Genomic DNA, 144,179 nt, shown 5'->3' with positions numbered 1-144,179 from the left:
CCCGCGCACCTCTAGGTGTTGTATGCCCATGGAGACGGCCATCCGAAGACCATGCAATAAAGCCTCGTATTCGGCTGCGTTGTTGGAATCTGTATATAATATTTGGAGTACGTACTGAACTACATCTCCTATGGGGGACGTTAAAACGACGCCCACTCCTAATCCTGCGAGCATTTTGAAGCCGTCGAAATACATAACCTAGTTTGAATAAGTGCCGCACTCTTTAGGGAGTTCGGCCTCTGTCCATTCGGCGACGAAGTCCGCTAGTACCTGGGATTTAATGGCCCGACGCGGTTTGTATGTTATGTCGAATGGAAGGAGCTCGATGGCCCATTTGGCAATCCGTCCCGTAGTATCGCGGTTGTTTATTATATCATTGAGTGGTACTTCGGAAGCCACCATGATAGAACACTCCTGGAAGTAGTGTCGTAGCTTCCAGGATGCCATGAAGATCGTGTATGCTATTTTTTGATAATGAGGGTACCGTGATTTGCATGGTGCGAGGATAGTGGATACATAGTATACCGACTTCTGAAGCGGGAATTTGTGTCCGTCCTGTTCTCGCTCAACGACGAGTACGGTGCTCACCACCTGGTGTGTTGCCGATATGTATAATAACATTGGTTCGCGGACGTTCGGTGCGGCCAGGATTGGGTTACTCGCCAAAAGGGTTTTTATTTCTTCCAGTCCGGCCATTGCCGCGTCCGTCCACTCGAAGTGATCGGTGCGCCGTAGAAGATGATAGAGTGGCAATGCCTTTTATCCCAATCGGGAGATAAAGCGGCTTAGAGCTGCCATGCAACCGACGAGTTTTTGGACCTGTTTAAGGTCCGTTGGTGTAGTCAATTGTGACAGGGCTCTGATTTTGGCTGGATTTGCTTCAATTCCTCTATTTGAAACGATGAAGCCCAGCAACTTTCCGGCGGGGACGCCGAAAACACACTTCTCCGAATTGAGCTTGATGTCATATGCACGAAGGTTGTCGAATGTAAGACGTAGATTGTCTATGAGTGCTTCGACGTGTCTAGTTTTGATGACCACGTCGTCCACATATGCTTCAACTGTCTTGCCGATCTGTTTCTCCAGGCATGTTTGGATCATGCATTGATAGGTGGCGCCGGCGTTTTTGAGCCCTAAGGCCATGGTGTTGAAGCAGAAAGGCCCATATGGGGTAATGAATGTCCTTGCGGCTTGATCGGACTCCTTCATCTTGATCTGATGGTATCCGGAGTACGCGTCGAGGAAACACAGTGAATCGTGTCTTGCGGTTGCTTCAATGATCTGATCGATACGGGGGAGGGGGAAGGGATCCTTAGGGAAAGCCTTGTTGAGGTCTTTGAAATCGATGCATAGGCACCAGGATTTATCCTTCTTTGGTACCATCACCAGGTTTGCTAGCCAGTCCGGGTGTTTGATTTCTCTGATGAATCCGGCTTCGAGTAACTTGGCTAGCTCTTGTCCCATAGCTTGTCGTTTGGGTTCGGAAAAATGCCGCAGTGTTTGTTTGACCGGTTTATATCCCTTTAAGATATTGAGGCTGTGTTCGGCTAGCTTGTGTGGGATTCCAGGCATGTCAGAAGGGTGCCGGGCGAATATGTCCCAGTTTTCACGCAGGAACTCTCGTAGTGCGGTGTCGACCGTTTGATCGACTTGTGCCCCTATAGATGCTGTCTTGTTGGGGTCCGTTGGATGGACCTAGAATTTGACTATTTCCTCTGCCGGCTTGAAGGAGGTGGATTTGGGTCGTTTGTCTAGATCACATCGTCCCTGTCCACCGAGGAGCGCGGTGCGGTTAACTCTTCGGCCGAGAGGGCTTCAGATAAGGCCTCAAGGGCGAGGGATGCGGTTTTATTTTCGGCGCGGAGTGCTATGTCCGGATCACTGGCGAGAGTGATTGTGCCTTTGGGCCCGAGCATCTTAAGCTTCATGTACCCGTAGTGAGGTATAGCTTGGAAGCGTGTAAATGCATCTCGCCCCAAGAGGGCGTGATATCCGCTGTTGAAAGGGGCCACTTGGAAGGTTATCTCTTCGGACCGATAATTCTCTGGCATGCCGAATACCACGTCAAGTGTGATTTTTCCCGTACACCGCGCCTCACGACTAGGAATGATTCCTCGGAAGGTCATGCTACTGTGCTCGATGCGGCTCCTGTCTATGTCCATTTTGTTGAGTGTGTCCTCATAAATGAGGTTTAGTCCACTGCCGCCGTCCATGAGAACCTTGGTGAGCCGAAAGCCGTCCACAATTGGATTGAGGACCAAGGCGGAAGGTGCTCGGACTATCCTGTATTTTGGTTCATCACTGGCATTAAAAGTTATAGCCATGTCGTTCCAGGCGTTTATTGCTACGATTTGGAAGATTTCGGCGAGTTCATGGAGTGCCCTTTTGCGCCTATTGTTTGAGGCGACTGTCTCGAAGACCGTCAACACTTTGAGGTTGTCGTCTTCCGGGGGGTGTTATTCTGGGGTATTCTTGGTGAGGATATCCTCGCCGCTCTTGGCCACTTGCCGGAGTATCCAACATGCTCTAAGGCTATGGGTTGGTATGTTATCCAGCGTTGTGTGTATTTTGCATGGCCCATCGAGCCATCCTTCCAGAACGGTTCCGCGCCCCATAGTGGGCTTGTATTTTTTCTATTTGACCGGGCATGCCACGAGGGTGCGCCCTTTTTGCCTGGACGGGGGGGGTTAGTGGGGACCGATAATTCCCAGCGAGTCGCCTGAGTTTTCCAGGCGCTTTCCATTGCGCTGTACTTCTGTACGATAGTTGCCAAGTCAGCGAAGTGTGATATGCGACGGCGGTTGATGGCGTTGAGGATTCCCTCGTCCGTGCAATTGGTGCGGAATGCCGAGATCGCTTCTTCGTCGCGGAAATCCTTAATCTTGCTTTTGACAAGAAGGAATCTGGCCCAGAAGTGATGGACCATTTCCTGAGACTGCTGTTGTATGCTCATGAGAGCGCTTATGTCCGGGTGGGTGGGTGGATTTAAATCCGAACCCTGACCCAATTTTAAATCCGGATTTTGAAGATCTTTTGGATTTGATGGTTCGAGCATATCGACCGATTCTCTAGGCTTGTCGCCCGACTCTACGTTCGGAGGGCAAGGCATGTCTTTCTCCCAGAGAGTATCCGGCTCTTCAAGGTCGGCGATCCGAATATAGCTCGTCTTCAAGATAGAGGAAGGGTGGTCTTGCTCCTCGACTACCGCTACCTGGTGGGTGATCGGCGGAGTTTTAATTTCTCTCTGGTCGGGTCTAAGCCCAATCTGATCGTAATCTGTAGCGACCCCCAAGGCGGCAATGCGATCTAGGAGTTCGTTCAAAGACGATAGTTCCATCAGATCCATCTGGGTGGAGTATTTGGGATCCACGCGGAGGCGATTTTCGATGACCCGAGAGGTCATCGTCCGCCCAAGGGCCGAGCTAGCGGTCATGACGAAGCCGTCGAGCCGGAGGGTTTGGCCTGAGGCCAGGGCACCTCCGGAGGTGATATTTTCCTTGACAACAAGGCGAGCCATCGACCCTTTTTGACGACGTCGCAGAGTAACTCTCAATGAAAGCACCAATGTTGGTGCCAAAACCGGCGGATCTTGGGTAGGAGGTCCCGAACTGTGCGTCTAAGGTTGATGGTAGCAGGAGACAGGGGACACGATGTTTACCCAGGTTCGGGCCCTCTCTATGGAGGTAATACCCTACTTCCTGCTTGATTGATCTTGATAAATATGAATATTACAAGAGTTGATCTACCATGAGATCGTAATGGCTAAACCCTAAAAGTTTAGCTTGTATGGCTATGGTAATGAGTATATCCCCCCTCCCGACTAAGTCCTCCGGTTTATATAGACACCGGGAGGATCTAGGGTTACACAAGGTCGGTTACAAAGAAAGGAATCTACATGTTTGATCGCCAAGCTTGCCTTCCACATCAAAGAGAGTCCTATCCGGACACGAGAGCAGTGATCGGTCTTCGTATCTTCGCAGCCCATCAGTCCGGCCCATGGCTAACAGGCTGGACGCCCGAGGATCCCTTAGTCCAGGACTCCGTTAGTAGGCGCGCTTGAGAGAGCACACCGCATCCTTCTCCTCGCAAGCGACCGTGATGACGCCGCAGCTCCCTGGCATCTTGAGGACATTGTAACCATGATGGGTCACCGCCATGAACTTGTCCAAGGCCGGATACCCAAGGATGGCGTTGTACGGAAGGCGAATGTGGGCGACGTCGAAGTCGATGAGCTCAGTGCTGTAGTTGTCGCGCTTGCCGAAGGTGACAGGGAAGCGGATTTTTCCTATCGGGGTGGTGGAGCCATCGGTCACTCCTGAGAAGGGCTTGGTTGGCTGTAGCTGATCATATGGCACTTGGAGGCACTCGAACGTCTCGACGGAGAGAACATTGAGCCCCGCGCCGCCGTCGATGAGGGTCTTGGTGGCAAGGACATTGCTGATGATGGGCAAGCAGAGCATCGGGAGGGCACCGACAGTTGCCGCGCACTTGAGCTGGTCGGACGAGCTGAAGGTGATGGTGTACTTGGACCACCTGAGCGGGCGCGTGGCTTCGAGCCTGGGGAGGGCCGCGTTCACCTCACGAGCAAACTGGTTGAAGATGCGCTGGGAGGCTGGGGCCTGAGCACCACCCAAGATGCAGGCGACGGCGCTAGGCTCCTGGAAGCCCCCAGCCCCCTCGTCCTGGTGGTGGTCGTCGTTCCTCCTTGGCGGTGGCGGCAGCAGAGGAAGGCCAGCATTGCCCTGAGGGCGGACCTCATGAGGCTGGTCCCTCCAGGCACCCTCGCGAGGTTGGTCCTGCCAGCGATCCTCACGAGGTCGGTCGCGCCACTCCTGGCAGGGGCCGCGATCATCCCAGCGTCATCCACTTCTGCCTCCTCCATGGCCGTAGCCTCGGTCGTTCCGCTCGGGGCGTCGGCCGAAGCGCCCATCGCGGATGGCCCTGAGCTCCTGACAGTTGTTGGTGTTGTGGCTGTGCACGTTGTGGAAGGCGCAGAACGGGCGGTTGGCCTTGGATGACTCTGGGTGGTCATAGCCGCGCTTCATCTCGGGTTCCGCCGCGAGCACGGCAGCCCCCTTGCGCTTCACGTCCCTGGTCTTGGCCTTCTTGTCTTCCGGGTCGGCAGCTGGAAGCTCGAGGAGGGAGAGGCGTCCCTCCTCAGCTCTCGCGCACTTGGTCGCCATGTTGAACATCTCCAGAGCCGTGCATAGGTCCCCGTGTATGGCGAGCTCCTACTTCATCTTTACATCACGGACACCATCAGCGAATGCTGAGATAATGGCCTCGTCCGTCACCTTTGGAATCTTGAGGCGAACGCTGTTGAAACGATGGATGTACTTCTGCAGGGTTTCCCCCAACTGCTGCTTGATACGCTGCAGGTCACCAGTGGCAGGCAGGTGGTCGCGAGTGCCTTGGAAGTTGGCGACGAAGCGCTCGCACATCTCGCCCTAGGAGGAGATCGATCCCGTGGACAGGTTTAGGAGCCACGAGCGTGCTCCGTCCTTGAGGGCCATGGGAAACCAGTTCGCCATAACCTTCTTGTCGCTGTTGGCCGCCTCGATGCTCAGTTCGTAGAGCTGCAGGAACTCAGTAGGGTCGGGGGTGCCGTCGTAGTGCGGAGGCAGGTCGGGCTTGAACTTGCCAGGCCAAACAACGCTGCACAGCTCGGGGGTGAAGGCGCGGCAGCCCGCAGTGGTGACTAGAGCCCGTCGTGGAGGTGGAGCCTGGTCTTGGTATCCACGCACCGCCGCCGCAGGCGGCACGCGATCTTGATGCGGTGGTGCTGGGAGTGTAGGAGCATCTTCTTGCGGCCGTGGGATCTCCTCGCAACTTCCTTCTTCACGCGCGGGCGCCCTGCGCGGTGAGTCGCACCGCGGGGCCGCGCGTCTTGGTGCGAGGGCGACGTCTTGATGTGGAGGTGGCGGATGTGCTCATGGGCTACGCCGCCCGCTGCAGGGGGCAGACAGGGCAGCAAAAGGGACGGCGCGGGAGAGCCCCCAGCGGCGCTGACGAGCTCGGCGATACGGTTCCGCCAGTCTTTGTAGAGGTCATCGACGGGGTGGTAAGGCAGGAGCTCGCGCGCCATGAGCAGGGCAGCCTGTGTGTCCGCGGGTGCGCGACAAGCGTGGGATGATGAGCCGGCCGGAGTCAGCGACGGGGTGGCGGTGCATCCATCCCGCCGCACAGAGGGGTGCAGCGACGAGGCTTGCTGCTCGTTTCCCGCCGGGCCGGTGGCGGCGTTGGCAGCGGGTGATGGAGAGCGACGGGGAGGCCCTACGACGGGCGCCGTTTGAGCGACGCGAGCGTTGAGAGCGGCTCGACGCTCAGCACGGGCTCGATGAGCGTCATCCATGGAAGCGGTGGAGCGGTGGAACGTCGATCGGCGGAAGAGAGGTTTCAACGCACCCCTACCTGGCGCGCCAAATGTCGGATTACGGGTTCCCGCAAACCCTTGAGAGGTTCGAACTCTGGGGGGCGCACGAAGAACACTCTCTCCCCAGTTCGCTCGCTCAACGATTCCACGGCCTAGCTAGACGAACCCAAAGAAAAAGAGACGCATGGGTTTATACTGGTTCGGGCCACCTTGCGGTGTAATACCCTACTCCAGTGTGTGGTGGATTGCCTCGGGGGGCTGAGGACGAACTAGTACAGTGGATGAACAGCCTCAGGAGGTGAGATGTTCTTGAGCTCGATGAGCTGGTGGGTGTGAGGATGATTTGGATGATCCGTCCCTGCTACGGTGGTGGCTAGGTCCTATTTATAGTGGCCTTGTTCCTCTTCCCAAATGTTTAGGCGGGAAGGGATCCCACAACGACCAAGTTTGAAGGGGGACAACTAGTACAAGCTATCCTGACAAAAGTAGTCTTTGCCTGCCAAAGGCTCTGGTAGTGACGCTGTTGTGGGCTCCGCGATGACCTCCGTCCTACCGTCCTGCTGGTCTTGGTCTTGTTGCATCGATATGGAAACCTTTGCCTGATGCCTCGGGACCCCGCGCATGCGCTTGCTCCTTAGCACTAAAGAGGAAATTGGTGCACTACACCTGCTGGCGCCCGCTTGGCCTTGGTCGTCACGGCTCACGTCACGCGAACCTCGTGAGGTGCCCCTTGCATAGATATCTCCGCTCCTCGGGAGCCAGCCTAGTGAGACTGCCCCCAAGGAGGTCTTGGTGTCGTCCCCCTCGCGAGGCTTGGCCCCACGCGAGGGTCTTGAGTTCTTGCTGCTGAAGCTGGGCCGTACCGGGCCGTTGATGGAGCCATGCCACGGGCCGCAGGTAGGCAAGTTTGGGCACCCCCGGTCCCAGAACGTTGACAGTCATTTTTGAACCAGGACAACAACGAAGTATTTTTCAAACTGCATGTACCATCAAGGGAGAAGTGTGCAAATTGATAATTGATGGTGGTAGTGCTAGCAACATGATTAGCAAGGATGTGGTGGAGTCTCTTTCGTTGCCAACATGGGAGCATCCAAAACCATACTATATGAAGTGGACAAATGATGTAGGCAAAGTGAAAGTAACACAGAGGGTGAAGGTGCCTTTTTCTGTTGATGGCTATGTTGACAAACTGGAATGCAACGTTATGCCACTACATGTCTGTCATCTTATTTTGGGGCATCCGTGGCAGCACGATGTTAATGCTCTTCATCATGGACAAAAAAATAAGTACACTTTTATGCATAAGGGAGAGTTCTATGCTATTCTTCCCAAGGATGCAGTGTACTGTTGGGGTCTTCAAGAAAAAATCTGCAAGGTATAGGTAGAAACCGAGGACAGTTTCTTTTCAAGGGAGAGAGGATGATGTGACCCCAAATGTCATCGCTAAAATTATTGTTAGTATGGTGAATTAGAGAAATACTAGGAAGTATATAGTTCCTGCCAGACGCAATGGGAAAAAGAAACAAGCTACTGTTGTACATTGCAGCAATCAAGGAGTTGAATTGAGAGACCACTTTCTACACTATGGGAAGACAACAGCACATATTTTCATTGGAGATGTTCCTGTTCAGCTTGTTGCACTAGACAACGTGGAGCCACGATTTAGAACGCCATGCAGGCAAAATCATCTACGTGAGCACATAAAGGAGTAGTACTAGTTTGTTTTGTCTTTTGTGATCAGTGTGCCGTATTTTTTAAATTAGTTAATTAGTGATGAAATAAGATAGGAGAGAGAGGGTCGGATCAGTAGTAGTACATGGTTGTGGTCAGGACGAGTCCAACTAGTATTCGGAAGGACTCCAGATCGTTTGTACCTCATGCCTGCATGCACTATTAATAGGGCCAGCCGGCCGTGTATCGAGGGAGGTTAGTTTTTGTGTGTTAATTACAAACAGAGGATAATCCGACAGGTTCCGACGGCACGCGTCAATCAAGAATCCCATCTAGGGCTTGTGTTTCTTGGCAAGGAGATTAGACGGCGCGCCCTCTAATTTACTGCCGATTCCAGTAGAATCGCCCATGTGCTTCTTCTATCCGAAGACGTACGTGTAGTTCTCACCGGTTTGCATCTACCTGATGGTAAGCCTGTGTTTCTTTTGTTTGTTATTTGGTGTAGACTGGATCTTAGACCGTGAGTTGCTGAGTTTGTACTATGAAAGATTTGGGAAAACTTATTCGCGTGGTCATTTTTCTATCGACGGTCGCATCAATAAATCCACAATTCATCGGATCTCGGCAAACACACCGCAAAAAGTATTACATCGAATAGTTCTCCAAGAACATCGAGAGAACATGGTATTGAGAATCAAAGAGAGAGTAGAAGCCATCTAGCTACTAGCTATGGACCCATAGGTCTGTGGTAAACTACTCACGCTTCATCGAAGAGGCTATGGTGTTGATGTAGAAGCCCTCCGTGATCGATTCCCCCTCCGACAGATCGCCAGAAAAGGCCCCAAGATGGGATCTCACGGGTACAGAAGGTTGCGGCGGTGGAAAAGTAGTTTCGTAGCTCCCCTGATGTTTCTAGGGTATAAGAGCATATATAGGCGAAAGAAGTACGTCTTTGGAGCTACGAGGGGCCCACGGGGGTGGGGGGCATGCCTACCCCCCTGGGCGCGCCCTCCTGCCTCTTGGCCGCCTCGTTGCATCTCCGACTTCATCTCCAAGTCTTCTGGTTTGCTTTCAGTCCAAGAAAGATCATCGCGAAGGTTTCATTCCGTTTGGACTCCGTTTGGTATTCCTTTTCTGCGAAACACAAAATAGGCAAAAAAAAACATAAACTGGCACTCGGCCTCCGGTTAATAGGTTAGTCCCAAAAATAATATAAAATAGCATATTAAAGCCCATTAAACATCCAAAACAAATAATATAATAGCATGGAACAATCAAAAATTATAGATGCGTTGGAGACGTATCAAGCATCCCCAAGCTTAATTCCTGCTCGTCCTCGAGTAGGAAAATGATAAAAACATAATTTTTGATGTGGAAGGCTACCTAACATATTTATCATGTAATTTTCTTTATTGTGGCATGAATGTTCAGATCCGAAAGATTCAAGACAAAAGTTTAATATTGACATAAAAATAATAATACTTCAAGCATACTAACAAAGTAATTATGTCTTCTCAAAATAACATGGCCAAAGAAAGTTCATCCCTACAAAATCATATAGTTTGGTTATGCTCCATCTTCGTCACACAAAATATTCAAATCATGCACAACCCCGATGACAAGCCAAGCAATTGTTTCATACTTTAGTATTCTCAAACTTTTTCAACTTTCACGCAATACATGAGCGTGAGCCGTGGACATAGCACTATAGGTGGAATAGAATGGTGGTTGTAGAGAAGAAAAAAAGGAGGAAGATGGTCTCACATCAACTAGGCGTATCAATGGGCTATCGTGATGCCCATCAATAGATATCAATGTGAGTGAGTAGGGATTGCCATGCAACAGATGCACTAGAGCTATAAATGTATGAAGCTCAACAAAAGAAACTAAGTGGGTGTGCATCCAACTTGCTTGCTCACGAAGACCTAGGGCATTTGAGGAAGCCCATCGTTGGAATATACAAGCCAAGTTCTATAATGAAAATTCCCACTAGTATATGAAAGTGAAAAAAATAAGAGACTCTCTATCATGAAGACATGGTGCTACTTTGAAGCACAAGTGTGGAAAAAGGATAGTAGCATTGTCCCTTCTCTCTTTTTCTCTCATTTTTGTTGGGCTTCTTTGGCCTCTTTTTTTATGGGCTTCTTTGGCCTCTTTTTTTATTTCCTCACACGGGGCAATGCTCTAATAATGATGATCATCACATTTCTATTTATTTACAACTCAAGGATTACAACGCGATACTTAGAACAAAATATGACTATATGCATGCCTCCGGCGGTGTACCGGGATGTGCAATGAATCAAGAGTGACATGTATGAAAAAATTATGAATGGTGGCTTTTCCACAAATACGATGTCAAGTACATGATCATGCACGACAATATGACAATGATGGAGCGTGTCATAATAAATGGAACGGTGGAAAGTTGCATGACAATATATCTCGGAATGGCTATGGAAATGACATAATAGGTAGGTATGGTGGCTGTTTTGAGGAAGGTAAATGGTGGGTTTATGGTACTGGCGAAAGTTGCGCGGTACTAGAGAGGCTAGCAATGGTGGAAGGGTGAGAGTGCGTATAATCCATGGACTCAACATTAGTCATAAGAACTCACATATTTGTTGCAAAAATCTACAAGTCATCAAAAACCAGGCACTACGCGCATGCTCCTAGGGGGATAGATTGGTAGGAAAAGACCATCGCTCATCCCCGACCGCCACTCATAAGGTAGACAATCAAAGAAATACATCATGCTTCAAATTTGTTACCCAACGGTTACCATACGTGCATGCTACGGGACTTGGAAACCTCAACACAACTATTTCTCAAATTCACAATTAATTTACTAGCATGACTCTAATATCACCATCCTCATGTCTTAAAACAATCATCAAGCATCAAACTTCTCATAGTATTGAACGCACTTTATATGAAAGTTTTTTATTATACCCATCTTGGATGCCCATCATATTAGGACTAGTTTTATAGCCAAAGAAAATTACCATGCTGTTCGAAAAGACTCTCAAAATAATATAAGTGAAGCATGACAGATCAATAATTTCCATAAAATAAAACCACCACCGTGCTCTAAAAAGATATAAATGAAGCACTAGAGCAAAATTGTATAGTTCAAAAGATATAAGTGAAGCACATAGAGTATTCTAATAAATTCCGATTCATGCATGTCTTTCCCAAAAGGTGTGTACAGCAAGGATGAGTGGTAAACTAAAAAGTAAAGACTCAAATCATACAAGACGCTCCAAGCAAAACACATATCATGTGGTGAATAAAAATATAGCCTCAAGTAAGGTTACCGATAGACGAAGACGAAAGAGAGGATGCCTTCCGGGGCATCCCCAAGCTTAGGCTTTTGGTTGTCCTTGAATTTTACCTTGGGGTGCCTTGTTCATCCCCAAGCTTAGGCTCTTGCCACTCCTTGTGCCAAAATCCATCAAATCTTTACCCAAAAACTTGAAAACTTCACAACACAAAACTCAACAGAAAATCTCATGAGCTCCGTTAGTAAAAGAAAATAAACCACCACTTTAAGGTACTGTAATGAAATCATTATTTATTTATATTGGTGTTAAACCTACTGTATTCCAACTTCTCTATGGTTCATACCCCCCGATACTACTCATAGATTCATCAAAATAAGTACACAACACACGAAAAACAGAATCTGTCAAAACAGAACAGTCTGTAGCAATCTGACTTAATAGAATACTTCTGGAACTCTCAAAATTCTGAAATAAATTGGTGGACGTGAGGAATTTGTCTATTAATCATCTTTAAAAAGAATCAACCTAAAATCACTGTCCAGTAAAAAATGGCAGCTAATCTCGTGAGCGCAAAAGTTTCTGTTTTTTACAGCAAGATCGCAAAGACTTCACCCAAGTCTTCCCGAAGGTTCTACTTGGCACAAACACTAATTAAAACATAAAACCACATCTAAACAGAATATAGATGAATTATTTATTACTAAACAGGAGCAAAAAGCAAAAAACAGAAATAAAATTGGGTTGCCTCCCAACAAGCGCTATCGTTTAACGCCCCTAGATAGGCATTGATAATTTTAATGATGCTCACATGAAAGATAGCAATTGAAACACAAGGAGAGAATCATAAAACATGTAATAAACAAGTTTAAGTCTAACATGCTTCCTATGCATAGGGATTTCATAAGCAAACAAAGTATTATAGCAAGCAAAAACTATCATATGCAACGAAGAAGAAAGAAACAATAGCAATCTGAACGTAACGAGAGGTAATTTAGTAACATGAAAATTTTTACAACCATATTTTTTTCTCTCATAATAATTACATGTGGGGTCATATTCAAATTCAACAATATAACTCTCACATAAAATTTTCTCTACATGATCCACATGCATGCAAAGTTGACACTCTTCTAAAATAGTGGGAATATCATTAACTAAAGCCATGACCTCTCCAAACCCACTTTTATCAAAAACTTCATAAGATTGAACATTATCCAAATATGTGGGATCTAAAGTTGACACTCTTCCAAACCCACTTTCAGTATTATTGCAAACATTATTATCGATCTCATATTCATCATGGGGCTTAAATAAATTTTCAAGATTGTAAGAAGAATCACCCCAATCATGATCATTGCAACAAGTAGTGGACATAGCAAAACTAGCATCCCCAAGCTTAGGGTTTTGCATATTATTAGCACAATTGACATTAACAGAATTTATAATAATATCATTGCAATCATGCTTTTCATTCAAGGAACTATCGTGAATCACTTCATAAATTTCTTCTTTCAACACTTCATCACAATTTTCAGATTCATGAATTTCAAGAAAAACCTCATAAAGATAATCTAGTGCACTCAACTCACTAGCAATTGGTTCTTCATAATTGGATCTTTTAAAAAAATTAGCAAGAGGATGAGGATCCATAACAATAGATTTTCAGCAAGCGAAGATGCAAGCATATAGAAGGCACATGGCAACACAAGCAAACAAAAGATCTAACAAGAAAAAGGCGAACCAAAAAGGGGCAAAGAAAAGGCAAATCTTTGTGAAGTGGGGGAGAGGAAAACGAGAGATGAATGGCAAATAATGTAATGCGAGGGAGAAGAGTTTATGATGGGTACTTGGTATGTCTTGACTTGGTGTAGATCTCCCCGGCAACGGCGCCAGAAATCCTTCTTGCTACCTCTTGAGTATGCGTTGGTTTTCCCTTGAAGAGGAAAGGGTGATGCAGCAAAGTAGCATAAGTATTTCCCTCAGTTTTTGAGAACCAACGTATCAATCCAGTAGGAGACAACGCACAAGTCACCTAGCACCTGCACAAACAATCAAGAACCTTGCAACCAATGCGATAAAGGGGTTGTCAATCCCTTCACGGCCACTCGCAAAAGTGAGATCTAATAAAGATAGTAAAGTAAATATTTTTGGTATTTTTGTTGTATAGATTGGAAAGTAAAGATTGCAAAATAGTAAACGAGATGTGATGTAAATAAAAAAGATGCAATATAGTAAGAAAGAGACCCGGGAGCCATAGGTTTCACTAGTGGCTTCTCTCAAGATAGCATGTATTACAGTGGGTGAACAAATTACTGCCGAGCAATTGATAGAAAAGCGCATAATTATGAAGATATCTAAGGCAATGATCATGAACATAGGCATCACATCCGTGTCAAGTAGACTGAAATGATTCTGCATCTACTACTATAACTCCTCACATTGGCCGCTATCCAGCATGCATCTAGAGTATTAAGTTCATAAGAATAGAGTAATGCATTAGGCAAGATGACATGATGTAGAGGGATAAACTCAAGCAATATGATATAAACCCCATCTTTTTTATCCTCGATGGCAACAATACAATACATGCCTTGCTGCCCCTACTGTCACTGGTGAAAGGACACCGCAAGATTGAACCCAAAGCTAAGCACTTCTCCCATTGCAAGAAAGATCAATCTAGTAGGCCAAACTAAATCGATAATTTGAAGAGACTTGCAAAGATATCAAATCATGCATATAAGAATTCAGAGAAAAACCAAATAATATTCATAGATAATCAAGTTCATAAATCCACAATTTATCGGATCTCAGCAAACAGACCGTAAAAGAGTAGTACATCAAATAGATCTCCAAGAACATCGAGGAGAACTTTGTATTGAGAATCAAAGAGAGAGAAGAAGCCATCTAGCTAATAACTATGGACCCGAAGGTCTGTGGTAAACTACTCACGCTTCATCGGAGAGGTTATGGTGTTGATGTAGAAGCCCTCCGTGATTGATTCCCCCTCCGACAGATCGCCAGAAAAGGCCCCAAGATGGGATCTCACGGGTACAGAAGGTTGCGGCAGTGGAAAAGTGGTTTCGTGGCTCCCCCTGATATTTGTAGGGTATAAGAGTATATATAGCGAAAGAAGTACGTCGGTGGAGCTACGAGGGGCCCACGAGGGTGGGGGCGTGCCTACCCCCCTGGGCGCGCCCTCCTGCCTCGTGGCCGCCTCGTTGCGTCTCCGACTTCATCTCCAAGTCTTCTGGTTTGCTTTCGGTCCAAGAAAGATCATCGCGAAGGTTTCAATCCGTTTGGACTCCGTTTGGTATTCCTTTTCTGTGAAACACTAAAATAGGCAAAAAAGCAAAAACTGGCACTGGGCCTCCGGTTAATAGGTTAGTCCCAAAAATTATATAAAAGAGCATATTAAAGCCCATTAAACATCTAAAACAGATAATATAATAGCATGGAACAATAAAAAATTATAGATACGTTGGAGACGTATCAGAAATCACCAAGATTGAAGGGGAATCCAAATTTCTGTCCTAGTTTGTCATTCTATTTTTTTCAACGATCAACATACCCCATCCAATGCAATGTGTTCAAATTTGGCATTTTTTCGGGCTCGTTTACCATATTCAGGGGATTATGTGCATTTTCTAGGCATTAATGCACATAATTCAAATTTGAACAATCGGTGCATGAAAAGGTGCACAAGAACGGTCTTGAAAACCATGCTCGTGATTTTTAGTAAATTCTCATGCCTTTTACAAGGAATGGGAAGAGATTTCAAGGAAATGTGTGGCAATAGTCAAACACAAACGCGTCTTTTATTGGTTTTTCAACTATAAAAAAGAAGAAATACATGCTTGGAAAACATGACGCTTGGCGTGGTGCCATGGTATGGCCTCACCGTGCCCTGGTAAAAGGTTGAGAATGTTTGGCTTATGTCGCCATGCACGCCTTTCATAAATCGAACCATCACCGAGGAAGTTTCATGGTTTCAAGGGGGCAATCGCCAAGATTGAAGGGGAATCCAAATTTCCTTCGTCCTTTGTCCATGAGTTTTTTTTACGATGAACATGCACCCTGCAAATCACCGTGTTCAAATTTGGCACTTTTCCGGGTTCATTTACCATATTTAGGGGATTATGTGCATTTTCTAGGCATTAATGCACATAATTCAAATTCAAACAATCGGTGCATGAAAAGGTGCTCAAGAACGGTCTGGAAAACCATGCTCATGCTATTTAGTAAATTCTCATGCCTTTTACAAGGAATGGGCAGATATTTTGATGGATGTGTGGAAATAGTCAACCAGAAACATTTGTTTATTGGTTTTTCAACTACAGAAAAATGAAATAAATGATTGAAAAACATGACGCATGGCATGGTGCCATGGTATGGCCTCACCATGCCCTGGTAAAAAACTGAGAAGGTTTGGCTTATGTCGTCATGCACGCCCTTCATAAGTCAAACCATCACCGAGGAAGTTCCATGGTTTCGAGAGGGAAATCACCAATATTGAAGGGGAATCCAAATTTCCTTCGTTCTTTGTCCTTGAGTTTGTTTCTATGATGAACATACACCCTGCAAATTGTCGTGTTCAAATTTCGCACTTTTCCGGGTTCATTTACCATATTTAGGGAATTATGTGCATTTTCTAGGCATTTAGCGCATATAAATCCAATCCAGCTACAGCTGCACGGGTGCGACGAGGGGGACGTGGATTGTCGTTCGATTGCGGTGCATCCTATGATGCACACGCACGATCCGCGTGGCTGCGGTTCCGGCCAATCATAATGCATCACACAATAGGCTTAGTGCACATTGTTTCCAAAGGCGACGGAGAAGAACTGTGTGCAATAATGAATGAGCTAGATTGTAAGGGAAGCCAAATTTCCTTCATCATTTGTCGTTGAGCTCTTAAAAACCACCGCACTGTAGGGCTGCCCGTCCAGTCCGTCCTAGAGCTCTCTCCAAGCATCGTTCATGGCACCGCGGCGCACAATAACTGGTAAGGAAGCGATGGCATCCCGCCGCGCCGAGTTCCTCACCGCTCGCGACCACACACATGGTAAGGAAGCGATGGCATCCCGCCGCGCCGAGTTCATCGCCGCCCGCGGCCGCACAATTACGTGGGCGGACTTTGATGCTGCCATGGCCGAACGGGCGGTGGATCTAGAGGTGGCCAAAGCCACACATAAGAAGCAGAAAAGGCATAAAGCAGTCAAGAAAAGAGAGTCCCGCCACCGCAAGAAAGAAGAGGCCGCACGCCGTGTTGAGGAGAGCTTAGCGGAGATCGAAGCACGCTGGGCTGCCGCCGACAAGGCCAGTAAGGAGAATGATGCCGTCTGGCCACCATGCCCCGATGCCAGCATGTTAGAAGTAGTTAGTGCGTGTGTCGCCCGTAAGTTTGTATAATTAATTATGAGCATCTACCAGTACTAGTACATACGTACTAGTTTTAGAGCAAATTACTAGTAGTACTCTAAGTTGGTACTATATATTATCAACGTACAATGTCGGTAAGTGCATCCTTTGAGGGCTTTGAGCATTGATTAGCATGTGTTCTCTGAAGTTTTGTAGCTGGACCACGACCCTAAATACTCTTGAAATGTCCGTCCGCAACCACCGGAGACTAGAGCTGGCCGTAGCTGGTTTTTAGTCCCACCTTGCCGCGCGAGTTGGCCGCACACCGGCTTAAATAGCCGCGTCGGCAGATGGCAGCAAGCTTCTCTCTTGTTGCATAGGATTAAATCTGGCTATGCGAGCAAAGCAGGTTGACACTTGATTGCATTTCATAAACCGATTATTGTTCATCGGGTGTCACCTTGCCTCGTTCATGTACATTGAAGAATCCTACCACAATGAAAGAGATTTTTTAATCAGGTGCGGCTGGAGATGCTGAGAGATATAAGAATTATTAGAAGATAACAAAACACGCGGTTTCTATGGCGTACCCGTGTGCGTTTTTTGAGTTAATGATCCATAAGTTAGTTACCTATGCGATGTTTCCTGATAAAGCAAGCGTACCACTGACCTAAAAAATCAACTACATGTGTACATTTTTTGGAGACGGGATCTGCCAATTTTCTCTTTTCTCACACACGAGTATTTTATGTGCTTCTTCTGCTTTGTGTGTTTCCCCCGCCCAAGTTTCAAATTTCGTAGCGAAATTTTCATTAGGCAAGCGATTTCAAAATTGATTCCTCCCACCACATCACCACCCATCAAATTTCCGCAGTATCTCCCCCACGCCCCCTCCCGGCAGCTCAAACCCCCGCCGCCGCAATCACAACTTCAACCACATCTACGTTCTGCCCGAGCATCGTCGATCCAGTCAGGTAACCCACCAATCTCTATCATGGCCCCGGCCTGATTGCTTAAATGGCGCTTGCGAAACATCCTCATGCCTCCAAATCCCCACCGCCCTACCTCCAGAGCATAGCCGCGCAAGCCCAACCACATATCACGTGGAGGTCGAGGAGCTGATGGCACCCGAAGGAACACCTCGCCTCCGCCGCCGCCGACTTGGTGCAGGCTCTCGCCCAGATGAAGTGCCCCAGCGACTACCCCCAGGACTTACAAGGTATGATCTGACCAGCTCAATCTTACCAATACCACTTACAATGGCTATGTTTTGTACGGTTGATGTATTAAACATGTTAGTGCCTTGTTTACTTAAGTACTGCACACTGTGTGATGTTCAAGTATTAACTCTCCAACTCAATTTCACCAATACCAGCAACAAACTTACAATACATGACTCAGGATATCACTAGAGATGCTGCCCTTTTGCTATTTTTGGTGGATGCTAACCCTGTTGTAATTAACATGCCTGTCCATGTACTTACGCAGGGTCATAACGGGCGATGTTGTTGTTTGCCGTCGAGGTTAGCTGCATCCCATGGCTTGCAATATTTTACATCATTTGCGCAATTGCAGTTTAACTTCTAACATTTACTGGTTGCCTGTAGGTACACATGTCAGCGGCACTTATCCACGCTTCGACCCGGAGGAACAGCTCGCCTCCGCCGCCGCTAACTTTGGGCGGGCTCTGGCCAAGATGAAGTGTCCCAGGAACTACCTCTAAGGACTTACCAAGTATCAACTCACCAGTTCAATCTTACCCATACCAGTTGCAATGGTTATGTTTTGTATGGTTGATGTATTAATCATGTTGGAGTAAACATGCCTAACACGTTTTAGCTATTTTCCCTACCCTTTTATAGACAACTGGGCCATTCTTTGCTCTGGCAGCACTTGCCTTGCGATGTTTAACTCTACCAATTGCATTTTTATCAGTACCGGTTTCAATGGCTATACTAGGTTGGCTGTAGTTAAACGTGCCTTGTTATTTTCAGTACTGCACACTGTGTGATGTTCAAGTATGAACAGTTCAGCTCAATTTCACCAATAGCAGCTACAAACTTACAAAACATGACTTAGGGTGCTGTTAAGCCTGTTGCAATTAACAATTGTATCCATTGTTTAATCTGTCCCTTTGCTACCTGCTACTCTCCGCAATGAAGATATACTAGAGATGCTGCCCATTTGCTATTTTTAGTAGATGCTAACCCTGTTGTACTTAACATGCCTTTCCATGTACCTACGCAGGGCCATAACGGGCGATGTTGTTGTTTGCCATCGAGGTTAGCTGCATCCCATGTCTTACAGTATTTTACATCATCTGCGCAATTGCAGTTGGCTTCTAACATTTACTTGCTTCTTGTAGGTACACATGTCAGCGACACTAATCCACTCTTCGACCCGGAGGAACACCTCACCTCCGCTGCGCCGACTTGGGGCGGGCTCTTGTCCATATGAAGTGCCCCAGCAACTACCCCTCGGGACTAACCAAGTATGAACTGACCAGTTGAATCTTACCAATACCAGTTGCAATGGCCATGTTTTGTACGGTTCGTGTATTAAGCATGTTGTGTAAACACGCCTAGCCCGTCTTATCTATTTTCCCTACTTTTTTATAGACAACAGATCCATTCTCTGCTCTAGCAGCACCTGCCTTGCGATGTTTAACTCTGTCAATTCATTTCCATCAGTACCAGTTTCAATGGCTATACTAGGTTGTCTGTTGTAGTAAACAATTCTATCCATTTTTTAATCCGTCCCTTCGCTACCGTGCTACTCTTTCGCAGTGAAGATATCACTACTGATGCTGCCATTTTATTACCATTTGTTATTTTTGGAAGATGTTAACCTTGTTGTAGTTAACATTGCCTTTCCATGTACTTACACAGGGCTACAATGGGCGATGCTGTTGTTTGCCGTCGAGGTTGGCCGCATTCCATGTCTTATACACAGTCTGTTCCTAAATATAATTATTTTTAGAGATTCCAATATAGACTACATACGAAGCAAAATGAGTGAATCTAGATTCTAATCTAAACTATGTATATATACATCTGTATGTAGTTCATATTCAAATCTCTAAAAATACTTGTACTTAGGAACATAGGTAGTTGTATTTTACATCATTTGTGCAATCTCAGTTTAGCTTCTAACATTTACTGGTTGCTTGTAGGTACATATATGAGCGGTACTGATCCATGCTTCGATCCCTTTTGCGTATGGGGCAATGAGATATTCATGAACAAGCGTCAAGTGAGGAAACTAAGAAAGATTGTTAGGCGAAAGAAATAGGTGATGGAAATTAAGCTGTTTATTTACACTTTGTCCAAGACAAAAGTGAACTTTAGGATGGTAAGTAATGTGTTGTCTTTTCCCCCTGCCCACAACAAGTAACTCTATTAGACCCGAGTATCTAAATTTTTTCTCTTTTCAGTGGTTTCTGAAGCAATTTATTGATGATTACCTTGCAAACTACATGACCGGAGTGGAGGCAACTGATGTCTACTACACAACTTGTTCTTGTAGACTTGTGTTGGGCCTCCAAGCGCAGAGTTTTGTGGGACAGTAGTAATTTTCCCTCAAGTGAATGACCTAAGGTTTATCAATCCATGGGAGGCGTAGCATGAAGATGGTCTCTCTCAAAAAACCCTGCAACCAAATAATAAAAAGTCTCTTGTGTCCCCAACACACCAAATACAATGGTATTTTGTATAGGTGCACTAGTTCGGCGAAGCGATGGTGATACAAGTGTAGCAATGATAGTAGATATTCATTTTTGTAATAGGAACAATTAAATATAGCAAGGTAGCAAGTAACAAAAGTGAGCACAAACGGTATTGCAATGCTTGAAAATGAGGCCTAGGGTCCGTACTTTTGCTAGTGTAATCTCTCAACAATGCTAATATATTTGGATCATATAACCATCCCTCAACATGCGATGAAGAATCACTCCAAAGTTCCTATCTAGCGGAGAACATAAGAAGAAATTGTTTGTAGGGTACGAAACCACCTCAAAGCTATTCTTTCCGATCAATCTATCCTAGAGTTCATACTAAAATAACACCAAGCTATTCTTTCCGATCGATCTAACCAAGAGTTCATACTAAAATAACACCATATGATACACATCAACCAACTCTAATGTCACCTAGATACTCCAATGTCACCGTGAGTTGATTATACGATATGCATCAAACAATTTCAGATTCATAATACTCAATCAAATACAAAGAACCTCAAAGAGTCACTACAAAAAAAGACACATCCGTGGCATTTTGGGCCGAACGAATTTTTTTCCTGTCATGCTTATGACACTTCTATGACGATAATTGTGACAAAACCCGGTATCATCATAGATGTGGTGGGATCCTACTTCTATGACAAAAAATCATGACAGAAAATGGGCTTTCAGTCCTGGGCAGGTCGGAGACGCAATTGCATGACATTCTTTGCACCGTCCATGACGGAAAAAACCGTGGTAGAAGCGAGGGCAAGGAAAATATCGGGGAGTTCCCGGTTACGGTGGGTGGTCGGGGCCAAGCGATGCGCGTTTCTCTCATACACGTACGTGCGTGGGTGCGAGGCGGTGGGCTCTAACTGAACCCGAGCGAGGCGTTCGCCTACTGAACCTGAGCAATTGCACTGCAGGCTACGCATTATTGAACCGGAGTGATCGATCGATCTGGCTGTTAACTGAACCCGATCGAGCGATTCCTTCGCTACTGCTGCTAACTGAAGCCGATCGAACCTGCTACCTCTTGATGAATAGTGAGCGTTGTTGGGGGTTGGATGAACAGTTCCCGGTGGGGGTTGGATGAACAGGACCCCATGGTAGTAGAGGCTGTTGCGGCCGGATGAACAAAATAAACTTTCATGAAGATCATTGGACAAAATAAACTTGATTCTTAGTAATAGTTTTGAGATATGATGATGTGATATGTGAGTTAGGTTGATGAGTAATTATGCTTTAGTAAGAATATTGGTGTTAAGGTTTGTGATTCCCTATGCAAGCACGAAAGTCAATAGTCATGCAATGCAATTATATCCTACTTGTGGTGCATTATTCGGTGTCATTTATGCTTAATGCTTGCTTATGAGATTATTCGTTTCTTGGTTGGTCGCTTCTCAATCTTTTGCTAGCCTTCATTTTGCACTAAGTATGATCTCTACTTGTGCATCCAAAAACCTTTAAACCAGTTTTGCCACATGAGTCCACTATATCTACCTATATGCAGTATTCATTTGCCGTTCTAAGCAAATTTGCATGTGCCATCTCTAATTTTCGAAATAAACTTCTCTTTTGTGTGTTTGTTTCGCTCGAGGAGCGGTGAGGGGTGGCTAATATTTTCCATGCTAGATATGTTATTCTCAAGATGAGTGTTTATTCACTTGTCATTGCACGAGAGTAAGGCAAAGGTATTAGGGATGCCCAGCCTGAAATGAAAAATGAATTTACTTTATGTTGTCAAATTATAAATTCCTGGGAAAGTGTTGGTATGGAGGGCAACCGTGGATACGGCTAGCCATGGAAAGTGAAAGTACGGTTGAGAAAGGAATAAACTTTACTTCTGTTTGGGAACCGCCTATGATATATCTAGCATGGAAAGTGTTGGGAACTCTAAGTTGTTTTCATTGGTGGGATGGATACTCCTCCCAAAATGTTTTTCTCTCTAAGTTTTTCACTTTGAGCTCTGGCAACCTCTACAAATCCCTACTTCCCTCTGCGAAGGGCCTTTCTTTTACTTTATGCAATTTTTATTTCTGAATTTGAGTCTCCATCTTCTCTTACAAAAGCACCAACTAGGACGCAATATGATCGTACTTAAGTATTGGGTGTAGCTAATATGCGAGTGTGCTTCATGGATGGATCAATGGTTGAGCATGATAGGCTAGGGATAACTTATTTTAGCATTGATATTTTGAAAGACATGGTTGCTTGTTGATATGCCCGAGTATTTAAATTATCATGTCAAAACTAGACTATTTCTTTGAACAATATAAAAGTCCAAATGTCCATGCTATAAAGAAAAGAATATGATATGACATGTTAGGCAGCATTCCACATAAAAAAATTTATTTTTATCACTTCCCTACTCGAGGACGAGTAGGAGTTAAGCTTGGGGATGCTAATACGTCTCCAACGTATCTATATTTTTGCATGTTCCATGCTGTTATATTATCAATCTTGGATGTTTTATAATCATTTTATACTCATTTTATATCATTTTTTGGTACTAACCTATTGACATAGTGCAAAGTTCTAGTTGCTGTTTTCTGCATGTTTTTTACATCACAGGAAATCAATATCAGATGGAGTCCAAACGCAACGAAACTTTGCATAGATTTTTCTGGACCAGAAGGAACATAATGGGCCCTGGCTGTGACTGGGGGTGCTCTGGGGAGAGCACAACCCACCAGGGCGCGCCAGGAGGCCCAGGCGCGCCCTGGAGGGTTGTGCCCACCTCAGGTGCCCCCGGACCACCTCTTTGCACTATAAATACCCCAATATTCCCAAAATCCTAGGGGAGTCGACGAAATATTCATCCAGTCGCCACAGGGTCCAGAACCACCAGATCCAATCTAGACACCATCTCGGATGGGGTTCACCACCTCCATTGGTACCTCTCCGATGATGCATGAGTAGTTCTTTTTAGACCTTCAGGTCCGTAGTTAGTAGCTAGATGGCTTCAACTCTCTCTCTCTCTCTCTCTGAATTCTCAATACAATGGTCACTTGGAGATCCATATGATGTAACTCTTTTGCGGTGTGTTTGTTGGGATCGATGAACTTTGAGTTTATGATCAGATCTATCTTTTTATATCCATGGAAGTATTGGAGTTTCTTTGATCTCTTTTATGCATGATCTCTTATAGCCTCATATTTCTTCTCCAATATTTGGGTTTTGTTTGACCAACTCGATCTATTTATCTTGCAATGGGAAGATGTGCTTTGTAGTGGGTTCGATCTTACGGTGCTTGATCCCAGTGACAGAAAGGGAACCGACACGTATGTATCGTTGCTACTAAGGATAAAACGATGGGGCCTATACTACATAGATAGATCTTGACTACATCATGTCATCGTTCTTATTGCATTACTCCGTTTCTCCATGAACTTAATGCACTAGATGCATGCTGGATAGCGGTCGATGTGTGGAGTAATAGTAGTAGATGCACGCAGGAGTCGGTCTACTAATCTTGGACGTGATGACTATATAATGATCATTGCCTGGATATCGTCATGAGTATTTGAAGTTTTGTCAATTGCCCAACAGTAATTTGTTCACCCACCGTTTGCTATTTTTCTCGAGAGAAGCCACTAGTGAAACCTACGGCCCCTGGGTCTCTTTCTCATAAATTTGCCTTTGCAATCTACTTTTTCCTTGCATTTATTTTCAGATCTATTAATCCAAAAATACAAAAATACCTTGTTGCAATTTATTCTTATTAATTTTATTTGGCATTCGATCTATCAATTTACTACAAATTTATCTCACGTCCGTTTGCCTACTTGAGGCGCGTACCCGGAAGGGATTAACAACCCCTTTAACACGTCGAGTTGCGAGGATTTGTTATCTATGTGCAGGGGCTGTTTACGTCGTGTTGCTTGGTTCTCCTACTGGTTCGATAACCTTGGTTTCATATCTGAGGGAAATACCTACCGCCGCTGTGCTGCATCATCCCTTCCTATTTGGGGAAAAACTGACGTAGCTTCAAGCAACATCAGCGGTCGAGGCCAATAGGGAAGCCCGTTACAATAACAGAGAAGTATGTTAGCTTTCCCATATTTTATGTGGATCCTCTGTCTGGTTTCTTCTACACCGGACAGAGCCTCAGGGGCTACTATCTGTGCACAGGCATATTCCTCTATATATGGAAAAGCGTTTAGAGCATTACGTCGCGTACCTCGAAGCCTGTCAGTAGGCTGGTAAAAGCTTCATTCAGTCCGCTCTTGGCAGATTGAACCTTCTCTACCACCACACCCATTGATTCTCCAGGATGGAAGCACGTTGCAGTGCTTCCACTAGAGTGTTCGGCGCCTCCGGATTAGCGGAGGTCGCCGACGGAGCTGATGCTCCCTCCTCCTTCGAAGTGGGCTGCTCACCTGATCCCGGAGCCACATTGGTCTCCGGAACGGTGTCCGACTGGGGCCCGGATTGTTGACGGTCCCCACCGTCGGTTGTCATAGGGGTAGCCTCCCCTATGTCTTCGGCGACCGAGGTATTAACCTCAGGCTCTTTCTCGACAGCCTCGCCCACCCCTCCGCGGCCAGGAGAGGTCCTTTGGGATAACACCTTAGTGTCATCCATGGTGATAGGTGAGGAGGCTCATGGCGGCATCTCGCTCTCTGCCATCTCAGGTGGCAGAGAACTCCCCTCCGATAATGAAGGGTTCGGGTGATCGCGGGGAGGGCTGAAAGGCACATGGCATAATAAATTATATAATGCAAATACGAAAACTGAAAGATAAACAGTAAGTATCTAAATACTTACGATTCAGCCAGGGGCTTCGCCCCGGGAGACTTTTTGGGGACCAGTTCGGCATCTGAGTCCGAACTGTCCTGGAGGGTTATCTTCCCCCTCTTGGGCGCCTTCCCCTTTGGGTCTTCGGAGGCTTCCCTCTTCTTCTTCCTCCCCTTACGGGGGGAGTCGCTTTCCACCTCCTCCTCCTCTTCCTCTTCCTCGTCTCCCTCATGGGAGGAGGGGGCTTCGGTCTCTGCGGACATAGCATCCGAAGGACCCTTGTGGCGGGGGCCGCCCTTGGGTTCCTTTCCCTTCTTATTGGCCTTCTTCTCCAACACCTGATACGGCGCCGGGGCCAGCATCTCTGTTAGCTGGGGTGTGGCTTGGTCTTCAGGCAGCGGTGCCGGACACTTGATCCGCTCTGCCTTTTCCATCCAGCCCTACACGAAAGACAGATGTTACATTATATCTAGACTTATTGACCGAATAGGTACTCGGGAAAATTGTGCTTACCAGCGAGGCCAGATTCTCGATATCGAGACCGATGTCTTTGGTCTTCTTCGGCCACATTTTTTGGGCCTTGAAGAACAACTTCCAAATGTCTTTGTGCATCATGCTGAAGAAGTGCTTCAAGGTCCGTGGCTCCTCTGGACTAAACTCCCACATGTGAGAGGCCCGGAGTTGACAAGGGAGAGTCCGGCGGAAGAGCATCACCTGAATCACGTCTGTGAGACTAATTTTTTTGCCTATCATGTTGGTGATACGCTTTTGCAGCATCTGCACCTCCGTCGAGGACCCCCAGTCAAGGCCCTTAGCGGCCCAGGAGGTGAGCCTAGTGGGGTTCCGGATCTGAAGTCGGGCGTGGCTGCCCAGTTGGCATTGCGGGGTTTGGTGATGTAGAACCACTCCTGCTGCCACACCTTGACCGTCTCCACGAATGCCACTTTGGGCCAGACGGTGTTGGGAAGCTTGCTCACCATGGCCCCGCCGCAGTCCGCGTGCTGACCATTGACCACCTTCGGCTTTAGATTGAAAACCTTGAGCCATAGGCCGAAGTGTGGTGGGGTGCGGAGGAGAGCCTCGCACACGACGATGAACGCCGATATGTGGAGGAAGGAGTTTGGGGCTAGATCGTGGAAATCTAGCCCATGATAGAACATGAGGCCGCGGACGAAGGGGTGAAGGGGAAACCCTAGCCCGCGGAGGAAGTGGGGAATGAACACTACTCTCTAGCCGGGCTCCGGGGTAGGCGTGACCTGACCCTTGTTGGGGAGCCTGTGCGCAATGTCCGCGGGCAGATACCCTGCGCCCCAGAGCTCCTTGACGTCTTTCTCGGTGACGGAGGAGGCCTCCCACTTGCCCTTGGAACCAGATTCAGACATGGCTGGGGAGGTTGGTGGCGGTGGGAAAGATTGAGATTTTGGCCGTTGGAGCTCAGAGGAAGGGAAGGCCGGAGCTAGGAGAAAGGCGTGGGAAAAAATGAGGAATCTTTACCCTTTTATAGGCAGTGAAATACCAAACGCCCCCGTCTCAAGCCTTAAACTTGCTAGTTCCCAAAGAGATCACGCGAATGGCACGGTTGGATTACCCAAAACCGTATTGATGAGGATCCCACAATGAGCGGGCACGATCTCTGTTTTGACAAGACGTGCCAATGAGGGCTATGCCTTGAAACGCGAAGCAGGAGGTGTGAAAACAGTTCGAAATGTTAAAGAGCCAGATGTGACGCTACACCGAAAAAAGTTGTCAGTAAAAGACACTGTTTTATTTTGATATCTTGCCTTCGTGGCCAAGGGTTGTATTAGTTATACAGAGCCGGATATAGATCCTGTGTGCAGGGAGTTGTCTTGAAATGTTTAAAGGAAGGAACCTGCCTTGCAATGCCAAAGACAATCCACATGCCGAACACATCGTCATCGAAGACTGGTTCAGGGGCTAGTAGGGGAGTCCTAGATTAGGGGGTCCTCGGGTGTCTGGACTATTTGACATGGGCCGGACTGGTGGGCCGTGAAGATAAAAGGAGAAGACCTTCCCCCCATGTCTGGGTAGGACTCCTATATGCATGGAAGACAAGTTTGGTGTCCAGATATGTTATTTCCCTCCCCCACAAACCGACTCTGTACAACCTTAGATCCCTCCAGTGTGTATATAAACCGGAGGGTTTAGTCCGTAGAGGCTATCAGAATTCTCATAGGCTAGATAGCTAGGGTTTAGCCATTACGATCTCGAGGTAGATCAACTCTTGTAACCCCTATATTCATCAAATACAATCAAGCAGGACATAGGGTTTTACCTCCATTTAGAGGGCCTGAACCTGGTAAACATTGTGTCCCACTTCTCCCTTGTTACCCTCGATCCTCAGACGCATAGTTCGGCACCCCCAACCCGAGATCAGCCGGTTTTGACACCGACACTTGAAAACACAAGAAGGTTATTTAGTAAAGGGAAACTATCTAACCTGCATGCATGTGAATGAAACAATTACATTTTCAGTGGAAGACAAACGTACCGAAAGCATCAGGATTCCATGCAAAAACAGTGCCATGAGTGGTGGCAGCATACACAAGACCCTCGTATTGAATTGCATCAGAGTACACATCCATGTACAGAAACTGATTTTTGAGCAATATCCATCGAGTCGAATTATGAAGGACGGCAACAAGCTTGTTGAAGATAGCGACAACACAAGCATTCCTATAACCCCAAGAGCGGTTGGGAACTCGACAAATTGCTATCTTCTGTAGAGGACAGTCACCATGATCGTAGTTGAACGTACGTAGAATACCGGTGTGCTCAACCTCTGGGCAGTCCAAGATTTTTGGAAGTGGAACCCGGTGACGAGTGTACACATTCACAAGTTCCCACTCGCAGTTGTACCCAATATAAACAACCCAATCTCCATTTGCGCCTGCCCAAGCCTTACCCTCAAGCGATGGCATCTTAACATCACACGTATCATTATCAAGCGGCATCAACTTGCACAAGGCAAGGCTTCCGTCGTTTTCGCGCCAGTCGTCAGCAGGGTCACGGCAAAGAAGATAGGGGAGATCAAACTGCTCCTGGACCCTTGGGTTCCTTGTAATGATGTTATTGGTTGAGTCGAGAATGGTCTTGAACGAACCTACCATGCTAGCCGAGGTGATGACGTCGCACCGATCAATGAGTTCCTCCACCACGTCATCTCTCTGATCGGAGCAAGAATAACGGGGTCGTTTCCGGCTTGTTCCCTCCATGGAGAAGACAATCAAACAATGGCAGAAGGAAGGGCGAAGGAAAATGGAGGAGGGAGGAAGAGCATGCGACAACAGTTCCAAATCAAGAGGGAAAGGCGAATAGGCGATGGACGATTGCAATGGTACACGAAGAGGTGCCCGGGCCTACATAGACGTCAGTTTGGAAATTGTACAAAAGGACTTGCCGCCATCTCACTGACATGTTGGAATGGGACCACATGTCAATGAAACATGGTGTGTAATTTCTCGTGCAAAATGTGATCTGGCTGCGTTGGCCCGAGGTGCCGCATTAGTTCTCGACTTTATTTTTTTAATGGTGTGACGTTCAGTTTTGAAGCACGACTAATTGGTACTGTATGCAGAGAAAATATAAACTACTCTACCACTACTCCACCTCTAGTACTAGTATCAAAAAAGATATATAGGTTGGAACTTCAGCGCTTTCTTGCTAAGGGCTGCCCACTTGCTTCTCACACTATCACCCTCTTTCCAGATCTAAAAAAGACGGCCTCTCTCTCCCTCCTCACCGGTGGTCTCAGATCCGCCGGGGAAGAAAACGACGTGCAGCATTGACGCACTCGTCGTTGGCGAGCGAGGTCACGCACTGATGACAAGGTCGTCCTCTCAGACCTAGCGCCCGCGCGGGATGGCCTTCGTCCCCAAGCTCACTGCCGTAGTGTGTGTGGAGGACGACGACCACGAGTGAAGCCACTTCCCGCCGACCCACAGGTATGCTACCTCTTTTCGAACCATACCCTTGTTCTATTACCCCACTCTGCCATGTCGCTGCATGTGGATCTTTTTCACTCCACCATCTTCCCAATTTGCTATCCTCTACTCTGCTGGTCACGCAGATGAAAACCTTAATTTGCACTATTAAAGGAAACCCTACTTCATGTAGACTAATCCATGTCTGGGTTGAATAAGGAAAGGAAGCGAGAAAGTACTGTCCAAGAGACTAGGCATCGAACCCGCATCTAGGTTGAAAAGGGGAAAATCAGTAGCTAAGGAACGAGTCTCAGGTCTCTTGGTTGAAAAGGGTGAAAAAGGGTAGAATGGCATGACAACGCAATAGAGAATGACCAGGTCGATTGGTTTGTTGTCCTCACATAGGAAAAAGGTGGCTAAAGAGAACAAAAATGGGACGTAATCCACATATGCTGCCTGGATATTTGTTGCTCTGGGCAACCATACCTCCCTCACCACTCTATGGGTCCGTGGAGGTACATCGTACTGGTGCGCCCACTATCCAAATGGGCCTCCCATGCTCTTATTGCCACTTTTTTGCTGTTAGTATAACGCCAGCGGTAAAGTCAAGCAATTCTACTGCTAAAGTGATGCCACATTTAACTAATGCCGCACTCAGTCTAATGTCACCGATAAATTTAAGCAATGCCATTTAATGTCACTGTATTATTTTAGGGTTAGCTGTTGATTGTGGATGTATTAAATATTTTTTAGCTAAGGCATTCTAATGTTGTTGCACAGCCAGTATACCAACGATGAAACTTGTTACTACCTTCAGACTTTTGCACTGTTAATGCTTACAGATTACATACCTCACTTTCATGAGATAAGTCAATTTTTTTGTACAGTGTCACCAAAATGCCAAGGCGCCGATGTCACTTTATTTTAGTTAAATTGCACAAAAAATTATGAAGAGAAGAGGAAAGGTCAAGAGTGGGCACCTCCTCCTCCGGCTGTTCTCTTGATCCGTTCGATCAAGTTTTTATGTTTGACCGATTATCAAGATTGGGATAGCAATTTTTCAAGTCCCCTCGAGTTCCAAATGATATTTACCTTGAAGGTACATGGTTTGCAATTTTTTATACTATCATTAGTTAATAATGCTAGTTACCTTCAGACTTTTGTATTTTGTTTAATGCTCTTGCGCAACTAGTATACCAATGATGAAACTTGTTACCTTTACATTTTGTATTGTTAATGCTTATAGAAATCTTCCAGTGCTAGCTTATGGAAATCTGTCCAGTAAAACCATTGTATTGTACCCCGTAATAAGAAGTTACTCTACTGTTGCACTAGCCACTGGATTAGTGTATATTTTTACTATTCGAATGGTGTTGCATTAGCGTACGGAAATATATAAAGTGTGGCAAGCTTTCCCAGATATGTGCTCAAGAAAACTACTACCTGTTTTTCTAAATACTAGACGTTTGGGTACTTTAAATTGAACTGCGAAACATCTTATATTAAGGAAGAGAGGGTGTAGAGTTCACTCAAATTATCCCAGTAAAGCTAGTCACACCTTTGTTAAAATTAATGTTCATTATGTTATTGGAGGAGGTTTGTATGTTTGTCTCTAATGCCTGTTGATTAATACCTGACATCATGATGTAATGTTAAGTCATTTCTTTTGGTACAGTGTCACGGAATTGTCAAGGCGGTGATGGCATTTTATTTTAGTTGAACTGCACAAAATATGCTTAAAAGAAGAGGAAAGGTCGGGAGTGGTTCAGTTTTTAAGAAAATACTATGTATGCCTTCCTGACATCATCCGTTGTTGCCTTATTTATTCCTTCAAACACGTGGTTAGAAACAGTCTTGCTACCTTTTCCCATTAAGAAATTGGAATGCTTATATTTGTGAGTCTATGTTTCAACTAGTGCCACTTTTATAGTAATCACACTTTCAATATCTATGCAAACAGGGATGCTCGATTTTAGTGGAACTGCACAAAAAGTCCAAATGGTTCAACATTAGGAGCATGTTTCCTTCCAAACCTTTATATCCAATTGGTGGCACTATGAGCTGTTCATTACGAAGGTACATGGTTTGCTACTATCTTGCTACTCTTTTTGTACTGTCATTAGATAGTAATATTAGTGGTTTGCATGTGAATTTATTGGCAGGGTGGACCTACATTGGAGGTGCAGGACATGATTCAATGATTGGATGCTCAATTTCGGTTGTATCGATTTCACCTCTTCCATCACTGCGAACATGGATATCCTTGGTCTGATGAAGAATAGGCGTTATATTTCTGCTCTGAACCAGCAAATCAATTCAGTACGAAATTGTCCAGGGCAAAACATGACAGTATCAAATTGTCCAGTGCAAAACATGACAGATGCTAAGTGGAAGAGACGTGTTTAAACCAAAAATACAAGGTGGGGTATATGTTTACTAGCTTCTTGATATTTGTGTAGACAGATGTCTGCCCGTTGCTATTTGGCAAACAAACAAAGTGACCGCAATTTTGGTTGAACTGCACAAGAGAATAGTATAGTCACTACATGCAGTGCCATTTGAAAATAGACACGGAAAGATTGGATAGTCACTTCATGGACTGCACAAAAGTAGTATTGTACTATTTATTGGCCAACACTAGGTGCTTCATTGCTTTGGTCTGATTATACAATGGGCATCATTTTGCCTAAGTTAAAGTTCGTATTCCGAAAATAGTCTCGCCGTGTGATCGAGAGAAGACCAAATCATATTGCAGTGGATGTTCCTCCATCATGTGTGGTTCATTGTCATGGTTCCAGCTGTTGGTGAAACCACTTACGTTTGCAAGAGGAATTGTAGACTTCACAAACAAATTTGTCTTTCACTCTGAACTGAATGTTGGCCAAGAGAAGCATCCATGTTAGTAGGAAGAACATATGTTTTTCTAGATCTTTGCTTTTGGAGCTACATATTTGTATATGATCTCTGAATCATTGAGATGCATTAACATGTTGATCTTATTATGGGAATCGTACTAGTTGGTTGTGAATTTGGGCTACTAATGTGAACATATTACAATGCGAGGCCTGTGTGTCTCCTGTGAACATTTCGAACGGATCGGCTCTTACTACTGTGACAACATGATCCTTATTTCTGTGTTCTCAGTGTTTACAAGTTACTAACAGTTCCTTATTTCTGTTCGCTCAGTGTCTAAAAGTTACTGATCGATCACTAGCTAGCCTACTAATGTGCTCCTGGCAGTTTTAGTTGCGAAGCAAGATCTGAAGTGGCAGTTTTTTGAATAAAAATGCCTACCTCTGAAGAAACTAACATGTTGTTCTGAAGAAAATGCCATGCGAATTTGAAGAAACTGCCAGCAAAAACGTTCGCAAATGCCTTATCTCCCAGCGAACGTTCATCCGCTATTGCGATCCTACACATACACTATCCGACCGACTCGATTCTACGTGAATAACCAGCGGATCACGCACGTACCTCATCTGGATGAATCGAGCGGACTCGTTTGACCGTCATGCCGACGTGCGACCCAGCACGGATGGGACGCACCACTGATGAGACGGGATGGGACGACACAGTCATAATTTCAGTTTTTCTAGTTTTCCACGGCAAGCTGGTGCGCTAAGCCATGCCTACTTATGCATTGAATTTTGATGACCGCGATGACCGTCGCGTTTCCCGTGACACGGCGGTTCACCTACCTTCCGCCTATAATTACTGGTTTCCGGCGTTCTCCGGTGGCACCATCACCCAACTCGCCCTATCCTTATAAGCCCCCATCGGACGGACATCGCTCGCCACTTATCCTCGCTCTCGCCATGTCCGTCATGCCCCCTCCCATCCGCAATAGGCGACGCCGGAGGCGGTCATCTCCGGAACTAGTGTTTGGTTTTTCACCGGAAGGCAGACGGAGGGAGGAGGCATTCTATCAGTCTTTAGATGGCAATGCGGAGTATGAGGACTTGTTGGAGCGCGACCGCCTGGTGGAGGAGCAGCGCATCGCTGATTTGCGCCACCAACGGGGCATGGAGCAGCAGCGCACGAACGCTCTGAGTCGCGAGCAGAGCACCCGCAACTGGGCCGACTACGTGGAGGCCGACGCCCAACAAATATCCCTGGAGGCTGTGGGGCATGCACGCGTTCGCGACGCCGAATTTTACTACCAGCTCGTGAAGTGGGTTTCCCGCTTAGAAGCCGAAGCTTCAGTGGACCACGTCGACATGGAAAGGGCCAACGCGCGCGAGCAACGCGCCCTATCGCACCTCTGGCAAGTCCGAGGCGAGGCGGAGGACGTCGGTGCCGGCGTTTAGCGTGTACGGCAGATGGCGACCGACATCGTCTAGTTAGCTAAGAGTAAGTTAGTACTTGTACACTACTAGAGTATTAGTGGGAGTAGATAGTTAACTTGGCTATGTTGGTTGTCAACGTGGAAGTTCAATACTCTATATCTGGATCAAACCTGTCACTTTGCTCTGAATGTTGAACTTTCCATTTGAACGTATGGAATGGGCTGTTATTTTTTTAAATGGGTTGTATTTGTCCGCCACGGTTTTAGAGGCTGACTTGTGGGCCTACCAGGTTGACGCGTACACAATTAGGAGATGATTGTACGTGGAGAGGATGACAGCAGGGACCCACCAAGGTCATGGCAGAACGCAAGCAAGTGCCTCCTTATTTCAAGCCAAAAAATGATTCCTCCTAATGGATTTCTGACATCTGGGTCCCATGCCATTGTCAACGTAGTCAATAAACGAGAGAATTGCACAATGAGCGGCTGATACCAGGGACCTAGCAGCTCGCCTAGTTATTTTTGTTTTTGAGACGGAAGCAGGGTGTCAACTGGGCTGTGCGGGGCATTCTGTCCTGTCTAGACAGCCTTTTCTTTTATGTTTACCACAAGACCAGCCCAGTAGTTTTTTTCTTTCTGAAAATGGCTAGCCCAATTTTTTTGTGCTTTGTCAAGTAGGTTGCTTTATCAGCCCTGTCGGGCTGCAAATCTTTCAATACGAGGAGAGCTTCATTCGGTTGGCCCAGAAAATGGGCTATCAGTAATGAGAAATGTGCTATACATTTTTAAAACACATCAAACCTGCAATTAGTTTTGATTTTTTTTTTCATTTCGAGATTTTAAATTCCATTGATTTTTATGCGTGGACAATTTGTTGGATTTTATGTTGATATAAATTTATTTTTAAAATTAGTTTGAATGTGACTCAAAATTTTGGGATTAAAGACAATTCGGACCGCACCGAAATATGCAAAATTTCATATAATTTTTTAACCGTGGCCACAATATGGGCTATAATGCTAACAAAAAGAATATGGGCTCCAAAAAAACCTTAAGAATTAGCAAATGGGCTATAAATTATTAGAAATAATGGAAGATGGGTTGTATGTTGTTTTCCACATATTTGAGGCTAACTTGTGCGCCTACTATAGGTTGGCGCGTACGATTTCCTAAAAAAAAGTTGACGCACACGCAACGCCGTGTCAACTTAGTCAACACACGAGAATAGTGACTGTTGGATGTCCATCCAACCGCCGTCGTGCTTCTTCAATCTCTGCTCTTCCTGCTCCAGCCGCTCAAACAAGCGCCGGCGGGACTGCCTGCTCCCTCCTTCCATGGCCGGCTGTGCTGCCGCACAGGCCTCACCGCCCCACCCTACTCCCATCGCTGGCCTAGCCATCCCTCTACTCACCCACACCTGCTGTTATTCTCCAGCGACGACAGACGAACCATTAAACCCTCGTACTCCCCTCCGCGTGGGAAACAACTGCCGAGTCTTCCCTGGCTCTGCGTCGTTCCCTTCCTAGGCCTCGCCGTCGTCCACCGCCCTGGTGCTCTTCGCGTGGCGTGGTCAATGTGGTCAACGAACGACATCCATCGGAAGAGGACTGTACGTGGAGAGGCTGACAGCTGGGTCCATTGCCGCACGCAAGGAAATGCCTCCTTATTACACGCAAAATAATGATTCCTCCACTTGACAGCTGGGACCCACCGGAAGGGCCTCTGTATTTCATGAAAAAAGCGTTCCTCCCGTTGACAGCTCGGACCCACCAGCTATATCTTCACACGCAAGGAAGTGCCTCCTTATTACGTACAAAAAATGAATACTCCCCCAGCTAGCTGGGACCCACCATAGTGGGAGGCTGACTTGTGGGCCTACTAAGTTGACGCGGACAGAGGGCTTAGTCAACTTAGCCAATATGAACGATTCTAGCTCTAGTGACCGTACGATGTCGATCCAATGACCGTAGTGCTTCTTCAACCTCCGGTCTTCTTGCTCCAGCCGCCCAAACTAGCGCCGGTCGTGCCGCCTGCTCTTGCCTCCCATGGCCGGCTGTGCTGGCGCGGAGGCCTCATCGCCCCTACTACTCACACCGCTGGCCAGGCCATCCCTCTACTCACCCACACCCCCTGTTATTCTGCGGCGACGGCAGACTCACACTGCAGCCAAACCAGTCAACTCCTCTCCACATGGGCATCCACTGCCGCGTCTTCCCCAGCTCCGCGTCGTCCCCTTCCTAGGCCTCGCCGTCGTCCACCGCCTTGGTGCTCTCGGCGCGGCGTGGTCAATGTGGTCAAGGAACAAACTTCCATCGGAAGAGTATTGTACGTGGAGAGGCTGACAGCTGGGTCCACGGTCGCAGCAAGGAGGTGCCTCCTTATTACGTGCAAAATAATGATTCCTCCACCTGACAGCAAGGACCCACCGGACGGGTCACCGCATTTCACGAAAAAAACATTTCCCCCTGACTGCCGGGACCCACCAGCTACATCTTCATACGCAAGGAAGTGTGTCCATATTACGGGCAAAAAAATGATTCTCCCCTGACAGCTGGGACCCACCAGCTATATCTTCGCACGCAAGGAAATGCCTCCTTATCCTCCCTGACAGTCGGGACCCACCTGGTCGAAGCGTATGTAACATTGTCATTCTGGTCGCGAACGTGTACGTACATACTGGTCGATCGGTCTGTCTGCAGGCTGCAGCGATGAACCGTGGCCGAGTAAGGAAGGGCACGTGTCGTAGTAGAGGAGCAGACGTAACATGTACACGTATGTATAGCCAGGGTGCAAAAAAGTAAAAACGGCCACGTACGTACATACGGGCGGGGTCTCGAACGCCTACTCGCGCATACGTACGCCTAGGGCTCGTGTACATCCAGAGGCAGCGACGGCGTCTTGTTCATCGCCAGCCAACCGGCTGGGTCAGATCGGAGAAACCAGGTCGTCGTGTTCATCGGGAGGCAATGGAATGCGTCGTATTCATCGGGAGCCAACCGTCTTGGAAGGAACAGCTAAAACGAGGCCTGGCGTACCGCAGAATGGAGGAAACGGCCTTGTGTTCAACCGCCTACGGTCGAAATGGGATCCTGTTCACTGGGAGGGGTGTGGCGTACCGCAAAACGGAGGAAACGGACTTCTCTTCGACCTCCTACGGTCGAAACGGGGTCCTGTTAATCGGGAGGGGTGTGGCGTACCGCAAAGCGGAGGAAACAGACTTGTGTTGGAGCTGTACGGTCGAAACGGGGGTCCTGTTCATCGGGAGGGGTGTGGCGTACCGCAAAACGGGACTCCACGGGCTACTGTTCATCCACCGTCTACCGCCTCACTCCAACCTCCACAGGCTATTGTTCATCCACCGTTGACCTCCTCCAGCCTCCACCTGCGACTGTTCATCCACAGCGTCTCCCTCCTGCCTCTACCAGCTACTATTCATCCACGGGCTCCTGTTCATCCAGCCTCCACCGGCTACTGTTCAACCAGCCCTCTCCATAGGGTCCTGTTCAACCAGCCCTCCACGGGCTACTATTCATCAGGCCCTCCACCGGCCACTGTTCAACCGGCCCTCCACCGGCTGCTGTTCATCCAGCCCTCCACGAGGTCCTGTTCATCCACCCCAACCGGCTCGATCGGGGTCTAATTTGCACGTGTTGCGTTTCATAAGCTCAAACAAATATAAGTGAAGCTCATGAGCATAATTTTTCTTTCTTTCTCTCAAATAAATTTAAGTGAAGCAAGAGAGAATTTCTTGAAATTTTACTAACTCTCAAATAAATCTAAGTGAAGCAAGAGAGCATTTCTCCAAAAATACTAAGCACACCGTGCTCAAAAAGATATAAGTGAAGCACTAGAGCAAGTCCATAGCTCATAAAAATTTAAGTGAAGCATAGAGAGCAATTCTAACAAGTCATGACATAATTTTGGCTCTCCCAAATTGGTGTGTCCAGCAAGGGATCATGACTTAAAACACAAAATAAAACAAGCAAAGACTCGTATCATACAAGACGCTCCAAGCAAAACACATAGTATGTGACGAATAAAAATATAGCTTCGAGTAAAATACCGATGGTCGTTAGAAGAAAGAGGGGAAGCCACTCAGGGGCATCCCCAAGCTTAGTTGGTTGCTCATTTTTGGATAATAGCTTGGGATGCCGGGGCATCCCCAAGATTAGACTCTTCTACTCCTTATTCCTTCATCCATCGTAAGATAACCCAAAACTTGAAAACTTCAATCACACAAAACTCAACAAAACCTTCGTGAGATCCGTTAGTAAAAGAAAGCAAATCACTACTATAAGTATTGTACCAAACCAATTCATATTTTGTTTTTGCATTATATCTATTGTATTCCAACTTTTCTATGGAAAAACTCATCAAAGAAAACCATAGAGCCATCAAAATAAGCACACAACGCAAAGAAAACAGAATCTGTCAAAACAGAACAGTCTGTAGCAATCTGACTATTTCGGAAACTTCTGGAACACAAAAATTCTGAAAAAATAGGACGAGCTGAGAAATTTTTATATTAATCTACTGCAAAAAGAATTGGCATTTTATCGCACTCTGGTAAAAAACAAGAATTGTTTTCGTAAGAGCAAAAGTTTCTTTTTTCAGCAAGATCAAACAACTATCACCCAAGAAGATCCTATCGGTTCTACTTGGCACAAACACTAATTAAAACACAAAAAACACAATAATAACAGTAGCATAATTGTGCTAACACTAAAGAACATAAAGCAAAAAGCAAAATAAAAAATAAAAAAAATATTCATTGGGTTGCCTCCCAACAAGTGCTATAGTTTTATGCCCTTAGCTAGGCATAAAGCAAGGATCTAAGTTTTGTCTTCCGAAGTTTTGGCAATTTTTGTAAGGGTTTTATCATACCCAGGAGGCTCTTTACGCTTCCCTAAATTCTCCGGAAAAGAAACCATCTTAAGATCCAAAATATCCAAACACTTATTGCAAAGTGTAATGAGGGTATTCATGCGATTGATACTACCATTGAGGTGTTTGAGGGGTTCATTATATTTCTGTATTTCAACCATATGTTTATGCAAATCACCAAGTTTGTCCAACATTTGAGCTCCCTCAGGGGTAAAAGGAAACCCCTTTTTTGAGGTGGAATTCCCAAAATTCCTTCTAAAATTTCATAGGCAGCATTGGCATCAAGCTCAATAAAATTTCCTTCAGCGACAAAATCTAGAAGTTATCTATGATGCAAAGTCAATCCTAAGTAAAAATTACGAAGCAAAACTTTAGCGCCCCCCTTTAAATTGGAAATACGATAAGATTCCATAAGCCTATACCAGACATCTTTCAAATTATCTCCTTGTCTTTTCTTGAAGTAAAGAACTTCAAAATCGGTTGACAAAGGAGGAGTAGGACGCTAGCCATCAAGACGGGGAAGCAAGAAAACGACAAATTTTTGTGAAGTGGGAGAGAGGAAAATGAGAGGTAAATGGAAAATAATGTAAATTGCAAGGAGATGAGATTTGTGATTAGGAACCTGGTATATGTTGAAGATCTTCCCCGACAACGGCGCCAGAAATTCCTTTTGATGTCGCTTGAAGCTACGTCGGTTTTTCCCCAAAGAGGAAGGGATGATGCATCAGAGCGGCGGTAGGTATTTCCCTCATATATGAAACCAATGTTATCGAACCAGTAGGAGAACCAAGCAACACAACGTAAACAACCCCTGCACACAGATAACAAATCCTCGCAACCTGATGTGTTAAAGGGGTTGTCAATCCCTTCCGGGTACGGCGCCTCAAGTAAGCAAACGGACGTGAGATAAATTTGTAGTAAATTGATAGATCGAACGCCAAATAAAATAAAGAAGAATAAATTGCAGCAAGGTATTTTTTGTATTATTGGATTAATATATCTAAAAATAAATGCAAGGAAAAAGTAGATCGCAAAGGCAAATATATGAGAAAGAGATCCGGGGGCCGTAGGTTTCACTAGTGGCTTCTCTCGAGAAAAATAGCAAACGGTGGGTGAACAAATTACTGTTGGCAACTGACAAAACTCAAATACTCATGATGATATCCAGGCAATGATCATTATATAGGCACCACGTCCAAGATTAGTAAACTGATTCCTGCCTGCCCATTATGTTCCTTCTGGTCAAAAAAAATCTCTGTAAAGTTTCGTTGCATTTGGACTCCGTCTGATATTGATTTCCTGCGATGTAAAAAACATGCAGAAAACAACAACTGACACTTGGCACTATGTCAATAGGTTAGTACCAAAAAATGATATAAAATGACTATAAAATGATTATAAAACATCCAAGATTGATAATATAACAACATGGAACAAGCAAAAATTATAGATACGTTGGAGACGTATCAACCGCCCAGGCCACAGAAGTGTCCGAACTCAATCGGAAGCTTAAGCTGGCCGATGAAGAAATTGACCACGTTAACAAGCGGTTCGATGAGATGCAAGGTATGCGTATAATGTTAAAGGTTTAGTTGGTCATCATAAGTGATAGTTATATTCGGAGATTAACTCATGTAATGCTTTGATTGTGAGTATAGTTGGTCCAGCCGAGGTCGAGACCCTCAAAGGCGCCCTTGCCCAAGCCCAAAAAGAGGCAAAGGCGAACAAGGCAGTCGTTGACAAAGCGGCTGCAGAACTAAAGACCGAGCAGGCCACCCACCGCCAAGACGAAGCTCGGGTGGCCGAAGTCGAGCAAGAGCTTAAGGATGCCATCCTCAAATGGGAGGCTTTGGAGGAGAAGACTTCGGCCCAATCGTCCGGACTCGCCAAAGCCCTCCACGAGGCTAAAGAGGCGCATGTCGAGTCCCGGAGTGCTCACGAAGAGATTTGTCAGGCGAAGCAGATAGCGGCTGGTAAGGCCTTTCTTTTGCAGAGTATATTTGGAGGTCAAAGATATGCTTTGCTCACTCGAGTGTGGAGTTCTCCAGACGCGTTTGCGGATCTTCTGAGGAGTGCCGCCGATGCCGCACAGTTCTTCTGAGCCCAGGAGGGGAACTCGACCGAGAAGTTGTTCTGGTCGCAGTTTCTTGCGCCGGAGCACCCGACGCCCCTGAACGACCAGCTGAAGCAGCTGATGGAGCTGCATAGGGTGGCCGGTTTGGCTAGGAAGGATCTAATAGTCCGACTTTGGCCAGCTGAACCCATTCCCAGTAGCTACTTCGGTTTGGTGAGGCGGCTCGTCGACGCGCTGCCCCGGAGTGATGCTGTGAAGTGCTCGGCCTGCATAGAAGGTGCCCGGATGGCCTTCGCCCATGTCAAGATGCACTGGCAAAGATGAAGGCCACCAATGTGGCGACCGCAGGCCCACCCGAAGGCAAGAACCACCGCAAGCCGGAGAGGTACTTCGAAGACGTCCTGGCGGGGGCCCGAGTAGTAGAGGGCCAGTGCTCTAAGGACGTGATATTTGATTAGGTGTGTGCGGGTTGTAAAAACTATGTTATGATCCCCGACTTGTAATATATGTGCGCTTTTTTATGTTAAGCAATTTTCCTCATGTGCGGTCATTTAATTCTAAAAGTTGCCAGTCGTCGGCATCAACCCCCATGTAGATGCTACAGGGGTGTTCGGCATAGCGCGCGACCACACTTTATCCAACGTCTTGGTCCATGAAGGAGGTGTCCGTAGGGTGAAACAAGCAGTGAGACTATGCGGCTTTATTACTTTCACTTAGCCATAGGAGTTTGACAGTGGGGCTAAGTACTAGCCCCTTGTGTGTGCGCGGCAATCCGAACTAAGGTTCCCTTTCCGCACGGCTGGATGAAGACCAACCCCTCGTATAACACGGAGTAAATCACAAATGATTTGTAGTAAGTCACCGAATCGCCGACCAGCTCTCACTGTATCATGACAGTCAGTTTTCGGTTTTCTCTACTGAGGTATTTGACCGGACGAACCAGAAATACAATCGCAGTAGTTCTCCCTTTACTACCTTAGAAGAACGAGCGGAACGTAAGGTGGTAAGAACAGGAGCCGGGCAACGCAACTGTAGACCAAAGACATGATTCGGAGTCGATGCATATAGAGCAATATTCGGGACGCGAAGAGTACCCTATAGGTGTTCAAACTTTGAAAACGTGTGGAGCCGAATACAGCCCCCGGTGCTAAGACCGGATTAAAGCGCGTGTGGAAATCTGAAGTAAGGAGGGAATACATATGACGAAATAAATCAGTACCAAATGAAAGTGGTGATCAACTGTTTCCTTTATATCCTAGTTAATACGTCGAGACACGCTATTACAGATAATGCCATGAATATCAAGGCTATGTTACATGCCGAGAATTTACACAAGGGAAAGTTTTACGCAAGGCCTAAAAAATAGTGGTCTTGAAGATCCCAGTGGTGCCCTGCCGCACATCTGCGCCATTTCTCCTTGGTGAAAAATCCTTGAAGAGGAAAAGTCGATGGTCGTCTATTTTTCGATAAAGGGCGCTTTTATTATCTCGAAATGTAGCATCAAGCGGATACAAAGCATTATGAGTAACACCCGGCCTCTGCATAACTAGGATGCACACAGCCCAACACGAAAAGTCTGACAAAATGAATGGAAAGAAACGACAAATCGGCGACAGTAGAGTCCTATAGACCGACACTATGCCTATGTTGCAAGGGATGGTGGACCGATCCGGAGATTATGCTGCCACCCATGTTGGGTAAAACCACCGTAGCCACCTGCCCCAACCGCGCACACACCGCCTTGAACAGCGGTTGGTACTCCACTTGTTGTAGTGTAGACCACGTACGAAGCGAGTGCGTACAACGGAAAATAACCTGCAAAGGAGAAGCATTTTTATCATTGAAAACCAAATCATTTCTACATAGCCAAAGCGACCATAGTAAGGCGTATGCTCCCACCCGTATTAGCGTTTTGAATCTATTTGGAATACCGTCCAACCAATGACCAAAAATATTGGCGACACTTGTGGGTGGATACAAATTTGACGCTATTTGGATGATTGACCACGTAGTACGTGCAAACTTGCATTGGAAAAAGAGGTGTTTGATTGTCTCTTCATGAGTACAAAAACAACACTTCTTACTCCCTGGCCAGTTGCGTCGTGCGAGGTTGTCTTTGGTTAGAACAACTCCCCTACGAAGATACCACATGAAGATTTTAACTTTTAGTGGAATCTTCGACTTCCAGATTTTCTTGTTGTTACTCACCGGTACCTCAGAATGCATGAGTGCACGGTACATAGAGTCTACTGTGAATGACCCTGATGTAGTAAGGTTCCAGCGAAACACATCCCGGCCTTGTCTAATATTAATCGAATCCAGACGGGATAAAAGATTGTGCCATGACATAAGTCGGGGGCCAATCAAATCCCGCCTAAACGAAATATTGGGTGGGGATGAACTGAGCACTTGCGCAATAGTATTATTCTTTTCGCGAGCAATGTTGTACAGGGCTGGATATTGTTCTCGAAGACTGGCATTGCCTAGCCAGATGTCTTCCCAGAAACGAACCTCTGACCCGTCCCTTATCGCGAAAGACCCAAAGCGAAAGAGATGTTTCTTTGCCGCCATTAGGCCAGCCCAAAAGTGCGAGTCGCCAGGTGTCCAATATGCCTGAGACACTGCCTTTTGGCCTAGATACTTGTTGCGCAGCATGGTTTGCCAAACACCATCCTCAGTAAGAAGTTTGAACAACCATTTACTAAGTAGGGCCTCATTCTTGATTTGCAAGTCATGAATTCCAAGGCCACCTTGGTCTTTCGGCCTACAAACCACACTCCATTTGGCCAGTCTATATTTTTTCTTTTCACCATCTCCTTGCCAAAAGAATCTGGATCTAAAATAGTCCAGTCTTTGCAAGACCCCTTTTGGGAGTTGGAAGAAAGAAAGCATATAGAGAACCATATTTGTGAGGACAGAGTTAATCAAAACCAGCCGTCCTCCAACTGAGAGCAATTTGCCTTTCCAACTACTCAATCGTTTCTCTAACCGCTCCTCTACATGCTTCCACTCTGCAATGGTGAGACGCCGATAATGAATCGGTATTCCCAAATACTTAATCGGGAATTGGCCATGTGCACAACCAAACAGGTCAGCATATTCGGCCGCCGCCTCAATGGCTTCTCCAAAGCAGAAAAGTTCACTTTTATGGAAGTTTATTTTAAGACCCGACATTTGCTCAAACGCTGACAACAAGAGTTTAAGGTTTCGAGCCTTGTCCAGGTCATGTTCCATAAAGAGAATCGTGTCATCGGCATATTGCAGAATAGAGAGACCACCATCCACAAGGTGTGGCACTACTCCTGCAATCTGGCCGTCCTGCTTGGCTCGCTCAGTCAGAATAGCCAACATGTTAGCGACAATGTTAAATAACATCGGAGACATGGAGTCACCCTGTCGTAATCCTTTTTTTGTTTGAAAGTAATGGCCTACATCATCATTGACTTTGATGGCCACACTACCTCCAGTTACAAAATTATGGATCCACTCGCGCCATTTATCGGAGAAACCTTTCATCCTTAGGGCCTGTTGGAGGAAAGACCATTTAACCTTGTCATAGGCTTTTTCAAAGTTGATCTTGAATACTACTCCACTCATGTTTTTTCGGTGCATCTCATGGACGGTCTCATGCAGGATTACTACGCCATAAAGTATATTTCTTCCTTGCATGAAAGCCGTTTGAGATGGCCGGACAACATGGTCAGCTACCGAGTTTAACCTATTCGTAGCCACTTTGGTGAATATTTTGAAGCTGACATTAAGGAGGCATATGGGTCTGAACTGTTGGATCCGTTCAGCCTCCTTAATCTTCGGCAACAAGACAATCTCACCAAAATTAAGTCTGAATAGGTCAAGTTTGTCGGCATGAAGGCAATTAAACAACTCCATTAGGTCAGACTTGATTATATCCCAGAAATTCTGATAGAATTCTGCGGGGAAAACCATCTGGACCTGGAGCTTTGTTATGTTCCATTTGGAACACCGCAGCTCTCACCTCCTCTTCAGAGAATGGTGATGTAAGGATATCGTTTTCTTCAGTCGTGACTTGTGGGATATCATCTGTTCGGGTCTCATCAAGGGTGAAGTTCCCTTCGGCGGTCGCCCCGAATAGAGATTTGTAGTAGTTGGTGATATACTTTTTGAGCTCCTCCTGACCTTCGATCCGCCCCTCATCTTGTTGGAGACTGTAAATACATTTCTTCCTATGCCGCCCATTGGCGACCAATTGGAAGTATCTTGTATTACTATCACCCATCAGAATGAAATCAGCTTTGGATCTTTGGTAGTATTTGATCTCTTCTTCTCGCAAAAGACGTGCAACCTTCTCATTAGATTGATTTTTCAATTCAATCTCTTGTTGAGATAAGGTGCACGTGTCAGCAATTTTGTTGAGGTCATCAATGATGGTACAGAGTCCTTGTTTTTCTTTTTTATATATCCCGTTGGTATGTTTCGCCCATCCAGTGAGATGTTGCCTCATGGCCCTCATTTTAAAGTTCCATCTGTGAATAGGTGTACGACCAACAATAGGCCTCTCCCAAGCATTCTTGATTATGTCTACAAATCCTTCCCGATGCATCCATCCCAATTCAAATTTGAATGGACGACGTGCAGCTAGGTTCATAGATTTAGAATCTAGAATGATGGGTGCATGATCCGATAACGCCTCGATACGCTCTAGGGCTCGTACGGTTACCAGAGGAAATTTTAGTTCCCATTCGGTATCCATGAGTACCCTATCAAGCTTCTCATATGTCGGCACAGGTCGGTTATTAGCCCATGTGAACTGACGCCCTGACATACTCGCCTCCCGAAGATCCAAACTGTCTATCACAGTGTTGAATAGGAAGGGCCAATGAGTGTCGAAACAGTCATTATTTTTCTCTTCCTGGTATCTAAGGATATTGAAGTCCCCTCCAATAAGCATTGGGTACGGGTTATCCTTCGCCAGGTTTACCAATTCCCGAAGGAAAGCCGGTTTATGCTCATCTTGGGCAGCCCCATAGACTGCGACTAGAGTCCATGTAAAATTGTCAGCTCTGTTTCTTAGGTGATATTTTATATGAAATTCACCGATTGAAAAGGCCAACAAGTCCATGACTGTTGTCAGAATACCAAGAAGAATTCCTCCAGACCTTCCACGAGCTGGTAGACTATGCCATGCATAGTCGAAACCACCTGATAGGTGATCGAGGACATGCGGGCGAAAATCACACTTACCAGCCTCGGAAATTGCCACAAAATCCAAACCATGTTCCCTTACACAATCACCGACGTGTTTATGTTTAGGCAAGTCCGAGAGACCTTTGCTATTCCAAAACATGCCTTTCATGGGGAAACTCGGATTGGTGTGGAACTCCTCGCCTTCTTGGGCGGTTTTTGTTTCTTTTTAGAGGAGTGTGATTTAGATTTCCGCGAGGACGCTGTGAAGTCACAAAACATGGACCCAGGTCTTGCGTCATCCAATCCAACCTCGGTAACCTCACCAACCAAGTGGGATATAAGCGGACCATCATATTTGGCATATGCTTCATCCTCCTCCTCGGTTTCGGGGTTAGGTATGGAGGCATTACACTTCGGAGAAACCTTTAATCGGTCAATCTCCATATGTTTAAGCACCCCAACTGATAAATTAATTTCATTATCATTCTTTCCAATAGAGCATCCAACATTCTTTAAGCTAGAAGAAATACGTGAATCTGAAAAGGAAAGAAAAGATTTTGCGGATAAGTTACCTGGAACGGTGTCCAAATTACGTGCAGCCTGACGTCGCATTGCCTTCTCCATAGCATGTTTGTCGGTCGGAGAAGAACCGTCAACGAAGATGGGGTGACGGTTACTACGCCGAAGGGGAGAGCTTCCTCAGACGTAAGAGCCACCGGTGTCATCGGGCGATCCATCGACAATGATGAAGCAGTAGCGAACATGGTAGGTGTTGAAGACGAAGTCGGTGCAGAGAGACGAACACATGGCGCCATCTGTGTAGCATCGTGAGACGGCTTGGAAGACTGCAGACCAGCCTGCGTGGGTGGGCTGACCACAGCAACAGCCGGCTGCTGAACCGACACGTCCATTCGCTGGCGAAGGACTGTAGCCTCATGCATATCAGCTGGACGTGTAGATGAGTCGACGGTCTCCGCTAGGCCAGCAGCTGGTGGACCAAACTCCCCATTAATCTGATGCATGGCAGCAACTCGGCTGGGAAGGTCCAGGCCTGCGTGTGCATTGCCATGGTCAGCAATGCTTGCGTCCAATTTATCTGCATGCATCGCATCAATGGATGGAATGGTACATGTACGTGACTCTTCAATGGTGCTCATGGGTGTGTGCGAGCAAACTCTCTGTGCATCCGAAAAACGAACATCCGTGTTCATTTGGACGGTCCCACTCCCATCACACTGAGATTCAGACGAAGCTGCACCGGAGACTCCAGATTTTTTTGCCTTTTTATTCGCATCATGATCAGGCAAGTCATCCTCGCGGTTAGCCCCATGGTCAGGACCATCATCATGGTGTTCCCAAATACGAGGGATAAAATCATCATCGGGCTTGAAATCATCGTCCTCGAGAACAAACCGGAAGTCATAACCATTTAATTTGGTATACACCCCAGCCGACACTGAGGCACTCCCTGCATTATCCTCTTTCTTGAATATATTTAGATTTAGGACAGCCACCTGAATACGCACAATGCCACGACGTCGTAAGCAAATCAAGTCAACATCTTGTGTTGCACCGATGAAGGATCCCACTGCCCACAAACCAAGAAAGTGGCGAAGTGGCGGTGGAACTCCAGTGACATGTACCCAAACTGGCTTCAGCGGATTATATGCAGGCTTGACATCATTTTCTGATTTCCATTCACTAATAGCAATCATGACATTGTGAGACTTGACTTTGAACTCGAAAGCAGACACTCGACGCAAAACCTCCATAGATGGAAAGGCAACCAAGAAGGCATCATCACCATGAGGAACGGCCTCCCACTTCCATGAAGTTTGAACCGAGGCGATTTTAGCAATCTCAGCCTCCACAACAGCTGCCGTCACCGAACCTCCCGATATCATAACCAAACCAGTTGGTGAACATGATGGTGCAAGGTGCTCCTTAAAAACCGAGTCGGGCAGATGCACGAACATGGCCTCGTTTAGACCCACACCACCTAAGGCTGCCATAGGTCTCGGCTACTTCAGCACAGAACAACGATGAAGAGGATGCTTATGATTATTGCAAATGTAACAGAAGTGAGTCACGTTGCAATCCTTAGAAAGATGATCATCTGTCCTACACTTGTAGCACCAAAGACTAGTCTTCTTCCCTCCAATCTGCGTGTCAGCCGAAACAGCGGAAGGCCCGGTCGGCACGGGCCCAGGCAACACCGGAGCAGCAGGAGTGGCGTGAGGAACCGGAACAAAGAGCGGGGGTCCCAAGGCAGTCGACGCAGGAACCCAGGCACCCTTCCGCTTCTTTTTCTTGTTGTTGTTGCTGGGAGGGCTAGACGTGGGAGCACCAGCCGGCACCGTGGGAACCCCGAAAACCATAGTTTGTTGGAGAGGAGCAACAGCCGGCGCTGCCAGGCCGGCCAGTGGGATCCTTGGTGGTCCGGCCGTGGGGCCAAACCCGGCGAAGCGGGACTGGGATGGCACGGCAGGGCCGTCCTGAACTGAAGATGACGCGGTTCCCTGCGTTGCCAGTGATCCGCCTTTGGACAAGGAAGGTAGACGCCCTGACATGTCAGCGGAGGCTCGTACACGAACGGCGGCGGCGTAGGAGAACTTCAGCGGCGGCGGCGGCGAACGAGATGGTGATGGGAGCGATTTGCACGTACGGGTTAGGGCCCAGGCACGTACGACTCCTTCCCTATGAGCGAAGTCAACGCAGCGGGGCCACCATGACGTGTGCGACACGCTGGCAGAGGACCCACAACCACTCGAACCCATCGTCCCGGTCTTGATTGGCAATGTAGAATTAGGCAGGATTTGAACCGGGGGCGAAACTAACGCACTGCATGGCACGATTGCAGCAGAATGTGGATCGTGCAACGACCGTTGAGGATTATCTGTCGCGGGCTCGTCGGACGACGCAGGCGGCATGAACGCCGCCAGGGCGATGGGCTGCATCGGCTGCGGACGTGGAAGAGGCCCTTTCCATGGCCGAATTAGCACGCCCCGGCGGATGTGGCGTGCGGCAGCCGGCGGCTTGTCGACGTCAACTCCCACCGGCGTCGTCCTGCACTAAGAAGGCAACTCATTAGTCGAAATTGAACTATCATGTACCTGCCAGGAGATGAGCGTCGGAGATGAAGATCCAGGACGTTCCCAAACGCGCGACGCCGGCGTCGGAAAACCAACGTCTTCCCAAAACTCTTGTACCAGCTCTTCCTTTGTCTTCCTAAGACGCGGGACAGTTGACCAGGTAGCACCTCTGTCCGTTGGACTCTCTTCGAGCAGGATCATGGAAGCCGCCTTCACGGCCACATGCTCCTCTCCAGACGAAGCAGCTACGGCCGAGGCCTCCTCGCCATCCTCCCCGCCTGTGGCTCAGCTAGGACACTGAAACGTGATCCAGAGCTAGAAGCCGCCATCGTCGGCGAAAGACCTCTCGGCGCGAGGGTAAGCCGCCGTAGACCCGGCAAGACACGTGCGCCAACGCGCACAACACAGTCAAGGAGCACCATCTCATTCCCGCTAGAGATCCTCTCCCCATCCCGAAGACGCCTCCCTTCCTCGATCTTCCCATCGCTGTTCCGTAAGAAACAGAAGTCCGGACGATCTAGGAAAAGAGAGCCGACGCGCCACTCCGGCCTGCCATCAAGGAAGGCGGTGGAGAAGGTCGCCGCCCATTGGAGCGGCGGGGCCGTTTCCGGCGGTCTCCTCATCACGCGTCCAAGTTTCCTCTCTTCCTAGCTGTACCCATCGGATCGAGGTCTAACTAGCTCCACGCCCCCGATGGTCATCTATAAGAAAGGGGAGCCTCGAAAAGAGCCCTTGCACGATTGTAGGGAAGGTAGGTTTTTAATGAACCTGTAGTATGGAAAAAAAGGAAAAATGAGAAAGAAAGTTAAGGCCCGAATAGGGTCAAGCCGCACTATAGACCTTTTCCGCAGTATGCCTCCGGCGCTGCCCAAGGTATTTTAAGCACGTAATTATGCACACGTGGTACGTATGCCGCAACCTTATGGGGCGATCGGTGGAGGCTGAATTGCTATTCAAGCTCTGGATCCGCCGAGCCGTCATGTTGTAGCATGGACCGGACTCGCTTGGCAGTGTCAAGGGTCTTAATGACCGATGAGTTGTTCGGGTTGATGAGGCCATTCTATACCTCGGCTGCAAGGGCCACGGTGTGCTCCTCAGTACGGAGGGAGCGCTCCATATTCCATTGACTATGATAACGCCGCACGGTCCAGGCATTTTGAGCTTTAAATAAGCATAATGTGGGACTGCATTAAAGCGGGCGAAAGCAGTTTGTCCAAGCAGCGCGTGATAACCACTGCGGAAAGGGACGATATCGAAGATCAACTCTTCACTTTGAAAGTTATCTGGAGAGCCGAATACTACTTCCAGTGTTAAGGAGCCCATGCAGCGGGCCTCTATGCCAGGTATCACTCCTCTAAAGGTAGTGTTACTAGGCTTGATTCTGGATGGGTCAATACCCATCTCACGGACAGTGTCTTGATAAATCAGGTTGAGACTGCTGCCGCCATCCATAAGGACTCTAGTGAGATGGTATCCATCGATGATGAGATCAAGTACCAGGGCCGCTGAACCTTCATGACGGATACTAGTTGGGTGGTCCCTGCGGTTGAAGGTGATCGGGCAAGCCGACCATGGGTTGAATTTTGGGGCGACAGGCTCTACGACGTAGACGTCCCTTAGTGCGCGCTTGCGCTCCCTCTTTGGGATATGTGTGACATATATCATGTTCACTGTTTTCACTCCGGGGGGAAACTTCTTCTGTCCCCCTGTGTTCGGAGGGCGGGGCTCAGCATCGTCCTCGCTTTGAGGCCCTTTCCCCTTGTGTTTGGTATTTAATTTACCGGCCTGTTTAAAAACCCAGCAGTTTCTTTTGGTGTGGTTGGCAGGCTTGTTAGGGGTGCCATGAATCTGGCAAGGCCTATCTAGTATTTTGTCCAAGTTGGATGGACCGTCTCTATTTCCTTTGAATGGCTTCTTCCGCTGACCGGGTTTGGAGCCGCTGAATCCAGCGTTTACCACCGTATCCTTAGTTTCTTCATTGTTGTTCCGACGCTTGTTTTTGTTACATCGTGGCCTTCCATTGCCATCCCTGGCCTAAGAGGTGTCGGGATCACTGGTGCTGTTGCTTCTACGAGCCAACCAGCTATCTTCGCCCACACAAAAGCGGGTCAGAAGTGCAGTAAGAGCCGGCATTGTTTTTGGCTTTTCCTGACCGAGGTGTCGGGCGAGCCATTCGTCACGGGCGCTGTGCTTAAAGGCCGCTAAGGCTTTGGCGTCCGAACAATCGACGATTTGGTTCTTTTTTAATTAAGAACCGAGTCCAGAGTTTGCGGGCTGACTCTCCGGGTTATTGGACTATGTGACTAAGGTCGTCAACGTCCGGTGGCCGGACATAATTGCCTTGGAAGTTGTCTCGAAAAGCATCCTCCAAGTCCTCCCAACTACCAATGGAGTTCTCTGGGAGGCTATTCAACCAGTGCCGTGCTGGTCCTTTTAATTTTAGGGGGAGGTATTTAATGGCGTGGAGATCATCACCGCGAGTCATGTGAATGTGGAGAAGAAAATCTTCAATCTATACATCGGGATCTGTCGTTCCATCGTATGCCTCGATGTTTACGGGTTTAAACCCTTTCAGAAACTGGTTCTGCATTACCTCATCGGTAAATCACATGGGGTGTGCGGCGCCTATATATCTTGGCCCGAACTTGCTTATGCTTGTCGCGCCAGGCTCGATGGTCGTCATCTCATGTTGGAGCACGTCCCCTTGATCCATAGATTGATCTAGTCTAGCCGGCTCTATTGTCCAGGTCCTGACGTAAGTTGTACGTGTAGCCCGGAGCCAATGCCTCTTTGCCTCTACGGCGAGGTGGCGCGGGCTGGTGTTCGGCATAATTGGCCGCTTTGTCCCGTCCACGTGGTGGTCGGTTCGGTTGATCAGCATGAATGCATCTTGACGGTATTGGCTCAAGGGCCTCATCGTCGAATTGTAGTAGTAGCCTGCGCTTCGGGTAGCTTTTTGTTGGGCACTCGAGGCCGTATTCCTCGGCAGCCAGGACCTTGGTCCATCTGTTGTTCATCGTATCCTGTTTGGCATGAAGCTGCTAATGTTTCTCTTTCAGGCTCCTCGCAGTGGCGATGAGCTGTCGCTTGAAGCGTTCTTGTTCGTGGGGTTCCTATGGTACAATTAAATCTTCGTTACCGAGGCTAATATCCTCCTCGGAGGCCGATAGATAGTTACTATCACTACTGCAGGATGCTGCTAACGTGACACTACGATCAGAGACCCTTCGACGAAACTGTGTGCGATGCAATAATCGCAAACGGTGGTGTAAAAAACCCGTCAAAAAAGGTGCAAAACGTTTGCGATGGCGGATGCATCAAACACGGTTCAGATTTTAGTTGCATGTGCGACGCAGGGCATACGGTTCAGTTCAATTAACTGTTTGCGATGAGGAGGAAGAAAAGAAACGGGCAGCCAGATGAAGGTGTGTGCGATATACAGCATACGGTTCACTCGGATGAACTGTTTGTGATTAGGCAACACAAAAGAAACGGTCAGCCAGATCAAGGTGTGTGCGATATACGGCATGCGGTTCACTCGGATGAACTGTTTGTGTTGACAAGAGAACAAAAATGGTTCAATATAACAAGATGTGTGTGATATGCGGCAAACAGGTCTGTAATCAGAAATGTGTGCGAAGACCGATAATAACACAGACGGTTGCTGCTAATAAGACGTATGTGATATGTTCTGTCTACACAACATCTATTGGCCATAAGGATGCGAAGAGGCATCCTATATCAGCAAGGACTAGTTGTTCCACCAGTAGCTCATCTAAGAGAACTCTCAAGTTAACTGTGCTCAGGCTGGAGCGGCCATCAGATGGGTGACTGGATGGGAAGTTGTCTTGATGTTAAATTAACTGATAGGATGGATCATAAAGGTCAAATTAAATGACCTCTATGATCCATCCCATCAGTTTAATTAACCTCGAGGTCCTTGTTTTTTTAACACATGTTAAAGAAGGTCTACCGCATTACTTTTTGACAATGTGCGAAACGTGGCATACAGTTGATCCATCCGACCTGTTTGTGATGGAATAAGCCGTGTGTGTTGTGGGCAAACGCTTGCTAGTATACAACCATTTGCGATTGATGAATTCATCACCGACGGGTTCCCTAGTGTGGTGCGTGTTCATCTCATCATCATCTACTTCGTGTGCTAGCTCGATGTTCCTTCTATGCTAAGTTTCCATTAATTGATGGTGTTTTATGAACACGCCACCATTTCCCGCCATTTCCTCACCTGTTTCCCGCCACCCAGCGATATCGCACATAAACCTAGGTGGCGCACGACGCACGAAGGCGACAAGCGCAGCCTGTAGCACATCCACCTTTTCCAAGCATGCCAACCAACCAAAGCGCCGCCTCTGCCATCAACCTCGTCGACGAGGAAAACGAGCAGGCGGCACGTCCCCGTCGAGGCCGAGGCGTTCGCCGGCAACGCGACGGATGACACCGTGATGCGGGTCATCGCCAGGGTTGAGCAGACCCTTGGCGCATGGCGCTTGAGCGCCGCGGATCAAGATAGGCATCTCAGCACCGACAGGCTGCAGCTCGCCGCACAACATGATCGATGGCGCGCCGCAGAGCAAGCTAGGCGCTTCTACGCCGATAGGCTGCGGCTCACCACATGGCGAGACCGTTGGAGCACCGCAGAGCGAGAGGCGCAGCACGCCGCACAGCAAGAGCGGATCCATCGGTTCTTGCCTGCTGTCGACATGGCGTGGCAGCTAGGTACACGTCCCGTCAGTTCCCCCATTCCTCGCCAGGAGTGGGCAGAGGCCCTCTGCGCCGTACTTGCACCAGAGGCCGGCCGCGCCGTACTTGCACTAGACGCCCGCCGCGACGTTTGCATGGGTCGCACCGTTCGCCTTGTCCGTGGACCACTCGATGACAACGCGCAGGTCAGTAGGATCGACCGTCTCCTTGGCCCAGGTGTCCACCTAGGCGCAGTAGAGGAACATGGCCGTCGCATCCTCGAACTGGTGATCTCCGATGAAATAGCTAACTTGGAGCTCGAGATCGCGCTCCAGATGTATCGGGAGCGTGTCGACCGCTTGGACGAACGCCTGCATGAGTTCAGGCAGAGCCAAGAGCTACCATAGGCAAGGGCTGCTGGTCATGGTCTTATGGATGCGTTTTATTTTGTTGAGTCATTTCGACGTGGATAGCTATGTATTCACAACAATCATAGTATTGCTCTGTTTATTGCTCTGTTTCAATGTGTGTACTCTGTTTTCCGTTCTTATATGTTCTGTTTCAATGTGTGTATATACGCTTTCCATTCTGTATATGTGGATGATAACAGCTAGATTCAAATTAGTATACAAAAACAGATAGAAAATGGAATTCATAATATATATATATATATTTATATTAATTGGTCATTAGTTCATCACAGAATATATATATATATATAATATCATCACATATACGTGATGATACTTAACTACTAGGTACAATGCATAAAATTGAAAACGAACAATACTGAAACTAATAATCCCTCCTGGGGCCAGTATTCCGGCAGCCCCTCGCGAGCAGCTCCCTGGTGCGCGGCGTCTTCCTAGTGCGGAGGCAGTACTCCGCCTTCTCGGCCTCGCAGCGCTTGACGTACCGATCTGCCTCTTGCTGGCGGACGAGCGCGAATGATCTTGCCATTTCGTTGGGCGCCCACCGGAGCTCCTCGTCGGTAGCATACTGGAGCTTATCAGCCCACCTCCACACAGCGACGAGGCGCCCAACGCCTTTGACCTTCCTCGCGAAGTACCCGTCTTCGTACACCTCCTCTGCACGACGACGCGATTGCTCCCAAAGCTCCACCGCCTCCTTTTTCCAGGCGGTATCACGGGCTTCACAGGCCACCTGGTACCTGGCTTCCTCCTCCGCCATCTCCTTCTTGAACGCCACTTGCCTGGCTTCCTCAGCCGGCGGCAGCGACTTCCACAGACAAAGATTGTACTGGTCCCAAAACCAATCCAAAGTTAGGGGGTCCGGCGCAACCTCGTCCGGCGGCGCGTAGGGGTCCTCATCACTGCTCTTCGAGTGAGCGTCCTAGGGGGGCGGCGACTCCTCATCGGCGCGTGGGCAGACCGGCGGCGCCATGGCAGAGATTTGAGAGAGAGAGAGAGGGCGAGCGAGGGGAGGATGTAGATGAGAATGCAGGCGGGACGACGTGAGCAAGGTAGTATTTATTGGCGGCCGGAATCTAGATTGACGGGAACAGTACACACGCCGGTCGCCGGAATTTACGAGTACTGTAGTTTTAATTACACACGATTCCCGCAGCAAAATCCGTGTGTGAACATAATAGCTGACGGTTTCCAATACAGAACCGTCTATGATTAATGATCCCCACCACTCACCTACAAAACCTCGAGCCGCGAGATAGAGTGCCAATCGTGTGGGGGCGGTTGTTTTCCCAGATCTTTACATTTTCTTTTTTGAACACCAGATATTTACATCGTCTGACGATTTTTTAACTCGCACACAAGTACACAAAAATATGATTTTCAAACCGTTATGGTTAGCCGTTGCATGTAGATGTACTTCAATTTTTGAATTACGGTCATTAAATGGCTAGAAAATCACTTAAATGTCTTTAAAAGGTCAAACGACCCCTGAAATTTTCCAAATTTTCACATGATAGTTGTACTAGTGCACGCTAAACGCAGAAAAAAAATTGAAGGCTGTAAGAGGAAGCTATCTCCCGTTCGTCATCAAACATGCATTGTTCCCTCTCGGAACCACGGGCCTTCCAGTGAGTTGCTCTGGTTTGTGAGGGGGGTGTGTCCAAACTTCCGTCAAACATGCCATTTTCTTTACCACATCATCTTGGTGGCATGACATTACATCAAGCAAGGTTTGATGTTTTTCTGATCATTTTTAAATTCTTTGGAATAAAAATGCCATGGCACTCCTTGCATGTGTCCATGCCGTGAGACCAATATGTTTGAAAATTCCTTCTAATTTACTGTACATGAAATTAACTCGCACACAAGTACACAAATATGATTTTTCAAACCATTATGGTTGGCCGTTGCATGTAGATATAGTTCAAACTTGAATTACGGTCATTAAATGGCTAGAAAATCACTTAAATGTCTTTAAAAGGAAAATGACCCTTGAAATTTTCCAAATTTTCACATGATAGTTGTACTAGTGCACGCTAAACGCATAAAAAAAATTGAAGGCTGTAAGAGGAAGCTATCTCCCGTTCGTCATCAAACATGCATTGTTCCCTCTCGGAACCACGGGCCTTCCAGTGAGTTGCTCCGGTTTGTGAGGGGGGTGTCCAAACTTTCGTCAAACAGGCCAATTTTTTGACCACATCATCTTGGTGGCATGATATGACATCAAGCAAGGTTTCATGTTTTCTGATCATTTCTTAATTTTTGGAATTAAAATGCCATGGCACTCCTTGCGTGTGTCCATGCCGTGAGACCAATATGTTAAAAATTCCTTCTAATTTACTACACATGGAATTAACTCACACACAAGTACACAAATATGATTTTTCAACCTGTTATGGTTCGCCGTTGCATGTAGATGTAGTTCAAATTTGAATTATGGTCACTAAATGGCTACAAAATCACTTAAATGTCTTTGAAAGGTCAAATGACCCCTGCAATTTTCCAAATTTTCACATGATAGTTGTATTATTGCACGTTAAACGTAGAAAAAAAATTAGAAGGTCGTAAGAGGAAGCTATCTCACGTTCGTCATCAAACATGCATTGTTCCCTCTCGGAGCCACGAGCCTTCCAGTAAGTTGCTCCGGTTTATAAGGGGGGTGTGTGCACACTTTCATCAAACATGCCAATTTTTTACCACATCATCTTGGTGGCATGGCATTACATCAAGCAAGGTGTCATGTTTTTCTGATCTTTTTTTATTTTTTTGGAATTAAAATGCCATGGCACACCATGCATGTGTCCATGCCGTGAGACCAATATGTTTGAAAATTCCTTCTAATTTACTGCACATGGAATTAACTCGCACACAAGTACACAAATATGATTTTTCAAACCGTTATTGTTAGGTGTTGCATGTAGATGTAGTTCAAATTTGAATTACGGTCATTAAGTGGCTAGAAAATCATTTAAATGTCTTTAAAAGGTCAAATGACCCCTAAAATTTTCCTAAATTTCACATGACAATTGTATTACTGCACGTCAAACATAGAAAAAATTTTGAAGGCCGTAAGAGGAAGCTATCTCCCATTCGTCATCAAACATGCACTGTTCCTTCTCGGAACCACGAGCCTTCTAGTGAGTTGCTCCGGTTTGTGAGGGGGGTGTGTTCATACTTTCGTCAAACGGCCATTTTCTTTGCCACATCATCTTGGTGGCATGACATTACAACAAGCAAGGTTTCATGTTTTTCTGATCATTTTTTAACTTTTTGGAATTAAAATGCCATGGCACTCCTTGCATGTGTCCATGCCTTGAGACCAATATGTTTGAAAATTCTTTCTAATTTACTGCACTTGGAATTAACTCACACAAAAGTACACAAATATCATTTTTCAAACCGTTGGGGTTGGCCGTTGCATGTAGATGTAGTTCAAACTTGAATTACGGTCATGAAATGGCTAGAAATTCACTTAAATGTCTTTAAAAGGTCAAATGGCCCCTGAAATTTTCCAAATTTTCACATGACAGTTGTATTAGTGCACGTTAAATGTAGAATTTTTTAAGGCCGTAAGACAAAGCTAACTCCCGTTCGTCATCAAACATGCATTGTTCCATCTCGGAACCACGAGCCTTCTAGTGAGTTGCTCCCGTTTGTGAGGGGGGTGTGTCCAAACTTTCGTCAAACAGGCCAATTTTTTGACCACATCATCTTGGTGGCATGATATGACATCAAGCAAGGTTTCATGTTTTTCTGATCATTTCTTATTTTTTTGGAATTAAAATGCCATGGCACTCCTTGCATGTGTCCATGCCGTGAGACCAATATGTTTGAGAATTCCTTCTAATGTACTGCACATGGAATTAACTCGGACACAAGTACAAAATATGATTTTTCAACCTGTTATGGCTAGCTGTTGCATGTAGATGTAGTTCAAATTGGAATTACGGTCCTTAAATGGCTAGAAAATCACTTAAATGTCTTTGAAAGGTCAAATGACCCCTGAAATTTTCCAAATTTTCACATGACAGTTGTATTATTGCACGTTAAACGTAGAAAAAATTTGAAGGTCGTAAGAGGAAGCTATCTCCCGTTCGTCATCAAACATGCATTGTTTTCTCTCGAAACCACGAGCCTTCCAGTGAGTTGCTCTGGTTTATGAGGGGGTGTGTCAACACTTTCATCAAACATGCCAATTTTTTTACCACATCATCTTGGTGGCATGACATTACATCAACCAAGGTTTCATGTTTTTCTGATCATTTTTTACTTTTTTTGGAATTAAAATGCCATGGCACACCATGCATGTCTCCATGCCGTGAGACCAATATCAATATGTTAAAAATTCCTTCTAATTTACTACACATGGAATTAACTCGCACACAAGTACACAAATATGATTTTTCAAACTGTTATGGTTAGCCGTTGCATGTAGATGTAGTTCGAATTTGAATTACGGTCATTAAATGGCTAGAAAATCACTTAAATGTCTTTGAAAGGTCAAATGACCCCTGAAATTTTCCAAATTTTCACATGACAGTTGTATTATTGCACGTTAAACGTAGAAAAAATTTGAAGGACGTAAAAGGAAGCTATCTCCCGTTCGTCATCAAACATGCATTGTTTTCTCTCGGAACCACGAGCCTTCCAGTGAGTTGCTCCGGTTTATGAGGGGGTGTGTCAACACTTTCATCAGACATGCCAATTTTTTACCACATCATCTTGGTGGCATGACATTACATCAAGAAAGGTTTCATGTTTTTCTGATCATTTTTTACTTTTTTGGAATTAAAATGCCATGGCACACCATGCATGTCTCCATGCCGTGAGACCAATATGTTAAAAATTCCTTCTAATTTACTACACATGGAATTAACTCGCACACAAGTACAAATATATGATTTTTCAAACTGTTATGGTTAGCCGTTACATGTAGATGTAGTTCAAATTTGAATTACGGTCATTAAATGGCTAGAAAATCACTTAAATGTCTTTGAAAGGTCAAATGACCCCTGCAATTTTCCAAATTTTCACATGACAGTTGTATTATTGCACGTTAAACGTAGAAAAAATTAGAAGGTCGTAAGAGGAAGCTATCTCTCGTTCGTCATCAAACATGCATTGTTCTCTCTCGGAGCCACGAGCCTTCCAGTGAGTTGCTCCGGTTTATAAGGGGGGTGTGTCCACACTTTCATCAAACATGCCAATTTTTTACCACATCATCTTGGTGGCATGGCATTACATCAAGCAAGGTGTCATGTTTTCTGATCTTTTTTTATTTTTTTGGAATTAAAATGCCATGGCACACCATGCATGTGTCCATGCCGTGAGACCAATATGTTTGAAAATTCCTTCTAATTTACTGCAGATGGAATTAACTCGCACACAAGTACACAAATATGATTTTTCAAACCGTTATTGTTAGCCGTTGCATGTAGATGTAGTTCAAATTAGAATTACGGTCATTAAGTGGCTAGAAAATCATTTAAATGTCTTTAAAAGGTTAAATGACCCCTAAAATTTTCCTAAATTTCACATGACAATTGTATTAGTGCACGTCAAACATAGAAATTTTTTTGAAGGCCGTAAGAGGAAGCTATCTCCCATTCGTCATCAAACATGCATTGTTCCTTCTCGGAACCACGAGCCTTCTAGTGAGTTGCTCTGGTTTGTGAGGGGGGTGTGTTCAAACTTTCGTCAAACGGCCATTTTCTTTGCCACATCATCTTGGTGGCATGACATTACATCAAGCAAGGTTTCATGTTTTTCTGATCATTTTTAAATTCTTTGGAATTAAAATGCCATGGCACTCCTTGCATGTGTCCATGCCTTGAGACCAATATGTTTGAAAATTCTTTCTAATTTACTGCACTTGGAATTAACTCACACAAAAGTACACAAATATCATTTTTCAAACCGTTATGGTTGGCCGTTGCATGTAGATGTAGTTCAAACTTGAATTACAGTCATTAAATGGCTAGAAAATCACTTAAATGTCTTTAAAAGGTCAAATGGCCCCTAAAATTTTCCAAATTTTCACATGACAGTTGTATTAGTGCACGTTAAATGTAGAATTTTTTTAAGGCCGTAAGAGAAAGCTAACTCCCGTTCGTCATCAAACATGCATTGTTCCATCTCGGAACCACGAGCCTTCTAGTGAGTTGCTCCGGTTTGAGAGGGGGGTGTGTCCAAACTTTCGTCAAACAGGCCAATTTTTTGACCACATCATCTTGGTGGCATGATATGACATCAAGCAAGGTTTCATGTTTTTCTGATCATTTCTTAATTTTTTGGAATTAAAATGCCATGGCACTCCTTGCATGTGTCCATGCCGTGAGACCAATATGTTTGAGAATTCCTTCTAATGTACTGCACATGGAATTAACTCGGACACAAGTACACAAATATGATTTTTCAACCTGTTACGGCTAGCTGTTGCATGTAGATGTAGTTCAAATTGGAATTACGGTCCTTAAATGGCTAGAAAATCACTTAAATGTCTTTGAAAGGTCAAATGACCCCTGAAATTTTCCAAATTTTCACATGACAGTTGTATTATTGCACGTTAAACGTAGAAAAAATTTGAAGGTCGTAAGAGGAAGTTATCTCCCGTTCGTCATCAAACATGCATTGTTTTCTCTCGAAACCACGAGCCTTCCAGTGAGTTGCTCCGGTTTATGAGGGGGTGTGTCAACACTTTCATCAAACATGCCAATTTTTTACCACATCATCTTGGTGGCATGACATTACATCAAGCAAGGTTTCATGTTTTTCTGATCATTTTTTACTTTTTTGGAATTAAAATGCCATGGCACACCATGCATGTCTCCATGCCGTGAGACCAATATGTTAAAAATTCCTTCTAATTTACTACACATGGAATTAACTGGCACACAAGTACACAAATATGATTTTTCAAACTGTTATGGTTAGCCGTTGCATGTAGATGTAGTTCAAATTTGAATTACGGTCATTAAATGGCTAGAAAATCACTTAATGTCTTTGAAAGGTCAAATGACCCCTGCAATTTTCCAAATTTTCACATGACAGTTGTATTATTGCACGTGAAACGTAGAAAAAAATTAGAAGGTCGTAAGAGGAAGCTATCTCCCGTTCGTCATCAAACATGCATTGTTCCCTCACGGAGCCACGAGCCTTCCGGTGTGCTGCTCCGGTTTATAAGGGGGGTGTGTCCACACTTTCATCAAACATGCCAATTTTTTTACCACATCATCTTGGTGGCATGGCATTACATCAAGTAAGGTCTCTTGTTTTTCTGATCTTTTTTTATTTTTTTGGAAATAAAATGCCATGGCACACCATGCATGTGTCCATGCCGTGAGACCAATATGTTTGAAAATTCCTTCTAATTTACTGCACATGGAATTAACTCGCACACAAGTACACAAATATGATTTTTGAAACCGTTATTGTTAGCCGTTGCATCTAGATGTAGTTCAAATTTGAATTACAGTCATTAAGTGGCTACAAAACCATTTAAATGTCTTTAAAAGGTCAAATGACCCCTGAATTTTTCCTAAATTTCACATGACAATTGTATTAGTGCACGTCAAACATAGAAAAAACTTTGAAGGCCGTAAGAGGAAGCTATCTCCCATTCGTCATCAAACATGCATTGTTCCTTCTCGGAACCACGAGCCTTCTAGTGAGTTGCTCCGGTTTGTGAGGGGGGTGTGTTCAAACTTTCGTCAAACGGCCATTTCTTTGCCACATCATCTTGGTGGCATGACATTACATCAAGCAAGGTTTCATGTTTTTCTGATCATTTTTAAATTCTTTGGAATTAAAATGCCATGGCACTCCTTGCATGTGTCCATGCCGTGAGACCAATATGTTTGAAAATTCCTTCTAATTTACTGCACATGGAATTAACTCGCACACAAGTACACAAATATGATTTTTCAAACCGTTATGGTTGGCCGTTGCATGTAGATGTAGTTCAAACTTGAATTACTGTCATTAAATGGCTAGAAAATCACTTAAATGTCTTTAAAAGGTCAAATGGCCCCTGAAATTTTCCAAATTTTCACATGACAGTTGTATTAGTGCACGTTAAATGTAGAATTTTTTTAAGGCCGTAAGAGAAAGCTAACTCCCGTTCATCATCAAACATGCATTGTTCCCTCTCGGAACCACGAGCCTTCTAGTGAGTTGCTCCGGTTTGTGAGGGGGGTGTGTCCAAACTTTCGTCAAACTGGCCAATTTTTTGACCACATCATCTTGGTGGCATGATATGACATCAAGCAAGGTTTCATGTTTTTCTGATCATTTCTTAATTTTTTGGAATTAAAATGCGATGGCACTCCTTGCATGTGTCCATGCCGTGAGACCAATATGTTAGAAAATTCCTTCTAATTTACTGCACATGGAATTAACTCGGACACAAGTACACAAATATGATTTTTCAACCTGTTATGGCTAGCTGTTGCATGTAGATGTAGTTCAAATTGGAATTACGGTCATTAAATGGCTAGAAAATCACTTAAATGTCTTTAAAAGGTCAAATGACCCCTGAAATTTTCCAAATTTTCACATGTCAGTTGTATTAGTGCACGTTAAACGTAGAAAAAATTTGAAGGCCGTAAGAGGAAGCTATCTCCCGTTCGCCATCAAACATGCATTGTTTCCTCTCGGAACCACGAGCCTTCTAGTGAGTTGCTCCGGTTTGTGAGGGGGTGTGTCCAAACTTTCGTCAAACATGCCAATTTTTTACCACATCATCTTGGTGGCATGACATTACATCAAGCAAGGTTTCATGTTTTTCTGATCATTTTTTATTTTTTGGAATTAAAATGCCATGGCACACCATGCATGTGTCCATGTCGTGAGACCAATATGTTAAAAATTCCTTCTAATTTACTACACATGGAAATAACTCGCACACAACTAAAGAAATATGATTTTTCAAACTGTTATGGTTAGCCGTTGCATGTAGATGTAGTTCAAATTTGAATTACGGTCATTAAATGGCTAGAAAGTCACTTAAATGTCTTTGAAAGGTCAAATGACCCCTGCAATTTTCCAAATTTTCACATGACAGTTGTATTATTGGACGTTAAATGTAGAAAAAAATTAGAAGGTCGTAAGAGGAAGCTATCTCCCGTTCGTCATCAAACATGCATTGTTCCCTCACGGAGCCACGAGCCTTCCGGTGAGTTGCTCCGGTTTATAAGGGGGGTGTGTCCACACTTTCATCAAACATGCCAATTTTTTTACCACATCATCTTGGTGGCATGGCATTACATCAAGCAAGGTCTCTTGTTTTTCTGATCTTTTTTATTTTTTGGAATTAAAATGCCATGGCACACCATGCATGTGTCCATGCCGTGAGACCAATATGTTTGAAAATTCCTTCTAATTTACTACACATGGAATTAACTCGCACACAAGTACACAAATATGATTTTTGAAACCGTTATTATTAGCCGTTGCATGTAGATGTAGTTCAAATTTGAATTACGGTCATTAATGGCCAGAAAATCACTTAAATGTCTTTAAAAGGTCAAATGACCCCTGAAATTTTCCAAATTTCACATGACAATTGTATTAGTGCACGTCAAACATAGAAAAAACTTTGAAGGCCGTAAGAGGAAGCTATCTCCCATTCGTCATCAAACATGCATTGTTCCTCTCGGAACCACGAGCCTTCTAGTGAGTTGCTCTGGTTTGTGAGGGGGGGTGTGTCAAACTTTCGTCAAACAGGCCATTTTTTTGCCACATCATCTTGGTGGCATGACATTACATCAAGCAAGGTTTCATGTTTTTCTGATCATTTTTAATTCTTTGGAATTAAAATGCCATGGCACTCCTTGCATGTGTCCATGCCGTGAGACCAATATGTTTGAAAATTCCTTCGAATTTACTGCACATGGAATTAACTCGCTCACAAGTACACAAATATGATTTTTCAAACCGTTATGGTTTGCCGTTGCATGTAGATGTAGTTCAAACTTGAATTACTGTCATTAAATGGCTAGAAAATCACTTAAATGTCTTTAAAAGGTCAAATGGCCCCTGAAATTTTCCAAATTTTCACATGACAGTTGTATTAGTGCACGTTAAATGTAGAATTTTTTTTAAGGCCGTAAGAGAAAGCTAACTCCCGTTCGTCATCAAACATGCATTGTTCCCTCTCGGAACCACGAGCCTTCTAGTGAGTTGCTCCGGTTTGTGAGGGGGGTGTGTCCAAACTTTCGTCAAACTGGCCAATTTTTTGACCACATCATCTTGGTGGCATGATATGACATCAAGCAAGGTTTCATGTTTTTCTGATCATTTCTTAATTTTTTGGAATTAAAATGCCATGGCACTCCTTGCATGTGTCCATGCCGTGAGACCAATATGTTAGAAAATTCCTTCTAATTTACTGCACATGGAATTAACTCGGACACAAGTACACAAATATGATTTTTCAACCTGTTATGGCTAGCTGTTGCATGTAGATGTAGTTCAAATTGGAATTACAGTCATTAAATTGCTAGAAAATCACTTAAATGTCTTTGAAAGGTCAAATGACCCCTGAAATTTTCCAAATTTTCACATGTCAGTTGTATTATTACACGTTAAACGTAGAAAAAATTTGAAGGTCGTAAGAGGAAGCTATCTCCCGTTCGCCATCAAACATGCATTGTTTCCTCTCGGAACCACGAGCCTTCCAGTGAGTTGCTCCGGTTTATGAGGGGGTGTGTCAACACTTTCATCAAACATGCCAATTTTTTACCACATCATCTTGGTGGCATGACATTACATCAAGCAAGGTTTCATGTTTTTCTGATAATTTTTTTCTTTTTTGGAATTAAAATGCCATGGCACACCATGCATGTCTCCATGCCGTGAGACCAATATGTTAAAAATTCCTTCTAATTTACTACACATGGAATTAACTCGCACACAAGTACACAAATATGATTTTTCAAAGTGTTATGGTTAGCCGTTGCATGTAAATGTAGTTCAAATTTGAATTACGGTCATTAAATGGCTAGAAAATCACTTAAATGTCTTTGAAAGGTCAAATGACCCCTGCAATTTTCCAAATTTTCACATGACAGTTGTATTATTGCACGTTAAACGTAGAAAAAAATTAGAAGGTCGTAAGAGGAAGCTATCTCCCGTTCGTCATCAAACTTGCATTGTTCCCTCACGGAGCCACGAGCCTTCCGGTGAGTTGCTCCGGTTTATAAGGGGGGTGTGTCCACACTTTCATCAAACATGCCAATTTTTTTACCACATCATCTTGGTGGCATGGCATTACATCAAGCAAGGTCTCTTGTTTTTCGGATCTTTTTTTATTTTTTTGGAATTAAAATGCCATGGCACACCATGCATGTGTCCATGCCGTGAGACCAATATGTTTGAAAATTCCTTCTAATTTACTGCACATGGAATTAACTCGCACACAAGTACACAAATATGATTTTTGAAACCGTTATTGTTAGCCGTTGCATGTAGATGTAGTTCAAATTTGAATTACGGTCATTAAGTGGCCAGAAAATCATTTAAATGTCTTTAAAAGGTCAAATGACCCCTGAATTTTTCCTAAATTTCACATGACAATTGTATTAGTGCACGTCAAACATAGAAAAAACTTTGAAGGCCGTAAGAGGAAGCTATCTCCCATTCGTCATCAAACATGCATTGTTCCTTCTCGGAACCACGAGCCTTCTAGTGAGTTGCTCCGGTTTGTGAGGGGGGTGTGTTCAAACTTTCGTCAAATGGCCATGTTCTTTGCCACATCATCTTGGTGGCATGACATTACATCAAGGAAGGTTTCATGTTTTTCTGATCATTTTTAAATTCTTTGGAATTAAAATGCCATGGCACTCCTTGCATGTGTCCATGCCGTGATACCAATATGTTTGAAAATTCCTTCTAATTTACTGCACATGGAATTAACTCGCACACAAGTACACAAATATGATTTTTCAAACCGTTATGGTTGGCCGTTGCATGTAGATGTAGTTCAAACTTGAATTACTATTATTAAATGGCTAGAAAATCACTTAAATGTCTTTAAAAGGTCAAATGGCCCCTGAAATTTTCCAATTTTTCACATGACAGTTGTATTAGTGCACGTTAAATGTAGAATTTTTTAAGGCCGTAAGAGAAAGCTAACTCCCGTTCGTCATCAAACATGCATTGTTCCCTCTCGGAACCACGAGCCTTCTAGTGAGTTGCTCCGGTTTGTGAGGGGGGTGTGTCCAAACTTTCGTCAAACTGGCCAATTTTTTGACCACGTCATCTTGGTGGCATGATATGACATCAAGCAAGGTTTCGTGTTTTTCTGATCATTTCTTAATTTTTTGGAATTAAAATGCCATGGCACTCCTTGCATGTGTCCATGCCGTGAGACCAATATGTTAGAAAATCCTTCTAATTTACTGCACATGGAATTAACTCGGACACAAGTACACAAATATGATTTTTCAACCTGTTATGGCTAGCTGTTGCATGTAGATGTAGTTCAAATTGGAATTACGGTCATTAAATGGCTAGAAAATCACTTAAATGTCTTTGAAAGGTCAAATGACCCCTGAAATTTTCCAAATTTTCACATGACAGTTGTATTATTACACGTTAAACATAGAAAAAATTTGAAGGTCGTAAGAGGAAGCTATCTCCCGTTCGCCATCAAACATGCATTGTTTCCTCTCGGAACCACGAGCCTTCCAGTGAGTTGCTCCGGTTTATGAGGGGTGTGTCAACACTTTCATCAAACATGCCAATTTTTTACCACATCATCTTGGTGGAATGACATTACATCTAGCAAGGTTTCATGTTTTTCTGATCATTTTTTACTTTGTTGGAATTAAAATGCCATGGCACACCATGCATGTCTCCATGCCGTGAGACCAATATGTTAAAAATTCCTTCTAATTTACTACACATGGAATTCACTCGCACACAAGTACACAAATATGATTTTTTTAAACCGTCATGGTTAGCCGTTGCATGTAGATGTAGTTCAAATTTGAATTACGATCATTAAATGGCTTGAAAATCACTTAAATGTCTTCAAATGGTCAAATGACCCCTGAAATTTTCCAAATTTTCACATGACAGTTGTATTAGTGCACGTTAAATGTAGAATTTTTTTAAGGCCGTAAGAGGAAGCTATCTCCCGTTCGTCATCAAACATGCATTATTCCCTCTCGGAACCACGAGCCTTCTACTGAGTTGCTCTGGTTTGTGAGGGGGGTGTGTCCAAACTTTTGTCAAACAGGCCAATTTTTTGACCACATCATCTTGGTGGCATGATATGACATCAAGCAAGGTTTCATGTTTTTCTGATAATTTCTTAATTTTTTGGAATTAAAATGCCATGGCACTCCTTGCATGTGTCCATGCCGTGAGACCAATATGTTTGACAATTCCTTCTAATTTACTGCACCTGGAATTAACTCGGACATAAGCACACAAATATGATTTTTCAACCTGTTATGGCTAGCTGTTGCATGTAGATGTAGTTCAAATTTGAATTACGGTCATTAAGTGGCTAGAAAATCATTCAAATGTCTTTAAAAGGTCAAATGACCCCCGAAATTTTCCAAATTTTCACATGGCTATTGTATTAGTGCACGTCAAACATAGAAAAAACTTTGAAGGCAGTAAGAGGAAGCTATCTCCCATTCGTCATCAGACATGCATTGTTCCTTCTCGGAACCACGAGCCTTCTAGTGAGTTGCTCCGGTTTGTGAGGGGGTGTGTTCAAACTTTCGTCAAACGGCCATTTTCTTTGCCACATCATCTTGGTGGGATGACATTACATCAAGCAAGGTTTCATGTTTTTCTTATCATTTTTTAATTTTTTGGAATTAAAATGCCATGGCACTCCTTGCATGTGTCCATGCCTTGAGACCAATATGTTTGAAAATTCTTCTAATTTACTGCACTTGGAATTAACTCACACAAAAGTACACAAATATGATTTTTCAAACCGTTATGGTTGGCCGTTGCATGTAGATGTAGTTCAAACTTGAATTACAGTCATTAAATGGCTAGCAAATCACTTAAATGTCTTCAAAATGTCAAATGGCCCCTGAAATTTTCCAAATTTTCACATGTCAGTTGTATTAGTGCACGTTAAACATAGAAAAAATTTGAAGGACGTAAGAGGAAGCTATCTCCCGTTGTCATCAAACATGCATTGTTCACTCCCGGAACCACGAGCCGTCTAGTGAGATGGTTTGGTTTGTGAGGGGGGTGTGTCCAAACTTTTGTCAAACAGGCCAATTTTTTTACCACATCATCTTGGTGGCATGGCATTACATCAAACAAGATTTCAAGTTTTTCTGAACATTTCTTAATTTTTTGGTTTTAAAATGCAATGGCACTCCTTGCATGTGTCCATGCCGTGAGACCAACATGTTTGAAAATTCCTTCTAATTTACTGCACATGAAATTAACTCGCACACAAGTACACAAATATTATTTTTCAAACCGTTATGGTTAGGCGTTGCATGTAGATGTACTTCAAATTTGAATTACGGTCATTAAATGGCTAGAAAATCACTTAAATGTCTTTAAAAGGACAAATGACCCCTAGAATTTTGCAAATTTTCACATTACAATTGTAGTAGTGCACATTAAACATAGAAAAAATGTGACGGTCGTAAGAGGAAGCTATCTCCTGTTCGTCATCAAACATGCATTGTTCCCTCTCGAAACCACGAGGCTTCTAGTGAGTTGCTCCGGTCTGTGAGGGGTGTGTGTCCAAACTTTCGTCAAACATGCCAATTTTTTACCACATCATCTTGGTGGCATGACATTACATCAAGCAAGGTTTCATGTTTTTCCGATCATTTTTTGATTTTTTGGAATTAAAATGCCATGGGACTCCGTGCATACATATGCATGTGTCCATGTCGTGACACCATTATGTTTGAAAATTTCTTCTAATTTACTGCACATGGAATTAACTCGCACACAAGTACACACATATGATTTTTCAAACCGTTATGGTTAGCCATTGCATTTAGATATAGTTCAAATTAGAATTACAGTCATTAAATGTCTTGAAAATCACTTAAATGTCTTCAAAAGGTAAAATGACCCCTGAAATTTTCCTAATTTTCACATGACAGTTGTATTAGTGCACGTTACACGTAGAAAAAATTTGAAAGTTGTAAGAGGAAGTTATGTCCCGTTCGTCATCAAACATGCATTGTTCCCTCTCGGAACCACGAGCCTTCCAGTGAGTTGCTCTGGTTTTTGAGGGGGGTTTGTCCAAACTTTCGTCAAAAAGGCAAAAAAATTCACCACATCATCTTGGTGGCATGACATTACATCAAGCAAGGTTTCATGTTTTTTTGATCTTTTTTTATTTTTTGGAATTAAAATGCCATGGCACTCCATGCATGTGTCCATGCCGTGAGACCAATATGTATGAAAATTCCTTCTAATTTACTGCACATGGAATTAACTCGAACACAAGTACACAAATATGATTTTTCAAACCGTTATGGTTAGCTGTTGCATGCAGATGTAGTTCAAATTTGAATTACGGTCTATAAATGGCTAGAACATCACTTAAATGTCTTTAAAAGGTCAAATGACCCTTGAAATTTTCGAAATTTTCACATGACAGTTGTATTAGTGCACGTTAAACGTAGAAATTTTTTTGAAGGCATACGAGGAAGCTATATCCCATTCGTCATCAAACATGCATTCTTCCCTCTCGGAACCACGAGCCTTCCAGTGAGTTGCTCTGGTTTGTGAGGGGGTGTGTCAAAAAATTTCATCAAACAGGCCAATTTTTTCAGATCGTCTTGGTGGCATGACATTACATCAAGCAAGATTTCATGTTTTTCTAATCATTTTTATTTTTTTTGGAATTAAAATGCCATGGCACTCCATGCATGTGTCCATGTCGTGAGACCAATATGTTTGAAAAATCCTTCTAATTTACAGCACATGGAATTAACTCGCACACAAGTACACAAATAAGATTTGTCAAACCGTTATGGTTAGCTGTTGCATGTAGATGTAGTTCAAATTTGATTATGGTCATTAAATGGCTAGAAAATCACTTAAATGTCTTTAAAAGGTCAAATGACCCCTGAATTTTCCAAATTTTCACATGACAGTTGTATTATTGCACGTTAAACATAGAAAAAATTTGAAGGTCGTAAGTGGAAGCTATCTCCCGTTCGTCATCAAACATGCATTGTTCCCTCTCAGAACCACGAGCCTTCTAGTGAGTTGCTCCGGTTTGTGAGGGGTGTGTGTCCAAACTTTCGTCAAACAGGCCAATTTTTTTACCACATCATCTTGGTGGCATGACATTACATCAAGCAAGGTTTCATGTTTTCTGATCATTTTTTAATTTTTTGGAATTAAAATGCCATGGCACTCCATGCATGTGTCCATGCCGTGAGACCAATATGTTTGAAAATTCCTTCTAATTTACTGCACATGGAATTAACTCGCACACAAGTACACAAATATGATTTTTCAAACCGTTATGGTTAGGCCGTTGCATGTAGATGTAGTTCAAATTTGAATTACGGTCATTAAATGGCTAGAAAATCACTTAAATGTCTTTAAAAGGTCAAATGACCCCTAAAATTTTCCAAATTTTCACATGACAGTTGTATTAGTGCACATTAAACGTAGAAAAAATTTGAAGGCAGTAAGAGGAAGCTATCTCCCGTTCGTCATCAAACATGCATTGTTCCCTCTCGGAACCACGAGCCTTCTAGTGAGTTGCTCCGGTTTGTGAGGGGGTGTGTCCAAACTTTCGTCAAACAGGCCAATTTTTTACCACATCATCTTGGTGGCATGACATTACATCAAGCAAGGTTTCATGTTTTTCTGATCATTTTTTAATTTTTTGGAATTAAAATGCCATGGCACTCCATGCATGTGTCCATGCCGTGAGACCAATATGTTGAAAATTCCTTCTAATTTACTGCACATGGAATTAACTCGCACACAAGTACACAAATATGATTTTTCAAACCGTTATGGTTAGCTGTTGCATGTAGATGTAGTTCAAATTTGAATTACGGTCATTAAATGTCTAGAAAATCACTTAAATGTCTTTAAAAGGTCAAATGACCCCTAGAATTTTCCAAATTTTCACATTAAGTTGTAGTAGTGCATGTTAAACGTAGAAAAATTTGAAGGCCGTAAGAGGAAGCTATCTCCTGTTCGTCATCAAACATGCATTGTTCCCTCTCGAACCACGAGCCTTCTAGTGAGTTGCTCCGGTTGTGAGGGGTGTGTGTCCAAACTTTCGTCAAACATGCCAATTTTTTACCACATCATCTTGGTGGCATGACATTACATCAAGCAAGGTTTCATGTTTTTTGTCATTTTTTTTGGAATTAAAATGCCATGGCACTCCATGCATGTGCCATGCCGTGAGACCAATATGTTTGAAAATTCCTTCTAATTTACTGCACATGGAATTAACTCGCACACAAGTACACAAATATGATTTTTCAAACTATTATGGTTAGGCGTTGCTGTAGATGTAGTTCGAATTTGAATTACGGTCATTAAATGGCTTGAAAATTACTCAAATGTCTTCAAAAGGTCAAATGACCCATGAAATTTTCCAAATTTTCACATGGCAGTTGTATTAGTGCATGTTACACGTAGAAAAAATTAGAAACTGTAAGAGGAATCTATCTCCCGTTCGGCATCAAACATGCATTGTTCCCTCTCGCAACCACGAGCCTTCCAGTGAGTTGCTCTGATTTGTGAGGGGGGGTGTCCAAACTTTCGTCAAAAAGGACAATTTTTTACCGCATCATCTTGGTGGCATGACATTACATCAAGCAAGGTTTCATGTTTTTCTGATCATTTTATAATTTTTTGGAATTAAAATGCCATGGCACTCCATGCATGTGTCCATGCCGTGAGACCAATATGTTTGAAAATTCCTTCTAATTTACTGCACATGGAATTAACTCGCACACAAGTACACAAATATGATTTTTCAAACCGTTATGGTTAGCCGTTGCATGCAGATGTAGTTCAAATTTGAATTACGGTCATTAAATGGCTAGAAAATCACTTAAATGTCTTTAAAAGGTCAAATGACCCTGAAATTTTCCAAATTTTCACATGACAGTTGTATTAGTGCACGTTAAACGTAGAAAAATTTGAAGGCCGTAAGAGGAAGCTATCTCCCGTTCGTCATCAAACATGCATTGTTCCCTCTCGGAACCACGAGCCTTCTAGTGAGTTGCTCCGGTTTGTGAGGGGGGTGTGTCCAAACTTTCGTCAAACAGGCCAATTTTTTACCACATCATCTTGGTGGCATGACATTACATCAAGCAAGGTTTCATGTTTTTCTGATCATTTTTTAATTTTTTGGAATTAAAATGCCATGGCACTCCATGCATGTGTCCATGCCGTGAGACCAATATGTTTGAAAATTCCTTCTAATTTACTGCACATGGAATTAACTCGCACACAAGTACACAAATATGATTTGTCAAACCGTTATGGTTAGCCGTTGCATGTAGATGTAGTTCAAATTTGATTACGGTAATTAAATGGCTAGAAAATCACTTAAATGTCTTTGAAAGTTCAAATGACAGCTGGAATTTTCCCAATTTTCACAAGACAGTTGTATTAGTGCATGTTAAACGTCGAAAAAAAATTGAAGGTCGTAAGAGGATGCTATCTCCCGTTCGTCATCAAACATGCATTGTTCCCTGTCGGAACCACAAGCCTTCTAGTGTGTTTCTCCGGTTTGTGAGGGGGTGTGTCCAAACTTTCGTCAAATAGGCCATTTTCTTTACCACGTCATCTTGGTGGCATGACATTACATCAAGCAAGGTTGCATGTTTTTCTGATCATTTTTTAATTTTTTTGGAATTAAAATGCCATGGCACTCCTTGCATGTGTCCATGCCGTGAGACAAATATGTTTGAAAATTCCTTCTAATTTACTGCACATGGAATTAACTCGCACACAAGTACACAAATATGATTTTTCAAACTATTATGGTTGGACGTTCCATTTAGATGTAGTTCAAACTTGAATTATGGTCATTAAATGGCTAGAAAATCACTTAAATGTCTTTAAAAGGTCAAATGACCCCTGAAATTTTCCAAATTTTCACATGACAGTTGTATTAGTGCACGTTAAATGAGAAAATTGAGTTCGTAAGATGAAGCTTCCCTGTTCGTCATCAAACATGCATTGTTCACTCTCGGAACCACGAGCCTTCTAGTGAGTTGCTCTAGTTTGTGAGGGGGGGTGTCCAAACTTTCGTCAAATAGGCCAAATTTTTGCCACATCATCTTGGTGGCATGACATTACATCAAGCAAGGTTTCATGTTTTTCTGATCATTTCTTAATTTTTTGGAATTAAAATGCCATGGCACTCCATGCATGTGTCCATGCCATGAGACCAATACGTTTGAAAATTCCATCTAATTTACTGCACATAGAATTAACTCGCACACAAGTACACAAATATGATTTTTCAAACCGTTATGGTTAGCCGTTGGATGTAGATGTAGTTCAAATTTGAATTAACGTCATTAAATGGCTAGAAAATCACTTAAATGTCTTTAAAAGGACAAATGACCCTAGAATTTTTCAAATTTTCACATGTACAGTTGTAGTAGTGCCATGTTAACATCAAAAAAATTGAAGGTCGTAAGAGGAAGCTATCTCCTGTTCGTCATCAAACATGCATTGTTACCTCTCGGAACCACGAGCTTCTAGTGAGTTGCTCCGGTCTGTGAGGGGTGTGTGTCCAAACTTTCGTCAAACATGCCAAATTTTTACCACATCATCTTCGTGGCATGACATTACATCAAGCAAGTTTCATGTTTTTTGATCATTTTTTGATTTTTTGGAATTAAAATGCCATGGCACTCCGGCATGCATGTGTCCATGCGTGAGACCAATATGTTTGAAAATTCCTTCTAATTTACTGCACATGGAATTAACTCTCACACAAGTACACAAATATGATTTTTCAAACGTTATGGTTAGCCGTTGCATGTAGATGTAGTTCAAATTGAATTACGGTCATTAAATGGCTTGAAAATCACTTAAATGTCTTCAAAAGGTCAAATGACGCATGAAATTTTTCCAAATTTTCACATGATAGTTGTATTAGTGCACGTTACACGCAGAAAAAATTTGAAACTGTAAGAGGAATCTATCTCCCGTTCGTCATCAAACATGCATTGTTCCCTCTCGGAACCACGAGCCTTCCAGTGAGTTGGTCTGGTTTGTGAGGGGGGTGTCCAAACTTTCGTCAAAAAGGATAATTTTTTACCGCATCATCTTGGTGGCATGACATTACATCAAGCAAGGTTTCATGTTTTTCTGATCATTTTATAATTTTTTGGAATTAAAATGCCATGGCACTCCATGCATGTGTCCATGCCGTGAGACCAATATGTTTCAAAATTCCTTCTAATTTACTGCACATGGAATTAACTCGCACACAAGTACACAAATATGATTTTACAAACCGTTATGGTTAGCCGTTGCATGCAGATGTAGCTCAAATTTGAATTGCGGTCTATAAATGGCTAGAACATCACTTAAATGTCTTTAAAAGGTCAAATGACCCTTGGAATTTTCCAAATTTTCACATGACAGTTGTATTAGTGCACGTTAAACATAGATTTTTTTTGAAGGCCATAAGAGGAAGCTATCTCCCATTCGTCATCAAACATTCATTCTTGCCTCTCCGAACCATGAGCCTTCCAGTGAGTTGCTCCGGTTTGTGAGGGGGGTGTGTCCAAACATTCATCAAACATGCCAATTTTTTACCACATCGTCTTGGTGGCATGACATTGCATCAAGCAAGACTTCATGTTTTTCTAATCATTTTTTAATTTTTTGGAATTAAAATGCCATGGCACTCCATGCATGTATCCATGTCGTGAGACCAATATGTTTGAAAAATCCTTCTAATTTACTGCACATGGAATTAACTCGCACACAAGTATACAAATATGATTTGTCAAACCGTTATGGTTAGCCGTTGCATGTAGATGTAGTTCAAATTTGATTATGGTCATTATATGGCTAAAAAATCACTTAAATGTCTTTGAAAGTCCAAATGACACCTGGAATTTTCCCAATTTTCAAAAGACAGTTGTATTAGTGCACGTTAAACGTAGAAATAAATTTGAAGGTCGTAAGAGGAAGCTATCTCCCGTTCGTCATCAAACATGCATTGTTCCCTCTGAGAACCACGAGCCTTCTAGTATGTTGCTCCGGTTTGTGAGGGGGGTGTGTCCAAACTTTCGTCAAACAGGCCATTTTCTTTACCACGTCATCTTGGTGGCATGACATTACATCAAGCAAGGTTGCATGTTTTTCTGATCATTTTTTAATTATTTTGGAATTAAAATGCCATGGCACTCCTTGCATGTGTCCATGCCGTGAGACCAATATGTTTGAAAATTCCTTCTAATTTACTGCACATGGAATTAACTCGCACACAAGTACACAAATATGATTTTTCAAACTGTTATGATTGGCCGTTCCATTTAGATGTAGTTCAAACTTGAATTACGGTCATTATATGGCTAGAAAATCACTTAAATGTCTTTAAAAGGAAAATGACCCCTCAAAATTTTCCAAATTTTCACATGACAGTTGTATTAGTGCACGTTAAATGAAGAATTGTTTTTGAAGGCGGTAAGAGGAAGCTAACTCCCGTTCATCATCAAACATGCGTTGTTCACTCTCGGAACCACGAGCCTTCTTGTGAGTTGCTCTAGTTTGTAAGGGGGGGTGTCCAAACTTTCGTCAAATAGGCCAATTTTTGCCACATCATCTTGGTGGCATGACATTACATCAAGCAAGGTTTCATGTTTTTTCTGACCATTTCTTAATTTTTTAGAATTAAAATGCCCTAGCACTCCTTGCATGTGTCCATGCCGTGAGACCAATATGTTTGAAATTTCCTTCTAATTTACTGCACATAGAATTAACTCGCACACAAGTACACAAATATGATTGTTCAAACCGTTATGGTTGGCCGTTGGATGTAGATGTAGTTCAAACTTGAATTACGATCATTAAATGGCTAGAAAATCACTTAAATGTCTTTAAAAGGACAAATGAGCCCTAGAATTTTCCAAATTTTCACATTATAGTTGTAGTAGTGCACATTAAACATCGAAAAAAATTGAAGATCGTAAGAGGAAGCTATCTCCTGTTCGTCATCAAACATGCATTGTTACCTCACGGAACCACGAGGCTTCTAGTGAGTTGCTCCGGTCTGTGAGGGGTGTGTGTCCAAACTTTCGTCAAACATTCCAATTTGTTACCACATCATCTTCGTGGCATGGCATTACATCAAGCAAGATTTCATGTTTTTTTGTTCATTTTTTGATTTTTTGGAAATAAAATGCCATGGCACTCAGTGCATACATATGCATGTGTCAATGTTGTGACACCAATATGTTTGAAAATTCCTTTTAATTTACTGCACATGGAATTAACTCTCACACAAGTACACACATATGATTTTTCAAACCGTTGTCGTTAGCCCTTGCATGTAGATGTAGTTCGAATTTGAATTACGGTCATTAAATGGCTTGAAAATAACTTAAATGTCTTCAAAAGGTCAAATGACCCATGAAATTTCCAAATTTTCACATGACAGTTGTATTAGTGCACGTTACACGTAGAAAAAATTTGAAACTGTAAGAGGAATCTATCTCCCGTTCATCATCAAACATGCATTGTTCCCTCTCGGAACTACGAGCCTTCCAGTGAGTTGCTCTGGTTTGTGAGGGGGGTGTCCAAACTTTCGTCAAAAAGAACAATTTTTTACCACATCATCTTGGTGGGATGACATTACATCAAGCAAGGTTTCATGTTTTTCTGATCATTTTATAATTTTTTGGAATTAAAATGCTATGGCAGTCCATGCATGTGTCCATGCCGTGAGACCAATATGTTTGAAAATTCCTTCTAATTTACTGCACATGGAATTAACTCGCACACAAGTACACAAATATGATTTTTCAAACCGTTATGGTTAGCCGTTGCATGCAGATGTAGTTCAAATTAGAATTGCGGTCTATAAATGGCTAGAACATCACTTAAATGTCTTTTAAAGGTTAAATGACCCTTGAAATTTTCCAAATTTTCACATGACATTAGTATTAGTGCACGTTAAACGTAGAATGTTTTTTGAAGGCCGTAAGAGGAAGCTATCTCCCATTCGTCATCAAACATGCATTCTTTCCTCTCAGAACCATGAGCCTTCCAGTGAGTTGCTCCGGTTTGTGAGGGGGATGTGTCCAAACTTTCATCAAACAGGCCAATTTTTTACCACATCGTCTTGGTGGCATGACATTACATCAAGCAAGACTTCATGTTTTTCTAATCATTTTTTAATTTTTTGGAATTAAAATGCCATGGCACTCCATGCATGTATCCATGTCGTGAGACCAATATGTTTGAAAAATCCTTCTAATTTACTGCACATGGAATTAACTCGCACACAAGTACACAAATATGATTTGTCAAACCGTTATGGTTAGCCGTTGCATGTAGATGTAGTTCAAATTTGATTACGGTCATTAAATGGCTAGAAAATCACTTAAATGTATTTGAAAGTTTAAATGACACCTGGAATTTTGCAAATTTTCACAAGACAGTTGTATTAGTGCATGTTAAACGTAGAAAAAAAATTGAAGGTCGTAAGAGGAAGCTATCTCCCGTTCGTCATCAAACATGCATTGTTCCCTCTCGAAACCACGAGCCTTCTAGTGTGTTGCTCCGGTTTGTGAGGGGGGTGTGTCCAAACTTTCGACAAACAGGCCATTTTCTTTACCACGTCATCTTGGTGTCATGACATTACATCAAGCAAGGTTGCATGTTTTTCTCATCATTTTTTAATTTTTTTGGAATTAAAATGCCATGGAACTCCTTGCATGTGTCCATGCCGTGAGACCAATATGTTTGAAAATTCCTTCTAATTTACTGCACATGGAATTAACTCGCACACAACTACACAAATATGATTTTTCAAACTGTTATGGTTGGCCGTTCCATTTAGATGTAGTTCAAACTTGAATTACGGTCATTAAAATGGCTAGAAAATCACTTAAATGTCTTTAAAAGGAAAATGACCCCTCAAAATTTTCCAAATTTTCACATGACAGTTGTATTAGTGCACGTTAAATGAAGAATTGTTTTTGAAGGCGGTAAGAGGAAGCTAACTCCCGTTCGTCATCAAACATGCATTGTTCACTCTCGGAACCACGAGCCTTGTAGTGAGTTGCTCTAGTTTGTGAGGTGGGGGGTGTCCAAACTTTCGTCAAATAGGCCAAATTTTTGCCACATCATCTTGGTGGCATGACACTAAATCAAGCAAGGTTTCATGTTTTTTCTGATCATTTCTTAATTTTTTAGAATTAAAATGCCCTAGCACTCCTTGCATGTGTCCATGCCGTGAGACCAATATGTTTGAAAATTCCTTCTAATTTACTGCACATGAAATTAACTCGCACACAAGTACACAAATATTATTTTTCAAACCGTTATGGTTAGGCGTTGCATGCAGATGTAGTTCAAATTTGAATTGCGGTCTATAAATGGCTAGAACATCACTTAAATGTCTTTAAAATGTTAAATGACCCTTGAAATTTTCCAAATTTTCACATGACATTTGTATTAGTGCACGTTAAACGTAGAATGTTTTTTGAAGGCCGTAAGAGGAAGCTATCTCCCATTCGTCATCAAACATGCATTCTTCCCTCTCAGAACCATGAGCCTTCCAGTGAGTTGCTCCGGTTTGTGAGGGGGGTGTGTCCAAACTTTCATCAAACGGGCCAATTTTTTACCACATCGTCTTGGTGGCATGACATTACATCAAGCAAGACTTCATGTTTTTCTAATCATTTTTTAATTTTTTGGAATTAAAATGCCATGGCACTCCATGCATGTATCCATGTCGTGAGACCAATATGTTTGAAAAATCCTTCTAATTTACTGCACATGGAATTAACTCGCACACAAGTACACAAATATGATTTGTCAAACCGTTATGGTTAGCCGTTGCATGTAGATGTAGTTCAAATTTGATTACGGTCATTAAATGGCTAGAAAATCACTTAAATGTATTTGAAAGTTTAAATGACACCTGGAATTTTGCAAATTTTCACAAGACAGTTGTATTAGTGCATGTTAAACGTAGAAAAAAAATTTGAAGGTCGTAAGAGGAAGCTATCTCCCGTTCGTCATCAAACATGCATTGTTCCCTCTCGGAACCACGAGCCTTCTAGTGTGTTGCTCCGGTTTGTGAGGGGGGTGTGTCCAAACTTTCGTCAAACAGGCCATTTTCTTTACCACGTCATCTTGGTGGCATGACATTACATCAAGCAAGGTTGCATGTTTTTCTGATCATTTTTTAATTTTTTTGGAATTAAAATGCCATGGAACTCCTTGCATGTGTCCATGCCGTGAGACCAATATGTTTGAAAATTCCTTCTAATTTACTGCACATGGAATTAACTCGCACACAAGTACACAAATATGATTTTTCAAACTGTTATGGTTGGCCGTTCCATTTAGATGTAGTCCAAACTTGAATTACGGTCATTAAAATGGCTAGAAAATCACTTAAATGTCTTTAAAAGGAAAATGACCCCTCAAAATTTTCCAAATTTTCACATGACAGTTGTATCAGTGCACGTTAAATGAAGAATTGTTTTTGAAGGCGGTAAGAGGAAGCTAACTCCCGTTCGTCATCAAACATGCATTGTTCACTCTCGGAACCACGAGCCTTTTAGTGAGTTGCTCTAGTTTGTGAGGGGGGGGTGTCCAAACTTTCATCAAATAGGCCAAATTTTTGCCACATCATCTTGGTGGCATGACATTAAATCAAGCTAGGTTTCATGTTTTTTCTGATCATTTCTTAATTTTTTAGAATTAAAATGCCCTAGCACTCCTTGCATGTGTCCATGCCGTGAGACCAATATGTTTGAACATTCCTTCTAATTTACTGCACATGAAATTACCTCGCACACAAGTACACAAATATTATTTTTCAAACCGTTATGGTTAGGCGTTGCATGCAGATGTAGTTCAAATTTGAATTGCGGTCTATAAATGGCTAGAACATCACTTAAATGTCTTTAAAAGGTTAAATGACCCTTGAAATTTTCCAAATTTTCACATGACATTTGTATTAGTGCACGTTAAACGTATAATGTTTTTTGAAGGCCGTAAGCGGAAGCTATCTCCCATTCGTCATCAAACATGCATTCTTCCCTCTCAGAACCATGAGCCTTCCAGTGAGTTGCTCCGGTTTGTGAGGGGGGTGTGTCCAAACTTTCATCAAACAGGCCAATTTTTTACCACATCGTCTTGGTGGCATGACATTACATCAAGCAAGACTTCATGTTTTTCTAATCATTTTTTAATTTTTTGGAATTAAAATGCCATGGCACTCCATGCATGTATCCATGTCGTGAGACCAATATGTTTGAAAAATCCTTCTAATTTACTGCACATGGAATTAACTCGCACACAAGTACACAAATATGATTTGTCAAACCGTTATGGTTAGCCGTTGCATGTAGATGTAGTTCAAATTTGATTACGGTCATTAAATGGCTAGAAAATCACTTAAATGTATTTGAAAGTTTAAATGACACCTGGAATTTTGCAAATTTTCACAAGACAGTTGTATTAGTGCATGTTAAACGTAGAAAAAAAAATTGAAGGTCGTAAGAGGAAGCTATCTCCCGTTCGTCATCAAACATGCATTGTTCCCTCTCGGAACCACGAGCCTTCTAGTGTGTTGCTCCGGTTTGTGAGGGGGGTGTGTCCAAACTTTCGTCAAACAGGCCATTTTCTTTACCACGTCATCTTGGTGGCATGACATTACATCAAGCAAGGTTGCATGTTTTTCTGATCATTTTTTAATTTTTTTGAATTAAAATGCCATGGAACTCCTTGCATGTGTCCATGCCGTGAGACCAATATGTTTGAAAATTCCTTCTAATTTACTGCACATGGAATTAACTCGCACACAAGTACACAAATATGATTTTTCAAACTGTTATGGTTGGCCGTTCCATTTAGATGTAGTCCAAACTTGAATTACGGTCATTAAAATGGCTAGAAAATCACTTAAATGTCTTTAAAAGGAAAATGACCCCTCAAAATTTTCCAAATTTTCACATGACAGTTGTATCAGTGCACGTTAAATGAAGAATTGTTTTTGAAGGCGGTAAGAGGAAGCTAACTCCCGTTCGTCATCAAACATGCATTGTTCACTCTCGGAACCACGAGCCTTTTAGTGAGTTGCTCTAGTTTGTGAGGGGGGGGGTGTCCAAACTTTCGTCAAATAGGCCAAATTTTTGCCACATCATCTTGGTGGCATGACATTAAATCAAGCTAGGTTTCATGTTTTTTCTGATCATTTCTTAATTTTTTAGAATTAAAATGCCCTAGCACTCCTTGCATGTGTCCATGCCGTGAGACCAATATGTTTGAAAATTCCTTCTAATTTACTGCACATGAAATTAACTCGCACACAAGTACACAAATATTATTTTTCAAACCGTTATGGTTAGGCGTTGCATGCAGATGTAGTTCAAATTTGAATTGCGGTCTATAAATGGCTAGAACATCACTTAAATGTCTTTAAAAGGTCAAATGACCCTTGAAATTTTCCAAATTTTCACATGACATTTGTATTAGTGCACGTTAAACGTATAATGTTTTTTGAAGGCCGTAAGCGGAAGCTATCTCCCATTCGTCATCAAACATGCATTCTTTCCTCTCAGAACCATGAGCCTTCCAGTGAGTTGCTCCGGTTTGTGAGGGGGGTGTGTCCAAACTTTCATCAAACAGGCCAATTTTTTACCACATCGTCTTGGTGGCATGACATTACATCAAGCAAGACTTCATGTTTTTCTAATCATTTTTTAATTTTTTGGAATTAAAATGCCATGGCACTCCATGCATGTATCCATGTCGTGAGACCAATATGTTTGAAAAATCCTTCTAATTTACTGCACATGGAATTAACTCGCACACAAGTACACAAATATGATTTGTCAAACCGTTATGGTTAGCCGTTGCATGTAGATGTAGTTCAAATTTGATTACGGTCATTAAATGGCTAGAAAATCACTTAAATGTCTTTGAAAGTTTAAATGACACCTGGAATTTTGCAAATTTTCACAAGATAGTTGTATTAGTGCATGTTAAACGTAGAAAAAAAATTGAAGGTCGTAAGAGGAAGCTATCTCCCGTTCGTCATCAAACATGCATTGTTCCCTCTCGGAACCACGAGCCTTCTAGTGTGTTGCTCCAGTTTGTGAGGGGGGTGTGTCCAAACTTTCGTCAAACAGGCCATTTTCTTTACCACGTCATCTTGGTGGCATGACATTACATCAAGCAAGGTTGCATGTTTTTCTGATCATTTTTTAATTTTTTTGGAATTAAAATGCCATGGCACTCCTTGCATGTGTCCATGCCGTGAGACCAATATGTTTGAAAATTCCTTCTAATTTACTGCACATGGAATTAACTCGCACACAAGTACACAAATATGATTTTTCAAACTATTATGGTTGGCCGTTCCATTTAGATGTAGTTCAAACTTGAATTACGGTCATTAAAATGGCTAGAAAAACACTTAAATGTCTTTAAAAGGAAAATGACCCCTCAAAATTTTCCAAATTTTCACATGACAGTTGTATTAGTGCACGTTAAATGAAGAATTGTTTTTGAAGGCGGTAAGAGGAAGCTAACTCCCGTTCGTCATCAAACATGCATTGTTCACTCTCGGAACCACGAGCCTTCTAGTGAGTTGCTCTAGTTTGTGAGGGGGGGGGGTGTCCAAACTTTCGTCAAATAGGCCAAATTTTTGCCACATCATCTTGGTGGCATGACATTAAATCAAGCAAGGTTTCATGTTTTTTCTGATCATTTCTTAATTTTTTAGAATTAAAATGCCCTAGCACTCCTTGCATGTGTCCATGCCGTGACACCAATATGTTTGAAAATTCCTTCTAATTTACTGCACATGAAATTAACTCGCACACAAGTACACAGATATGATTTTTCAAACCGTTATGGTTGGCCGTTGGATGTAGATGTAGTTCAAACTTGAATTACGATCATTAAATGGCTAGAAAATCACTTAAATGTCTTTAAAAGGACAAATGAGCCCTAGAATTTTCCAAATTTTCACATTACAGTTGTAGTAGTGCACATTAAACATCGAAAAAATTTGAAGGTCGTAAGAGGAAGCTATGTCCTGTTCGTCATCAAACATGCATTGTTACCTCACGGAACCACGAGGCTTCTAGTGAGTTGCTCCGGTCTGTGATGGGTGTGTGTCCAAACTTTCGTCAAACATTCCAATTTGTTACCACATCATATTGGTGGCATGACATTACATCAAGCAAGATTTCATGTTTTTTTGTTCATTTTTTGATTTTTTGGAATTAAAATGCCATGGCACTCCGTGCATACATATGCATGTGTCAATATTGTGACACCAATATGTTTGAAAATTCCTTCTAATTTACTGCACATGGAATTAACTCTCACACAAGTACACACATATGATTTTTCAAACCGTTGTGGTTAGCCGTTGCATGTAGATGTAGTTCGAATTTGAATTACGGTCATTAAATGGCTTGAAAATCACTTAAATGTCTTCAAAAGGTCAAATGACCCATGAAATTTTCCAAATTTTTACAGGACAGTTGTATTAGTGCACGTTACATGTAGAAAAAAATTTGAAACTGTAAGAGGAATCTATCTCCCGTTCGTCATCAAACATGCATTGTTCCCTCTCGGAACCACGAGCCTTCAAGTGAGTTGCTCTGGTTTTGTGAGGGGGGTGTCCAAACTTTAGTCGAAAAGGACAATTTTTTACCGCATTATCTTGGTGGCATGACATTACATCAAGCAAGGTTTCATGTTTTTCTGATCATTTTATAATTTTTTGGAATTAAAATGCCATGGCACTCCATGCATGTGTCCATGCCGTGAGACCAATATGTTTGAAAATTCCTTCTAATTTACTGCACATGGAATTAACTCGCACACAAGTACACAAATATGATTTTTCAAACCGTTATGGTTAGCCGTTGCATATAGATCTAGTTCAAATTTGAATTGCGGTCTATAAATGGCTAGAACATCACTTAAATGTCTTTAAAAGGTCAAATGACCCTTGAAATTTTCCAAATTTTCACATGACAGTTGTATTAGTGCACGTTAAACGTAGAATTTTTTTTGAAGGCCGTAAGAGGAAGCTATCTTCCATTCGTCATCAAACATGTATTCTTCCCTCTCGGAACCGTGAGCCTTCCAGTGAGTTGCTCCGGTTTGTGAGGGGGTGTGTCCAAACTTTCATCAAACACGCCAATTTTTTACCAGATCGTCTTGGTGGCATGACATTACATCAAGCAAGACTTCATGTTTTTCTAATCTTTTTTAATTTTTTGGAATTAAAATGCCATGGCACTCCATGCATGTATCCATGTCGTGAGACCAATATGTTTGAAAAATCCTTCTAATTTACTGCTTTGAATTAACTCGCACACAAGTACACAAATATGATTTTTCAAACCGTTATGCTTAGTCGTTGCATGTAGATGTAGTTCAAATTTAAATTACGGTCATTAAATGGCTAGAAAATCACTTAAATGTCTTTCAAAGGTCAAATGACACCTGAAATTTTCCAAATTTTCACATGACAGTTGTATTATTGCACGTTAAACATAGAAAAAATTTGAAGGCTGTAAGAGGAAGCTATCTCCCGTTCGTTATCAAACATGCATTGTTCCCTCTCGAAACCACGAGCCTTCCAGTGAGTTGCTCCGGTTTGTGAGGGGGGTGTGTCCACAATTTCATCAAACATGCCAATTTTTTTACCACATCATCTTGGTGGCATGACATTACATCTAGCAAGGTTTCATGTTTTTCTGATCATTTTTTATTTTTTTGGAAGTAAAATACCATGGCACACCATGCATGTGTCCATGCCATCAGACCAATATGTTTGAAAATTCCTTCTAATTTACTGCACATGGAATTAACTGGCACACAAGTACACAAATGTAGATGTAGTTAGAATCTGGATTACGGTGATTAAATGGCTAGAAAATCACTTAAATGTCTTAAAAGGTCAAATGGCCCCTGAAATTTTCCTAATTTTCACATGATAGTTTTATTAGTGCACGTTAAACGTAGAAAAAATTTAAAGGGCGTAAGAGGAAGCTATCTCCTGTTCGTCATCAAACATGCATTGTTCCCTCTCGGAACCACGAGCCTTCTAGTATGTTGCTCCGGTTTGTGAGGGGGGTGTGTCCAAACTTTCGTCAAACAGGCCAATGTTTTTGCCACATCATCTTGGTGGCATGACATTACATCAAGCAAGGTTTCATGTTTTTATGATCATTTCTTAATTTTTTGGAATTAAAATGCCCTGGCACTCCTTGCATGTGTCCATGCGTGAGACCAATATGTTTGAAAATTCCTTCTAATTAACTGCACATGGAATTAACTCGCACACAAGTACACAAATATGATTTTTTAAACTGTTATGGTTAGCAGTTGCATGTAGATGTACTTCAAATTTGAATTACGGTCATTAAATGGCTAGAAAATCACTTAAATGTCTTTAAAAGGTCAAATGACCCCTGAAATTTTCCAAAGTTTCAAATGACAGTTGTATTAGTGCATGATAAACGTAGACAAAATATTGAAGGCCGTAAGAGGAAGCTATCTCCCGTTTGTCATCAAACATGCATTGTTCCCTCAAGGAACCACGAGCCTTCTAGTGAGTTGCTCCGGTTTGTGAGGGGTCTGTGTCCAAACTTTCGTCAAACGGGCCAATTCTTTTACCACATCATCTTGGTGGCATGCCATTACATCAAGCAAGGTTTCATGTTTTTCTGGTCGTTTTTTAATTTTTTGGAATTAAAATGCCATGCCACTCCATGCATGTGACCATGCCGTGAGACCAATATGTTTGAAAATTCCTTCTAATTTACTGCACATGGAATTAACTCGCACACAAGTACACAAATATGATTTTTCAAACCGTTATGGTTAAGCGTTGCATGTTGATGTACTTCAAATTTTAATTACAGTCATTAAATGGCTAGAAAATCACTTAAATGTCTTTAAAATGTCAAATGACCTCTAGAATTTTCCAAATTTTCACATTACAGTTGTAGTAGTGCACGTTAAATATAAAAAAAAATTGAAGTCGTAAGAGGAAGCTATCTCCTGTTCGTCATCAAACATGCATTGTTCCCTCTCGGAACCATGAGGCTTCTAGTGAGTTGCTCTGGTCTGTGAAGGGTGTGTGTCCAAACTTTCATCAAACATGCCAATTTGTTACCACATCATCTTGGTGGCATGACACTGCATCAAGCAAGGTTTCATGTTTTTCTGATCATTTTTTGATTTTTTGGAATTAAAATGCCATGGCACTCCATGCACACATATGCATGTGTCCATGATGTGACACGAATATGTTTGAAAATTCCTTCTAATTTACTGCACATGGAATTAACTTGCACACAAGTACACAAATATGATTTTTTAAACCGTCATGGTTAGCCGTTGCATGTAGATGTAGTTCAAATTTGAATTACGATCATTAAATGTCTTGAAAATCACTTAAATGTCTTCAAATGGTCAAATGACCCCTGTAATTTTCCAAATTTTCACATGACAGTTGTATTAGTGCATGTTACATGTAGAAAAATTTGAAAGTTGTAAGACAAAGCTATCTCCCGTTCGTCATTAAACATGCATTGTTCCCTCTCGGAACCACGAGCCATCTAGTGAGTTGCTCCGGTTTGTGTGGGGTGTGTGTCCAAACTTTCGTCACACATGCCAATTTTTTTACCACATCATCTTGGTGGCATGACATTACATCAACCAAGGTTTCATGTGTTCCTGAATTTTTCTAATTTTTTGGAATTTAAATGCCATGGCACTCCATGCTTATTTGTGTCATAGCCGTTAGACCAATATGTTTGAAAATTCCTTCCAATTTACTGCAAATGGAATTAAATCGCACACAAGTACACAAAATATGACTTCTCAAACCGTTATGAGTAGCTGCTGTGTGTACATGTAGTTCAAATTTCAATTACGGTCATTAAATGGCTAGAAAATCACTGAAATGTGTTAAAAGGTCAAATGACCCCTGAAATTTTCCAAAATTTGACATGACCCTTGTATTAGTACTACAAATTTTCTCGTACATTTAAAACACCATCCATTGCCACTTTACTCCAAATTTGTCTTTCACACCTAATAAAAAATATCTACAACATCACACACAGTTGTTTTCTAGGAACCGTTTGCGATGAAAATACCTGGGTCTATTTAAGTCTTCCTCCTTAAGCTTCACCGGCTCGTCTGCTCCAGTGCCGGAAACCCCCGAATCCACTAATCACGATTCCCATTCCCGCACCCCCTTCTTGCAAAGATGACGCCGTGGAAACGCTTTGTGAAGGCCCGTACGATGGCCGCATCCCCCCTGAGCGCCGCCGCCTGCGCCGAGAGTGCGGCCACATCTGCATTGAGCGCGGCCGCTTCCGCTGGGAGGGTGTTTGCGGCAGCCGAGACGGCTGCAGCTGCTGCTGCGATGGCAGTTGAAAACGCCGAGAGCGCTCGAGTTGCCGTCCGTGCCGCCGATGTCGCCCTGGGCCGGGTCGAGGCCATCCACGTCAAGATCGAGGATACACACTCCAAGACATTCGAGGCCACCTCGGACTCCAGCGTGCAACCCACGTCGGAAAAGACGGCGGCGGCCATGGAGTACCTGCTTCCTCATTTGGTCGCCGAGCGGGAGCTGGAGATGCAGGAGGCGGCGGAGATCGAGGAGCGTCGGGAGGAGTTTCGCGTGGCCGAGGTCGAGGTAGAGAAGAGTCTGTCCGTCGAGGAATCGGCGGTGGAGTACCAACGCGAGCTTTGGCGCAGCCACTACTACGAGTACTACAACCTTGAGGGCGGCGCCGAGGACGAGGACAAGGACGAGGACGAGCACGCGGTCGACTTTAGTAGGGGGGGGGCGGAGTCCACCAACGGCGGCATGTCGCCAGGACAAGTCATCGACGTCTCATCTCACACCGGTGATGCATAGGCTGGTGCGGCGGCGGATTTGTTAAAATTATGTGTACTTAGGCTTTGTTTTTAATGCTGGTCTTTTGTTAGAGCAATGTTTAGGTCAACTGGCTCTGTTTAATTACTAAAATTGCTCGATTCAGTAAGTGTGGTTTGTCTGTTGTACGCTCTTTTGTGTGCCTAAATTAGCAAGCGATGTTAAATTATGCAATGACGCACCTGGGGAAATTTCCACCAAAATTTGAATGATCAAACTCATCCCATGCGCGTGAAGCAGAAGAATCGTTTGCGATGCACACAATCGTTCAAAGTGAATGGTCCGGCGGCACCGCGCGCAAAGTTTCCCTCCACATTTCCAAAATTTTGGCCTACCGCCAAAATATCTACCCCCGCCCCCTCCCCCCTTCCCCACCCCCTTTTCTCCCCGACCACAAGTCACATTTCCCCTGTTTCCTCCTTCCTTCCTAAGCTATAGCCGCTTCCTCGCTCTCGCCGTCTCGCATCCTACCGCCGGGGTCGCCATAGTCTTCTTCAAAGACCTCTCCAGCGGTTCCTCCTCCAGCAACGACTCCTTAACCACCCGGGTATGCCTCTCTTCTCTCTCTCGGGCTATGACTTGGAATGAAGGATTTTTACCCGATGGTCGATTTGAGTCATTTCTTCCTCTTGTAGCTCCCTTGGACCATCAGTGGCAACAAATGGAGCAGGGTGGCTCAAGATCTATCTGCTCGTTGTCACCATAAATCTCCATGCGTGAAGCTAGTTGCGTTTGAATTTGTGGACAGTGGGAGGAAGTTTCTGGCATGGGCAGAGAAGGTTAGACCCTCTTTCATTGTTACAAATCATTTGTTAGATGTGATTCAGACACTGTCATGGTCCCAACCCATTAATACCACACCTTCAACCAAACGCATCCTAAGACAGTGTCACAGTTTGTACCTAGTATCTAAAATTGTTGCCATCTCATTAGCGGTGCCATTAGAAAATTATTTGGCACCGCTTCAGCAGTTTGTGCAGCCAACTTTGGTCCACACATCCGAGCAGCCAAGCAGTAAATTACTAATTCTTTATGGCACGATGGAACTGGGCATCAGAGTAACTAGGTGCTCCGGAGTCCGGGTCCCTGATTTTTTCCGCTGCATCGGGTCGCCAGTGCAGGGCACTAGTGCAGGATGTAGCAACAGTTATCTTTACACCAGTTTTGGCATACATAGTGGACGGCCTTAGTTCTATTAGTTCTATGTTACTAAATTTGTGCATGTACACACCTGTTAGTATCAATTTGCTGTCATCCAAACACTGCCGCTATGTTGTTGCAGTTATATTTACCTTCCTCATAAAATGTTCAATTTGTTATTTATTGTACACGAGTAAGAACTTGTAGCGTTGTTGTAGTTAATTATAGCTTCTGATGTTCCAGAATTTGGTTGTTGTCTCAGTAGCAATTAATTCATTTGCACATTGATCTTTTTGAGAAGATATGTCATAATTAACATGTTTCTTTAGTTTTTCAAAATAAGCATTGGTGATTTTCTATGTTGCTATAAACCCATTTCCCCTACAATTGTTATTGATCTAGTTTTAAATATTATAGGATGAACGGAAGTGTTCTTACTTGGAGTGGGTTGATCAAGAGTGGCCACAGTCTTTGAAGATGTGCCTAGCGAAGCTCTGGAGCATGTATGAGGAAGAGAACATAGGTAGGCTTAGAGAAAGTGTTGTCAACGCTGAAGAATATTTGAAGATGCGGGATAAAAAGAGGAAGGTGGAGAATGAGCTCAGATTTTTTAAATTAGACTTTGCTAAGATGGTGTTGGCGAAGGAGGAGGCACTTTCCCAGTTGGCCAGTGCAATACAGGTTCTTACTAAACTGAAAGCAGAGGTGGATAAGACGAGCCTGGATGATTGATACGTCTCCAACGTATCTATAATTTTTTATTGTTCCATGTTGTTATATTATCAATCTTGGATATTTTACAATCGTTTATAGTCATTTTATATCATTTTTCGTACTAACCGATTGACATAGTGCCAAGTGCCAGTTGATGTCTTTTCCATGTTTTTTTACATCACAGAAAATCAATATCAGACGGAGTCCAAATGCCCCGAAACTTTACAGAGAATTTTTATGGGTCATAAGGAACACAAAGGGCCCTGGCTGCGCCTGGGGGGTGCCCCGAGGGAGGCACAACCCACCAAGGCACGCCAGGAGGCCCAGGCGCGCCCTGGTGGGTTGTGCCCACCTCGGGTGCCCCCCGGACCGCCTCTTTGCTCTATAAATACCCCAATATTCCAGAAACCCTAGAAGAGTCGACGAAATATTCATCCAGCCGCCGCAGAGTCCAAAACCACCAGATCCAATCTAGACACCATCTCGGTGGGGTTCACCACCTCCATTGGCGCCTCTCTGATGATGCGTGAGTAGTTCTTTGTAGACCTTCAGGTCCGTAGTTAGTAGCTAGATGGCTTCCTCTCTCTCGCTGGATTCTCAATACAATGGTCTCTTGGAGATCCATATGATGTAACTCTTTTTGCGGTGTGTTTGTTGGGATCTGATGAAATTTGAGTTTATGATCAGTTGTATCTTTTTATATCCATGGAAGTTATTTGAGTTTCTTTGAACTCTTATATGCATGATTGCTTATAGCCTCGTATTTCTTCTCCGATATTTGGGTTTTGTTTGGCCAACTTGATCTATTTATCTTGCAATGGGAAGAGGTGCTTTGTAGTGGGTTCGATCTTACGGTGCTTGATCCCAATGACAGAAAGGGAAACGACACGTATGTATTGTTGCTACTAAGGAGAAAACGATGGGGTCTATCTCTACATAGATAGATCTTGTCTACATCATGTCATCATTCTTATTGCATTACCCCGTTTCTCCATGAACTTAATACACTAGATGCATGCTGGATAACGGTCGATGTGTGGAGTAATAATAGTAGATGCAGGCAGGAGTCGGTCTACTAATCTTGGACATGATGCCTATATAATGATCATTGCCTGGATATCGTCATAATTATTTGAAGTTCGATCAATTGCCCAACAGTAATTTGTTTACCCACCGTTTGTTATTTTTCTCGAGAGAAGCCAGTAGTGAAACCTATGGCCCCCCGGGTCTTCTTTCTCATATATTTGCCTTTGCGATCTACTTTTTCCTTGCATTTATTTTCAGATCTATTAAACCAAAAATACAAAAACACCTTGCTGCAATTTTTTCCTTATTTATTTTATTTGGCGTTCGATCTATCAATTTACTACAAATTTATCTCACGTACGTTTGCCACTTGAGGCGCCGTACCCTGAAAGGGATTGACAACCCCTTTAACATGTCGGGTTGCGAGGATTTGTTATCTGTGTGCAGGGGTTGTTTACGTTGTGTTGCTTGGTTCTCCTACTGGTTCGATAACCTTGGTTTCATATCTGAGGGAAATACCTACTGTCGCTGTGCTGCATCATCCCTTCCTCTTTGGGGAAATACCGACGTAGCTTCAAGCGACATCAATGATCTTGATTAGGGAAATGAATATAGTGTTCTATTATTGTTCTTATGAAGTTGAACTAGCAATATGTTGTACTGTGCTTTTTCATGTAGCTATCGTACTTTGATGTTAAAATATATTTATATGACTGATATGAATTTGGCAAACAACTGTTCGATATGAAATGTGAATTTGCGTAATACTGGAATTATTAATTGTAAACTAATAAACCTGCTAAATGTGTGATGGATAGCCCAATGCCACATAGTTTTCTTCATCAAATCGTGTGTGATGTAGTTGATAAAAGCAAACAATTAACCAAGGCAGAGCGTGTGTGATAGTTACACCTTTCACACACGAGCCTACACATAAAACTGTGTGGGATGTACGTACGAACGGAAATGTTTTCCTTGGATTGACTGTGTGGGATGTACATAAGAACAGAAACGTATTCCTTGGATTGACTGTGTGTGATATACGTACGAACGAAAACATTTACCCTGGATTGACTATGTGGGATGTACATAAGAACGGAAACATATTCCTTGGATTGACTGTGTGCGATATACATACATATGGAAATGTTTTTCTGGGAATCACCGTGTGGGATGTACATACGAACGGAAATGATTGCATTTCGATACCTCGCCCGATCGCACACGAGCTCATTTGGCCCCAGCCTGTGTCCCAGGAGGGCCTATCCCCGACGATTTCTGGGTCGTGTGGGAAGGACCCCCTATCACCCACACTCACTTGGAGATGGTTCCAAATGCCATCGCGAAAAGGGGTTAAAAACCGTTTGTATAGCACGGACGTGTACCAGTGTATCTTCCAAATCCTCATGATCTATCAGTTCGTCTGGGTTGGCTTGTCCCTCTTCCCACTCGTCCTGCTCGAACGCAGGCTCGACGGGGTGGTCGGAGTCTTTGGCGTTATCTGGAGTGTTGTTATCTCCAATGACGGTATTGCTTTCCTTTTCCCGACGAGATCGTGAGCGGCGCCGCTAACGTCGGTGCTTTGGTGGTGCCTCGACGGGCTTGTCCTCGATCGGATCTTGAGTGCCATCATCGTCCTTCTTTTCAGGCGTATCCACCATGTACACGTCGTAAGTGGAAGTGGCCGTCCAACGCCAAGTGATAGGCGGGTTTTGGCCTGGTTCGGCTCCGACATCGTCATCCATACCATCGACGTCTTCGGAGGCGTAGTCTAGCATGTCGGTTAGGTCCTCGATAGTAGCTATTAAGTGGGTGGTGGGTGGGATGTAAGATTCCCTGCTCTCAGCCCCAGTGCAGGCTGGGCGTAATTCTGAAGTGACACTTCCGTATTAGGTCTAGAGCCGCGCTTAGAAGCGAAAGATGGACAGGTGGCTGAGGACCTGTGGAGCTGGGTCTGGTAATCACCACTTGACCGTGCTCGGTGGACACAGACTTCGAGAGTTTGGAGTTGACATCCAGAGATGAGTCCAGCTTCCCGATGATAGGGAGAATCCTATTTGACTCCGGGTCAGCTGACAACATGGTCACCTCTGGGTCTCCGGCAGGAAGCTCCGTAATGCGAGAGAGTCCGGCGGGGCTTATTTTCCCGTTTTCTGCTCTGGATCTAAGGCCAGGGCAGGCACGAGAGTTAATCCTTGAACGGAATCTGATGGTGGATCCGACGGGCTTCCTTCATGTAGACGAGGAGCAGCGGCCGAAGCTGAGAACCCTTCGAACATCAAGTCTCCTCAGATATCAGCGATGTAATTCAAGCTCCCAAACCTGATCTGGTGACCAGGGGCGGTGTAGTTGTCGATCTGCTCGAGGTGACCAGTTGAATTGGCATGCAGAGCGAAGCCGCCAAACACAAAGAGATGACCAGGGAGGAAAGTCTCCCCGGAAACAGCATCGTCGCCGATGACAAGTTGATCCATCGATCCTTTTGTTGACGGGATAGTGGAACTCTCAATGAAAGCACCAATGTTGGTGTCAAAACCGGCTGATCTCGGGTAGGGGGTCCCGAACTATGCGTCTGAGAATCGAGGGTAACAAGGGACAAGTGGGACACAATGTTTACCCAGGTTCAGGCCCTCTTAATGGAGGTAAAACCCTACGTCCTGCTTGATTGTATTTGATGAATATAGGGGTTACAAGATTTGATCTACCTCGAGATCGTAATGGCTAAACCCTAGATGTCTAGCCTATGAGAATTCTGATAGCCTCTACGGACTAAACCCTTCGGTTTATATACACACCGGAGGGATCTAGGGTTGTATAGAGTTGGTTTGTGGGGGAAGGAAATAACATATCCGGACACCAAACTTGCCTTCCACGCATATAGGAGTCCTACCTGGACACGGGGGAAGGTCTTCTGCTTTTATCTTCACGGCCCATCAGTCTGGCCCATGTCAAATAGTCCGGACACCCGAGGACCCCCTAATCCAGGACACCCTCACCAAGGTCCTGTGAACATTCCACCACCTATACTTGAAAAATTTTATAACCAAGGGGGAGATGACGATGGTGATGATCACGAGTATGAGGACAAGTAGGACCCATATACTCAGTGGCGCCTGAAAACTTATTCCGATGGATCACCTCTTCTTGTCTGTATACAGGCACTGCTAATGTTACTAAGGAAGCATGTGTTGTCTCGCATGGTCGGACTCTCCGGATCTATTCCAACATCCCTTGTAGGGTATTCGGGATGGATACTAGTGTGCTAGCGCCAGCACCTTCTCCCTGGTTCAGTATTGATAGTCTTGGTGGAGACTCGCTCTTCCTTGGACAAAACTATCCAATGATGGTGAAAGGCGATCCAGCTGCTGTTGACACAACATTACTACCATTTATGAGAAGCAATTGTATCTATACCTCGGACATTGCTATGGTTCCCTACCATGGCTATCACAATATGCGTCCTGATATAGGCCGCTTCAGCCTAGATGATCAGTCCTGCGTTGGTCTCGAGATTGACAATAGCTGGCCCTTCCCAGAGAATCACTTCTGGTTCAAAGCAAGCGTTTCCAAAGCCGAGGATTGGTTGAGCTGAAGTTCATTTCATTGCTTGTTATTTGTTATGTGATGAAAACTTTAGTATTTATAATTTATCCTCGTTGTCGTTGTGGGTTGATGACCTGTTGTATGTAATGCTAAATGATATGCCTGTGATAAACTTACTAAATTTATGAATGGCTTTTGAGTCGCTTCTCAGAGTGGGTGCGGCGACGAGGCAAAAAAATATTTTGCGAATACATAATTGTACGTGCATTGCAACAGGTTTTCAGATGAGTCCAATCAACAATAGTACTACTATTTGTACTAGCTTCACATGCTTCGCGCGTCGGGCGGTTGTTTTTACTGTAGTTGTGAATCCCATCATCCTAGGTCCTCGGATGAGTCCAATCAACTGTACAAATTGCATTCTGATGTTTGGGTTCAAACTTTCAAAACTGCTGCACTATCTCTACGTCTATGTATATGTAATACAACAAGTTTTAAACTTGAGACCAGCCATCCACCCTAAAAAATAACACTTTTTAACCTAGCACAGACTCCAGGAAATTTGGCCACAGTGTGAGGTGGGCCATATGTTAATGTGTTTGATGTACGTAACCAGCACCGCGAATCCTCGATATATAGTAGGGTGGCATGGGCCGGAACAAGCATTCATGTCCAGGAGTATGGCACATGCCACCAGCACGACTTCCATCTCACACCATATTTCTTGGAGTTCGTGCTACAGCTATCTCTTCAACCTCCTCGTTTCTCTAACTCAGCCATCGAGCGGCGGGCGAGGTGGGGGTTTGCCGATAGTCAGTTTCCTCAACTGCGGTCCCACTTGTAAGGCCAACTCCAGCGCATGACCCCAAACGGACGTCCGTTTTGCCCGGATTCTGTCCATTTGGGTAGGGCAATGGGGTCGTGTCCGGGCCATTTCTTGGATGTGGTGGACGTGCGCCCACGCGCGGACGCATCCCGGCCGCGTACATTTTTCTTTGCAAACACATATCTTTTTTTCATCATTTATTTTTGGTACATGGAAATACATCACAAAATTTTGACTAGAAAAGCAAGACCAAAGAAAACAAGAACCACAATAATACATTTTAGAAGATATCCAACTTCCATAACTGCTCCTGTAAGTTGGATTAGTTCCTTCTCGATGCATTCATTGTTGATCTACGGAGGCTCGATCTTGTGTGCTTGTTTCTTCTTCGAGTGTAAAGAAGTAGACTTGCTTCCTCGCATCTAGTCTCATGTCTAGCCTCTATTCTATCAACAAGTGCACTAGTCTCATCTCTAGCCTCTATGCTAGCTAAAAGTGCACAAACATCTACTAAATTGCGCTCTATCAATATATCAATGTACTCTTCTTCCCAATACCAAAACTTGCATCCATTCTACACAATAAAATTTTAATTTAGCACAACTAGTCAAATCCGAGAGCACAACCGAAGCTAAAGTAGCACATATCCCATCGGTTGAGCGCTTGATGAACACCCATCAGGGACGTTCTGGCGTTCTAGACACGCGGCGCAAGAACTTCTTTGGGCAGTCTTCGCACGTAATGAGTGGCAATGGTGTGCCGACGAGCTTTCGGGCCAGCACGGAGCCCGGCCGACTGCCATTCATGTATCTGCCGGCGGACCGCCGACGGTGTTGATCCGAGCGGCTAGAGGAGGAGTCAGTACCTGCATGCGGCCTTGCGGTTTTCTGGGGCCTTCCAGCCCGGTGGCCGGCCAGTCCATGGCGTGATGCGGCCTCCCACAGCCGGGCGAGCTCAAGCCCGACCGGATTCGCTCCAAATCTGACCGCTGGGAGCACAAAACAGGTAGCCGTGATTGGGTAGGTCAGGGGCGTCGAGGGAAAGGGGGTTGGGTGAGCGCGCGTCCGAGCTGCACGTGCTGGAGTTGGCCTAAGTGAAGATGCAAGATAGCACGCGTTTCCGTAGCGGCGTGGCGGACCAACCGTGTGGGGGTGCGAAGTGGCTTTGCTCGTGTGAGGGACGGAGGCCATTTGTTGTGTGATGAAAACTTTAGTATTTACTAGAATGTTTTGTTGGAACTAATCTATAATCCAACATGTATCCTCGTTGTCGTTGTGTGTTGATGACTTGTTGTATGTAATGAATGGTACATTTGCATATGCATGTCATAAACTCAATTTATGAATGGTTTTTGACTCACTTCTTGGAGTGTCAGTACCGTAGTAGTATAGTCAGCATCCGGTTATATGAAGTTGCCACATCATATAGAGCCAACTTAATATTGGAGTATGCTAGCATAATAGTTAGTTCTAGTTAGATCAACTAGAGCTAGGTGTCGCATGGAGGCCGAGAAATATGGTGATAGCGTGACTACGTGAGGTGGGCTTGTATGTAGTATGATGTAGACACAGGGCTTGCCGTGTTTCCTACTCCTCCGGTCTAAATGTGGAGAAGATTGGTCAAGTTCTTCCTCCTTTTGTGGACACGTGGGACATCCAGCATCCAGGTCGTGGCATGCTAGAAAGTGGAGTGCTAGTTGAAGCCACGTGATGTGCATCTTGGGTTAAACTGTAAATAGAATCTTACTCTTGAGTAACTCCAAAAGCAGCCACCGAAGACCTTTATTGGATTTGTTTTTAATCACCAGCACGTCGAGGTGAAAGATGTGCAAGTTCAGTGGGTCCTCTTGCGTTTTCACTGACATGTGGGACCGCATGTGAGCAAACATATGATGGGCTCCGCGCGTCTGCTGGCTGGCTGAGAAGAGAGAGAGAGAGAGAGAGAGAGAGAGAGAGAGAGAGAGAGAGAGAGAGGAGGGTTGAGCACGGACTCCAGGAAATTTCGTGACAATGTGAGTAGTACTAGTGGTGTACCGTACTCCTGGAGAGATAATGTGTACGCTCTACGTAACCAGCATCTCGATATAGTGGGGTGGCATGGGACATAACTAGCATTCATGTCTAGCAGTACGGCACATGCCACCCACAAGAGCCCCATCTGACACCAATTTTCTTGGAGTCTGTGCTACAGCCATCTCTTCTCCCTCCTATTTTCTCAGCCATCGCACGGTGGGCGGGGTGGCGGTTTACCGATAGTCGGTTTGCTCAACTGCGGTCCCACTTGTAAGTGAAAATGCAACACAACACCCATTCCCCCTTGAGCGGCGTGCCGGACCAACCGTGTGGGGGTGCGACACGAACACGACAGGCTTTCCTTTTGAACTTGTAACTTGTAAAATTTGGTTCTGCTCCATGGCGCGACCGAGAGATAGAAATAACGACTTTCCCTAGAGTAATGAGAAGTTTGGTTCTGGCGCGGTTCATGCATGGAGTACGTACGAAAATTATGAAGTTGATGCGAAAGGTAAGATAATTACTAGTAGTACCATATACTACTACATGGATTTGACAGAAAGATAAAGATACATATGGATCCATCAACGACATCCTCACGCCCTAGTGCGCCGGGTCACCAACCGGCATGTGAGGAGCAGCGGCGTTGGCGGCGAGCTCAACGTGCTTCTAAACAATGCCGTCCAAGGTTGCCCTACGGTCCAAGAAGGCCAGTGTCCTACCGTCCTCCTCTAGCACGTAGTAGTCCTTGTGGATGATTTGCGCGTAGACGTGGGTGATTATGTCGAGGGTGTCTTGCTACGCCGGGCGCTGCGCGGTGAGCGCGACCTCGAGGTGGACATTTTCCGACGCGACGGCGGGCAGTCGCAGGGCCACCAGTACGTCGAAGAGGTTGTCACCATAGAGTGCGTTGAGGGTGGCGGGCATCACAGAGCCTGGGCGCGTGGGCTGGAGGCATACGTCAAGGTCGTTCTTGAGCTTCTTGAAGACAGTGAACTTGTTGAGGAAGCCGACGAGGACCTCGTCGAACAAGGAGACGAAGATGTCGTCCAAGCGGCCTCTTGCCCTGGCGGCCTCAAGCACGACCTGGAGACGTTCACTACAAAAAAATACACTTCCGTGATGATACGTGTTTGTCACAGTAGGTCACGTTTTCTGTCATGCATGTACATCCATGACAAATTTATGACAGAATGAAGATAGTCATACATGTGCTGTCGTAGAAGTGTTCCATGACATTACAAAAATTATCATCACGGAAGTGTCCACTTCCATCACGATAAATTGCGCGTCATAGAAGTGCTTTCGTCAAGGGTGACCGACACATGGCATCCACCGTAACGGGACGCCGTTAAGCTATCGGGTCCGGTTTTGGATCCGATAACCCGCTAACAGCCACGACCAATGCCGATTTTCCACGTGTAAAATTCTCATTGGCTGACGGAACCACGCGTCAGCTCCGCGTTGGCACAGGTGTCACTCATCCAATGGTCGAGATGGGCCTATGATATGTTGACACGTGGACGAGCCCAAAAGTGGCCATAAAGTTTAAATGGGCTGACCCAACTAAAGGCCCACAAGATTTAGCGGACCATAATGGGCCGGCCCAGCTAAAGGCCCACAAGATTTTGCACACCATAATGGGCCGACCCAGCTAAAGGCCCACAAGATTTAGCAGACCACAATGGGCCAGCCCAGCTAAAGGCCCACAAGACTTTGCAGACCATAATGGGCCGGCCCAGCTAAAGGCCCAACATTCTCAGTTAAGGCCCGTACGGCTAGTGTCAAATCGGCCCGTCAACGGCCTGTCCTAAACTTGTCATCATCGCGGCCCATGGTCACTTCTGGCCCGTTAACAGTCCGCTAAGTATATGGTCCGAATTACGGCCCGGTGTATTTCCGGCCTGTTAAAGGTCCTGCTTCATTTGGGCCCATTTACAGGCCATTGAAACTTTCGGCCCATAAACGACCGTGAAGGATTTGGGTCATATTCGGCCATGTCTGACATTCGGCCTGTTAGAGGCCCACTATAGATTTGGGCCACTTTTGGCCTGTTGTGATTTTCGGCCTGTTAACGTCGGACGAAATCCATGGGCCATATGTGGCCCAACGTCACATCGGGCCCATTAACGGCCCATATAAAAATGACGATAATCTAGCCCGACCGAACTTCTGGCCTGTTAAAGGCCCGTGTATTAGGTCAGCGCATTTACGGCCCGTCCGAATTTCGGCCTGTGAAAGATCCGCATCGTAAATGGGCCACCATTTCGGCCTGCTAAGACCAGTGGGTTATTTGGCACAATCAGGGCCCAATCTCACTTTCGGTCTATTAAAGGCCCATGTTTTTTATGGGCTCGAGATATTTACACATGTAAACGGCCTATTGTTACTGAGGGCCCAAATTATGTTTAGGCCTGTTAAAGGCCCACTATGGGCACATGCCTACCAGAAAAAAATATGAAAGCTTATGCTGATTTAGGCCCAGATATTTTTAGTGGGCTACATGCAAATTTCGGCCGATAATCGTTTTTAGCCCAATTGGAATGGGCCCAACGAATGTTGGCATGTTGGGCTCCTAGGAAGCTTTCGGCCGAATACATTACTAAGATAAACCTACACTATACAAAAATAGCGTCGTAACTACTGCAGCCTTTGGTAGCATCATAAATGTTGTATCACAACAAAATAAATTCCAACCATACAACAAAAGGCATGTTGGCATAAAGTTTATAGTCCTTGCAGATAAAAGCACCATCAGATGTATAGAAGCACAGATCAGTTGACCTGAGTGCTAATGTTTCAGGCTGTAGAATCTGATGGAGCAGCACGATCTTCACCTTTTTTCCGCCATTACTCTTGAACAACGAAGCGAATGTCGGATAGTCTGGTTTCAAAACCATTCATATCTTGCCGACATTTGTCAACCACTATTCTTGTTTCCAAAGCGACGTCCATTAGGGATTGGACTTGTGTCTGGAGCATAGATATATCACTCTGTCTAGCTGGAAGCTTTTGTTCAGTAGGCGATTTGGACGAGGTTACCTGGACAACGAACCCAGAATTACGCAGGAAGGTGCTTTTTGCATTGTTAGTGGAGAGATACTGACGCACTGCAGCAAGAGGTGACATTGTGCCTGTGGTAGCCTCGTCAGCTTCAGGTGGTTGTGGTTGTTCAATCATTGGTTCCATAGCTTCCTGAAAGTTTGGACTTGTAGATTAGTGTACCAGATAAGTTACTAATGAGACAAAAACAAACAAAGTAGGTTACACGTTTATACATAACTTATTTTGGTGAACTACTGTAATACATTAACATGTATTGTAGTGCCAACTACATAATAAAATCACTTTCGGAACATATGCCCATGTAGCATGCCTACTGTATTGTCTATTTCCTCACACTCGTTGACATCTAAGGATAAAGAGACATGGTTTAAAGTAGGATGAACATAGTATGACATCATTCATATCATGGGCAAACAGATGTAAAACAAACATGCTATTTTATGATTGTGTGCGCATGTGAACATAACAACTAGATTACAGATCAAGACCAAAAGAATATCCTTCATCTCTTTTAAACCACGTAAGGTGAAATGATACGTTAAGACAACTGTGTATAAAAGTGAACAGAGTAACTGACATTGGCTGCAAACCAAGGACTTACAACAGCGGCTTGAACTGGTGTGCTCATGCCCTTCATCTTGCTGGTGTGGCAATCCTTGAAGATTTGCACTGCATTCTGTTCAGGTTCTTTTTGGTCCGCACAGGCTTTCCTCTATATTTGGAACAAGTCAATATAGATATGATAATATGGCATAGAAAAAAGAAGGAAGTAGCAGCTATTTACAAGAGCCTCGCAGTGTGCAATATAGCTACGAGATCCTGTTGTCTGTTGGAATTTCACTTTAGAACGGTTGGTCTTGTTCTTCAAACAGTTAGCCTAGAAGAAGATACACTTGTAAGGCACATACATAAATACAAGTTCAATATGTGGTCTGATCAAATACATATAGCCTACCTGATACTTTGGATCAGACCAGTGTTTAACGAGGGCTGTCCAGTCTTCATATGTAATATATTCCACTGGAGATGTTTGGGCGATTTCATTGTTAGCCTTGCCTTCAAGGTGAGATTTTCTAAGGTGGTACCGATACCGTCGCAGAGCAGACTGAAAAGCATGAGTGCATGCTTGTTTAGTTGCATCATCTTTCGGATCCAACTTGAACCTCATCTGTTGAAAAAACAATGTGGGTCTTATTAGGAGGAAGCTAGAAAGTATGGGACAGAGCAAGACAATATTACTAATTGCGATGAATAACATTACTTATGGATAAATGGTCAAGGAAGGTGTTAAACTGGGTATTGTCTTTCTTATTCCTGTACTGGATCCACGTTGGGAGGATACGTGCATGACACCTAACGGCAACGGCTGCCTCTGATACTAACTTGGCTGACTCTGTAGCATCACGTGGCCTTTTTAAGCCTGCCTAGAAATGGATCTCCATCCTTCCTCCTTTAGATTTTGTTAATCTGTCAAGCATTATCCCTGATGTCTGTTTCCGCTTGCGCTGTGGTGCTAGTTCAACAACGAATATGGAAAGTGTTAGTGTACATCAAACTGTGAGAGTACATGTAAAGGAGCATGCAACTGCAACTTGACTCGGTCAGGTACCGTCTTGGTGTTGATGCTCATGAGGTTCATCTGATCTTGCCAAGTCCTGTTGTGTCAGCAGTGCCTCGGAAGTAGTGTTAGGTGTGAAGCAACTTGGGAACTGGCCAGTTCCGGAGCAAACGAACGAGTAACTCGTTGAGATGATGGTACAGTTGAAGCGGATGCTGCAGCTGGTGGAGCAGGTGATACTGTGTTTGTAGATTTAGCCGTGGACTTGGACCTTCTACTACACTATAAGTACCAGCAGAATCTGGACGGCGGATCCTTTTCCGTTTCACCCGACGAGTAACACCACTCCCTACTATATTATTTTCCTTTCTCTTTTTGACTTTGCCATGTCAAGCCGTACCCACAACACAAAAGAATAAAATCACTCTTCAGAACTCATTGATGCATGATACAAACAAGCAATACTTTGATGTAAGACAACCGTATGAGGATGGAATATGTAAGAAAAACAGGACGACATGACATATTCACAGCTACGATGTGTAAACTAAGCAAAAGGATTTTCAAGAAAATAGAAGTAATGCAAGCTAGACACCATATGAAAGATGCAACCAATATTACTCTGCCAAGTTAAAAGTGTCTTGTCATAAGTGGAAATTCGAAAAATTAAAAGCAGTACAACGTAGAAATCAATGCAAGATGCAACCACTATCAAACTGCCATGTTAAAAGTGTCCAATCATGAGTGACTGATGCGGGATACACAACAGCAGTACTTTCATGTAAGAACATGGTATGATAGATAGATGAAGTGTATTCTAGACACATAACGCCATGTCATATGCACATGTATAACGTATAAACTCAGCAGGTGCAATTTAATCAAAATAGAAGAAATACAGGCTAGACAACATATGCAACATGAAACCAATTATCACACTGTCAACTTAGAGCAAGCACCTGCGATGGTGGAGTACGGGAGATGAACTCATCATGTAGACTTGGGACTTCAACTTCATTAGCAGTAGCAGTGGCAAATCTAGAGAGTCTCTGTTTGCGTCGGTGCGGAGGACCACCAACATCCCCTAACTCACTCTTTTCCTTCCTATTTTCTGATATTGCCTTATGAAGTCAAAACCACAAGAAGATGAATAAAATTAGCTCTGCATAACTGGTTGATGCATGATACAGACGAACACTACTTTGATGTAAGGCAAGCGCAGGATAGGAGGATGGAATATATACAAAAAAAGACAGCGTTTCATATTCACACGTACGATAGGAGGATGGAATATGTATGAAAAAACAGTAAGCGGAAGGCATTTCAACAAAATTAGAAGAAATGAAAGCTAGGCACCATATGAACATGCAACCAATATCACTCTATTAGGTAAAAAGTGTCTCGTCGTAAGTGCCATTTCAAGAAATTAGAAGCAGTACAAGCTAGAAGACAATGCAAGATGCAACCTACATCACAGTCCCAAGTTAAATGTGTCTTATGGGTAAGTGATCATTGCAGGTATAAGTTGTAAGCTACACAGATGCAATTCAACATAATCAGAAGCAATACAAACTAGACATCATATGGAAAACGCAACCACATATAACAGTTCCAAGTTAGAGCAAGCACCTGTGATGGTGGAGTAGGGGAGATGTGCTCATCATGTACACGTATGTTCTAGAAACAGGAACACATGTCGTATTCACAGGCATTATGTGTAAAGTAAGCAGATGCAATTCAACAAAGTTAGAAGCAATACAAGCTAGACATCATACGCAACATGCAACACATATAATAGTGCCAAGTTAGAGCAAGCACATGTGATGGTGGAGTAGGGGAGATGTGCTCATCATCTACACAGCTACATTGACTGTCCAGCCTTGTGTTGTCTTGCGAATCTTGTTGGGAGGATGGCGGAGTAGAATCTGTAGAGACCCCCTATTTGAGTTGCTCCGAAGGACCACCATCATCCACTGCCGGACTAATTTCCTTCAACTGTAATGATTTTGCATTGTGAAGTCAAACCGATAAGAAAAAGGAATAAAATTCGCTCTTCAGAACTCATTCATGCATGATACTGACGAACACTACTCGGATGAAAGGCAAACACATGATGCGAGGATGGAATATGTATGAAAAACAGGATGACGTGACATATTCACACCTATGATGTGGTAACTAAGCAGAAGGCATTTCAACAAATTAGAAGCACTGCAAGCTAGACACCATATGAAAGATGCAACCAATGTCACTCTGCCAAGTTCAAACTGTATGGTGTTTCAACAAATTAGAAGCAGTACATGCTAGAAATCATATGCAAGACACAACCAATATCACAGTGGCGACTTAAAGGTGCCTTATCATAAGTGACTGATGCGGGATATGCAAGAACATTAGTCTGATGTAAGAACATCGTGTGATAAGATATAGTATGTTCTAGAAACAGGAACCTATGTCATATTCACAGACATTATGTGTAAAGTAAGCAGATGCAATTCAACAAAGTTAGAAGCAATACAAGCTAGACATCATACACAACATGCAACCACATATAATAGTGCCAAGTTAGAGCAAGCACCTGTGATGGTGGAGTACGGGAGATGTGCTCATCATCTACACAGCTACTTTGACTGTCTAGCCTTGCGTTGTCTGGCGAATCTTGTTGGGAGGATGCCGGAGTAGAATCTATAGAGAACCTCCATTTCAGTTGCTCGGAAGGACCACCATCATCCAATGCCTTGCCAATTTCCTTCAGCTTTATTGATTTTGCATTGTGAGGTCAAACCGACAAGAAAAAGGAATATAATTCGCTCTTCAGAACTCATTCCTGCATGATACTGACGAACACTACTCTGATGAAAGGCAAAGTCATGATATGAGGATGGAATATGTATGAAAAAATGGACGGCTTGACATATTCACACCTATGATGTGGTAACTAAGCAGAAGGCACTTCAATAAATTAGAAGCACTGCAAACTAGACACCATATGAAAGGTGCAATCAATATCACTCTGCCAAGTTAAAACTGTCTCGTCATAGGTGGCGTTCATCAAACTAGAAGCAATACATGCTAGAAATCATATTCAAGACGCAAACCAATATCACACTGCCAACTTAAAGGTGTCCCATCATAAGTGACTGATGCAAGATACACAACAAGAGTAGTTTCATGTAAGAACATGGTGTGATAGACAGATATAGTATGTACCAAAAATAGGAAAGCGTGTCATATTCACACGTATCATGTGTAAGCTAAGCAGATGAAGTTTACACTAATTAGGAGCAATACAAGCTAGACACCATATGCAACATGCAACCAGATATCACACTACCAAGTTAGAGCAAGCACCTTGGATGGTGGAGTAGGGGAGCGGAGACTTGGACCTTGTAATGCACTATCAGTACAAGGAGAATTGGTACAGATGCTCCGTTTACGTTGCTGCAGAGGACCACCATCATCGCCTTCCTTACTCTTTTCCTTCCTCTTTCTTGATTTTGCCTTGTCAAGTCAAACCCACAAGAAAAAGGAATAAAATTTTCTCTTCAGAACTCACTGATGCATGATACTGACGAACACTACTTTCATGTAAGGCAGCCGCATGATAGGAGGATGGAATATGTATGAAAAACAGGACGGCGTGACATATTGACATGTATGATGTATAAAGTGTAAACTAAGCACAAGGTGCTTGAACTAGTTAGAATCAATGCAAGCTAGAAACCATATGAAAGATGAAACCAATATCACTCTGCCAAATTAAAAGGGTGCCCTAACAAATGTATTTGACCAAATTAGAAGCAATACATGGCAACAGGCTAGAAATAATATGCAATATGCAACGAATAAAGGTGACTCGTCGTAAGTGATTGATGCAGGATACAGAAGAGAGGTAGTTTCATGTAAGAACAAGGTTAACACATAGATGTAGTGTGTACCAAAAATAGGAAGGCATGTCATATTCACAGGTATAATGTGTAAACTAAGCAGATGCAATTTACCCTAATTAGAAGCATTACAAGCTAGACACCGTATGCAACATGCAACCACATATCACACTGTGAAGTTAGAGCAAGCACCTGTGATGGTGGTGTGGGGGAATTGCAGTCATCAACTAGAGAGCTACGTTGACTATCTTCATTTAGCCTTGCTATTTCTTGAGAATCATGTGGGGAGGATGACACTGCACTCTTTAAACGAGTATGGCGTCTCACAGTAACCCATTGGGGTGACTGCCTCATCATAAGTGATTGACAAGGGATACAAACGAGCATTAGTTTGATGTACGAATATGGTTAATAGACATATGTAGTATGTATCAAAAACAGGAAGGCATGTCATTATCAAAGGTATAATGTGTAAAGTAAGCAGAATTTAACCAAATTAGAAGCAATACAAGCTAGACACCATATGCAACACGCGACCACATTTGACAGCGCGAAGTTAAAGCAAGCACCTGGGATGGTTGTGTGTGGCAATTGAGATCATCAACTGTAGAGCTACGTTTATTGTCTCCAACTGCTGACACTTCACCCTTTAGAGCGCTGAAACGCTTAGTGCTTATCTTCGAATTACACTGGAGCGACTTCTGTCTTTTCTTTTCTGCATTCATCAACACTGCGTTAGAGTCTGAAATACCCATGCATAAAAAAACAATAGTGTGAGTATGGGTGAAGTGTGTGCACAATTAGTACAGTGTAAAGGTAGCAGATAGCAGGTCGGTGAGAAATAAATGACGGGAGACATATGATAGCTCTACAACATGTATGTCACACTAAATTACTACAGGATTCTATGAAAATAACAGTCGACTGAAAACAAATAGGTCAGTCCATTTTTTCTGCACAGTCCGATGTGCAAAGAACAAGCAGATCGCCTTCATCTACCTCCAGCCAGTCAGTGTTGACGATCTTCCTCAAAACGCTAGCGACCACCGGCCCAGTCCCCTGCCTGCGCCCTCCCCTCGACCTCACCGCACCGCCCCCAGCCATCCATTCAAGCCCCGCCGACCTTCAGATCGGGCGCAAGCAGCTCTTGCGCCCACACCCCTATGATAGACACCGATGCGTCGCTTCCCCGGCGAACATGCGGACTAGGTGCTCCGCGCGCCTAAGCGGGTGCTGCTTCTTTTAATTGCGGTTCGACTGGCCCTGAATTGAAAAGGTGAAATAGTAAAGGGAGGAAACCTTGTGCATTTAGTATCACGAAGAAGATGCACTAAGAAGCGCTCAACTAGTTTCTTTCGTGGGATGAATACAGTGTGAGCAGAGACGTAAGGTTTGCACGAATAAGGGAAGAGGAGTACCTCTTTCTGCTAGCAGTGCTGTGTCCTACTTCTGTTTTTCCAACGATCTTCTTGTGGTTCGCTGGAAACGAGAAGTTGTGGAGGACGGTGGAGCCTTGGACGAACCCATGGTCAAGTTGTTGAGTGTGGTGCGGTGGTCGTCTGTCTGCGGCGGGTAACCAGATCCGAGGTGGCGAACGACGGTGTACCGGGAACAGCTCCGGTGCGGTGGACGGTTGCGATAGTGGAGCGGCAGCAGTGAGGCGCAGGACGGCGTTGTGGAGGTAGCTCTACCTCGGCTTCAGCTGCTAAGTCCTTGAGGGCGTTGCGGTTGCGGTTGCATTGGACGACAACGTCGGGGTACCGGCTCCGGCGTGATGGAGGAGGGCGGCGGTGGATTGGGCGCTATGGGTGGAGGACGGAGGAGGCTGGGGTTTCGCGGCTGGTGGAGAGGGCGTTTTGGTGCCCACAGAGTATGAATGGGGAAACGGAGGGAGGCGGGGAACTAAGGGGGAACAATGTTTCGGTTTGGGACGCGCTTGTTTGAAATTTGGGGAAAGTTACAAACTTTGCCCCCATCTAAAATTTTAGACATATTGCATGTTGGGGGTAGGACAGTAATCTCAGGTGTCCCAAATGTGGGTGGGATAGATTTCGGCCGAGCGCATGGGTGTTTAGGTGCCCACGGCGTGTGAATGCTTCTCGGAGGCGGTTGAGACTGGCGTCTTGGTGAAGTTACAAACCTACCCCGGTTTAGACCTTTGGACATCGGGCCGATAGGCTACACGGGCCAGAGTCAGGACAGTAATATCCTACCACCAAACATTAGTCTCGCGCGGTTTCGGGTGACCAGAGGCCTATTTGGCCCTTCATTCAATATTTGGGAGCAGAAGCATTGACGTTTTCGGTTCTCTTGAATTGAACTTCCCGGATTTGTCAAACTTCACAAATCTTTACTCTTGAAAATCCTAAAGCTATGATTATTTTGGAATGGAGGCGGTACATTTGAATATACATTGTACACGAGTATATATTGAAAAATATGCAACTTACCTCAGTTCATGCATGGTTCCAGATATAATCTCCTTGGTTGCAAAAAAAAGTTAGACATGCGTATGAATATATATATAGCATGTTCAAACGCACAACAAAGATTGATGCCCCCTTTTACATCTGATTTACAAATGCCATTATCTCGGGTTCAAATAGATGAACGCACTTCCTATGAATTCGAATCTTCGAAACCCCCTTTATGTTGAATTCGACATGTATTCTATTTCGTAGCTAGCAATTTGGAATGTATCCATGCACGTGACAAATGTATAAAGTGCTTCACACTAACAACATGGAGTGCACTAATTAATGTTTATATATGAATTGCAAAAGCATCGATTGCCTGTATTTCAAACCGCTCTCACTCTATGGATCGATAATATGAAATAAACACATGCACACGCTAGAATTCAATAGAGTATGGGTGTCTGATAGACCGATTTTCGTCCATACGCAATTTGCAAAATTCATGATCTCATCCAAAAATAATAATGCCATTTATATTTTAATTTAATGCGTAGAGCCACCGTTTACATGTAGATGCACTATGCCTCGGCCCGTTCTCACAAACGCGCTATATATCTCTCTATCTACCGCATAAGTGCACACACTTTATATGCATCGGCATTTCTCTTTCACACATGCTCACAATCTCTCTCGGGGTGTCGGGAAGTCTCACGCACATGCTCTCTCTGTATCTCTCTCTCTCTCTCTTTATGACTACTATGTACCACTCTTTTCACTAATCTCAGTTGGAAAACACTATTTCTCTCACATGCATATATACGGACGCACTGTCTCTACTAGCCCTCTATACAGACATATATGTGCCTACGTGTCTCCTGCACGCACATTATCTTTAGGCCTCTCTCCCACACATTGCCCCCCAGACACACCTCTCTCTTAGTAGTTCGCAGATATGATGCCATCATATCATTCGGTAGGATATCCCTGACTGTTAGGCTGGATGGTAATATGAGGCAAAGTTTTACCCTAGTTCGGACCCTTGAAGTTGAGGAAAAAGCCTACTCCTGGTACTGTATATTAGTGATAGGGGTGTGTACAAAGTACACGTGAATACCAGGCATTGTGCGTGTGTGTATACTATCGACGAACTAGCCCCAAGCTTCTATAACATACTGGGAGCCTAGGGTTACAAATCATATATAGTCGGCTTGTCACCAGTGGGGATAGAGTCCTCCGCGACTCTGGTAGCTAGCTTCGTGTTGTACGCTGAGTCCTCCACATGGGTCTTCGTATAACGCGTATCGGTCCAACCTATGTGGTGCAGGATGGAACCGACCCATGAGTCCTCATGTTGACCCACCACAACTAGAAATGATGTGCCCACCACACCACACACGCAATCGGCCACTAAGAAAATAAGCATATACAATAGTACAATGTTATACATGAAAGTTAATTGCATGGTGCATCCAAAAATATTTGTTTTGCATTGTGAATGTTTATATATTCTCCTATAATATTAGTCACGGGAAAGAGAAACGAAGGGCATATCTCTCCTTGTCTCCACCGGACACCCCCTCTTTCTACACCACTTTCACGTACGCACACAAACTATCTCTCGGCCCTCTAAAAGTATGCATGCCCACGACACATTCACGTGTGACGGTCACTGTATTTCAAGCTAAAGCACTATACGGTCACTGGACTTCAGAATATGCTCATTACGGTCACCGTATACATTCTCGTGGTGATCATACGGTATCTAGCTCACGATACGTCTCCGTATTTTCTTGAGGACACTGACGGACTTTGCATTTGATGCGTGCTCCGTATTTTGTTGACGACACTTACGGTCATTGTATTTGAAGCGAAAGCACGATATGGTCACTGGATTTCAGAATAAGCTCATCACGGTCACCACATACATTTTGTCGTGCTAACCAACATGTGATTGGATGGTTAGGAGGACAGTGGTTTCTCGAGCTCACCAGGGTTAAAGTCCCGGTGCTCGCATTTATCCTGGGTTAATTTCAGTATTTTCCGGTGATGTGTGTTCAGTGGGAGGAGACGTTCCACTCGACTACGAGGCACCTATGGTGACTTCGTAAAATCTCAAGATCATATGCTGGCTCACTCTCTCGAAGGTGCTCATAGGGGTAGGGTCTGCGTGTGTGCGCTTATAGCGGTGAGTGCTTGCATGTATATATGAGCCCTTGCATCTATACCATGTTAAAAAAATACATGTCATGATTATACAGTCACTGGCTCACCCGTACAACTCCGTATTTTGTTGATGACACAATCAATTGACTAGTCAAACGTTCCACGTGGCGCAACTAGTGTTGCACCATCGGGGCGCCTAACCATGGGGCCCACCTGTCAGCCCGTATATGAAAGAAAGAAATGGTAGTTTGAGTCTGTACTGTGTTAATAAAATACATTTTAGGGTGATCATACCGTCACTGGCTCACCGTACAAGTCCGTAATTTGTTGATGACACAATCAATTGACCAGTCAAACGGTCCACATTCAGCAGCGCACATTACCATAGGGCCCACCCGTCATCGCGTATATGAAGGACAGAAATGGTAATAAATTAGTGGTCGGTGGGTACTCGAAGTCGTGAGAACTCTGGTTGGCAGTCGTCGGCGATGGGGGGCGTTGATTGGGCGGTGGGGTGGGGATCGCCGAGAAAAAGCTCGGCGCGGGGGGCCTAGAGGGATGGCCGGTGCGGGCGGCGGACAGGCGGTGGGGAGTGGTTTCGGGGCAGGCGGGGCGGCATGGCGCCGCGGGCCGGCCGCGGGCGGCGGGGGCCGGTGGTGGCTGGCGGCCCAGGGGGGTGGAGTTTGATGATAAACTGCAGGCCCTTGATTTCGTATCCAACGGCTGGAAAATCTAATGACCAGAGATGAAAAAGTCAATCGACTGACGTGTAGCCTCACCCCGTACGTACACATGCACGCATGCAAGACACGCACGCATGCAGGCGTGCAACACTGACACGTACACATAACGAACACACGCACGCATGCAGGCGTGCAACACTGACACGTACACATGCACTCACGAACACACGCACGTACGCACACATGCATGCAACACTGAAACGTACCTTGCACGCACGCAACACTCGCACGCCTGCATGCACACAGCACACGACGCAAGACACACGCTCAACCTATACGTGCATGCACCCTTTGTTAAGGACATGGATTGTTACGGGTATTAATCAATCTTATCTGTGATAAGCAGAACATTGATGTTTGCAGCGGTCTTTATGAATCACAACGTATCGAACGGGCTATCAACATAGTAGGCTTATCTACATGAAAAGATGATGTCACACTCAATGAACAATCATCGGTTTATGAAATGTCTGCTTCTGACCGCCCTGGCCCACCAAAGGTTCCTCTGCCGCGCGCTGCCTGCGTTGGGTCACTGACATGCAGGCCATGTACCCAAAGAGCCCACACGTCAGTGGAAGAACGGCGCGGTGTCCTACGTCAGAGTCGAGAGCGCCACTCGCTGCACGCCCGGCTGAACACGCCTCCTTGCCGCATTCAAACGCCTCCGTGAAACCCGCCCGCGTGGAAGCCGAGAAACCCACTCTGGATACACGTCCGTTCATGACCGAGCTCCTCCCGTCTGCCGTCTATTTAATCTCCTATTTAAACGAGGCCAAACGCCAGCCAAGAATCGCACACCTCCGCTGCTCCCCTATCTCCTCCTTCACCATTTTGTCCACTCTTACAATGGCTTACGAAGAGTAGTTATTCCGCACAAGCCATTTGTCTAGGTTTGTATCTCTCACACACACCCACGTAGGTGGGGGACGTGCACGAAGAGAAGAGGTGCACGCACGACGCACGTACTCCATCTCTTTCCCAACCACACCCGCGCGGGTACACGGTGGAGCTCATTTCTGTAAAAAAGGCAGCCCACGTGGTAATTTGACACGTGTACTGGTTGTCCACTTGATGGAGGGAGGATCGTCTACCACGGGTGAACAAACAAATTGCAACTTGACGCGTTATGTTAAAAAAAAGAGGCAAACCATGTGGGACCTACCTTTGAGGCAAGGCTCTATACACTGGAGTACTTTTGATGTGTCCCATCAACTCGCAGAACGAGGAGAAGCTTGCTTAGTACGCCGTCTCCCCCGCCCACGGGCGCGGTGGCTCGCAAGATGAGGTGAAGCTTGCTTACTAGTAGTAGTATTGTACGCCTTACACCCGTGCCCTCGCCCACGCGCGCGGTGGCTCACAGGATGAGGAGAAAATTTTACTACTCCCTCCGTTTACTCCTCGTCCCTACTACCTTGGTTAGAGAGATTATCATATTGTTTGGTATATATATGTCCTTTAGTAATCGAGACAAAAGTTACTACTCCCTCCTTTCCAGTTTATCGCTCAATTTCAAAATCTCTCCAACCAAGGTACACGGTGAGTGGTCGAATTAATTTCGTACTCCTAGTTTGCACAAGTAATTAGTACGCTCGTTTTTCTCAAGAAGTTATGTTTACCGAGGCATTAATTAGAATGAATGCATGAATGACCACTAAATTTCCATGAACTTGTACATGCATTGGTGAGTTTTCTCTTGACACAGCTTGCATCGAGTGATCTAACGCACCTCGAAATCCAACATGTGATGGTAATACTACTAGTAGTAGAATTGAGACTTATAAAACGGAAAAACGAATGTTTTTTAGATGAGCCCTATAAACCCTAGTGGGTACGTACTCCGTAAAATCAGATTTTCCCAAAACTAAGTCGCTCAACCTTTATTTGCTTGTTTCCCTTCCTGGCTCCTTGCCTCGAACAGACTATGCCAAACTCCCCTGCATGCCGCGCGGGAAAAGACCTGCCCTCGCCTTTTTTAGTCCGGGTTTGTATCGATGGATCGTGCGAAGCAGTAAAATCCCAAGCCGTGTCTTGTACTCCTCCGTCGATGCTCGCTTTCATGAATTATGTACTTCCTGTCGCCGACATGTGGGACATATAGGAACCGGGTCGACGTGTCAAGCACGAAATAACAGTGCAGAACAGCAGGGGGACGCACCCCAGTCGTACCGCCCCAGTAGTAGTAGTAATGAGCAATGAGACGTCAAATCACAATGCCGCACCTTCCCAGATGGACAAAGCAACCATTATTTCACACTTCGGTTCGCCATCACCTCAAACCACGTAGTATTGCTTCTGCCTCAAGAGGGACACGCACATCGCCTTGGTACATCATGACACATGGGACCGCATGACAGGCCATGCTCCCGCGCCGATCGCTCGGTAAAATCACCTCATTTTTACTACTACTTCCTCCGTATCGGTTTACATGGCATGCACATCGTTCTAGGTTGAGAATTTAATTGGCTATATATGTGATGAACGGTATATGTTTAGAAACTACATCCGCTTAATAATCCAATGCTATACTTTTTGTGACATAGTAACTCATATTTAGTTAGTCAAATGGATGATCTAGAACTACGTGCACGCCCTATAAACCGAGACACCTAAAAAACAAGACGGAGAGGGTAGTTCAGTACGTATCTTTTTAGATCAATATAGTCGGGATTCACCAAGGAGCAAAACCAAGTGGTAGGCTGCACCTATCGTGTTGACGTAGCAACTCAAGCAGGGTCAGTCCGCACACGAAATGGCGACACACTTAACAGGACCCCTTTGGCCGACATGTGGCCCATCCACCGTCTTGTTCCACGTGCGATGCACCAAATTACAGTTCGGAGCAGCGGTTGGAATTGGAGGCACCCCGGTCGTAGCGCCGCAGTAGTAGAAAATGAGTGATGAGGGATCAAATCACAAAGCCCCACCTTTCCCGCATTAAGCTGGACAAACGAAGCAACCATCATTTCACTCGAGGGCGCAAGAGCATAAAGAAAAGAGAAAACCAATGATGTGTGCGGCAGCTACCTAGGGCACCCTAGGGTAGGGGTCTCCACTACAGATCATTTTTTTAAAGCGCCTCCACTACAAATCGGCTTCTCCCTCGTCCTCTTGAAGAAAACCGATGATGCATGCGGCGGTAGGGTTTGTAGGAGTACTACTACGGCGTGCGGGCCCACATCGTAGTAAACGGGAGAGGGATTGAGTTCGAGTCGATGCCTTAAATATGTGTGGGCCGCTTGGTTTTAGGGGAACGAGCCAACATTTTGGGTTCGGGGACCAGTGGAGATATAGTACGTACAAAAAATTGTGGACGTAGGTTCGACCGAAAGGCAATGATGCATGGGCCCTGCATTTTGATATACCCGGGGCCGCGTGAAATTTGCTACTCTACTCGAAACTAGTAAGGTACACATGCATTGAACGCATGAGATTTCGAAACCAAATTATGAATAAATACACACTATAGCATGTAAAGCTTTGAGTCATATATGCATGATGTAGATGTTTGTTTAGTTCTTATAGTTCATCTCATTCAAAATCAATTAGTTTTATAAAAATGTTAAGATTCATGGGGTTGTGCATTGTAAAGCATAAAGTAAAAAACAAATAATGGCAATTCATTTAGAAAAAAATTCAATTATGATACGGAAGATTCTAGAACAAAGGAGAAGTGCTTGTGTTTTGAGGTTTGTGCATTATGCTTAAGTTCAACCATGGAGTCTTCTAAATTGTACATGTGGCAGATCTGGTGGAATGTTGATGATATCCAACGGCCAGTAGTGCTCGGATTTGCCATCTCTGCACTGTCGGATTAGCTTCATCCAGCGACCATCTTTCAAAGTTATTCGCACACTATATAGTTCTTGTGCCATAGTTGCATGTCTTGGAAAAAAGCTACTAGTGGGTTGTACTAGCTATTTAGGAATAGAAGATGTATACATGGAAGTTGTAGGGAAAGAGATGACATGGAGTATCTCAATTCCTATGAGTAGGGATTGGAAAAGAGATGTCATTTGGTTCACATCATAGGAACTTTTCTATTGAATCTAGAGATGACATGTATCTCAATTCCTATGAGGAGGGATTAGAAAAGAGATGTAATTTGGTTCATATCATAGGAACTTTTCTATTGAATATACGCTAATGTTTATTTTCCTTTGAAATTATGGGAGTATAGGAATCCATTCATATGAACCAAGTGGCTCTAAAGCTATAGAAATGATATCATGTTTATTTCCTTTGAAATGTGGAGTATATGAATCTATTCCTATGAACCAATTGGCTCTAAAGGAAAAAATCCTATAAAAATCATATCATATAGAGTTCCTATGATATTCCTCCACACCAAAGGATGGTTGAAATTGCTGCAGGTGATACGATGGTCTTTCTTTGTAGACTCCTCCCCCATCTTTATAGTTACCTCTCGAAGATGAATGAAATGATATATACAGGGTATTCTACATGTGCAATTTGGTACACGAAAACTCGGTAAAAGTTTGCGAGGTTCGAATTTTCAATAAAGCTATATGCACTGCATTTTGGAACGGAGGGAGCATACGGCAGTTGCTAACACTCACGTGGAAGATTTGTGTGTAGGAGGAGTGGCTGTTCTGTTAAATGACATGGCAAAACTGACACTGTCGGATGCCGATCTAACGGTTCTTACGGCGTTCGTCAGGAAAAGGCTTGTGGCGAACGTTTGTCGGATAATGATTTACGGACACATGCATTGCATTGATACGTGCCCCCCTCTCTCTCACGCACACGCACCCTCACGAGTCACGACTCTCCCGAGTCCTCTCGCACCCACCGTCTATCTGCAGGTAGACGTCACACACATATGTGCTCTTCACACCCTACCCTCAGAACTTCTAAAAAACAAAAGACGTCGCGCACATTTTATTTTAGCTCACACGTCACACACTTATACTATTACTCTTGTGGCGAACGTTCTTTGGGCATAGTATATTGTACTCTCACGAAGAGAAGCGGTGCACGCACGCACTAGTTCTCTCACACCCACTCGCGGGTACACGTAGGAGCGCATTTTTTTGAAGCTGGTACAACAAAATCACTCCACTATATATATAAGCAGGAGCCTTAGCGCTTGCTTTACTAGGGTTCCTCTCGTTCACTCTCTCATGCTCTCCAGATCTAAGCAAGACATAGGTGGCCACACTCTCTCTCAGCTCACGGCTGGTCACAAATCCGGCCGGACAACCTCGACCGGGGCAGGGGTGTAGGTGCATCGTTCACGCTGTCGTCGGCGGCGAGGGAGGAGACCAACGGCTGCCCGCGCGTCCCGATCGGCGGCCGTGCCGTTCTCTCCGAGAGAGCGCCGGCTCGGGAGGGCCTCCGACCCCTTCTTCCTCCCTGCGGTATTGTGGCCAAGATGCGGCCTCCCGACGCCGTCTTTGCCACATGCCGACGACCCTCAGGTATATATTCCTTCGAAACCTGCCTTGCTCTACTGCCCCAGCTCCCCACTTGGCTTCGTGTGGATCTTTTTCTACTTCCGTCCGCTGTTCCAAAGCCACCTAGACTTTTACTATTATTAGAGGTAAAGCTAGTTCATACAGTCGACTCTAAGAGTTGGTTCAAACAGGGAAGAAAGTGGGAAAGCTGTAGCATGAATCTAGGACTTGGTTCTAAGAGGAAACGGGGGAAAGTAGTAGATACTGGCTACCCAACCGGTCTCTTGGTTGAAAAGACGAAGAAAGCATGGTGGATGGCGAAGGGTGGGGGAAGTGGACCTATCTCTTGGTTGAAAAAGGAAAGAAAGTGACGGGTGTTGGGGGACAACGCAAATGAGAATGAGCAGGTCTAGATTTCCTGTGCTCACATAGGAAAATGTCGCCGAGGAGATAAAAAATGGGACAAATGCAGACATGCTGCCTGAGTGTTTGCCGCTCTCGGCAACCACATCTGCCTCACCACTTTATGCCCCTGCTGTCCCTACGCCCATATCGCTACCGTTAATGTAAAATCACATGAAGCATTAAGCAATGCCACCTAATGTCACTATAAGTAATGGTCTAGTGCCGTCGATAAATTGAAGCAATGCCACCACCATTTTATGAAGTGCTTCCGTCTTGCTTTATTTCCCATGAATTGTGTTTTTGCAGTTACACTTAAATCTCACACCGCTAACATTGCTTCATCCCAGTGGAACTGCACAAATTTGATTGCACATTTACTGACCATGTGCTACTCTCATGACAGTAATACTAATGCTATTGTTCTGCATGTTAATCTAGTGGCAGTGTTGATGTGATGTGATGCTACTTACTTAAGGACACTTTCATACTGTCAATCTAGTGCCAATTATAACACAATAGATGCTGTTGTTAATCATACGCCACTGCAAATATCTGTCACTGTTTAAATAACCGTATTTCGTATTTGCGCAAACAGGGATGTCTGTCTCCATATCGTTTCGGGATGTCTGTCTCCGTATCGTTTCTATCCGCGCAATCAAAAGCACACACCTCAGTTTTAGTAGAACTGCGCAAAATGAGATGGCTATCCCTCGTTGCCGTCGTCTAACCACCCGTCTTCCAGGTATTCCTACATTGGTAGTTACTAGGTAGAATGACCAACGCAATATAAAAGAAGTTGATTCGTACGTTTTACTTCCTGATTGCAGTGTAGGGACGAGCGAAAACAACTGCATCCTAGTCCGGAATGCACTTTCTACCAGTTCATCCATGGACCGAGGACTAGCTGGCACGGCTGCACGGCGGTTTTTTGGACAGGTGCGCGGACAAGAGGCATTGTGGTCTGCTTATTTCTGCAAATAGCGGTGCTTAAATTTAGTGGAATGCACAAGAATTTCAGCTGGTCAGTACACTACATGGTTCAGTTCAGCATTCCAGCTGAGAACACAATTATAATTGGTTATTCTGGAATGAGAGAACCTAACCCTGGATGGTGGCAACAAGAAAAAACCAGAGTGAACTCCAGGAAATTTAAGCCTGCCGGGAGGCCCTTTGCTCAGAGAAGCCTTGCTTGTTTTTTCCTGATTTGTAAACCTTCTCACAACTTTGTCTTTTGCTGTGAACTAGTATATGTTTGTTATGTTCTATGAATCATTGAGATGTATAAAATTGCTTAACTTATGCTTTTCAAGTTTTTTATGAAGCCGAGTTTAATGTGAGTGTTCCACATGAACGCTGGACTAGCGTGTGAACGTTTGGAATTTACATTGTGGCCTCAGTTAACTGCATGAACCACTGTAACAAGATACATAGTTGCTTATATGTCAGACAGCAGATTGTTGATTGTTAGCTGGTCGATAGCCTAGTGTTGAAGCGAGCTGAGCCAATGTGCCGTGTTTTGCACAACTGCTTACAAGTGGGGTAGCACCAACAGTGTTTACAAGTACTTATGTATACGTCGGCGCACAGTTCTCGAACGAGTACTCTATTTCATCAAAACACACACTGCTCGTATGATAAACCGTGACAACTTATGTCTTACCATGCCATATTCATGAAAAAACTAGTGAGGACGCATCTGTTTCGGCAACAATTATGATGGTTCTCACATGATTCACGGGCACACAAAAGTAGCAGCAGTTCCCATAGACGGATTCAAACAGAGTACTAGCCCCAGAGGGCTCGATAACAGGCAAGGTTCGGATAATTAGACACAATCCAAACTACTATTAAACACTAGCTGGGGCAACTATTTCATGCCTCGATCTAATTTGGGCTGGACACAAGACGGACCTTGCCATGAACATCATCGAGGACGTCCGGCAGCAGCTCAATCCTGTGAACCTTCATGAAGACAACCTTGTGGCCTTGCCACTCATAAACTTGTTTGTGGAGGCATGCCATGTCATCTTCCTGCGTAAGCTTGACAAGACAGTATGCCTCACAAACGAAGGAGTAGCTTTGAACTTCTTGTGCTTCAGTACACCCTGGACAACACGCCTGACAACAGTGAGGCTAGAATACAACTTTTCATTGGTATAAGCGCAAATGGCTTCCAGGATCCAACAACCTAAAAATTCTGTTTTCCCAGTGCATATGTTCAGGTCATCCGCCTCATAGCGAGTGACATCCACAACCACACAATCCTTGTCTGCATCAGGGCTCTAATTGAAACAGAAACAAATTCTGAATTTCTTTCCAGTATAAGAAACACAAGTTATTTAAACCACTATGGATAGCATGGCATCGAAGCTAATAAAATTTTGCATTATTCATCACCACATACTTAGATGAAAAACCACAATCGAGATCGGCAAAGAAGAAAATCACCTTGGGCAGCTCAGTGTGGGGGGGGCACATCCTCGAAGGGAGAAAACTGCTCCTGCAGTGCCACGGGGGTTGTAACCTCAAACAGGGCATTGACCATCTCAGTAGTGGACATGAGCGTATCTGGGGTTGGCTCGGTGGCTGCCTCCATCTTCTTGGAGCTCTCTATCTCGTGGGGATCAGCCTCCCGCGTCTGCTCCAATATCGGCAGATCTTTGCCTGGTTCTCCTTGGTCCATCATGAAACTGACGAATACTAGGAGACCGTTGAAAGGAAAACACAATCGCAATGACAATGAAACAAAAAAGAGAGTGAGGATCGGTTACTGCTTTGCAAAAGTTCTTTTTTTTCTCTGAACGAAAATATACCAACATCACGGATCCGCTTACCTTCCCTTCGCTGGGAGAGAAGAACAGTGGCAGATGCGAGTGTTGCCTTTCTTGAAGATGGTGAGGGAGAAGGGGATTCGGCGAAGAGTGAAATGATGGTTGCTTCGTCCGTCAAACTTAGATTGCGGGGAGGTGGGGTTTTGTGATATGACGGCTCGTTTCTACCGCGCCACGACCGGGGTGACTCTCTGCCTGCATACTGCCTTCTAATTTGGTGGATGCCATTTGGGCCCGCGCGCTGCATGGCCCGCATGTCGGTGAACAAAAGTATAACGGCATTCAGTAGAGGGAGACGTTTCGATGACCTAGGAGGAGCCAGAAGCGGTATTGTATCCACTGTACTAGTAGTAATTTTTTTCCTGGGTAGCTGTAGAGTGTCTCCATTGTACTAGTAGTAATTGTTTCTCTTGGCCCAAGACAAAACAGCCCATCCACCCTAGTAAATAGTAAAATCAATTCAAAAGTCCATATATTTACTGAATGAGAGGCGCTACCCACACCCAGCACACCTGTAGCGACCCGACCTCAGACGGTCAAGTCTCTGTGCTTAAGTGTCATCCCTGGATCGGTATGCTGACACACACAGTACTCGTGGATTTAGAACAGAGGTAAATCACATGTATAAAGTAACGTAAATACTATTACCTCAATCCAAATAGCGGAAGTAACAACAAGGTTGTGGATTCCCATCAACACCAACGGCAAAGTTGAGTCTAGAAATCATAACCCTAACGTATCACTTACTCGTCGTAAGATTCCTGCAACATGAGACATTGCAGCCACAAAGCGTCAGTACATTGAATGTACTGACAAATTCACACCATAGGATAATGATGAATAATAACTATCACTACATGCATATATGGCTGGTGGAAAAGCTCTATGGTTATAAGGTTTTTGCGAAAAGCCAATTTTTCCCTACAGCAAAGGAATATATTTTATTTAACAACAAAGTTGGTTGAAAATTATTGAGAAGGTTCCTCCAACTCAATCCCAATTACAAAGTTAACAACCCAACAAATTAATTAAGTAAAGTGTTGAGATCCATATGATAATCCAAGAACCAGATACTCAAGATGTCCATAACCGGGGACACGGCTAATCATGATTAGTTTGTACACTTTGCAGAGGTTTGCGCACTTTTCCCCACAAGAGTCGATCTCCTCCGTTGGATTTCTCGCACTACATGATGTTGGAGAAACAGATGACCGACACACAGTCTTTCAGGAGCATTTACTCTCTACTCCGGGCGGACCGGTACACCTACAATCCCCCTACATCTGCTAGTCTACCTCTTCGAGAGCTCACGCAACTTACTCAACTATGCAGGGCCCATAATGGCTTGTGGCTGCACACGGAAGTTTCTAGCATGAACAATCTTATGATCCCTTTGAGCCTGGGTGGCGGGTTGTAGGATGATCACACGGGTCCTCCGGGATATCCTAGGACAACAGTGGATTCTCTAGGTGCCCACAAGAAATCCACCCAGATGTGTATCAAAGTAGCCACCTTAAGTTGAACCATTAAGTAAACAATCTCACATCTGTCATGGAATACACTCAAACCCAATCCATGTCTACGAGCATAGCATGGCAACATAAGCATAGCGTAATAGTAACTCCCAAGGTTTGAATGCAGGGCAATAGGTTCCTACCTCAGCAACTACTTCCCAATACCCACATGTTATCAATCCTACTCATGCAATGTTTGAGGGTGAAACTAATGCATAAAAACTGGGTATGAAAGGGATATGATCAAAGTGTGAACTTGCCTGTACTGTTGATGAAGATGATTCAAACTCATAACTCCTGATAGTTCTACTCGTCACACTCCGGTCAATCTATCGTAGGCAAGCAATAGTAACCACACATAAGCAATCACTCAAAAGAAATCTAAGAAAAGATCTCGAAAAACTTCGAAAACAGCCAAATAACTCTTGCAACAGAAAACAATTTCTAACAGTACCAAAATTATGTGAATTTGGCCTTATCAGAAAGTTTAGGTCAAGAGCTTCGATTTGCAAAAAGAATCAACTAAATCGGAGTTATAAAACTCAAGTTATGATCAAGTGAAGTTCAAATACAAATCTGTTTGAATTCAAATTTTAAAACTTTCAAAAACATGTTTAAGTTGCTTTACTGGAAAGAGGGGATCGCAACGAAGAAGTGGGCGTTGGTTTCGTTGGATTTGGATAAACGGATAAAAAGATGTGGTCGTTTGAAGTACATGGACTAATCTGAAGAAAAAAATATTCACGGATGGGTCCCTGACCGAAAACTGAAATAAAACGAAAAGACTATCGAGCGAATGCTCGCTATCTAGTTCTAAACAGAGAACGTTCATTGAATAGATCTAACTAGAAAAAAAACTAAACCGGGGTTTTAAAGAAAAAACAGAGAAAACCAAGAAATAGCCGATCTAGGGTTCGGTTTTTATACCGGTCCTTGGCGGTTCGGTGGTCCTCGGTGCAAACCAGCGGCGGCGGTTTTCCGGTGGCTCTCCGGCGAGGCTGCGGACCCCGGTGAGGCGGGCAGCGGCGATGCGGGGCGGCGAAGCGCGACAGCGGCGACGCGAGGCGCGGCAGCGGCAGCGATCTGCGGCGGCGAGGGCGTGGCGGCGGCGGCTCTGCGCGTGGAGGCGAGCGGCAGCGAGGCGGCGGGGGGGGGGCTCGGGGCCAGGGGGCAAGGTGGCGTGGGGACGGGGGCACGACGGCGAGGAGAACCCGGATCGGGGACGGCTCCCATGGCGGCGCGGCGGCGTACGGCGAACGGAGTCCATCGCCAGCTCGGGGACGACGCGAGGCTGGGCCGGCCCGGTTCGGCGGAATTTTTTTTAAATAAACTTTTTTCCAGAAAAACAAAAATTAGAAAAAAACAAAATAAATAAAAAATATTAAATAGGCATATAATATATCAAAATTTTCAGAAAAAGATTTTCTACGACTTGGACATTTTTCTATAGTCAAATAAAATCAATCAAACAGTGCTACTGCTCTAATAAAATCCAATAAAAATCATTTTTAGAATACCAAAATTAATTCAAATTTATTTCTCTCCAATTTTCTGATGTAGGGAATCATTTTACCCTAATTTCTGTATATTTTATTTTTTTGAAGAAAAATAATTTGAATAAAACCCAAATAACTCCAAATTGAAAAATAATTTCAAAGGGACTTTGAATTTGATTCTTTGAAACTTCCAACTCATATTTCATATGTTTTGAAGAAGTCATTTTATCTTCTCTCGTGAAAATCATTGAGTTGCTTAAAGTTTCTGAATTTGAAATATTTCCACATGAAATTCAAATTTTTTCAAAACCCTTTTCATTTATTTAAATGGAAGAAGTCATGTCATCTTCTCTCCAGGGTGTTGGTGGTGAAAAGAATTTGAATTCATGGAGATCATAAAATGCAAAAATGAAAGTTTGGGAAAGTCCTTTTATTCCCTCTCATTTAACTTTCAAAAAGTTTCGAATTTCACTCAAATCCACACAATCAATCAAATCTATCTATTTATAATAACATTCAAAAATTTAGAATTTTGGGATGTTACAAACCTACCACCCTTAAAATGAATCTCGTCCTCAAGATTCGGATAGGCTAGCAAGAAATAGGTTAGGTTTTGGGGGTCTTCTCAAAATCCATTGATCGTCACAGGGGGTCTGGGATGCTACCACCCTTAGAAACATGGTTACGGTTCCATCAAAACTCATATACTCCATCCTTAGTGTTGACAGTGTCGGTCTTCTCAAATCCTCGAGAAAATCCCTTCTCTGGGCTCTTCCGGTAGTGGCATAACCTTTACCGTAATACTTCTGTCCTTTCATCTTGGTAAGGTTCTTCCATTACTAGGTCTTCTTAGCTGACGGTCTGGCGCCAATACTAATCAACTATCGATATCTCATGGTGGTCAACAATTCATGGTTTCTCCTGCAGGAAATGGGTCTGGGTTGAACCTCACCGTATATCCTACGATTGGCAACAGCTGTCGTGTACAGAGGAAGATACTTATACCATTCTAAGGTTTAAACAAGGTTTTGATCATCGTCACTCTACTATAGGTAAGTCACTCAGATTTACCATTCCGTATAGCAAGGCGAATAATAAGAGTAAGTCGGTATGGTGATCAATCCATGTCGCACCCAAATCATTACTTTTTATACGGTTTAGCGAATCTCGCATTCTATCACTCGGTCATCCTCACCGGTAGTGGCATAACCTTTACCGTAATACTTCTGTCCTTTCATCTTGATAAGGTTCTTCCATTACTAGGTCTTCTTAGCTGACGGTCTGGCGCCAATACTAATCAATTATCGATATCTCAGGGTGGTCAACAATTCATGGTTTCTCCTGCAGGAAATGGGTCTGGGTTGAACCTCACCATGATCCTACGATTGGCAACAGCTGCCATGTACAAAGGAAGATACTTATACCATTCTAAGGTTTAAACAAGGTTTTGATCATCGTCACTCTACTATAGGTAAGTCACTCAGATTTACCATCCCGTATAGCAAGGCGAATAATAAGAGTAAGTCGGTATGGTGATCAATCCATCCTGCACCCAAATCATTACCTTGTATACGGTTTAGCGAATCTCGCATTCTATCACTCGGTCATCCTCACAAGCATTGCAGAATTTCTCTTATTGACGAACTAAGTTCGGATAATCCATTGATTCTGCAAGCCAAACAAACAACTATCGTTCCTTCACAACTCTCAGGTTTTCGTTACTCCTATAAGATCGGCTGTCGATAAATCGTAACTTCTTCCAGGGTTTTTCCTTCAGCAAGAGTGTGCTTGCTTCTTGGCAGGTCCCGGGGCCTGTGGGTTATGGCCCATCTCATCACTTGTAAACCTTGAACTCATCATCGGGGCAACTGCTCGTTATTCCAACTTCCAGCTTCCTGGCATTCTTAATTCCATCCAATTGTACTTTCCTTTCCTTCTATTTGTACCAAATTAAGACGTGATTACTCAGACTCATCGTGGGGTTACACTTGCTCAATATTACCAACATTATACCTCCTTTATATCCAATAGTACTTCATCCCTTCATATTCTTGGGGTGTCCCACATATCGAGATAAAGCTCGTACTTATTTAGTCCAAAGTCCACTCCGTGGAATCTCATTATCTTTTCCAGGGGTCAAGGGTCTTCACAGGGTACTACCACCCTTAAAATGCTCCAATTCTTCCATAGACCATATTTCTCATATCCTCGAAAATGGTCAAAATCTCTCTTCATAGAGTAACAACTCATAAAATCCAAATCAGTAGCAACAATGCTAACTTCATTGATTCTCAAATTATTACAATCTCCTGTTTTTCCATTACATGCCTCAACTCAACACCTCAAAAGAATTGTTCCCACTACTACTACTATATTGCTTACAGACTCAACTACTCATCACGAGTCTCCTTCTCTTTGGGACAATCTCTGGCAAAGTGTCCTGCTTCATTACAGCAGAAACATATTACTTCTGACAAGTCTCGAGGTTTCCTTGTGATTATATAGCCTCCTTGGGTCCTTGGCTTCCTTTTTGGGCAACTGCTGAGGTAGTGCCCTGACTCCTTGCACCTATAACAGGTGATATGACTCAGGTCCTTCTTGGAATCCAATCTACTTCTCTTTCTGGATTTTTCCATTCCAATTAGGGCTTCTATTTCCTGTGGGTCATACTCTACTTCCTCTGTCAGGAATTCTACTAGATCCCAATTCAAACAATTCTGGGAGATGTGTCCTTCTTCTCCACATGAATAGCAAGACTTGGTGCAAGGTCTAATTGGTTCTTCTTTGGGTGTGTCCTCTACCTCTTCCTTCATCGTAGGTTCTTCTAAAATTTCCATTAGGGCTCCTTTCATTGCTTCTTTCTTCTGCTGGATGGTTCTTTGTACCATGGGGTAAATGTGACACTGAGCAGGGTACTGGGTAGTCCCTTCACACAAGAAACAAGTGATCTGCCTAGTTGGACATTCTTCAGCTGGGTGACTTCCTTGACAATTAGGGCATTCATCCTTGTGTTCTTTATGGGTGTGTCCTATTTCTCCACAGAGCTTGCATGCACAAGGTTTCTTCATATCACTTCCGCCAGGCTTCAATTTCTGGGACACAAGACGAGACTTTTAGCAGAGTCAACTTAAATTCTTTCCATGTGGTTACTCCTTGCCATCCATTGATGGTTTGGTACATCCTCCACCAAGTAGCAGCACCTCTTTCAAAGCACTGAAGAGCATGTTGGGTCATATCCTTTCCGGCTATAGTGTTATTCTCCATATGACCTTCCATGTTCTGAATCCATTTGTCCGTCTCCAATTGACTCATCGGTCTAGGAAACATGAGTTCATCTCCGTTCATCCTCTATTGGGTCCATGGGTTTGGGGTGGGATAAGAGAGATAGAGAGGGATACACACAATGCAAACAATAGTTTTGAAAAAGATAGGTTTTATTTTTTGGCTGTCGGAAAAACATAAAACAAATGACAGCTCACAATCGTCGCATCTAACCTAGGTTTATAACAGGGGTTTGGTCTTCTAAAGGTCAATAAATCTTAAAATTCGCCAAACTCTTCAAGTCTTGTTTATGTCTCCGATGGCTTCTTCCGATCATGCTTGTCCTTCTCAAGTTCCTCTGCCAGATCTCTGTTGACGCGAAGTCTCTAGTGACATCCTTTAATATTTGTGGAGTTGCGTTCCAAACTTCTGGGTTTCAACAACCTCGACATGAATCATGATCCTACTGTCCTTCAGTTCCTGACGAATCTTTGATGTCTCAAGGTTTTGCTCCTCTAGCTTGGCTACTTTCAGCTTCTGATTCCTGAGTTCTTCATGAATTGCCTCCTTGTCAAATATGACTTCCTAAAGGTCCCTCTAAAATGAATACTCCAGATCCTGGCGATACACAAGCTAAGGTTAAAACTGCATCCTTTGTTGACAGATGCTCCATCAGCCTTCTACCATCCAATCCTTCCATGCATATGCATGCTTAACTCAGCACGGTGACAATAGCATAAGCGGACGATAACATCATGAATATCCATGTTTCTGCTCTTGTCATTTCCATGAGCTATCATTCCATAGTTGATATCTCCTGCCTTAGGGTTTTCTTGACAAAACTTTGAGTTTTATGCTCCATGTTCCGGTCTTTCTCCAACACACCTTGATCTCGGGTATTGACAGCTTCAATAGTCTGACAATTCCATAAGGGTAGCTTTTCCTAGGTCATACCACTCCGGAAATTCTTCAGAGCCTTCACATTCTCCTAGTCTTCGGAGTCTCCAACCGTTGTAGTTTCCATTGTTATAAAGCACGGTAAAATCCTCTTCATTCCAAAGTGGTCTTAGTTGTCCGATATCTTGTACTTCTTGAAGTGGTCTCATTCGTCGTATCTTCCTGTGGTCAAAAGGGGAAAGGGGTATAGTCTCACTATAAGAGAATATTTGAATAAGCTCAGAAGAGAGGAGAGGTAAAAGATCTTTTTGAAAATGAAGTTGTAGAGAAAATCTTTCCTATGGCTTGCCAGTTTCTAGGGGTCACGTCCTACAGTCAACATGTGCTCTGATACCATCTTGTAGCGACCCGACCTCAGATGGTCAAGTCTCTGTGCTTAAGTGTCATCCATTGATCGGTATGCTGACACACACAATACTCGAGGATTTATAACAGAGGTAAATCACATGTATAAAGTAACGTAAATACTATTACCTCAATCCAAATAGCGGAAGTAATAACAAGGTTGTGGATTCCCATCAACACCAACGGCAAAGTTGAGTGTAGAAATCGTAACCCTAACATATCACTTCCTCGTCGTAAGATTCCTGCAACATGAGACGTTGCAGCCACAAAGGGTCAGTACATTGAATGTACTGACAAATTCACACCATAGGATAATGATGAATAATAACTATCACTACATGCATATATGGCTGGTCGAAAAGCTCTATGGTTATAAGGTTTTTGCGAAAAGCCAATTTTTCCCTATAGGAAAGGAATATATTTTATTTAACTACAAAGTTGGTTGAAAATTATTGAGAAGGTTCCTCCAACTCAATCCCAATTACAAAGTTAACAACCCAACAGATTAATTAATTAAAGTGTTGAGATCCATATGATAATCCAAGAACCAGATACTCAAGATGTCCATAACCGGGGACACGGCTAATCATGATTAGTTTGTACACTCTGCAGAGGTTTGCGCACTTTTCCCCACAAGACTCGATCTCCTCCATTGGATTTCTCGCACTACATGATGTTTGAGAAACGGATGACCGAGACACAGTCTTTCAGGAGCATTTACTCTCTACTCCGGGCGGACCGGTACACCTACAATCCCCCTACATCTGCTAGTCCACCTCTTTGAGAGCTCACGCAACTTACTCAACTATGCCAGAGCCCATAATGGCTTGTGGCTGCACACGGAAGTTTCTAGCATGAACAATCTTATGATCCCTTTGAGCCTGGGTGGCGGGCCGTAGGATGATCACACAGGTCCTCCGGGATATTCTAGGACAACACTGGATTCTCCAAGTGCCCATAAGCAATCCACCCAGATGTGTATTAAAGTAGCCACCTTAAGTTGAACCATTAAGTAAACAATCTCACATCTGTCATGGAATACACTCAAACCCAATCCACGGCTACGACCATAGCATGGCAACATAAGCATAACGTAATAGTAACTCCCAAGGTTTGAATGCAGGGCAATAAGTTCCTACCTCAGCAACTACTTCCCAATACCCACATGTTATCAATCCGACTCATGCAATGTTTGAGGGTGAAACTAATGCATAAAAACTGGGTATGAAAGGGATATGATCAAAGTGTGAACTTGCCTGTACTGTTGATGAATATGATTCGCACTCATAACTCCTGATAGTTCTACTCGTCACACTCCGGTCAATCTATCGTAGGCAAGCAATAGTAACCACACATAAGCAATCACTCAAAAGAAATCTAAGAAAAGATCTCGGAAAACTTCGAAAACAGCCAAATAACTCTTGCAACAGAAAACAATTTCTAAAAGTACCAAAATTATGTGAATTTGGCATTATCAGAAAGTTTAGGTCAAGAGATTCGATTTGCAAAAAGAATCAACTAAATCGGAGTTATAAAACTCAAGTTATGATCTAGCGAAGTTCAAATACAAATCTGTTTGAATTCAAATTTTAAAACTTTCAAAAACATGTTTAAGTTGCTTTACTGGAAAGAGGGGGTCGTAACGAAGAAGTGGGCGTTGGTTTCGTTGGATTTGGATAAACGATAAAAAGATGTGGTCGTTTGAAGTACAGGGACTAATCTGAAAAAATATATTCACGGATGGGTCCCTGACCGAAAACTGAAATAAAACGAAAAGACTATCGAGCGAACGCTCGCTGTCTAGTTCTAAATAGAGAACGTTCATTGAATAGATCTAACTAGAAAAAAACTAAACCGGGGTTTTAAAGAAAAAACCAAGAAAACCAAGAAATAGCCGATCTAGGGTTCGGTTTTTATACCGGTCCTTGGTGGTTCGGCGGTCCTCGGCGGAAACCAGCGGCGGCGGTTTTCCGGTGGCTCTTCGGCGATGCTGCGGACTCCGGTGAGGCGGGCAGCGGCGATGCGGGCAGCAGCAAGCGGTGCGGGGCGGCGGAGCGCGGCAGCGGCGACGCGAGGCGCGGCAGCGGCGGCGCGCTGCGGTGGCGGCGGCTCGGCGCGTGGAGGCGAGCGGCGGCGAGGCGGCATCGGGGGCCCGGGGCTCGGGGCCCGGCTATTTAAGGAGCCACGGGGGCAAGGTGGCGTGGGGAAGGGGGCACGACGATGAGGAGAGCCCGGATCGGGGACGGCTCCCATGGCGGCGCGGCGGCGTACGGTGGACGGAGTCCGTCGCCAGCTCGGGGACGTCGCGAGGCTCGGCCGGCCCGGTTCGGCGGATTTTTTTTTCAATAAACTTTTTTCTAGAAAAACAAAAATAAGAAAAAACAAAATAAATAAAAAATATTAAATAGGCATATAATATATCAAAAAATTTAGAAAAAGATTTTCTACGACTTGGACATTTTTCTATAGTCAAATAAAATCCACGAAAATTTATATAAATCAAACAGTGCTACTGCTCTAATAAAATCCAATAAAAATCATTTTTAAAATCCAAATTAATTCAAATTTATTCTCTCTAATTTTCTGATGTAGAGAATCATTTTACCCTAATTTCTGTATATTTAATTTTTTTGAAGAAAAATAATTTGAATAAAACCCAAATAACTCCAAATTGAAAAATAATTTCAAAGGGACTTTGAATTTGATTCTTTGAAACTTCCAACTCATATTTCTATGTTTTGAAGAAGTCATTTTATCTTCTCTCGTGAAAATCATTGAGTTGCTTAAAGTTTCTAAATTTGAAATATTTCCAAATGAAATTCAAATCTTTTCGAAACCCTTTTCATTTATTTAATTGGAAGAAGTCATGTCATCTTCTCTCGAGGGTTTTGGTGGAGAAAAGAATTTGAATTCATGGAGATCATAAAATGCAAAAAAGGAAAGTTTGGGAAAGTCCTTTTATTCCCTCTCATTTAACTTTCAAAAAGTTTCGAATTTCACTCAATTCCACACAATCAATCAAATCTATCTATTTATAATAACATTCCAAAATTTAGAATTTTGGGATGTTACAAACCTACCACCCTTAAAATGAATCTCGTCCTCGAGATTCGGAGAGGCTAGCAAGAAATAGGTTAGGTTTTGTGGGTCTTCTCAAAATCCATTGATCGTCACAGGGGGTCTGGGGTGCTACCACCCTTAGAAACATGGTTACGGTTCCAACAAAACTTATATACTCCATCCTTAGTGTTGACAGTATCGGTCTTCTCAAATCCTCGAGAAAATCCCTTCTCTGGGCTCTTCCGGTAGTGCCATAACCTTTACCGCAATACTTCTGTCCTTTCATCTTGGTAAGGTTCTTCCATTACTAGGTCTTCTTAGCTGACGGTCTGGCACCGATACTAGTCAACTATCGATATCTTAGCAGCGAGCAGTGCTGGGGGGCGGAGCGCGGCAGCGGCGGCGATCTGCGGCGGCGACGGCGGCGGCTCTGCGCGTGGAGGCGAGCGGCGGCGAGGCGGCGTTGGGGGCCCGGGGCCCGGCTATTTAAGGGGCCAGGGGGGCAAGGTGGCGTGGGGAAGGGGGCACGACGACGAGGAGAGCCCAGATCGGGGACGGCTCCCATGGCGGTGCGGCGGCGTACGGCGGACGGAGTTGATGACCCAAAAGTATAGGGGATCTATCGTAGTCCTTTCGATAAGTAAGAGTGTCGAACCCAACGAGGAGCAGAAGGAAATGATAAGCGATTTTCAGCAAGGTATTCTCTGCAAGCACTAAAATTATAGGTAACAGATAGTTTTGTGATAAGATAATTTGTAACGATCAACAAGTAACAAAAGTAAATAAAGTGCAACAAGGTGGCCCAATCCTTTTTATAGCAAAGGACAAGCCTGGAAAAACTCTTATATAGAGAAAAGCGCTCCCGAGGACACATGGGAATTATCGTCAAGCTAGTTTTCATCACGTTCATATGATTCGCGTTCGGTACTTTGATAATTTGATATGTGGGTGGACCGGTGCTTGGGTGTTGTCCTTACTTGGACAAGCATCCCACTTATGATTAAACCCTATTGCAAGCATCCGCAACTACAAACGAAGTATTAAGGTAAACCTAACCATAGCATGAAACATATGGATCCAAAGCAGCCCCTTACGAAGCAACGCATAAACTAGGGTTTAAGCTTCTGTCACTCTAGCAACCCATCATCTACTTATTACTTCCCAATGCCTTCCTCTAGGCCCAAATAATGGTGAAGTGTCATGTAGTCGACGTTCACATAACACCACTAGAGGAGAGACAACATACATCTCATCAAAATATCGAACGAATACCAAATTCACATGACTACTAGTAGCAAGACTTCTCCCATGTCCTCAGGAACAAATGTAACTACTCACAAAGCATATTCATGTTCATAATCAGAGGGGTATTAATATGCATATAGGATCTGAACATATGATCTTCCACCAAATAAACCAACTAGCATCAACTACAAGGAGTAATCAACACTACTGGCAACCTACAAGTACCAATCCCAGACTTAGAGACAAGAATTGGATACAAGAGATGAACTAGGGTTTGAGAGGAGATGGTGCTGGTGAAGATGTTGATGGAGATTGGCCCCCTCCCGATGAGAGGAGCGTTGGTGATGACGATGGCGATGATTTCCCCCTCCCGGAGGAAGTGTCCCCGGTAGAACAGCTCTGCCGCAGCCCTAGATTGGTTCCGCCAAGGTTTCGCCTTGTGGCGGCGGAGTCTCGTCCCAAAAGCTTGCTTATGATTTTTCTTCAAACGAAAGACTTCATATAGTAGAAGATGGGCACCGGAGGGCCAACAGGGGGCCCATGAGGCAGGGGGGCGAGCCAAGGGGGGTAGGGCGCGCCCCCCACCCTCATGGCCAGGGTGTGGGCCCCCTCTGGTATTTCTTCCGCTCAGTATTTTTTATTATTTCCAAAAATAACTTTTGTGGAGTTTCAGGACTTTTGAAGTTGTGCAGAATAGGTATCTAATATTTGCTCCTTTTCCAGCCTAGAATTCCAGCTGCCGGCATTCTCCCTCCTTATGTAAACCTTGTAAAATAAGAGAGGATATGCATAAGTATTGTGACATAATGTGTAATAACAGCCCATAATGCAATGAATATCGATATAAAAGCATGATGCAAAATGGACGTATCAACTCCCCCAAGCGTAGACCTCGCTTGTCCTCAAGCGAAAGTCGATAACTATAAATATGTCCACATGTTTAGAGGTAGAGGTGTCGATAAAATAAAATACGGACATTAGGGTGAAAGTGCGTTATATCGACTAGAGGGGGGTGAATAGGCGATTTTTATGAATTCTTCACTGAGGAATTTGCTAGTGAGGAAATTCCTCAGCGAAGAACTACTTGCAGCGGAATAAGTACTAAAAAGTATGCATAGCAGAACACAAGCATGGTCATCATGATGAAATGAAGACAAGCACAGAGTACAGAATGCGTAAACACAGGATAACATAGGATGAAGACAAACAGACTGAAGAAATTGAACTGAGGAAATTGAGAAAGTCTTCAGTCAAAGTCTTCAAACACACATATGAATAAATGCACAACACAGTTATGAGGAAATGAAAGAGTTGAGGAAATAGAACCAGTAGGCTTGGTGAAGATAATGATTTGGTAGACCAGTTCCAACTGATGTCCCAGTTGTACATCGTGTTGGAGCGGCTAGGTATTTAAACCTGAGGACACACAGTCCCGGACACACAGTCCTCACCGTATTCTCCTTGAGCTAAGGTCACACAGACCTCGCCCAATCACTCGTGGTAAGTCTTCAGGTGACTTCCGAACCTTCACAAACTCGGTCACTCGGCGATCCACAATTTCCTCTTGGATGCTCTAGACCATGACGCCTAACCGTCTGGAAGAAGCACAGTCTTCAAAGGTAACAAGCGTCGGATCCACGCAGGATCAATCTCTTCAGTGATGCTCAATCACTTTGGGTTTGTAGGTGTTTGGGTTTGGGTTTTCCTCACTTGATGATTTTCGCTCAAAGTCCTCGGAGGATGGGATGCTCTCAAATGACAAGTGTCAGTTTCTCTCGGAGCAGCCAACCAGCTAGTGGTTGTAGGGGGCGGCTATTTATAGCCTAGGGAGCAGCCCGTCATGATAAGACATAAATGCCCTTCAATGATATGACCGTTAGGTGGGTAGATATTTTGGGACAGCTGGCGCATAGCACAGCAACGGTCGGAAATTTGAGTATCAAATTCCTCAGGGCTATCATGTTCCTCACTGTGTAGGCAATTCGCACTGGCGAATTCCTAACTCCTCAGTCAGAACAAATTCCTCAGAGACCAGAAGAACTTCGTCTCTGTCACTGAAGAATATGACTGAACTGTATGAGATTTTCAATGGCTTCACTCGAAGGGATTGGTAGGTGTAGGATTTTGAGTTGAGCATCACATGGAAATTTTTCCTTAGTATTTCCTCGACCCCCTTTAACAGTACGGTGTTTCCTATGACTCAAGAAAGAGAAAATGAAACTACGAAAACAAAAGTCTTCACGCTTCATGTTCCTCAAATGAATACCAAGTCTTCAAGGTCACACCAATTTCTTCACTTTCAAAGTTTTCAGAAATCCAAAGTCTTTAGTCGAAGAACTTCATTTTTAGGGGTCGACTTTCTCTGTAAATATCAAACTCCTCATAGACTTATAGACCTGTGTACACTCATAAACACATTAGTCCCTTAACCTATAAGTCTTCAATACACCAAAATCACTAAGGGGCACTAGATGCACTTACAATCTCCCCCTTTTTGGTGATTGATGACAATATAGGTTAAGTTTTCAACGGGGATAAACATATGAAGTGTAAATACTGATATTGAGGAATTTGATTGCAAGATATAGAAGAACTCCCCCTGAAGATGTGCATAGTGAGGAATTTGCTTTTGAAGCAATGCACACTTGAAGAGTTGAATCATGGAGATCTCCCCCTATATCTTGTAATTCATACACGCATTTGACATAATATATGAAGAATTTGAAATGCATGATGAAATATGGTGACTGATGTAATTCAGCATGCGTGCAATAACATTAACGAGGAATAAGCATGCAGAAGAAACAGCAAAAGTATCAGGCCACCATAGAGTTTAAGTTTACAACTCGATCCAACAAAGTCATCAGAAGAACGAGAGTTGTAACTTAGAAAAAAACGCCCATATAAGATAGACCCGCTTGAAGACTAACTCAAATTTCTCCCCCTTTGTCATCGAATGACCAAAAGGTTCGAAAATGAGGACTAACGCCCTGAAGAATATCAAGTTGATGAAGGAGCGTCAGCGTTGTTGGGGTCGTTTGTTGTAGTAGGGCCTGCCGCAGTGTCGTCCAAGTCTTCATGTTCATCGGTGTCGCGCGATGAAGAATAGGAGTTGGCCAGCAAGGAAGGAACCTTGATCTTCTTGTATTTCTTCGGTGGAGGTGTAGACCAGTCAAAGTCCTCCTTGAGACCCATTTTCTTCAGATCTTCTGTGCTATAAATGTGCGACAAAACAGCCCAGGTGCGGTTGAGGGTTTCATGAAGGTAGTAATGGTTTTTCTTCACTGCATTGTGGGTAGCGGTCATGTTGTGAAGAATTGAACCAAACTGATGCTTGACCCATTTGTGATTGCAATCAACCTTCTGGTGAAGACTGAGGAGAAGCTCACGGTCAGTCATCACCCTGGGAGTTGTTCCTTGAGGATTTGTCTTGGTTGCGTTGGCGGCAGAGTCATGGGTGGCAGAGTCATCATTGGTGGAGTAGGATGCAGCCTTGCAAAATTGACCATCCAATGGACGAATGCCTTCATCAATAACAGCAGTAGCCTTGCCCTTTTCATCAGCTGAGGAAAATGTCCGTTTGAGGACTTCAATCGGGGGCAAGTAGCTGCAATGGTTCAGTGTATCATCTTTGTAGTTGAGTGAAGACCTTGTTCTGATGAATCTCATAATCCATGGAGCATAAGGCTTCAACTCAAATGGTGACATTGCGACATTGGCCAGAGTCCTCATGAAGAAATCATGGAAGTTGACGGGAACGCCATGAATGATATTGAAAAGCAGATTCTTCATGATGCCAACAACTTCTTCTTCATCCGAGTCGTGGCCCTTGATAGGACTCAATGTCTTCGTCAGAATGCGATAGACAGTCCGAGGCACATATAACAATTCCTTCACAAGGAATTTAGTTCTTGGGGCCTGACCTGGCTTCAATGGCTTCATCAGCACTTGCATATAGTGATCTGTAAGCTCAGGTTCACTGTAGACGCAACAAGCAGCTTCAAGGGGAGGACTGAGAGGCAAAGCACGAAGCAATTCAGTAGCTGGTGCCTTGTAGTGAGTATTTTCAGACATCCAGTCCAGCACCCATGAATTCACATCTTCAGAGTCTCCGGTGATGTGCAGAGTTGCATAAAATTGAAGAATGAGCTCTTCATTCCAATCACATATATCAGTGCAGAAATTTAACAGTCCAGCGTCATAAAGAACACTGAGGACTGGCACGAAGCACGGCAGAGATTCCATATCCACGTGAGGAATGTGCTCATGATCGAAGACTTTGTCTTTGTTGAACAGCACTGAGGAATAAAAATTTGCCTGGCTGGCAGTCCAGAAACGCCTCTTCCTAATGCGAGCAGAGTCATAGGGGTTGTAATCGATGAAGAATACGTGCTCGCCGAAGAAATCATCAGCCTTGAATTTTTGCTTCCTTGAGAATGGATCCTTTGGCTTGGGCAGAGGAGTGTCAGTGAGTTGCATCACAACCTCAGGAATCGCAATCTCAGGTTCTTCAGGCTGAGGAATTTCTGGTTCCTCTTCAGTGGCAGCCTGGGTCTTCAATTCTTCATTTTCATTTTCTTCAGCACTAGTGGCTGGAATTTCTTCATGAGCTTCATCAGATCCCATCTGAACTGTAGTTGCTGGGGACTGATGAATTTGTTGCAATGGTGTGAAGAGTGGAGAGTTGGGGTGCTGACTTTCCCAAAAGTCATCATTCATCATTGGTGTGGTACAACCAATGTCCACATCTTCATCTTCCATTTCTTCAACGCCAGCCTCTTCAGCAGTAAACTGAGGCATAGGCGAGGAAACTGTGGGGGTTGAAGGGATTTTATCCACTTCAATTTCTTCATCCATCTGCTCTGACGAAGCAGCAGAAGGATTTTCTTCATCAGATCCGCTAGGGATCACATATTCTTCATCAAAAGGGACGATTTCCTTTGATGGCATGGAGGAAACAGGAACAACATCAATTGGATTAGCAAATGAGCTTGTCAATTTCTTCATCTTCTTCGGTGCTGAAGAATCTGAAGGAGCTGATGCTTTCCTTTTCTTCACTGCTGCACGCTCTGCAGCCTTGGTCTTCTTCACATCTGATGCAGATGGAAGGATTGGAGTTGGAGTAGGCGCAGGAGGAGCAGAGGAATGTGGTTGATTTTCTTCAGGCACAACTGATGCAGTTGCCCTGACCTCTTCATTTTCTTCAGGCGCACCACTAGTGGATGCCCTGGCAATTTCATCAGCGGCTGGAATGCAGTCATCAGCCCTGGAACTCACATTTTCTTCAGCAGCCTGATTGTCATCAGCGGTGCTGGCATGTTCTTCAGTTGGCTGAGCAGATGCTTCAGCCTGAGGAATTTCTTGTTGCGATGGGGCTGCAACATTTGAGGTGAACATCTTAGTCAGTTTAACAAACCTGACCTTGGCTCCTTTCCAATCAGCATAGTAAGCATTGAAATCATCGCTGAGGACTTTGATTTCAGACTGGATCTTCACAAGTTCATCAGTTGTCATAGAGACAACGTTGTTCTTCAGGAATTTCTCCTTCCTGTACTGCGCTTTCTTGAGCTGCCTGGCCTTCTCAAATTTCCATTTCTCTTCTTGGATGAAGGCAGTCAGCATATGACTTTGGCCAGGAGTCAGCTTGAAGTCAGGCATAGGAGTGTTTGGGTCCTTGTGCCAGAGATCAATGTAATCGAGGATCAACTTTGGATCCAAAAGCAGAGGCACATTTGTGCCCTTGGCTCTAGCGGCCCTGACTTGCCTATCTCTGATGATTTCAGCAAGTTCTTCATCATCAGCTTCGTCTTCTTCAGACGGCACTTGGAAGGCGACCTGCTTCTTGTGAGGACTTGGGCGAGAGCCTCGTCCAGCAGTGGTCTTTGTCTTCAGCAGAGAGGGTCCTGTTGAAGAATTTGGTGCAGCTGAGGAACTAGCTGAAGCTCCTGAGGCAATAGAGATGCCTGTAGTCCTTTGGCACGTGGCAAGATGCACAGGTGCTGAGGATTTGGTCGGAGCAGCTGAGGACTTTGGAGGAGCAGGAGCAGCGTGAGGAATTGGCCGTGAGGGCTTAGCTGAGGAACTTGGCCGTGAGGGCATTGAAGAAGAAGCACTTGGCTTATGCGCAGGCTTCTTTGCCATGGATTTCTTCGGCCTTACAGAGGCCTCAGCAGCAGCAGCAGAGAGTCTTCGTTGAATTTCCTCACTGCATCTTTTGCCTGTTTGGCCAGCTTGGCCTGGCGCTTGGCCCATTCTTCAGGATAATCTTCACCACGCTTGAGGCTGGTGAGATCAGCTTCTTGGCCAGGTGCCAACGGAGGTCTTGAGCATGGAGGATTGAGTGCGAATTTCTTCATGTACTTGGGAGTCACATACCTGTACTCCCTCCACTCTCTTGCCCATCTCCTCTCTATCTTCTGAATGCGCACCTTGCGCTGATTTTTATCTTCCTCAGGGGGTGTGCAGTACCCAGCGGAGATGTCCTCAGGGATTTCAAATGCAGTGTTGATCTCAGGCCTCTTTCCTCCTTTCTGTGGCTTCTTTCCATCAGCCATTTTCTTCAGATGAGGAATTTGAACAATTGAATTCTCTGAAGAAGTATGCAATCTTTCTTCGAGGAACGCTGCAAATGAGTTAAGTTGATGAGAACCTAGTGATTCAGCAGCGGACATGAGTACCTGTGAACAGAGTATAGTTGCGAGGAATTTGGAGAGGTCATATGCGTTCTCAGAAGGTTTTTCAAAAAGAACAAGTTTGAGGAATTTGACCAGATGAGTTTTGAAGAATTTCACTAAGCGTTCTTTGTCTTAGGTTCCAGAGTTGTATAGATCAAAGATCCACACAATTGAGGAATCTTAAAGAAAAATTATTGCTTAGAGAAACGAATCAAGAACAAATGGCATGTGAGGTGTTTAGTGTGTGAAGAATTTGAAGAATAAACACCTTTGAAGATTTTGTAGAAATCATTTGAATCAAAGAGGGTAGTAAAAGTAACTTTTAATTACCCTGGACGAAGAACACGACGAACTGTGAGGTAGAGATGAGAAGTTCGTCTGTGCAGATCTTCCACGCCCTAACTTGGCGGAGGAAGACGGCTACGGCGGCGGCGGAGTGAAAATTTCCGCGGCCGGCGTGAGTACATCGACGAGGTCAAGGCAGTGAAGCTCTTCCTCACCAGCGACGATGAAGTAGCGGCGGCGCTAGGGTTTGAGAAGCTCGAGCTGGAGAGAGGTCGAGCGGAGTAAAGGAAGTGAGGAAAGGGAGAGGGGGTATTTATAGCCACGGTGAAAAACTGTTCGCCCGAAGAAATTGGACGAACGTGCCCCTGACCCTTCTCATTCGCTTGACATGTGTCACCCACGTACTGAGAAGTGGAGATCGTGGGTGAATAGATAAGTATTTCATGGGGTGCGGAACGGTTTGAGCGGCAAAGCCGAAAATTTGGATAAGATAAGTTAAAAGTTCCGTTCGCAAATTCTTCAGCTGACAAGGACATAGTGAAGATTTTGAACGAGTTTCAAATAGAACGCACATGAAGAATTTGTGAATAGATTGGGTTGAGTATAGCATAGAGGGGGAAGGGTCCGATCACATTCACTTAGTAGAAAAACCAACTTGAAGAATTTGCCATAATTGAATGCTCTAGAGGACATAAACTCATATATATATATATATATATATATATATATATATATATATATATATATATATATAGCCAATGAAGAAAAACGACGGAAACATTGAAGACAATGCAAAGTTGAAGAACATGAACAACTGAGGAATTTCAAAACTGAGGAAAAACTCAAATTGAAGATTTTCAACTTTTGGTGGTGGCGTGACCCACCGTATAAGAATGATGATTTCAGACACCACGTACAATTGTTGTAGGGCTCTGAGAATCAAATTCTTCATTAATTTCTTCACACTTAGAGTGTTATTCTTCATTGATTGAAGAAAAACGTTTCTTCATGTGTTGCACATCTAAGTCATCAATTTTCCATAAGTGTTAGGATGAGTGTCCTTTTCAAAGAACATTCGAAGATTCTAAGATATTTAGCTCACACCACAACTTGCTAAATCTCTTCTCATCCAAGGGCTTTGTGAAGATATCGGCTAGATGTTCTTCAGTCTTCACATGATCAATAGAAATGTCGCCCTTCAACACATGATTGCGAAGAAAATGATGACAAATCTGAATGTGCTTTATCTTCGAGTGCTGAACTGGGTTGTGAGCAATCTGGATGGCACTCTCATTGTCACAGAAGAGAGGCACATTCTTCACGTTGACGCCGTAGTCCTTGAGAGTTTGCTTCATCCATAGCAATTGAGCACAGCAAGAACCAGCAGCAATGTACTCAGCTTCAGCAGTAGACAATGATACGCAGTTCTGTTTCTTCGAGGACCAACAGACCAAAGATCGTCCGAGGAAATGACATGTACCAGATGTTGACTTGCGGTCCACACGATCACCAGCATAGTCAGAGTCAGAATATCCAATGAGATCAAAAGCCGAGCCCTTGGGGTACCATAATCCAAGTGTTGGTGTGTGAGCTAGATATCGAAGAATATGCTTCACACCCTTATGGTGTGATTCCTTCGGTGTAGCTTGAAATCGGGCACACATGCAAACACTAAGCATAATATCTGGCCTAGATGCACATAAATATAATAAAGAACCAATCATGGAGCGGTATACCTTTTGGTCAAAGTCAATACCATTTTCATCAGTGCACAGATGGCCATTTGTGGGCATCGGAATTTTGACGCCTTTGCAATCTTGCATGCCGAATTTCCTCAGTACATCCTTGAGGTATTTCTCCTGATATATGAATTTGCCATTGCGCTATTGACGAATTTGAAGACCTAAGAAGAATTTCAACTCTCCCATCATAGACATTTGATGTTCTTCACTCATCATATAGGCAAATTCATCACTATAACGTTGGTCAGTACAGCCAAAGATAATATCATCAACATATATTTGGCACACAGACAATTCACCATCATAAGATTTAGTGAAAAGAGTAGGGTCGAGTGAACCGGGTTTGAAGCCTTTCTTCAGGAGGAATTCCTTCGAAGTATCATACCATGCCCGAGGGGCCTGCTTGAGGCCATAGAGGGCCTTATTGAGTCTGAAGACTTTGTCAGGATGCTTTGGATCTTCAAAACCTGGTGCTTCAATGTCATCGATGATCTTTTCAACTTGCACTTCTTTTGCAACGCGAGGATGAGTTGGTTGTCATCGAGGAATTTGATCAGCATTTTCTTCAGCACCATTTTCTTCAGCATTTTCTTCAGGTGCATTAGCTCGACGTTCTTCATGTTCTGGAATGAATTCTTCAGCAGATTCTTCGGTAGGAATGACATCCTCAGTAGCCTTGAACTTGATAGTTTCCTCAGGTGCTGGTTCATCTATCACAGAGGGTAGGTGCTCTCTTTGCGAGCCATTAGTTTCATCGAACCGCACATCTACAGTTTCAACAACCTTGTGAAGAACGTTGTTGAAGACTCTGTAGGTGTGCGAGTCCTTTCCGTAACCAAGCATAAAACCTTCATGTGCTTTCGGTGCAAATTTAGCATTGTGATGAGGATCTCTAATCCAACATTTAGCACTGAAGACTTTGAAATAACTCACATTGGGTTTCTTGTCAGTGAGGAGTTCATAGGCAGTCTTCTTGAAGAATTTGTGAAGATATACCCTGTTGATGATGTGGCAAGCAGTATAAATTGCCTCAATCCAGAAGTGACGAGGCGTCTTGTACTCATCAAGCATAGTGCGAGCCATCTCAACTAGAGTTCTGTTCTTGCGCTCCACGACGCCATTCTACTAAGGAGTGTAAGGAGCAGATAACTCATGAGTAATACCAAGTTCATCAAGATAGTCATCAAGACCAGAATTCTTGAACTCAGTTCCATTGTCACTTCTGATGTGCTTGATCTTCACACCAAAGTTGGTTGAAGCCCTCGAGGAAAATCGTTTGAAGACTTCCTGCACTTCATGTTTGTAAGTAACAATGTGTACCCATGTGTATTGAGAGTAATCATCACCAATAACAAAGCCATAGAGAGATGCGTCATTTGTGACTGCTGAGTAATGGTTAGGACCGAAGAGATCCATATGAAGTAATTCAAATGGTCGAGTAGTGGTCATGATAGTCTTCGCTGGATGCTTAGCCTTGGTCATCTTTCCAGCTTCACAAGCTCCACACAAGTGATCCTTGAGGAATTTGACATTCTCAATGCCAATGACATGCTTCTTCTTCGCAAGCGTGTGCAAATTCCTCATGTCTGCATGACCAAGTCGTCGATGCCATAGCCAGCCTTCTGAAGCTTTTGCAAGTAGGCACATGGCTGGTTGTGGTCCTGTAGAGAAATCAACAATATACAAGTCTCCTCTCCTAAAGCCTTCGAAGACTTTGGAATTGTCAGCTTCCATAACCACAACACAACGATACTTGCCAAAGACAACAACCATATCAAGATCACAAAGCATTGAGACAGACATGAGGTTGTATCCTAAGGACTCGACAAGCATGACTTTGTCCATGTGTCGATCCTTTGTGATCGCAACCTTACCTAGACCCAATACCTGAATTTTGCCTTTGTCAGCGAAGATGATATGCTTCAGACGCGATGGTGATAAGGGAGCATCCATCAATAGATTCTTGTCACCAGTCATGTGATTTGTACATCCACTATCGAGGACCCACTCAGTGGCTTTGGGTTGATCATCCTGCAGATGAATTAGTGCAGCTTACGAACTTCATATACTTCATCAGTGAAGAATATGACATCACATTTCATCAGACCAATTTCATCAAGCAATGCAATAGTTCATTTCTTCAACAGTATGAGGACGTGAGAAATGAAAGTTCATTTCTTCATGATTAGCCTGCGTCCTTTCAGGCACTTTTCAGGTCTCCAGCAAATTCTTCAGACGTTAAAGTACGTCTGGAGACCTAACCCTGCATAAAAGATTAGTTCTTTTTCTTCACCACCCACATCTGAAGGGGTGGCAAAGAGTTCATCACTCTGCGAGCTCCATATGAGAAAGGTGGCATAGAAGCCAATCCATGTCGTTTCACATAAGAGGAGTTAGGGTAAGTATATGAATAAGCAGAGAAATTCTTCGAGGACTTATGAACATAATGATTAGAAGAATAATGCTCATATTCATAGCCCTTAGCTCTTCCCTGCGAAACAGAGTTGTTAGCACGATGATGTTCATATGAGGACTTTGATCCTTTTGAGGAATATGATCCACGTGAGTAATTCGATCCGTATGAGGACTTGAATCCATATGAAGAGTTTGGTCCATATGAAGAATTTGATTTGGGGTTCCTATTCTTCACAGGCGGTGTCATGAGGACATTCACCTGAAGACTTTCAAGGCACCTTTTGGGAACCCAGATTTTCTTCATAGGAGAACCGTTCCTGCAGTTAGTGCCAACATATCTAGCAAATACTTCACCATTCTGATTTTTGAACAGTTTATAGTTGGAGTCAAATGACTCATCAGAAGAATGAGAAGATTCACATGTAAAGCCAGACAGATTGGATGGATCAACTGGAGGTCCCTTTGCAGCAACCCATGAGGTTTTGGGGTACTGCTCAGGCTTCCAATATGTACCATCAGCTTTGAGTTTCCTCTCAAAGACAATACCCTCTTTCCTAGGGTTCCTGTTGAGGATCTGCTTTTTAAGCACATCACAAAGAGTCTGATGCCCTTTGAGGCTTTTCTACATGCCTGTCATGTACAATTCCTTCAGCCCTGCATCGTCAGTGATACTAGCAATGTCCTCAGATGAGGAATTAGTGATAGCAGAGACAGTTGAAGAATTTGTAGCATTAGAAGCATTTGAACATTCAGGTGAAGAATTAGCAGATTCACGTTCAATGCATTTCAAAAATGGAGGAACAAATTCTTCCTGAGCAGCGCTGATTTGTTGAGCAAGTAATGAATCGCGCTCCTTCTGAAGATCTTCATAACTCACTCTTAGCTTCTCAAGATCTTGCTTTCTTTGAAGAAATTCATAAGAAAGCTTCTCATGATCAGATAAGAGAGTGTTATGATGACCTTGAAGGTTGTCAAACCTAGTCTGAAGTCTTTGAAGATTTTCAGTCAAGGTTTTAGTGCGATCCATTTCTTCACCCAACATATCATCACTTTTGTCTAGCATGTTTTGAACCTTTTCAAAAGCCCTTTGTTGTTTCACAGCAATCTTAGCAAGTTTAGAGTAGCTGGGCCTGAGGTTTTCATCAGATTCATTCTCACTAGATTTAGAGGAGGTATATTTGAGTACCTTGGCACCCTTTGCCACGAAGCAATAGGTGGGAGCGTAGTCATCATTGCCTTCATAACCCTTGTTGGTGAAGCCATTTTCTTCAGAGTTGAAGATAGACTTGCTGACGAATGCAGTAGCGAGGGCTAGACTCGCTACTCCAGACTCGGACTCCTCAGATTCCTCCTCTGCCTCATGTTCCTCAGATTCAGCTTCAGAGTCCATTTCCTTGCCAATGAATGCCCGAGCCTTCTTGGAGCTGCTCTTCTTGTGAGATGAAGACTTTGAGGATTTTGATGATGAAGATTTTGAGGATTTCTTCTTTTTCTTCACATCATCAGAACTGTAATCCTTGTATTTCTTCTTCTTTGATTCATTTTCCCACTGAGGACAATCTTGAATGTAGTGTCCAGGTTTCTTGCACTTGTGAC

This window comes from Triticum aestivum, chromosome 6D (assembly GCF_018294505.1).
Source record: "Triticum aestivum cultivar Chinese Spring chromosome 6D, IWGSC CS RefSeq v2.1, whole genome shotgun sequence".
In the NCBI taxonomy this organism is placed as follows: Eukaryota; Viridiplantae; Streptophyta; class Magnoliopsida; order Poales; family Poaceae; genus Triticum; species Triticum aestivum.
Note: the sequence above shows the minus strand (reverse complement) of the source record.